The sequence below is a fragment of the Lipophrys pholis genome (assembly GCF_963383615.2).
Source record: "Lipophrys pholis genome assembly, chromosome: 10".
Lineage (NCBI taxonomy): Eukaryota > Metazoa > Chordata > Actinopteri > Blenniiformes > Blenniidae > Lipophrys > Lipophrys pholis.
This window is the reverse complement of record NC_137640.1, coordinates 11,954,608-12,098,786: the sequence shown is the minus strand read 5'-3', so window position 1 is coordinate 12,098,786 and position 144,179 is coordinate 11,954,608. Positions and strand designations below refer to the sequence as shown.

The 144,179-nt window shown below is 40.9% G+C and overlaps 6 protein-coding genes across 10 annotated transcripts in view; 2 read left to right on the top strand and 4 right to left on the bottom strand.

The window, feature by feature from the left end:
- rgl1 (ral guanine nucleotide dissociation stimulator-like 1) overlaps positions 1-17,182 on the bottom strand; it is a 21,846-nt gene extending 4,664 nt beyond the window's left edge. Inside the window, exons 1-10 of one of the 2 annotated variants that reach the window (XM_080473957.1) lie at positions 16,744-17,182; positions 3,813-3,923; positions 1,800-2,008; positions 1,620-1,694; positions 1,282-1,472; positions 1,028-1,152; positions 672-887; positions 472-575; positions 218-302; positions 1-58 (exon numbers count right to left, since the gene is read on the bottom strand). The exon at positions 1-58 is cut by the window's left edge and continues 32 nt beyond it. In XM_080473957.1, the coding sequence (XP_080330083.1) occupies positions 1-58; positions 218-302; positions 472-575; positions 672-887; positions 1,028-1,152; positions 1,282-1,472; positions 1,620-1,694; positions 1,800-2,008; positions 3,813-3,923; positions 16,744-16,914 (1,345 nt within the window). In that variant the 5' untranslated portion in view covers positions 16,915-17,182. Of the gene's footprint in view, positions 59-217; positions 303-471; positions 576-671; positions 888-1,027; positions 1,153-1,281; positions 1,473-1,619; positions 1,695-1,799; positions 2,009-3,812; positions 3,924-6,203; positions 6,501-16,743 lie in introns of those variants that run through there. The other variant, XM_080473958.1, reaches the window with a different exon arrangement.
- A 7,894-nt stretch (positions 17,183-25,076) lies between these two features.
- On the bottom strand, positions 25,077-49,871 carry colgalt2b (collagen beta(1-O)galactosyltransferase 2b). Its single transcript, XM_080474103.1, has 13 exons — positions 49,806-49,871; positions 48,802-49,091; positions 34,628-34,738; positions 33,915-34,032; positions 33,338-33,472; positions 33,049-33,253; positions 31,696-31,815; positions 31,265-31,338; positions 30,956-31,062; positions 30,380-30,512; positions 29,518-29,645; positions 28,953-29,159; positions 25,077-26,028 (listed from the first exon to the last, which is right to left on the bottom strand). The coding sequence occupies exons 2-13, from the start codon at positions 49,035-49,037 to the stop codon at positions 25,755-25,757; spliced, it is 1,848 nt and encodes a 615-aa protein (XP_080330229.1). The 5' UTR covers positions 49,038-49,091; positions 49,806-49,871; the 3' UTR covers positions 25,077-25,754.
- A 10,956-nt stretch (positions 49,872-60,827) lies between these two features.
- On the bottom strand, positions 60,828-96,305 carry LOC308116119 (uncharacterized protein C1orf21 homolog). 4 transcript variants are annotated; one of them, XM_080474121.1, is made up of 6 exons: positions 96,191-96,305; positions 77,710-77,839; positions 66,963-67,048; positions 65,515-65,582; positions 64,438-64,498; positions 60,828-61,531 (listed from the first exon to the last, which is right to left on the bottom strand). In XM_080474121.1, exons 2-6 carry the CDS (start codon positions 77,798-77,800, stop codon positions 61,484-61,486), a joined length of 354 nt encoding a protein of 117 aa, XP_080330247.1. In that variant the 5' UTR covers positions 77,801-77,839; positions 96,191-96,305; the 3' UTR covers positions 60,828-61,483. The 4 variants fall into 4 exon arrangements, with proteins under 4 accessions (XP_080330247.1, XP_080330244.1, XP_080330246.1 ...); XM_080474118.1 differs by having other exon boundaries at positions 61,160-61,526; XM_080474120.1 differs by having other exon boundaries at positions 61,160-61,526; positions 96,121-96,214.
- Positions 96,306-98,047: 1,742 nt separating this feature from the next.
- edem3 (ER degradation enhancer, mannosidase alpha-like 3) lies at positions 98,048-113,612 on the bottom strand. The gene is made up of 20 exons (XM_080474102.1): positions 112,439-113,612; positions 112,309-112,354; positions 112,098-112,198; positions 111,517-111,556; positions 111,121-111,233; positions 110,409-110,562; positions 109,677-109,811; positions 108,302-108,407; positions 107,934-108,031; positions 107,217-107,342; positions 107,042-107,125; positions 106,760-106,843; positions 106,283-106,407; positions 105,489-105,660; positions 105,239-105,384; positions 104,976-105,120; positions 103,941-104,132; positions 103,523-103,688; positions 102,544-102,729; positions 98,048-100,465 (listed from the first exon to the last, which is right to left on the bottom strand). The coding sequence occupies exons 1-20, from the start codon at positions 112,525-112,527 to the stop codon at positions 100,086-100,088; spliced, it is 2,688 nt and encodes an 895-aa protein (XP_080330228.1). The 5' UTR covers positions 112,528-113,612; the 3' UTR covers positions 98,048-100,085.
- A 2,401-nt stretch (positions 113,613-116,013) lies between these two features.
- On the top strand, positions 116,014-122,247 carry npl (N-acetylneuraminate pyruvate lyase (dihydrodipicolinate synthase)). The gene is made up of 12 exons (XM_080474114.1): positions 116,014-116,144; positions 116,421-116,508; positions 116,797-116,870; positions 118,356-118,443; positions 118,517-118,574; positions 118,893-118,968; positions 120,028-120,120; positions 120,248-120,393; positions 120,491-120,537; positions 120,631-120,715; positions 120,803-120,842; positions 120,931-122,247. Exons 2-12 carry the CDS (start codon positions 116,438-116,440, stop codon positions 121,068-121,070), a joined length of 918 nt encoding a protein of 305 aa, XP_080330240.1. The 5' UTR covers positions 116,014-116,144; positions 116,421-116,437; the 3' UTR covers positions 121,071-122,247.
- A 2,907-nt stretch (positions 122,248-125,154) lies between these two features.
- Positions 125,155-131,170, top strand: sec22bb (SEC22 homolog B, vesicle trafficking protein b). The gene is made up of 5 exons (XM_080474116.1): positions 125,155-125,352; positions 128,206-128,315; positions 128,498-128,658; positions 128,748-128,894; positions 129,239-131,170. The coding sequence occupies exons 1-5, from the start codon at positions 125,278-125,280 to the stop codon at positions 129,391-129,393; spliced, it is 648 nt and encodes a 215-aa protein (XP_080330242.1). The 5' UTR covers positions 125,155-125,277; the 3' UTR covers positions 129,394-131,170.
- The last annotated feature ends 13,009 nt before the right edge of the window (positions 131,171-144,179 follow it).

The window sequence follows — 144,179 nt, the reverse complement described above, 5'->3', positions numbered from 1 at the left end:
TGCGTTTCTGGTGCTCCTTGGCACAACTCTCCAGACTGGCAAACTTTGAAGTGCCTTCCTGTAGGGCAAACAAAAATAGGTATGTTCCCCTCAGAGATATAGCCGGCGACTGAAAGATTGCTTTTAGGATTTATGGCCACAGTTGGAACTTAAATGAAAAAATACATTATTCATATCCACGCATTCTTTTCAATGGGACAACAAAGCGAGCGCTCACCCTCATGAGTAGCTCTCTGCTGGTCAGGTAGTTATTGTGGTCAGAGAAAATGTCGGAGAGCTCCTCAAACGTTTGCATGCTGTCTCTGTGTGAAAACAGATTTCGGTCGGTTAACTGGATTGAACACAACGGCTCCAACGCACGTGAAAAACAAACAGTAATGAGATCTTATTGCATTCCTCCAAATAGCTGATTCTTCTATAAAACAAAAATCAACTGAGATTATCTGCATAGCAAAGGGCTTGGAGGCTTACTTGTGCACGCAGGCCCATACTCTTTTCAGCCTGTACAGGGGATTTGACTGTAGCGCTGAGACAATGGCCCGCAGAGAGGAGAAGTTTTTTCGTATTCGACACTCCTGTTGGAAGAAAATGTACACAATGACAATCCCAACATGGCCGACAACTTCACCAGTTTTCTAGAAAAGTGAATCTGTAGCTTTTTTTCCCCCAACCTGAGCGATGTCTATCCAGCGCTGGATGATCCGTGCTCTGACATGCGGTCTGATCTGTCTGTGTTTCAGCACCGTGTTGACCACGCAGGCCGCAATAGCATTGAACTGAGTGATGGTGGCCCGGATGGTGGGAGCACTGTGCTTGTTGTGCTTCTTATCTCTCTGAGACCAAATAGAGCCCAGACAATGGTGGGGTACTACCTTTTTAAACAGCACCTGAAGCACCACACAGGGTTAAAAAAAAAGAAAAAAAAAGAAAACTGATGTTAGTATGACAACATTGACTAAACATGAAAAGAATGAAAACTATGTGACCTTTTCCCCTCCAGTTTTCCGCTGTGTTTCCCTCCACTTACTGCATCCATGTAGGTCAGTTGCTCGGCCACCAAGTCCGTCTGAAACGACATGAAGTCTTCCTGGACCTCAACTTCCACTTCCTCTTCTTCTCCGAGGCAAAAAGAACAGTTGCCCAGGAAACCGGCTGCAAAGCAAACAAGAAACAGTTTGTCACTAAACTAATTTTGGCCTCTCGGATCTTTCTTTTTTTTTTTTTTTTAATAAGCAACATCCAGGGTAACTATTCTAATGACTATATACAAGTAAACAGTACCATCAGTGTCGTCCATGCCGGCCTGACCCTGTAGCTGCTCCAGCAGTCCCTCTGCCCGTCTGAGGGTCTCCGACCCTGGTAGAGCCTTGCGTAGATACTCCATCAGTCTGTGAAGACAGGGGTAGTCTGGAGGCTCCTGGAAGTCTTCGGGACACTGGTCAAGCCAGGCACGCAAGATAGAAGCCAAGACACTACGGAAGACAGACAGGATGTTTTTGAGAGAGCTGGGAATGTCTTACAAGGAAGGTAAGTATGCAATAATGCTGAAAGTAACATTGACGTTTTATCTTTGAAAGATTCCCTGATGTAACCGACACCACTCTGCATATATAACTCACTTTCTGATGGCTCCATTGGATTCAGAACTGTGGCATCTGACCGTCTCTTGTTGGTTTTCTTCTATGCTTCCATATCTGCCGCAGGAAAACAAACATTCATAATTCATCTAACTGGAGCACACTATGCAGGTATTATTTATTCTGCATCAGTCAGATGAAGGACACCACATTGCAGTATACCTGTCAAGCAGCAGCTGCAGTACAGTCTGTGTGCTGGCGAAGGATCTGTAGGTGGAGAGGAAGATGGAGGTGTAGGTGAGGTCGTTGTCTCCGAACGCCGTCAATAACGTCTCCACCAGACGCTCCAGAGTTCCAGCCCGGATACTTCGGATTTTGCACGTCTCCAGCTGACTCACAGTGTGTCCTGGAGGTAAGCGATCGCCCTCCGCCTAAACACACACAAATATATATATTTTACTTTGTTGAAGCAGCACAAACTCACTTTTAGTTACTGGTACCGACAAGTGTCATTTTGCTTAAAATCCAAGACTAAGAATCAGTATACCCAAAATGCACTTTGGTCGTCTAGTTTGTCCTTTTCCATATACGGTGAGAAAACATGTGAAATACATTAAACACAGCACAGCGAAGATAGAATCTCTACAATAAGAATAACTCAACAATGAAGGTGTAAGAGGCTGGGAAGTCTAGGAAATGGGAACGACAATCATGACCTATATTTAGTTATGATTCCTCCAGATGTGTCCGACTATTGTTAATACAAGGGTGAGTGAGTGGTTAACACCGGCAAGGAGAGAGAAGAGGTGGCACAGATACAGAGAGAGAGAGAGAGAGAGAGAGAGAGAGAGAGAGAGAGAGAGAGAGAGAGAGGGAGAGAGAGAGAGAGACTTTAGTGTAGTTAGCACGCTATAACAGGAAAAGCTCCAATCTGCTTTTAATCACAGCGAGGCCCCTCCTCCACTGTCCTTCCAGACAAGAGAGGAGGACAAGCAGCAGGGCCAAGTACTCCCACCACTCCCATCTGATATCAGCTCAGTAAACACAATAAATATAATTGTTTATCTCTGTTAGGTGATCCACTGTACAACCACATACACAGGCTCGAACGTCTCGATGAACCAATAAATATTTGCAACCAAATCCAATGACTGCTCTTCGTATAAACAAAACACAAGCGTGGCCACTGATTAGAACTGCTTTGTTCACCGACAATCGACTGTTTATACTAATCACGCTCATGTCTTAATGGGGAGTTGTCACCACTCTCCTCTACTAAACTGGCAGTGCTGCACAGAACTGCCATATTGTTTTAATTAGCCGTGATACAGTGAGCAGTTTATCCCCATGTCAATACATCAGCACTGTCTTGAAGCCTCGGGGTATTTATACGTTTCTTTTTAATGTGCCAGTCCTTATCCACAATGCCAACTACACAGACACGAACAAGCCTACGACACAAGATCCTGGTTTTCCAGCTGAGAAAGGAAAATCCTATTTTTTTAGGTTTTTGCTGGGAAAACTCAGAAAAGACAATAAGGATAAAGCCCCCCACTTGGCTCCTCTGTACAGTATAATAATACACTCTCCAACGTCTTATTATGTTATAAAGATCCCAGTAGAGGAAACAGCAATTCCTTTTATTCAACGAAAAAATGCACAAGTCAAAGAAAAGCCCTTCGCTTTCCTTTTTTTGTCACGGCAGCATTTTGTAAAACTGTGTACACTATAATGGGGAGTGAGCAGTTTAGTTGGCAGATGGAAAAGTCAGGAAATCACATGCTCTGGCTAAACAGCCCAGTTCTGGGGAAACTGTTGGTTTTCAGCAGTCAAATAAAAAGGTGTTTGCTAATCTGGAGGATATATGGGCCAGAAGGTAAAATAATAACATATCCAGCAGGGCATAATGCAGAGAGACGTCCTAGAATTCAAAGAAAAGCTTCTTCAAACACTCGAGAGGCATTTTCTGTTTTCAAGCTGAGCAGTCTGCATGGAGCTCACTGGACTGCTTTTAGAAATCATCTGCACATGACGAAATCCCAGACTATTTACCTCAGAATCTTAACGTTAACATCTTTCACATAACAGGGTGAGAAAGTAGGGGTGGCGGCAGGGGGGGGGTTAAGGCTTTCACTGTCAGTCTACCTCACGGAGTGTTTGAAGATTGACTTCTCTCCTCTTTGACAACATTCTGAGGTTCTCAGTCTGTGTGAGACTTCAAACAGGCTCACTCACCCCCAGCCATCTTGCTCCCTTGTTGGCTGCCTGCTGGATCTGAACCCTCTTCAGTGTCACATTATAGATGGCTCCGTCCTCGACTTCCTCCCCCCAGTCCTGCACCGAGCTCTGAAAAAAGAAGACAAAAAAAAAAATAATCTAAAGAAAGGAATTCTCAACAAGACCCAGGATGAGACTCAGAACAGTCCACTGTACACAGGAGCCAAGTAAACTTTATCAAGTGTCATTTCTATCGCTTCATAAAATTGCAATTAACTATTGCAGGCCCATTTGAGAAAAACAGACTGAATTAAAAAAAAGAAAAGAACATGAATCCCCCCCCCCCCCCCCCCCCCCCCCCAAAAAAAAGAACGAGAAAAAGACTAAAGTGCAGTAAAACATCAAGAATGACCAAATTCCCAACCCCCACCCGTGCAGGCTGCCAGGCCTCACTCCCTCCTTCTCTTTCAGCTTTTACTCCCTCTTTTATTCCCTATCCATCTCTTTCACTATGTCCCTGTCTCTCTGCAGCTGAAGTCGGAGCTGGACTGCTTTCACGAAACTCAAACCAGCTTCAGATAAGAGGCAGAATGGATAAAGTCTCTTAAACAAACACCTACTTTGCAACATTTCCATCACCTTTCTCTTTCTGTTGATGTGATGTCTGTCTGTTCGTCGTACGATACAAACCAAAGGACACTGATTACAAAAGTATGTGCAGCCACATTTAAATGAACTTGTAAGACTCCGCAGATCTGTGCACAGCTTGTAACCGTGTACTTAGATGTGTTCTGTGAAGAACAGATTGAAATCAAAATACAAAACTGCTCACAGAGACAGGCTGAGCTCTACTGAGACGTCAACATATGGAGACAGAGACAAAAACACAGACATTGAGACAGGGAAGGAGGAGGACTGGCCAAATACAAGCACCACGCATGCAGTATTATGGCCAAGTCTGCACACACACAAAGATAGCGGCTGCCAAGATTACTCTCTCTTGTCCCCACTTTCATTTCCACGGCTCAATAGCAAAGTCCAGGCTATTCCCCACATAGACAGGCTGCCAGAAAACAGGTCAAGGGTCAAAGCTGATGGTAACGGGCTCAACTGTGGGTCCGGGAGGCCTGTGGCACTCAGCCATGCCGAGGCTGTGTTTTGGTTTGAACAGAAGCCTGTGGTGCAGAAATGAAAATTGAGCTCTTCAAGAAAAACAGAAAACAAAACCAAAAAAAAAAAGAGAGAGAGAGAGAAGACAAAAGTGTGAGGAAAACCTACAAGCATGTTTGTGTGCCTGCCAGTCAGAGTGAGGATTTGTCTCAATCAAGTATGCATGCCCACCCGGCTGTCCTGCTGTTTTACATCTCAATCTAAAGTTCAGCGGCACCTTTCTCCCTCGCTCAGCGAAGCTGCTGGCTGGGTGTCCGGCTGCCTGGCCTGGAGACAGATAAATACATCAGTGCATGAGTCATCCAGTCCACACACTCCCAAAACAATAGCAGGAGGTCTCTGTGCAGGCTGGCTGCTGGGCTGCTGAGTTCAGTCTGTAAACACTGCCTGCTTTTTTTTTGTTGTCAGCAGCAGAGCTCGATTTGAATTCGCTGAGCTGGATGATTCTGAAATCATACACACTTTTTTTGTGGGAGTTTGCAAAAAATGTTTTAAAACAAGTATGAGATTGCTATATTTCTATTCAGTAGAAACCAGTCAGTGAAATGCAGGACTGCCAAATAACTTAGACAACAGATGATAATGACATTACATGTGGCAAAACATTTGAAAATGAGAATGTCCCTACAGAAGATGCTCAAAAAAAGCACCAATGGAGGACACCAAGCTGAGTGTGGAGGTAAGAAATGCCCTACAAGTGTAGGTGATATTGGTGTGAAATAGTACCCCGGAGATAACAGGAACAACAGTTGTGTTTCCTTTGCTCGGTCGCAGCGGGGAGGCGGTGATCCCCCACCCCTCAACAATGGTCCTCTCTCTGATGCTCAGTGACCCCGAGACTCAACTTTTAAGATCCGTCACAACCGAGTGGGAAAAGCTGCTTATTTTCCCTTCTTGTTATTTATTTATTTGGAATCACATCCTCTTTTCTTTTTTTTTTCTTCTTTTTTTTTTTATGCGTCCCAATCTTTGAGCGACTTGTTGAAGCACCAGCTGGATTTGGAACCGAGCAAAAACAATTGAAAGTGGGTGTTCAGGCCCCAAACCCCATTACCCCTCCTCCTCTTCCTCCTCCTCCTCCTCTTCTTTTCCCCGTTATCCGCTACTTTCCCAAGCCTACAAACACACCCCCCCCCCCCCCACCACCCACCCACCCCCTCCAACGCCACAAACAACGGAGCGCGTGCAGCAGAAGACGGAGCGCCGCGCGACCTGCAGACAAAACAATCCCATATTTACCATTTTAGTTTTCCAGGCGAACTTCATGGTGAGCGTTTCTCTCATGATCCGAGGACGGCATGAGAGCTCGAGAGTAATCCAACAAGGAACGGAAGGAAGAAAAGAAAAAAGTCCCTTAAAAAAAAGGGAGAGTAGTTCAATCAAATCCAAACCCTGGTTGAATTTCTTCGTCTCCTTTTTTTTTTTTGTTGTTGCTACAAACACACGAGTCCTCTCTTCTGTAAACTCCAAATCCTCCTCCTGTGTCTGTCAGCAGGCTCTCCCTCTTCTACTGAATGACCGAACTCCTCCTCCTCCTCCTCTCACTCACAACAGTTCAATTTAAACTCCTCCTCCAACTCCTCTTTTTTTTTTTTGTCCGTCTTTCAGTCTGACAACAATGTGCGCACTCATACGCATGGTTGTGGTTGATATTTGCGCAACAGACACATACAAGAACAGATCAATCCGTTTCCAGTGAAACTGGTGGAAAGTGTAGATTTGTCTCTTTTGTGAGGTGGTGGTTGTTTGTGTTTAATTTTTTATCTTGTATCAAAAAAATGGTGAACGGATTTTACTTTCATAGCTTCTCCACTGCACTGACACTCCAACCTGTGGGCTTTGGGATGGGGAATCGAACCTGCAACATTCTGATTGTGCGACAAGCACTCTACCAACAGATACTTCTTCACCTTAGTCGTTCACAATATAAAATGGTGACGATAAATGCTAAATGTCTTTTAGAGTTTAATGTTATTGTGACGTCGTAAATTGCTGACTGATTTTAAGGTTTGTTCGTTTTTTCAGTATTTCTCGACGTTTAAATCAAATTAGTTTCTTGTAAAAACAAAATTAACTTTTTTAATAATCCAATTTTGAAATCATTATTCAGATTATAACTATAATTTTGAGTTGTCTCGATGTTACCACAGGGGTCCTTTGTTTGTCAATCATACAGATATCAACAGAGTTGTTTATCTCTTAAAGAACCCTTTTCTACACTGATTCTACAGTATGTCCTAATCAAATTTTTAGTTTTGCGTTACTTATACCTTTCTAGCCATTAAATGTGCCTTTCTTAACCTTCAGTGTGGGGCAGCCAGGCATGTTAGGTGCTGAGGTGACCCCCTGCAAAAGGCAGCAGTCAAATAGAAACTTTCTGCTTTACCAATGTTTGTAAATTGTAAATAGACAGAAAAAGTGTGTATTATGACATACATGATAAATGAATTACTTAACTTACATAATAAATTGTCATGACTCACATGGCAACACAAAGCAAAGTTATTGCTTTTCTAAAACGGTGAGTTTTCACACCTTGTATTTTGTTTTGGCCTTCATAAATCTGAGCCATAAATGTTCAACTACCAGTCTGACTATGTTTATTTCTGCGTGTGATGATGTGAAACTACACAGAATGAGTTGAAGCTATTATGCCAAATAAATCCGTTTGGTATGTGAGATGTGTAGTGGACACTATAATTCACTACAAAGCTGTGTAAAGCAAAAGTTCAATCAATGTAGGGTCATTGCCACAAGAGAAGCTTCAGATATGAAAAATAAACTTGATAATTCCAATGGCAACAAATGTATTATTATTATTATTATTATTATTATTATTATTATTATTATTATTATTATTATTATTATTATTATTATTATTATTATTATTATTATTTTTATTAAAGTTAATATACAGATGTTATATAAGGGCTTGTAGCCGAGTCTGAGTTGTGAAGCAGCTGCAGCCTTGTGGTCCCTGTACGGGACAATGCAAGGAAAGCTGTGGATGCCGTCAGCAGTACTGTGCATTGTCAGTGAGAGGAGAGGAGAATAGGCCGAGTGTGTGAGAGTGACCAACACTGTTTCCACTGTCAATGTGTCGGTACACGTACTCAATGTGCCCACTCGTGTGAACAAACGGGAAGATGAGAATCAAGTGGAGACTTTGTGAGGGGTCCTTTTGTGTGGTAAACACATCCAGAATGTGAGCAAGCAGTGGTTCATAAATTTAAAAGTCCATTACTTCCACTAACGAAATGCCAAGCTGCTGATCCAGAGTCATGCGGCCAGTCAGGAGGAGACAGTGGGAACCTTATGACGCTTCATTGTCATCTAAGTTCATCGGGAGATATGGACCTGCTGTGGCCCCCTTTTCAATATTGTGTTTGCGTATGTGTGTGTTCATGGTTCCCATAACACTGACATGTAACTCAAACGTCATACTCAGCATCACTGGGTTTACGGTGCCACAAAACACACAAACGCACGTGTACCCACACAACAAGGTCTCCACGTTACTTCGAGTGCACTGAAAGGCCAGGGAAGCCTGAGAGTGAATCTCAGTCCGTGTTCCTTTACATGTCGTAATCGTACAGGATCATTTTTCCTCGTACTGACACTTCAGCCATGCAGCATATCTGGCCCAGGTCCAGTTCCCAGACTGAGCTGGCCTGGTGTACACTTGGTTCTTCAAAACTCTGGGAAGCCCAGAGGGGCAGTGGGAAGGTTGCGACCCCAGACGACCTCCATCTAAGCCCCTGGGGGAACAGGAGCATCGGTCCGATCGTGGGAGTGATGTCACTTCTCCGTACAAACAAGACGTCTGACAAATGTGACAGCTGTTGCTCTGTCTGATGGATGACCAGCTGAATACGTGCATCTTTGGATGGATCGCTTGGGATCAAAATCAGAAATGGATTTTCCTCATCCTGAAATGAATGGTTTTTTTTTTTAAAATTGCATTCTAATTGCATTATCATAAAGGCAGTGTCTGTATTTCCAAGTAGAATTTCAATAAATGTAAGAACAGTTTTGAAATGTAAGTCAATCCAAATCCTTCCGCCCAAATCCATTGATCCGTTGAATCAAATTTTCAGGAAATATGCTAATCTGCTTTCTTAGACCCATGAGGAGTTTGGTACCAGTGTTGATCAGTAGCCTACACAACATTGGAGGCTGAAGTTGGCAGACTTATTATAACGAGTAACAAATCCAAACTGGGTTCATTTTAAAATGTGTGTAGAATTCATCTGTAGATTAAGGCTGATATAAATATGATGCTGATTTATGTTAATGCACATTGTTGATAATTGTATTTTCCTGTAGAGTGATATGGTCAATTCTTTTTTCAAGTTTGTTTTTCCACTTTCCGGCTACTGATGTAACACACAAGAAAAGCCCTTGATAAGAGCAACTTTTTTTCTTCTTCTTTTTTTAATAATACGTTTCCATTATTTGACTTTCCAAGTACTCGCTTCTCTGTTCCACGGTCAGATCTACAGTACCGACAAAAAGGGGACAAAAACAGGAGGAGCGCTGCTCGTACTGTTATTGCACCACAGTGGGGAAAAACGCACATTCCAGGAAATCTCCCACTTCCTGCCTCCAGCCTCCTGACTCCAGTGAGGCTGCTGTCCTCATACCTGACTGGTTTGGGAGCCTCACCGGCCTGGAGCACAGTCATAAAAGCAGACCAATAAGGAGGAGAGGAGAGGAGAGGAGAGGAGAGGAGAGGAGAGGAGAGGAGAGGAGAGGAGAGGAGAGGAGAGGAGAGGAAGAATTGTGACACCAAGGAGAAGCAGATTAAAGGAAAACAACACAGAGAAACCAGAAGCAAACCACAGATACACAAGGGAAAAACAACAATTGAGATCCTGAGTTGTGTAATTTCTCTGTGTTTACAGACCAGACAAGGAGGTCAAGTATCAAAGACAGTGCAGCACAGCGTGGAGATTAACTTGGGAGCGCGTTATCTCTGCAGTGAGATGGAGACAGACAGGAGAAGGTTCACGGCACAGTAAGAAGCTGAGAGGATCCACGCAGGCGGACAGACGAGCGTGATGCAACCCCACCGTCTTGGGTCCACAGAAAAACGTCATTTCAACATTTCAGATCGGAAAGAGACGTCTTGCTCTTCCTCTCAAGTAAACAGAGAAGAGAGTCACCATTTCTTCCCATTCAGAGGAGTATCGGCTGTGAGTAAAGCCACTGGAAAGTTTCTGTACAAAATTAACACTTGGGAAGACGTTTCCTGGTATCTTATCTGGGTCAAAAGTCTCAATATGTTCATTCCCATTTTTGTTTGTCCATTCCTCTGGTCTTATGCACACTTATCTATGCGCAGCCAGTTTCATGTATTTATCACACTTGCATTTCACTCTTTGTTGATTTGTGGTTGGTGGGTTTGTGTTTCTAAAGCATGCTTCCCAGTAGAGGGCAGAGTTCATAAACCGCTTGTGTTTATCCAGAGTCAGCAGAGGTTTGAGTAAGGACCAGGCCAGAGCAAGAAAAACATATAGATATGATGGTTTGATTTATAGTACAGAGATCAGCAGGATCTGCTATGGCTGAATATAATCCTCAGATGAGACAATCAAAGAAGCTTAAGTAGGTCATTCAGAGGCAACACTGTCAGGAAAAGCCCACATTGTTTTGACTTACCAAGGTGCAAGATGTTTTGTGGGTCTGATAGTGAAAACAGTAAAAATATAGAGAGATACGTGTTCTAAAAACAAACACTTTTCTCTCTGTCTTTCTCTCTCTGCTCGGTCAACTGGGTCCTTTGTTCAAACGGCCACATTAAAGCACTGTCTGCTTCGCTCCTTCCCACTCTCCCTCTTCTCTTATGTCATGTCTCTGCTCCCCTTGGATCTATTGTCCCGGCTGTTGTGGGGCTCTTGCTCGCTTTTCTCTTTCTCTCTCGAGAAGGGTGACATCATTAGTTTCCAGTAAAGTCCAGAAACCCCCTTCCCCCAGCGCACTCCACATCCAAGCCAGACTAACGCAGGCTTCAAGGAAAAGTTTTAGTTCAGTCCAGGTGTTTCATTATCACCAACAATACCAAACCATGCAGAGACGCAAGGAAAATACTCGACAGACACGCTTTTGTCAGCCTCCATATGGGGTCAGTCGGACCGTTGCACTAAAGCAGGGATAATCCACTCTTAGCTATGATGACTCAGATGCCAGTTGTTACGATGATTTCAGGTGTCCCTGTATTTAAGTTAAAATAAATAAGAGGAGTCCCAGCACACCCTCCCCCAAAGGGCCTCAACCCTGACGCCCCCCAGAGATCTAAGCCCTGCTAAGCCTAGAATGAATCGGTCTGGACTGGGTTGGTTGTCTGTCTGACCCCCCCCCCCCCCCCCCCCCCGCCTGCTAACTTGCACCCCACCCCATAAGAGCAACACCATCTGTTGCCCTGCAAATACATACTACTGAAGCTGTCACAAATGCAACAAAAACAACATGAGGTATCCATCAAAACAGTAAGATACGGGTGACAACTGCTTCCTTGCAAAACCTGACAGCGACTAGAAACCTTCAAAACTCTAAAGCCGCTTGTAAACGTAGAAGTTAGAGTGTGCAAATCAATATGACTATTTGCATGCATACAATAAGCTGATATTTCTGTTAAATACACCGTAAAACTGAATACACCGCTTTTCTTTCTATTTCTGCACAAAAACATGCAGTACTAACATAACTGTTAACATAATATTGACCAAAAAAAAGAAAACTACAAACATATTCACTTCCGGAGCAATATGAGCAAGACATATATATTTCAAAAAATTGTAAGTTTGTTGATGCAGGAAGTTCTATAGTTACTTTAATTGTTTGTTTATGACTCAGCAGAGTTGTTATTGTTGGGAAACTGCTGACACAAGGATCATTTGCATGCTGACCACTCATATTCATAACTGAGCCCCTAGCTTTACTGAACACACACACACACACACACACACACACACACACACACACACACACACACACACACACACACACACACACACACACACACACACACACACACACACACACACACACACACACACACACACACACACATAAATGCCAGCTTGATCCCAGTCATGCGTCATGGCTCACGCTGCATGCCCTGCCTGAGCGGGAAACAGAGAAGGGATTTTGGTGCATGTGTGCGCTGGGTGGGAGGGCACGTGTGCACATGGACACACACAAAGGGACACACGCATGCACCCGCACACGCATGCACCCGCACAAGCATGCGTGTGCCCCACTTAGCCCTTACATATCTGTAAAAGGATGAAAGGGTTCAGGGTTTTGTTCTTCAGAAGATATTGTGAACCCCAGACATGTGGTGTGCTGCATTCATTTCCTGCAGACCTACTCTAACCTCAACCACAATCATTACTCTATCACACATGCTTAATGTTAACCTAAAATTAAGTTCAAACCCAGTCTCCTTTTATCGTGGCATAATAAAGGACATGTTTTATATTGTGCCCATGCCTGGACCACCTGCTTCATATGAACCCAAATCTAAGCTTTTTTCTAACCCTGGATACAATCCTAACCTTAAAATTTGCTTTTTGTCACCATAAACGTAACATATAAAGATAATATATTTAGGTCTCCACAATGATGTAAACACACACACACACACACACACACACACACACACACACACACACACACACACACACACACACACACACACACACACACACACACACACACACACACTCTAAAGCCCTCTAATAACTAAAATTCAGATCGGTCCCCACAAAGCTGGTAATATAAGATGTACAGCCATATAAACAGACACACACAAAGCTGCTCCTGTGGTGCTGTTACCCTGGGATGGACATCTGAGTGGCAGGGACAATGCCTGCGGTATTGACTTTTCACACCAGTCCCATTATGTGACCTAATTAGACCCAAGATCACAATATGAACCTTAACAAAGCTGCCGGCGACCAGACAACTTGACACCCAGTTGGTCACTGGAGCTTGTGAGCAACATTTTAAGTGGTCAGTCGAATAAAAGGAAGACACAGACCTGTTTTTGTCGAAAACAGACGTCTGGTACCTTGTGAATCCGGTAAATGGGGACAAAAAACAGACAAACATGAATGGATTCAAGTTCACCATTGAACCATGAATTATGTTTTTTTTTTATTATTATTTCTAACAAGGTCAATAAGAAACCAATAAATACCTGCTTCCTGTCTTGCCAGCTGTGCTATATTTGAACTGGGAAAATGTCAATGTCATAAAGTTGGTGTTTGAACGAAGCATACTGAGTTTTGTTTAAACTCAGAAAGGAACAGGTCAAAGGCCTTGAAAACTAGTCTCATCTGGATGAAAGAGACTCTCAACTGTTGAAATTGTTGTCCAAGTCATCAAAACACATGACAAGCAAAGTCAAAACTTTGAACATGGAAACACACTGAGACGTCACAGAGCTTCGGCATGAAACGTGAACTTCTCTATTCAAAAAGACAAGAAAGAGGAAGAAGGAGTGCTAACTCAGCTTTCTCACTTTCTTTCAATGGAAAACACGCATTCATCAAGAATCTCTGAACAACCCCCCCCCCCGCTTCCTTCTTTGTCCTTGTTTTCCCTGTATAAAGTCACTTCTGCCTTTTCAGTGAATGGCAAGTCGAGGTTATTGAACTGCCAGCTTGTTATTGTCACCCAACGGGTGTGAGAGCGTGGCTGATAGTGCCTCTGCTGGGCTTTTTATTGACGGGAGCCTGAAGCTTCATTATACTGTCCTGTCCCTCGCTGAAAGAGGAGAACGTAAAGCAGCACTGCAGACCTCAAAATGTAGCCAGAGCAGTAACATTTACAGTGACAGCCAATTTAGCTTTGTGCAATTACAGAAACTCAGTTTTGTGCAACAGGATTCAAAATTCCAGTCATGCTTTTCAACTCTGTCTCTCACAGATCGTCCGAATGACTGTGTTTACAAGGAGCATTTTATAATTGTTTTTTTTTTTCTATCATCAGTTTAAATGTTTCTTGTGTGATGTTCATTATCCTCTGTGGACTCCCGATGATGGCTTACACCTCAGCAGTTATTCCTTATCCCTGACCTGAACTGTGGACCTGACAGCTGTCCATAAATGCACTGCAGGGTGATTACAGTCAGTCCGTTCCCTGCTTTTATGACGGCTATGGTTTCATAACCTTGTGTAAGTAATCAAAAACACGATGGGACGGTCCAGAAGCTTCGGAGACGGGACAGAATTCTGTGTGCTGATAAAAACCCATTATATATTTTTTTCCTTCGTTAACTTACATAACTGTATGAAAAAATGTTTATCCTCCTATAAAAACACATTTATAACTCTGTATTCCAACCGTGAAGGCAATCACAGATTTAACAATGTACAAAGTAAAGCAGTCACACGGATGAGCATCTGACAGGCTGATCTAATGCAACGTGAGCGTTTAGTGAGGGTGAGTGTGTCTGTAAGTTAACCGTCTGTCTCCTCGCTCCCTCACTCAAACAATTGACGGAAACAGTGCAGTGAGATGGGGGCGACACATCGGCCAGGATGTCAGATAAGCCGGGAAAAGGATGACTTTACCAACGCTTCGACTCAAAACATACATAAAAGGATCAAAGCCTGAAAGTTGCTTCACTGAAATGTTCATTTCATAAAGGACTTGTTGCTATTCACTGTGGTTTTCTCATCCAAAGTTAAACTTGGACCTCCTTGAAGGTGAAACCCTCAAGAAAATAAAACACCAAAGCATGAGCTGCCCGTTCTGCTAACGTATATCTTGTAATTTGAAAACATGTCCTTCAAAAACAGCAACTGTTATCCGAACGTTATGACATTGAACCGACGAAAATACCTCTGATTGTACCGGGTGAAAATAAATCCCTCTAAAACAAAAAAGATTGTTTTAACTACTTGGACTTAATGCAATGAGTACATCCTCACAAAAAAGTAAACATAAGCAAAACATTAAAAATATATATAATTAGGGTAAAACAACAATAAATACAACTAACCAGTCCAGCACTGCACTGCTACCAATCAATCAAACTTTTAGCAAATAATCAGCGGATTCAAATGAATTTAGCAGAGTCGAATATGCTCCTGGCACAACCTGCTTCACTCACACTGTATTTGACTTGTCCTCAGTGTGAAGAGTTGAGTCTAATTTGCTTTTAGCAGCTATAAAGTATATAAAGTATAACCAAGGAATGCGTATATCAGGGAGGAATGGATACCTAATGAAGCTCCTGCAGCGTGCCCTTGGTGGATCTACATAGTTGCTGAGTATCAAGCTTGAAAGACTTTATCAGGCTGCCAACTGAGATATTGAAATACAATATATTAGACTGACATAAATGAATAACAACTATGAAGAGGATAAATATTCAGCAATAAAATCTATGAATAAAGTGTTGTTTTTAATTACAAAGTACAAACTACACAGAGAAAAACAATCCATCTATGTTTCCTTTGAGGTGCCCATGGTACACTACGTGAGGTACAAATATGTTATGGGTATTTAAAGTCCATCGGGGATATCATGCAGTTTTAGCACCGTAGCATGACTTCTGTGCCTTGCTCAAGGATGGTTCAGCGCACCAGTTTGCAGACCTCAGCCTCTCTATTCATTCAGTATCTGTGTGCAATTTTAAAACGCCTAAAGAATTTTCACTTTGGCCTCAATGCCGCAAGTGTGCACATGTGAACAATTAGCCACAGCTAAGCTGGAATAAGCTGTGGACGCAGGTTGTGTTCTCGTAATCACATCATTGCGAGGAATCCGTGACCTCACAAGCAAATGAAATCCTGATAAATAACAACGCGCAAACTCCGTAATGTGTTCAACACTTTCTTCTGTCACGTATAAAAAGGTCATTGCCTTTTCTGAAGTAAAATGAGTATTGGCCTGACTGTAAACTCTGACCAGTCTGCAACACACACACACACACACACACACACACACACACACACACACACACACACACACACACACACACACACACACCATTAAGCGGTAGTTACAGTGAATTACTGTCTTTCATAAGAGGTCAGCTGTTTTCTGGACAGTGTCATCAAAGGTTACAGTCACATTTGTGATGAGTTTTCATTTTTGGGGGGAGAATTGTTGGCGTATTGCATCAATTCAATCAGTCCAACAGAGGAACTGAAAAACTGGATATTCATTTATTTTTTTTAAAATGGCATGAAAAACCAAAGGTGGTTTGTGTATTGAACAGCCTTTTACTAACGTTACATTACAACAGTGGTTTGTGTATTTTTTTGTTGGGGGGGCTGCTGAGATACAGGATGTTTAGCCCATCTGTCCATCCAGGACACAGCTGCCAAGTCCCAGCCGGACACAGATTTGCTTTTATTTACTCTTCAACTGTAGTCATAAGCAGATCAATTGTTTTTATTTTCACGATAGACATCCCACGAAAACAGACCTTGGAGGCTTGAAAAACACCTCCACCATCTCTCATGTCTTTCACTGTCTATCATCATTGTCATTCCTCTCTGAGATCTGAGGGTTTGTTTTGTTTTTTTTATCCAATCTCCCGACCTTGAAGAAACAGTCTAACCTTTACCACCAAAATAAACTTCCCACACTCCAAACAACAGAAAGGCACAGGAAGGCCACTCTTGTGAAGGCCGACATCTGCCAAATTGTTTTAGGAGACTGGAAGTACCTGCGCTCCCCAGGAATAGAAACAGAACACAATACACACAGGGCTGACAGACATAACTATGGTGCCTTGTACTGAGTGTGCTGTACTGACCCAGTGGTGAGGGCTGCTCTCTGGGGAGCGAGGCTGGTACCTCTGCAGGGACACGCCACCTTCCCCTTCCAGTAGTAAGGAGCAGTCCAGGTTGAAGCAGTGCTGGGGGCCCCCGGGCCAGGGCAGCAGGGTGGCCAGAGGGTACTGGGAGATCATGCTGACTGCCTGCATCAGCGGCAGGGGTGACAAGGAGGGCAGGGCATAGTCCAGTCAGGACGGCAGAGCGGTGGAGACGTCCTCAGCAGAAAATGTAGAAATACGCCTTGACGGGTAGATATCTGTGTCCTCTTCTCAGGTGTAACTGATGAAAACTCACTTCTGAAGTTGTCCACCTCAGTCCTCTCTCTTCCTGTTCCTCCTTATTCTCTTCCCATCACAAACCACTACTGTCTTGCTTTTCTGGTTTCTGTCCCCTCTCCTCCAAGCACACATCCAACTCAGCCTGCAACAGCTCCTGCCCGTATGAGTGATTTAAGTCTATTGTCTCTCTCTCTCTCTCTCGCTCTCTCTCTCTCTCTCTCTCTCATTCCCTCCTCACTCTTACATTCATCACACTCAAAGGGGGAGGAGTTGTGAGTACGCGGTCCTGCCCCCCCATCCCCCACCGAACCCTCTCAAAAACTAAAGAGTACATCAATGATCAAGTTCTTTGTTTTAAAAAGTATTGAAAAGCAGGAGAGCTGATATATAAAGGAGGACAACAAAGAGAAACAACAGCAGATCTTTTTATTTCCCAGGATGTATGACCTTTTCCCTTCAGTGTTTGTGGAACATTACTTTTCAAGTCCTTGTTGTCTTTGATATATATTTTTAAATCTATAATTAGTTTTTTAAGTGATTGATTTTTCTCCCTTTAAGTTCTTCTGCTAATTGTTGCTGGAAATGTTGAGTCTCCTGATGATAGGATGTGATACCGAGACATCGTCTGGACGTATACGCAACAAGAACGGGAGTCCACATGAGTGCATGGTTTCGTAAAGTTACAATTTCAACCCTCTGATAAGCAGTGCAAGCTTGGTGACATTCAAGACAGCAGGGCAAAGGTCAAACCATTATAAATGTGTAACAATCGTGTGTGCGCGCGCGCGCACGTGTGTGTGTGTATGTGTGTGTGTGTGTGTGTGTGTGTGTGTGTGTGTGTGTGTGTGTGTGTGTGTGTGTGTGTGTGTGTGTGTGTGTGTGTGTGTGTGTGTGTGTGTGTGTTTTGATCAGGTTTGAGGTAGAATCAAAAAGCAGTCATGTGTAAAGCACCGAAAAGAGGATTAGCTGGGACCAGGCGGTGCTGCACCATGCGCGCGCACACACACACACACACACACACACACACACACACACACACACACACACACACACACACACACACACACACACACACACACACACACACACACACACACACACACACACACACACACACACACACACAGTGGCCATTAGTTAATATCAAACAAGGTATGATGAAAGTTGCTACCTCCCATTTGAAGCTGCTGCAGAAAACTTTGCATCCGGTTTCCTCTGGTAAATAAACAGCCCTTAGAAAAACACAGATGCCAGCGAAGCATCCGGTTCGTTGTTGAATTACTACATTATGCACTTGTGCGTGCTTCTTACGACACACACACTCAAGTATCTCTCTTACTATCTTACACGTCAACCGGTGCAAGAACAGATTGTCTATCTCTGAGTTTGAATCTAGAATTGTTTTATTGCTTATTTTTCCTACTTTCTCTCCATTTTCAGGAGAAGCTTTACTATGCTGTATTTTCTATCACTGATCACTTGTCAGAATCCAATTAATTTGTTAATACGAAAAATGAAATACAACAAAATTGATGAAGGAAGATTATATTTTTCTTTTCTTAATCGTAGTATTCATTAATTGTGTTTGCATTGTCTGAAGTGGCACCAAAGAGACATTCTCCTCTCATCTAGTGTCCTTAAAAATTTCAAACCAGGGAAAACATTGTTTTGTCAAGTTTACTTTTAATATTTGAACAAAATTCAGTCAGAGCAGCTTCTATGTTTTTGAAGGCAAGATGTCCATAAACAAAACGATATTTTACATGGTCTGTATCTCATTTGCATTTCTATCTTTGAGCAAGCTTTGCAAGGCCCTAAATTGGGAAACAGAGAAGTACAGTCCCTTTTCTGACTTTACAGAACACTGGACATGTTAAAGACATTAAGAAATTTCAGCTTATTGCAGTCATGACTCAGACCTTTGCTCTGACTCAGCGTGACAAAATTCCTTTGGATTGTTAACTCACAAAAATGCAACGAGACCCCTCCTACGCTGTTTATATTTAGCACTGAATCATGGTTGGAGCGCGGGGCTACAAAATAGCATTAAAATACCTCTCTAATCATTCCAGATAAATCAAGTGTTTGAAGAGGAACGACTCACTTGACCATGACTGGCGGCGACGACATGTGCGGGGTGACTGATTGCATGATGGGAAGGAAAAGAGGAAAAAAAACATGCTGCCCTGTCTGAATGGACTTCCAGTGAAGTCGCCCACATTATCTGCACACCTCTCACCCTTCTTCCCCAGTTTCCTCTCTTCTTCTTCCTTGAGCTTTGCGCTCCGTCACAGTCACTTCTCTTTGCTCTGTGTGGGCTGAAGCCCAACGTGTCACCCAAGCAGGTTGAACTGTGACGAATAAAAAGGAATTTGCAATAAAACACAGACATTTTGTTTTCTGTAAGTCATTAACACACACACACACACACATGCTCGCAAACATATTGTATCTCTGTGTGAAATGTGTTCATGTTGTTCCTGAAAGTTTTTTTTGTCCTCCCTCCCCCCCTCAGTCTCTTCTCTGCTTCCATGGCTGTGCTGACACAGTCGCAAAGTGGTGAGCACCAGTTTACACAGCTGGGGAGCCAAAGCTTTCCACACAACCTCTCTCATACACTCAAATCTCTCCTCAGCTTGGGTCAATACAAACAAAATATCTTCTTTTCTCACATTTCCTCACTGACGAAACTTCAAAACGGTGTCACGCAAAAAGAGGCATCACAACTGAATATAGGAGCCAATGCCATGCAGCTGAGAAATAAACATACAGAGACAGAAACGAGACGTAGACGGGATTATCTAAATAGAAAGACTAGAAAAATAAAAACCAAACACCAGGTTGCGCATTAAAACCTTACCATCTTACTTCACTCCGTGTTGTACATTGTTAACAGTATTCAATCCAGCTACAGTGCTTGTCAAGTTATTTCCTTTCATTTTATCCACCATAGATTGAATTTTTAGTTTTGTTTCTCTGCTAACTCTCAACTTAACCTTTAGAGACACTGCAATTGTTTTGTCAAACAGAATCGCAAGAGAAAGCAATAAGCTAGAACAGTAAAGCACATAAACTTCCATCAATGTTCGAGTCAAACAGCAATAAAAAAAAGGGGATAGATCAGCAAAAACAATGTGATGAAACGTTGCTTGATCTTGAAATATCATGTAATTGTCCCCTGACCTGTCAACACTGAGCCCGTTCACAGCAGACCGGTTGATCCCACACACAGAAATAAGAGTTGTGTGGACAAAATAATTGTCTCCTTGATGGAAATCCAGTCAGGAATTCAATCGTGTGAATAAATATCTATGTTATAACCTTGTTATGATTAGATTTTTTTATTTGTGGAAGTAGTAATTGCTCTTGTCCACTTCTCCAAAATAACCTTGACTTTTCATATTTTGCCGTACGTTTGCAGTAAGCCCATGTAATAAATGTGTGACACGATATTGAATGTTGTCTTTGACTGGACAACAATTCATAAAAGATCTCTGACTTATGACAAATAAATGTGTTTAAATATTGAAAATAAAGAGATACACATCAGGTGAAGGTTTTTTGTTGTTGTTGTTGTGGTGGTGGTGGTTGTTGTTACTTCGTATGGACTCAATCACATATGCAGTCAGCATCTGTATCAATACTGCTCTCTGCTGGTGACCAATGGAGCACACACACACACACGCACACGCACACGCACACGCACACGCACACGCACACGCACACGCACACGCACACGCACACGCACACGCACACACATTATGTTCCAAAGGCTTATGAGGACAAGGTTTTGACTTTGTTTATTCTCTGCAGTCTCGCTACAAACTGAGCTGTAATTACTTAACCAACACTTAACCACATCCCAACATTAAGACATGTATAGATGAAGACCCGCATTTTGCCCCACTGTGTGTGTGTGTGTGTGTGTGTGTGTGTGTGTGTGTGTGTGTGTGTGTGTGTGTGTGTGTGTGTGTGTGTGTGTGTGTGTGTGTTTATTCTTTTATTAATTTCTGCACATGGATATGAGCATGTGCAGATATCATGCACGTACGACAATATGAGTAAGTGCATCACTGCTTGGCACAGCGTCTCCTTTTACACTCTTGCGCAACAAAATGGCACCGTTGTATAAAGAGTCACCAAGTATTGCAATCCATGCCAGGAACACTGACAACTCACCGGCTGTTCCCTCTCATGACAAAGACTGATTTTGACATTGGCATTCAATATTGTTGCATGTCACATGCAGTCATCCTGTAACAAACGAAGACGTGCAAAACCAACAGATAAATTGTCACAATTCCAAACTATAAAGAGTGTTGAGAGTGAGCGATGAGATCAAGAAACAAAAGGGGATGTGTTTCACAGCTTGTGCTGCTTGATTTCAACCAACAAGCTGAGACCACTGTCCCACCTGAGAGGCTGCAACATTAGCTTCAATGGAATATTGATTATACTTGATCAGTTATCCGTTTAGTTTTTTTTTCATGTTGTTGTATTAAATATATAAATATTCAAACAATGACGATTGAAAATCGCTTTTAGTTCTATGCTTTCAAAGCCAATACAAGAGTTTATAGGGCCTCTAACTTTTGTCCCAGTCCTGATTGTGCAGGTCTTGTTACCTCTAGGATTCTGTTTGTTAGATGATTTCATTTTGTTGCTGCTATTGTTGTTCAATTTGATCTTATATGGACAAATTTAGTTTTAACTTCAGATGTAACAAGTGATCTCTTTTACACATATAAATGGTAGGGGCACCATTTCTTTTCAACAAATTGTTTATTTTTCTTTTCTACATTCAAAACACCTCAGAAAACCCAAAAGACACACCCGACATACAAAACTGTTTTGGTTGTTGTGATGCGTTGTTGTTTAAACGATTGATTGTGGGTCTGGAGGTCACTGATAGAGCAGGGGTTTCAATGTCATTCAAGGTCTTACTTTTGTAATTTCCCTGGGTTCTCTATATGTAACTTAAACAAATAAAGAAGGAAAGCTTATTTTGTCGTCAATACGCCTGCCTTCAGAGTGGATCTGAAGTAGCTGACAAACTTATTAAACTGATTCAGTCTTGATTTATACTGTTAATTCTCTTCTTCGACCTTTCATGGCAAAAGAAAAAAATCAAATCTGAAAATGACTAGCTACCGATACCCAGGTGGCTTTTGTGTTTCCCTTTAGAGTAGTGGTTAAAGTGACTATAGTAATGGAGGGCCAGGACTTTACCTGCAATAAATAGGTAAGAAAAACCCAAATAGGTCCTAATGTGCAGTTGCTGATTCTTTGGATCTGTAGTGTCGTGGTCAAACATGCAGATGGCAGGAGTTCAATTCTCAGGTAAGGCTTTTTGAGTTTTGGTAAGGAGGAGCCCTGTAAATACTATAACTAAGAGATGTCTCCTGTCTAGACATGCCGCCAATAAAATGTACCTAGGTCCCAATACAAGGCCAGTAAGATTACCTTGTTGTGGTTAGTGATGTTACCTTGTTCAGTTTTACACTTAAATTCTGTGGTGAGTTTCATGTTCTCTTCTCCTTGGGTGATTTTGTTTTAATCTTCAGACAATTAAATATGCAGTGAAGCTTTTCATCAACTTAATGTTTTATGTTGTGTTTTATTGTGAAACACATCATGACTTTTATCAATGAAAAGAGCCATATAAATATGATTTACTCCCTTTCACTCACTCACTCACTCACTCACTCACTCATTCACTCACTCACTCACTCACTCACTCACTCACTCACTCATACTTAAGAATTTGATATTTTGTCTCTAAATTGACAGTAGGTGTTTCAATTGTCTGAATCTTGTTTAATTTATCTGATATCAAATTAAATTATATTAATTGTATTATTCCCTCAAGAGACTTTTCTTTCATAGTTTAACCATTTTGTGTGCATCAGTTTTTATTCATTTATTTATGTGCATTCTTGTATCTGAATTATTGTTTGTTAAAAATTTTTAATCCTCTTTGAAAGCAAAAGGGTTTGGCCCCATCAGACATTTTAAATGCTGACCCTGTTGTGAGCTTGTATACAACCTTTAATGTAATTCAGTAAAGAAAGTAAAAGTGACCAATTCTCATCTATTGTTGCCATGTTGCTCTGGAGTCAGTGAAAGCAGTAAATCACTGCTGAAAAAACATTTTATGGACCGTGGTCCAGTTTATGCAATTTTTGTTTTAATATATTATTTGCTTGTTGTTTCCAGATTTTTTTTTTTGTTCCTGTTCATTCATTCTTGGTATTTTGTTGGTATTTATGTTATTTTGAATTTAATTTTGAAGTTGCTTTGTGTGTCTACTTTTTATTTCCTATGCTGTTAGTCTGCTCATAACTAATTTGCTTTGTCCATTTTAGCCTTTTTATTCATGTATTTTATTTTCATGATAGCGTGTTACAGCTAACACCGATGTTTGAAAAGCAAGAAGAAAGAGCATTTAAAAAGCAAGATGGCTTACCTGAACAGCTGAGTATTTCAGACCCAGCAAACCATTTGGTATGTTCTCCTTTGCCTGTGTCCCTCTGGCGTACTTACAGGACAGGCCTCCAGAAGCATGGATAGACGTGCTTTCAGATACATGCACAATGTGACTGCAGGTCAAACAGTCGGTATTCCCCGCAATCTAACATGGTGAATACATTAATAAAAACCATAAAATGCTGTATATTATCATTAAACATTAAACGTTTAAAACTTGCTACGTATACAGTACATACATATTTTGCTAAAGGATTTTTAGTGAAGTGACTTTTGTTGTGAGAAAAAGTTTTAACTAAATACTAAATTTGTATTTCATATTTCCCATTTCTTCTTATCTTAGTGAAAATTATCTCCATGAAAATATGCTGCTCTTGTACTGATTAAAAAACAGTAGAAACTGAGGACAAACTTAACCAACAGAGGGCAGTATAAAACTCTAAAAACAGCATATTAAAGCTTATTACAATAAAGGGCAGCTAAGCAATAGTTTCGATTAGGAACTTTGATTAACGAACTTACTTTAGGACATCTTGAGCAAAGTCGACAGAAGATACTGTTATCCTTTTTTCTTTTCTTTTTTTTAACCATACAAGACATGCATTGTGCAATATATAAACCAGCTCATGGACTCTGCTGGCCTGTTCTCCTCTTTAACCCCCACTCCCCCACACGCCCCAGATCCCACAGCAGACAGGAACTATAAATGTGTGCACAGGATTTCACTCAGCCAGTGAAAAGCAGAACCCAGCATGTCACCATGATCGCTGCTCAGAACAGCAATTTTACTGGGACATTCCACCTCCTTTCATGTTTTACCACAATTTGTGTAACACCACCAGGCTTAATTTCTGGAGGAAAGGTCTGTCTTTGACTTGAGAAGGCATAAGAAGGTCATGGGAACAGTGGCTGCAAGTTTATGCTTGCTATTCAACTTAATAAACAATAATACACATTCCTAATGCAAGCTCTATTTTTCTTCCTCGGAAATTAGAAGTAAACAAATAAATAAGCCTCCAGTGTTGCGAGTCATGAACTTCAATCTGGCTTAGAAATTGCTTCCTTTCATCTGCTTCAATACACCCCACAACTCTGGTATTAAAGAAAAAGCACCACAAAATATGGAAGGAAGATTAACAACATCTGTGTCAGTTTATGAAAATGAAAATAGTAATCAATGATGCCGTTTAAAAAAATATTCATTACACATAAAAATCTTGGCGCATGAGCCTAAAATAGTTAAAAACCAAGTATAATACATCTGTGTGATTTCTGTCAGGGGCTCTGAACGGTTAACTAGCAGGACCAGCCCGCTGTGCAAGTTTCTTTTTACAGTGACAGACATTTGGCATCTATTACTGCCCCCCACTGCTCTGTGTGTGTGTGTGTGTGTGTGTGTGTGTGTGTGTGTGTGTGTGTGTGTGTGTGTGTGTGTGTGTGTGTGTGTGTGTGTGTGTGTGTGTGTGTGTGTGTGTGTGTGTGTGTGTGTGTGCTGCTGTTATTAGGCACGTCGTGAGGACCTGATTCTATTTACAAGCTCACATTTTAGGAATATACCAGTTTATGGGAAAAGACAGCAAATCAACACACTGCATGTTTTTAAGGTTGGGAAAAGAGGTATAGTTCCGGTAGGGTTAGGCAGGTTGAACTTGAGGTTAGAGAAAGTCTCAAAGGAAATGATTGTGAGTCAATGTGATGTTCCACAAAGTGAGACAGTCCAGCTCTTTCAATGCATGCATATGTCCATGTGCACGCGTGAACACGCGGATGCTGAGTCGGGTGTTGACGCACAGTTTGACATTCACAAGGGAAGAGTTGGTTTCTGACAGCTTCAAGGTCATTTATTCTTCAGCTGTCACCCTAAGAGCACATATGTTCTCTTTAAATAACAAAAATCTTTTTAAACAACATATATTTTTTCAACTTTCACATCTGTAAAATTATGCTTCCATGTGTTTCTTGAGCCTTTTAATGCTATAACAGTTTCCACATGCACAGAGGAGGCGCATAAGGAATAAATAAAGATTTTGTCAAAATCTTCTTTTTTTCTTCTTCGTCTTCTTCTTCTTCTTCTTCACGTTTATCTGTGTATGTGTTCGTAAATAAATGTCCTCTTGCAAGTTCAAGTGTTTTTTCTTTTTCTTTTTCTTCTTTTTTTTCCAAGTGTGATTCACCACGTGCGTCCATGACCACGAGTCCCTCTCTCTGAGTTTCACATCTCTGTATCAGAGTTCATCACGTGACGCCCGGGCTGCAGGAGGGGGCGAATCTCCCGTGACACTGTTCTGTGCCACGGACCGGATGCGACCCTGCTGCGCTGTCTTGCGAGCATGTTGCCGGTCCCAGTCTGTGGCCACAGCTTCGTCGTCCCAGATGGTGGAGGTCTCTGTGTCGCTGATGTAGCCAGGCTCTCCGGTGTAGTGGGTGGGATAGATGAGCAGGGGCTCCACAGAGAAGGCCTTCAGGTCCCGTGGCTCATAGAGAGCCATGTACTGAACACTGTGGAGGACAGAGAAAACAAACCATATATCACATTTAAAATAGACACCAGCAAATACAAACTGAAAAAATACAAGTACTGAACAGTGAAGAAGACAGAGGAGACAAATACTAATAATTACTTTCCTTCTCTACAAATGTCTGTTATTTGTTTTTGTCCGTAATGTCTGAAAAACCCAAAGAGATCCAGTTTACATCGATGTGAAACAGAGATAATCCTCATAAATATGAACTTGCAACAAGTGAGTATTTATTTAAACCACCACTTTTGTTATTCGAAATGACAGGGAGACAAGTGGAATAAAAGCAGGTGATGTCTTTACACCCCCGAGCAGCAAAAAGATATATTAAATTTCTTTCACAGAGCCTGTAAATACAGCTTTTCTTTTGTATGTAATGACAGTATTCTGCCACCTGCATTGTGATGATTACCATCTCACTCTGTTTGTGACAGTTGTATGCCAGAGGTCACAAAAGCTAAATCTGTTGCTGTTGCACTTGACTTTTGCTCTTAACCTCTGACTCATCAACTGGAAGTCCTGCAAAAAGGAAGACCAGTGTCCGGAATTTAACTTCACCACAGACAGCAATTTTACAGGATGTCCAAAAGAGGAACAGGATGCTTTTCTCCACTGCAGAAACATTTCTGTCATAATCCTCACATTTTGTTGCGGTTTTGATATTGTATAATGTGTTACGTGAGAAGTGGTCGGAGTAGTATGAGTATATAACTATAGGCTTCAGAAAGGTTAAAGATTTGTAATGTTATGAAATGGTAATGCATGGTATGGTGGGAGTAAATGGAAGGTAAATGGAAAAGGTAGGGGTTTTAATAAATCAGTTTTGTTAGTTTGGAAAAGGTTTCAGTCTCAATTAAAGCTCACTTGTAATTCCTGATTTGGCATCTGGACCTCAGGTCCTGCCACCATTTCCAGAACAAACCACATTGCCCACAGTTTAGAGTAAATAGCATATAAACAGCAACATGTTGATAGCGAGTCTTTAATATGATGCTTTTCAAAAGTGAAACCATGTGGGTGTTAAACTCTGGCTGACTGTCACAATCAGACACAAGACACATCTATCCACTGTACACTATGATGCATTGCGAACACCTGCAGCAGCATACCACAGCAGAGCAACGATGCTGAGAAGTAATGAAACACATTTGATCTAATCAGGTCAAACTCACACCTTCACGAGTCGATCTGAACAACAGTCCCATTGGCTCTAATCCTATCAGTGTGCCATTGGTGCACAGCAGGACTGTTTGGGTTGGACGCGTCAGGAGGTCGCAGACAGAGGTCACCACAGAGAGGTTAACTCTCTCCTGTCCAATCATCTGTTTAAAGCCCGTCAGTGCTCTGCCAGGACAGTGAAACCCTACACCTTTATTAGTTCTCAAAGGACCTCAGCTAATATACACAGGACGGCCGTAGCCACACCTCTTCCTCACAATAAGGCCTTTTACACAGCGTTTATAGTCATGCTATGCTCTGAGCGAAATTGGAATTGTACAGAAAACTATAATGAAGCCAACAGAGTGACAAAAATAACACATCTGACATAATACCCACAATCCAAACAAAGACTATAATCCCTGCTGTTTATTTAACCAACATACATGACATTTTACATATATCCCTGCCACCTTTCCACATTTCTATCTATGTTTCCTATTTCTCCCACTTTAAGAACAAACTCACCTTCTCTCAATGTTGAATACACACAGCATATTTGCCTAGTAATCTATACACTGCACACTGGACACACATCTCCATGTATTTATATAGTAGTGCACACACACACTTGCACAGTGTTCATCTCAAACCTACCCCCACACTCTGAGCTCCATCAATGGGAATCCTGTCCCCCTTCTCAGACCAGCAGGAAGAGCCATGCTGGTCTACATTCCTCAAAGAGAGAGAGGAGAAGAAGGAGGAGGAGGAGGAGGAGGAGGGTGACACAAGGAGGGTGTACGGTAGGTGTGTGGAGAAGTGCATTTAGTGTGTGTAGGAGGGGTAAGGAAGAGGACAACATAAAAGGAGTTAAGAAGTGCAATACAAGCATGGTGAAAGATAAAAGTGCCCTTAAAGGTGTTACGCAAATTGTGGGGTTGAGGGAGAAAAGGTAGGAAACGGAAAAGAGAGAGCACACAAATGCCTGAAGGAGAGGCACGATAGGAATCCCCAAGTAAATATGAAACAGAAAAGCATGCATTGTGTCCTGTGTCGGGCTCCGTACCCGCTGAACCCCAAGAACAATCAGTGCCTGTGTGTGAGGGGCGCACAGAAGAAGAAGAGGGAGGTGGTGTTAGGAAGAAAAGGAAAGAGAGAAGGACAGCATGAAGTTAAAAAAAAAAAAAAAGGAGCCAGAGACATATAGGGAACATTGCACAGAGCTCAGCAGGATGGAGGCTGTGGTTTACCAACAAAACACAAACTCTGGTGCCACTCTGCGCCACAGTCACAAAAGTCACTCAACGGACACCAACATGCGTGTTTGTATCTATGTATAGATAATTACTGTACAGTAGGTCATTTAGTTTTTCTACGCTGATTTATTTTAGTCTTTGAGTCTATTTTGTGGATGCACAGGATCCATCTGTGACAACATTGTACTTCAAATTTAACTTTTATTTCTGCATCTTCGCGTTTGTTCTGTTTCACCTGATTTATTCTTATGTAAGAGCGCAGTGCACCTGCAGTCACGTATTTCTGGCCCTCGGTAAATACTTACCTATTTAACTTATCCAGACTGTTTAAAAAAAAAGTTCTTCCTTTTGTCCCTCTACATTTAACATTATACATAAAACAGTCTTATTTTGTGTTGAGTGTCTATGTTGTTCAGAACACATTCAGAGTGACTACATTTGACTTGAGCAATGGAATTTTTAATCAAAGGGAACTCAAGTAAATACTGACTTTGGATGTTTGTTGAACATGACGGGCAGAAACTCGTCGACAGGCAGCATCCTTGTGAAAGGCTGCGCAGCCAGGAGCTTCCTGGCTCCTTTCTGTGAGAGTGCATAGCCGAGTGTCCAGTAAGAATAATCAGCCACAACCAGGTTGTTGACGCCGTCCACTGACTGCTCTGGCTGCTGCACCTGCATACGCTTACGCCCAACGTAGCTGAAGACCAAACGGGACAGACAGACCGTGTTACTGCATATAATAGTAGTAGTAGTCTTTATTTCGAATTTGTACAATGCAATGTAAAAAAAATAAAAAATAAAAAATAAAAAGAAAGTAATATACTGTACATACAATTCGAAAAGGAGTAGGTTGAAGTAAAACTTATGTTTCCTACCCCTTTATACATTTCCAGTCTTTTGTTTCTTTTACAGTTTTACTACTTACTTACTTATAATGAGGCTTCACATAAAAGAGCACATATTTAAACTCATAAAAGGCCCTCCAAAAAAACAACAACAAAAAAAAAAACATTGTTGGTCTGCATATTCAAGACAAGAAAGTTAAGCATACTCACATGAGGTCCCAATCCAGCTGGGTCTTGTCTATGTCGTCCATTATGGCCTGAAGCCTTCGTTTGAACCTCGGCTCAAACCTCACATCGTCCTCTAAAACGAGAACCTTGTCAAGGCCACGCTCTATCACCTGATGGTCAGGAAAGACAAAACACACACATAAAAATTCAAGTGAAAGCACTAAAAGCTATGGTTTTCCAACATGTCTACCTTGTTACCCCATTTGGTTAAATTTGGCAGTCATTGATGTGACATAAAAGTAATCCTATAGACCGCGGAGAGTGTACAATAATTGGCTCTGAAGTTTTAATGAAGCAGTATCAGGTATATAAATGATATTATTTACATTAGGGAGTGAAATCTTGCCAGATTTTTTATAATGTCACTGAGGTGGGTGTACTAAAAAGCAAAGCGTCTCAAAGGTTTGCAAATTATTCCATGGCATACTGACAAGATCTATTTGCATGAACATATCAGCCAGATAGTAAAATGTATGTTATTTGAAGTACTGTAGGCATTTTAGTTTGCGTCGCCATGAGATGTATAGACTGTTTCTGTACCAGAGGACGTGAGCCATAGCATAGCTTTGGTGCTCATTTATTTAGTTGTTTTTGGTCTGTCGAATTATATTTTTAAAGACCTTAATGTGTCAAAGTGCTTTGTCAGCTTTCTCATTATCGGTTTATTCTTCACATTTATACTTAGAGGTATTAATTGTGGCTCTAGTAATCCTGGTTCTATGTCTGTGTACATATGAAGGACCACTTCAGATGGACAAACCTGGCATTGACTGATGTTCAACAGTCTGTGGAGGGATATTTCAGCAGATTTCAACACAAATAAGAATACCTGATCTTCCCTTACCTGTGTCCATATGGAGTGGTGGCTGAGGAAGCAGCCGATCTCTCCTCTGGTCAGGACTCGACCTGAGTACGGGTCCTTATAGTCCGGCATCATCTCTATTCCTAACGCCTGCAGCTGTGATGTATTGAGAGCCCTGAGAGAGAGATGGGTAAGTGACACTGTTCGGTAAAGCTTTGCCATTCATCTACTCATGCTGCAAGTTCTTCATCATTCAGAATGGCTTCACAGCAGAGTCCCACCCAGCTGGTGGCAACAAGCAATTCACACTGCCAGGCAAAGAAAAGCTGGAAAAAGGATTAAGACGTTCTCAATACTGGTTTAAAGTAAGCACCGAGACGAAAAAAGTAAGTCAAGCATATTACTACAAATACACAATCTCTTCCCACACAAAATATTTGGATATAGATGTCAGAAAATGTGGTAATAGTTGAGAATCAAGTCAACACTGGTGTTTTTGGTCTGAATTGTTACACCAACTAGACTAAATTTCACAAAGTGAAGGCAGAAACGTCTTTCAGGATTAATGCAGGCTGCTTTCATGACGTGTGCATGCAACTCCATTTGTTGTTGACCTACTTGCCGTCCACTGCGTCTGTCAGCGTGGCGTGGAGGCCCAGCGAGTCCATTGTCTTCAACATCCTGCTTCTCCTGTCCAGTCGACGCTTTAGGTTTATCAGGAAAATCTAAACAATAAGACAACGCAAAACTGGATGTAGAGAAAAAGTATTTTTTCACTTCTTGAAAAATGATTCAATTACTTTTTGTGCGTTTGTGTGTTGGCATGGAGGTCCAAAAGAGCACACCGAGCATTTTCAGAGCAATAATTGAAATGCAGGACGTTGTTGAGTTGTTCCTGCAGGCGGAGCTATCACTCCCATAACTCACCTCTTCGAAGTCCATCTTGCTCTGCAGTGACAACGGGAAGTGCAAGTGCTCAGAGGGCTCAATGTCATGATCAACTGTGGACAGAGAGAGGAAGGAGAGGAGGGGTAAACACAACAAAAACAGAATTAGAAAACACCTCCTCTGGATTGTGTTTTTTTATCTAATTTAGTTTCTGTAAAGTCCATGCTGGCGTGGCGAAAGGGGCCAAACTGGGAGCAATGAAAGACTGCGGTGGGTGAGTGGTGGATAAACAGAAAGAGGGGCTCGGGAGGAAAAAAGAGACAGAATGGAAGAGAAGAAAAAGAAGAGAGTTTACAGGATGCAATCAGTTAGGGTCAGGAAGTTTGAGTAGAAGAAACAAGCCAGAGAAGGGAAATAATCCGGGAGCGACCGATTGTAAAGTCACAACAGGTGCGTGTGTGCGTGCTCACTCAATGCTTCTGTGATGGTGTGTATGAAGCTCTCGTTTTCATCCTCCACATTTTGCTGTGCCTTGAGAGGGACGGGCAGGAAACCGTAGTGTTCTCTGTTACACACATACATCTGCACACCTATGAAACACACGGAAAAAAATAAAGGCACTGTCCCCAAAACGATGGTAAAGCATGAGCTGTGGGGCTGGATTGTGCGTGAAGATTTCGTGGCATATTACCATAACTTTAACCGTTACAGCTAAACACCTAACACTATCAAATGGTTTTCAGAGGGCAGAGAGACAGAGAGGAGGGGTGAACGCAACAAAAACAGGATAAGACATTCATACGTGTTCATTTTTACATTTTTACATTGGTCCAAAGTAAAGTGTAACACTGTTGAACAAAAGTATCAGACAAAGTAAGATATGAGCAATGAAGTGCACGTGAGGATTAACTTCAACAAGGATGCGATATTACACTGAAAACTCACTGTGTCGTGCAACATTAGGGAGTAAGAAAAGTCTTTCAGGTGGTGTCGTTCATGTCTGTTCCTGTCTGTGTGAAAACCCTTTGCTTGCTTTTTAAGAGCTTTTCAAGACTGTCTTGTTGTCAGGACACTGAAATGTAAACAGTCCTTTTTTGCTTCTTATTGATGAGTCACGAGTTTAAACACAAATCTACAAAAACTAAGTAGAGACACAGAGTCTGTCAAGAACACATGTGGACCTCTTTATCCATGCTTTTACCCATCTGTCTTAATTCAACGCATGTACATAAAACCAACCATAAACCCTGCGATATGCACATCTGCATAATATAAGAATCATCACAACAATGTCTTAAAAACAATTAAGTCTCCGTGTAATTTTCTCTGAGGCTGATTGTAAGCATTAACACTGACATTATGCCACTGTAACCAATAAAGATCCGTTCTGTTACTATTTCATTAACCTCCTGGTTACTGGAGGAGGAGTGTCTCATTCATCCTGATTGTTCTCAGTCCTGCTGACATTTGATATACACATAAAGTGGTTTTGTTGTTTATTTTCAATGTCATTACTTCATGAACCCTTTTTAATAACGGATGAGATTGTGCTTGTAGAGCAACAACAAAATGAAACAGCTGAGCACATTATTAAGATAGCTGAGGGACCGTGTTGAATAACATGAGGGTTACTTTGCTCAGGTAACCAGTTCACTCGAACAGGACTCCCACTATGATTTCAAAAAGTTACCGGTCGCCATAATCAAATGCTTGTTTGCAGTAAATTGCAGAGCTGTCCCGATGAGTCCTTGGCTGATTTAAGTGATCTTATTAGGGTACGTTTGTGTCTCAGCTACAGATTTGGTGGGAGGTTTCAAACTGACCTGCTTGTCGTGCAGAAAAGGCAAACACCATGATGTCATCAAATGCCCAGCTATAGTCTGAGTGAGGGGGGTAAAAGGCCAGGTCTCTGCTCAACTCGCGACGAAGGTCTAAGAGGAAGGTGCTGTGCACCATGGGAACAGCGTAGCAGCCGAGCCGCTTCCACTCCCTGATTGGCTGATAGTCGGGGGTTCGCTTGTAGTAACCCTGACAGAGCGAGGGAAGGCAACAGGAGGGTTTAATATACTGACCTTGTGATTGATGGATGGTGAGTTTGAGTCTGACGTTTACCTGTGGAGTGATGCCACACCAAAAGTTGGAGTAAAGAGTTCGAGACTCCAGCATAGGAGCCACCAAGGTCAAGTTCTCAGCAATCATCAAGTTCAGGACACCAGGGTTGGTCAACAGGTTGTCACTGTCTACAAACTAAAGGGGAACACAGTCAGAATGTAGAAAGTAAATAGTGAAACCGAAAACATCACAAATGTATCTGATGATCAACTATCACCTAATAATGGGAAATAACTTCATGCTGTAGGAGCTCCAGCTGAATGGGACTCGTTTCTCTAATGTTTCATTGAGTTCTACACAATCATTTCATTTTTCAAATATTACGTTTTACATCAATCTACTTCCACACATCAATATGAGTTAGATTATATGTGGAGTTGATTTAAAGTTACATTTTGACGTTGAAAGGCATTTGTTCCCCAACAGAAACCTGCAGAAAAGACAGAAGCGATTCCATGCAGAAACCTCACAGCTGTCCTGTGACTTTTTTCCTCACATTATTGGGATATACGTATACTAGTTAAATCCAAATGTTTAACTACACGTGCTGCTCCACATCAATATTCAAAGAGGTTACCAGGATGTAGTCGGCCCATCGTTCCCGAGCTGCCTTCAGCGCTGCCTGTCTGAGCTTCATCACATGGTTGAACCTGGAGGGAGGCCAGTGCTTTGGACCCCATTCATCTGTGTAGGATCTGAACAAAGAAAATAACTGCTTGTAAATATATATACTGTATATTTATTATTAACAACAACAATATAACCCATCTAAAAAAACTAGTAAGATTTTGCAACTCAGGAAACTGAAAAAAAGTGTAAAGTTGCAATTTGTCTGAACAAAACGAGATACACAGCAAACAAAAAGTGATTATTTTTTATTATTATTAAAAAACAAAAGTTGCCAAACTGTTAAAAGAAAGACACACAACTTTTAAAAAGTTGAGGCCATTAAATTTTAGGGGGTTTAATTTGGCATTAAAGCAAAGCGCCAAAGGACGAAATGGAATTTGTTTTTAAGGCTTCGTAGACACTGCAGTAACAGAAAGTCTTTGTGGAAGTGCTTACGTCTTTATTTGTTTGGTTTATTTTGTTTGTGGTGTGTGTGTGAGTGTGTAGGTAATGCTGGTGTGTGGAAATTTGACTGTGGGGAAGCAGACAGCATTTCTTTTTTCCTCTTACCTTTTTCTCTCTTGTTCAGCTACACAAATAATAGTAGAATGAATAGAAAAAAAACATTTGGAAAAGAAACATTTTATTCAATATAGATGATTGTCAGTGCTTTGGACTCACCTGGGCTCCTCCATCGGCCTCCACTCCACATAGTGATAAACACGCTGAGCTCCCTTCAGCCATTCTCTCAACATGGCCGTGGTGTTGTCCATATTGTGATCGGTTGCTGCCCTACAAAATTAAACCAAACAACACTGAATCCAGATTCCATCTCTCAAACAACCACACAGTTTTTGTATCTACTAAACACTTGGACGCAAACAAACCCACCAAAGAAATGCTTAAGAGAGTTTTGTGGGACGTAAAAGAAGTGGACGTAAAGGAGAGTCAGGCGTAATGTGGAGAGCTGCAAAGTGTCGTTAACTTGATTTAACAAAGACGAGGCTGTGACACTCTGAGTCATGACATCCAGAAAATATGTCATGGAAGAAGACATCTGGTCTAATTACTGTCTGATGCTACAGAAGGAAAACTCGGAGCTGACAAGCCTCCTTTCTGCTTAATTAACTGCACAAAATATGAGGAGCCACAGTGCAGACAGAGATGATTCAATATGGTTAAAAAAAATTTATAAAAATAATCTGACAAGTTAAAGTTCACTCCCTCTTATTCATTTATTTTCAACAAAAACAGGTCCTGGAGGAACAAGGGTCAAAAATCAATGCAAAAAGCCAGTCAACAGTGTTGTTAATTTAAATGTGAAGACTGAGCCACGATGTACAAACAACCTCACACCAAAATGTGACTGATAGAAGTTCAAGCATACAAACGCACATATACAGAAAGTATATGATGTTAAAGTCAGCGGCTGCTGCCCATTACCCTTGACTCTCTGTTTCTCGGCACAGATTTCCACCTCTGCTTTAAGAAATTAGTCACAAAAGACAGTGACTAATGTGTGAGTGAAAGGAGGAGAAAAGAGTAAGCGTCTGACTTTGTGCAGTAAAAAATGATTTCATAAACAGATCCTGCATCCTTTACATCACTTCACATTTGTAAATATATCCAAAAACCAAAATTAATCTCCTGCGCTATCCTTATTCATCATAAAATGCCTTTTTGGAGTGTGAAGCAGAAAGCTATAAATGAATGTGTGCACACAAACAAGCACACTAGTGAGCTGGAGTTTTCCACTGCTTGCTGTAATATTCCTGGCTGTACTCTCTCCAAAAGCACACCCAGTTTTAGGCTGGATGGACTCAGATAACAACACAAACTTGTGTCCATACAGTCATTTTTTTTTTGAGGAAATATACTCCCAATACAGAATAGATGATCACATTTAGAACAGTTAGGAAACAACTTGCTCCGATGCACAGCGACAAATCACATACATGAATAGAAATTACACCAGGACATGTGCAGTCTTGTTTCAGACTGAGACTGACTTAAATCTTCCCCGTGTTTGGATTTTCAATCATCTTCAGTGGGACAGATAAAGTCCTCATAAAGCATAACAAACAGGTGTGGAGCGGGCCCCGGTCACGCGGCCTCTAATCTTAACAGTACACCAGCATGTGCATACCTGCACTGGCAGATGAGGATGCTCATCTTTGTGTCTTGGGAAATCTTTGTTTTCCTGCAGTATGGCCATGATATTTATGTACTGCAAACGTGGTAGTTTAGGTTTTCAACCCAGCTGTCAGAGTGGGTGTAAAAAGTTCAGAGTATGTGTCTTAACAGTGACATTGTACATAAGCAGGCGCATACATGTGGAAGGGAGGCTGTTGAGTTTATCACGCTGAAACACCTGACTCGCTGGTAATGAGCAGATGTGCACATACATTTACATGCTTCTGCCGCAGCCAAACTGCAAATTACCGGAGGAAATAAATATGTTCCAACATGCCGACGACAGACGTTGCTGCAGGCCAAGATTTAACATGTAACTACTGACAGGTGAGGCACAAAGACAACAACCCAACAGTACACAGTGAAGGAAGTGGGAACATATTGTATGTTTTGAGAGTACATAGAGGAAGAGTCAGTGAGGTGGAGGGGCAAACAGAGTTTTTTTTTACTTATTGTAGATTAGTAGTAAACTTAAGTTAAAAGAAAAAACCTGCTTAAATGTTCTCAGCTGGTTCTGATTAGAAAATCAGTTCCTCACAGAGCTCATTAAAACGACTCCCAAATATCTCAAACGCAAGGCTTTGTATTAAAACATCACACTAGCATGCTGATGATGCTTTTGCGTCCTTTAATAAAATCTGAATACGATGGCTTTTTTTATTTTTTGCATTTTGGCAGTGCATTTCTGTATTCAGGTTATCTATAGATTCAAATTTACAAATGAATAGCAAATTTGCCTTTAAATCTCAAAGCAGTTTTCTTTCTCAAATCAAAGAACAGTCACTTTAAGAGTTAATCTGATTTTTACCAACACACGTTTATTTTGTGGCCTCAAATCTGTTAAGTAGCTTAAGGAGCAAAAACATATTAAAAGACCTGAAAGAAAAGAAGAGAACTGAGCTACAATACATGCAGTGCTGCTCGGTATAACTGGAGCTCCTAGTTTTTGGTTACTTTGGTTACTATTCACACTAATAGATAAATATAAACTACATAAAAATACCAGTAAGTAAAAACATTCCCTCTGAGAAAAATCGAAATATGAACTTTACAATGCACGACGGTCATAATAATTTGACAGTGGATAAATATCTTTTCTCTTACCGCTGCTTGTTTCTGACCCTTTTCAAGTGTAAAACACTCAAACTCTTTAGAGGCTGATGGAGTCCTCTCCGCAATGGCAAATTTCACCTATTTAACAGACGTTTTCAGTTGAATTTCAGCCAGGACTTTTGCTGGCCAGCCAAAAGAAGTCCAACTTTTCCTTTAATGCCCTTCCCTGAGTGCTGCTGGATGTGTGATTTGGCTTATTGGACTTCTTTCTAACACCGACGAACATATTTCTCTCTGAAACGTCATAAAAATTGATAGATATTGATATTCTTTTACTTTTGATATCTTCAGTACAAAGCTTTGCTTTGTCCCAAAAGCATGATGGTAACACCATATAGTATAGAAGGTAGGGTGGATCTTTCATTTTGGGCTGCCTATCAGCAAACTCATGCACTGCAGAGGTCGACTTTAGTTGGACGGGTGATGATAACTGTAGGAAGATCATTTAATGTCTATATCAAACCAGTTTTTCGTTGCAGTAGTATCAGTACACACACCATTGAATATAACAATTTTAAAGATTTCTTTTGTTTGCAATGCTATGAGTAACGCTTCCTCCTACAGTGATAAAAGTCTAAAACGAGTCCATTGTGGGTGACATCCCTTCTTTAGATTAAATGTTGCTGTTTGACTCTTTTATTTTTTTCATTTCAAGCACATACTGTAATCCCGCCTCTCGTACTGCCCAGCCCCGCGGAGCTCCCAGGACTCTGAGTACACTGTGTGATTTTCCATTACCAACATTGCATCTCTGTGTGCGTCAGGATTCCAGGATATGTGAAACTTGGTGGTGTGTTCGACAAAGCTGCATATACATAGTGTGAATGTGCGAAACAAACACAGTGAAACAAAGAGGGGCCTTTGTTTCTCTGACATGCTTCATCGGCCATTCCAAACACAAACAGGATGCATTGTGGCCTGTAAATGCACCTTAACGTGTGCTCTCCTCCATCTCACTTACTTTTCACTCTTCTGGAGGAGACAACAATGCTATACTTCTTTTTCTCCACAGTTTCCGTGATCGTCAATAAAGATGAGCCACTTGTGACCCAAGTCACAAGAGTCTTAGGAGCTCATTTTAAAAGCTTTGGGTTGTGCTTTGTATTAAACCACTGGGGTATTTTATCCATCTGGTTATGGGAAGTGGAATCAAGATGGGTGTGCACACATCCATGCATAGCAGAGGTTACCATAGGATACAGCCCAGCGCAAAGATGCATTAATATGAACTCTCCGACTCACATTCTCCTTCTCATTCCTCCAGAAGTCTATATCTCTCCCTCATGCCTCATGCTGTGTCTCCACGATACTTTTTTGAAGTTTACAGTCAGCTGCAGCCTCATTATTCTAGTGCCTGCAGCTTTGGGCTAAGGCTTCCTCTCTCCCTGACTATCTTTATGATCAGCATCTGGACAGCACATGCTTCCCGGGGCCTCACCTACACACAACACCACTCTATCACTGAATAGATGGTTTGGGGTTTTGTAATCTTTATGTCATGCCTGTGACTAATCTTTTTAGATTCTTACACATTGTTTGCAAATCTTTCTGCTCGTTGTCATCTAGTGATAAATACCATCAGCTCCACGGGATTCCATTAAATTATATGTTACAAGATTAAGCAAGACAATAACAAAACTCACATCGCTCACCTTGGCTCTTTTGCTCATACCTTTTATGATTGCCCATTCCAGAAAACTGATCTGACCTTAAACACAGAGGCTCGCCTCTGAGAGCAGCCCTTTCAGGTAAACACCAGTCTGAAGGGAACCAGCAGGCTCATATCAGCCGACTGTTGATTCAATAAACTATCCGGTATCACTGCAATAATGACGGGGCGCTGCATGCAATTAAGGAGCAAGAAAGCATCTTTCAGACCTGAACATGGATCCCTTTAGGAATAAAATAGCCCTGCCAGCATGTATGTATGTGTGTGTCTGTGTTGACTTTTCTGAATGGTCCACAGGCTGACGTGGCCGTATGGACTTCTGGAGGCCAAAGGAGAAAGAGAGCAGAGGCAGCAGGTAGAGAGATGGAGGGGGAGGACGGTGTTTGGTCGGTGAGACTTGACCTCTTGCCTGAAATTCCTCATGACTCCCAGGGTCAACAGAAGCACCTAAGGATGGCAGGCTTGCACTCGAGTGTAATGTTTGACATTCATATTCAAGATTTTTCATATATGTATTCATATTATCGGTAAATGCTAAATGAAAACTTTTTTAATTGCTTGAATATATAAAAAGAAGCCTGCAATCTAGTGTAAAAGTCAAATGTTTTGTGTGGTATTTACTACATTTCGACATATTTGTATTAGCAACTGTTATGTCATGTGTACTTATTTTGTTCAATGTGCATACATTTCAACAAGGAGCCTATTCTGAGCATGTATTTATACACCCACGGGCGTCCTTATGTTTCACGAGATATACCCCTCAAAAGGGAAAAAAAGGGGTTCTTATTTTATGATCTCAAATAACATTTTCTTTACCCCTTGTATACTCTGCACGTAAGTTAAGTTGAATATCTTAGCAAAGTTGGTTTTGTCAAATATTCAAACATTATTTTGGAGAAGGATTATGTTTGCATTAATGTAAAAATCTCAGAACCGATAATAATCATAATAATCATGTTTACAAATCAGTCTTGCAGTTTTACCAGTGTTATTCTCATATATTTTAAAAGGCCTCCTATCCAGAGTTAAAAGGTCGAACAGTTGAGCCCCGACAAAGCAAGAATCAGCGTTTTCATGAGTATACATTGCTAATATTTACATTCTGTACATTAGCAGGTGCAAAACACTGTTAAATGCAAGTACAGGTATTGTGTTTAAGTAACATTTATTCTACCGATAACAGAATCTACTATGGATGTTATGAGAAAAAGTGAGTGACAAAACCAAAAGGAAAAGGAGAAATAGTCTTTAGAAAGGAAAAGGTTAAAAAAAAGAGTTGAATATGTGAAATTGATTAATTTGAATAATGTTGCTAAGTTTCCTCCTCTGAGAACATGAGCGCTCCTCTTTCTAATTAATACTACACTAGAGATGAGAATCTTCCTCTAAACACTTCAGCTGGATGATGAAGAGAGGACCACTTCCTTCCTCGTCGTCTCTCTTTCAGTGCTGCTCCACTCCACTTCCAGCTTGTTTTCCATCCAGGCGTCACTCCCCTCCAGATGAGAATGCTCATATCAGGATGCCATTGTGTTTAAATGCTCGCCAGCTCTCACGCTTGCCACGACGCCTGGCTCTGACACTACTGCTGGAAGTGGGTTACGACAGATGGGGCAAAATTCACAATCCGAAGCCAAGCACAGAAACAACGCTCACCACGGAAAGAGAGAGAAAGCTTGAAAAAGCTCAGAGTGGGCAGTGAAAGCTTGATGTTTATTGGACCTGATTAAACAGGTATGTGATGGTCTGCAGAGATAAAGTTCCCATGAATACCTTCTCTGAGGTCACTGTGTTTGGCGCATTGTCACTAGTGATCGCACTCCGCCGTCAGCTGGAAGAAAACACCCACAGACACGTCATGTCGTCGCCATCCTTTCCCCGCCATGACAATAAAATGTTCTACTGCTTGGCACAAGGTTCCTTCATTGCTGTAAAGATGGACACTCCCAATTTCACTTGATCACTAAATTGGTTTTATTCCAAATCTGAAATCAGCTTTCCCAAATATACTGTGTACTCAGACTTTTAGCCATTTTCAGTTCAATGAATTTCATGACCATTAGTTGACCACTGAAAACAAGTTTGATTGAAACAAACAGTGAGAGTTTCTACATGTTAGAGTTGCAGATGTAGTAAAATAGAGTGGAACTATAGAGGTTGAAAAACATTTTCACTGCACGAAAGACTTCAGGTGTTTGTGTTTTAGTTGGCTATTTATTCCTCTGACAACTTTTGTCTTTCCATCTATCCATTTTCTATACTAACCGTTTCACATTAGGTTTCCTGGCGGCTGCAGCATGTCCAGAGTGATCTTACCGGGCCGTCACAGTCAAATTACAAGACAGACAGACAGACACCTGTCCACATGTTCAGAGAGTCACCACTTTATCTGACAAGCATGGTGTTGAACTGTGGGAAGAAGCAACAGAATCAGGAGAAATCCCATGCATGCTCAGGGATAATATGCAAACTCCACATGGTATAACCCATGCCCCAAATGGAACACCAGGGCAAACCATTACTTCAAACTTTCACCCTTCTCAAACAGCTTTTTCTTTCTTTTTTTTTTTTAAACACAAACATGTTCGTCTATATTGTTACATAAAAGAATGTTGCTATAGGTTTTTACATTTTACTGTTGTATGATCTTCAACCACTTTATCCTGTTCTGGAGCCAATCCCAGCATACCACACACACACACACGTGTATTTGAACCCACAACTCTCTCACTGTAAGACGAGAGCATTAATCCCTGTTCCACCGTGAAGTTAAGAGGAGCTCTTTAATCTTTATTTTATCTATACTTTTTGGGAATGAAGGCCTTCACAAAATAAGTACAGACTTAACAAAGTAGTGTTTTTTTGTGCTTCCTGGAATTTGTTTACATAAACAAACAATAAAGATGAAATGCACCTTGACATGCTTGTATAGTTTTACTTAACCCAGCTCTTACACCTTTCCTTTCCTTTTTTAAGAAGGCTCATAATCTAATGCGTTAGAGCTTAAAGCTTCAGCGATGTGTAGTAGTATAATTATACCCTTCTTAGTAACACGTGCAACTGTACCTCTCGCATACTTTCTTATAGTGGGGAGCAACAAGGTATTGCCAGCTATGTACTAAGTACTTTTTGGAAGAAATCAGAGACTTTGGTCTGTAAAAAAGTGAGCACAATTCATTTAAAGCATCTGTTTAAAAAAAAAACAAAAAAACAGCTGTGAGAAGATACATCATGGGTGCAGCATCAGTTGCAGATAATCCAGCTCGTTAAAGCAAACTGCCCAGCTGTGGCAAAAGGATGGAGGTATCTTTTTCAACGCCTAAGATTTAGTTAGTTCATGAGTAGCTCGTCTGGGAACTGCCAGGGTGAATATCTGAAATGTATCTTAAAATTGGGACCTTTGAAGTTTCACACAAATTAGATGCGACTGCAAATACGGTTGCTCAGGTGATACTGATTTGGAGGTCAGAGATGATTTGGGTCTGTTACTCTGCTGTTCTGGCACTCTGTGAGCTTCACTGGATAATGGGAAAATGAATGGAAACAGGATAAGCAAAAGGAGCAAAGCAGAGCACACACATGTGTAACAGAAAACACATATTTATCAAAGGCACACGTACAGAAAGAGACTCACAGGCACGCTCTTTGTATCTGAACACGAAATACTAAAACTAACTGAAGTAAGGAACACCAATACTGTCAACTGAGACATAGCAAACACACACATGCCAGAAATACTTCCAAACAGTCTGTGCTGTCTGCATTAAACATCGCATTGACATCACATTTTGATGATTTGTCTTGTGCACTTGGCTGAGAGGGCTGTTGTGAAATCGCCAAGTCCTTGCGTGACAACACCGCCAGCTAATGCTCCTTCACCAGTGCGCCAGTGCACAGGAATGATCCCTAAGGTGACGCACCTGGCATGGGAAGAGCCCAAAGGCGACTGTGCAGCATCACACAACTGATGAGGTTCGTACCCTGTTTGTTTTCATTTTCCCTATTGTCAGAGGGAATGACCAAAAAATATAGAATAGATCTATTTCACAAAGAGCAAAATAAAGCAAAAACGTTGATCCCGCAAACATTGTTAGACTTCTATAATGACATCTTTAAACAACGAAAGGGGGAAAATGGGCATCTCTATAATGCACGAAGTTAGTGCATCCACATCGCATGGATGTCGGTGGGCGTTTTGACTGAAACAGATGTGGCGGTGAAAAATGCTATTATGTGGGGACAAGACACCAAATCAACCACTTTAAAGACTCATCAAGAACAGTCTCCATCACATCCTGTCAGCTAGTTGGCTTTAGTTATTTTAAAATTTGGTGGAGATGAGATATCAGTTTATCAGTTATTTATTTATTTATCTATTTACAAACTCGTGAAAACTACAATTAGATTATCTTTGGGGGTTTTTTCAGTTCCATTTTATCTTCCAACATTTCCACTGTTCATAAAGCGAGTGCTGTTCTTATTGGGTCAGCACTGAACGTGTCGATCTTAGAACACCGAGTTTTCTGTTGCTGCAATGTTATGTTAAATGTGAAAAGGTTTGCAGAATGAACTCGTGCAGTAGATGCCTTTTAACTATCCGGTTGTCTTTATAATGATCACAACTTGGGGTGGCTGTGGTTCATTTTCCGTTCCCAAGGTCGGCGGTTTGATCCCCGATCGCATGCTGTCCATATGTCAAAGCGTCCTTGGCCAAGACAATGTAGACCAGGCTGCTCCTACACCTGCATCTGTGCCTGCGTGCAAGAGCGACTGTATGCTAGATGATTGCGACTCACCTTGTAAAGCACAATGAGACTGCTAAAACAGAAAAATTGTCAAATTGACCTTTTAAGTAAATAGGCCAATTCATTGTAGATTTAGTCCTCTACTTTTACGATTAGAAATATGTCAAGTGTAAAACCATTACTTATTTATAATTGTTTAAACTTTAAGGCTCCAAATTCCTCATTCATATGAAATTATAATTTCTCTGGGAGTACAAATAGTTTGACCATAGAAACAATCAGAGAAAAATACTAATACAGACTAGTATTAACAAACTAGTACCAACTGGTCAAAGGTTAGCTCCAATGCTGAAACCACGTTTTTTTTCTAATCACAAGTTATAACATCTGTTGTCTTGGTGTGAGGTAGTGGTTCGGTTATGTTTTATCTGGAAAATCCCAAATGCCTTTTTTTTTTTTTTTTTTTAAATAAACAACAATTCACTGACATTTGTCTTTAATTTAGACTAAAAATAAGACTGCAACCCCTTGAGGCCTGGTCCAGTTTGACACCAAGACAAAGGGAAGGATAATGATCTTAATATGTGGTTCAAACTAAATTCCGTTTAATGATATTTGGACAATTCGAGGTATGTCTTGATTAGCTACCAACCACACAGCTTTATGACATGCATTTATCTCAATAAAATACAGCTGTCAGCATCTGACGAACTGCAGCAAATATGAGCCTGACACTTGTAGGTGTGGCGAGGTCTCTTGTTTAGCCTCTATCATCAAGAAGAGGTGTGCCTGCCGGTGATGCCAAGCTCGCGACTGACGTCAGTAGGCTCTTCCAAAGACAGGGCTGGCTACTCGTCCCAGCTAAGCCACTGTGAGGCTCAACAGTGTAGTCAGCATAAATCTCACAGACTGTAACCCAGCATTTGACTCCAATTTGTTAAGGTCTGGTCATTTCTACAGAAACACTAGTCAAAATAATTCATATTTAGTTTGAGACATGCTAAATCATATCTTATAGCCCCCCCCCCCCCCCCTCACAGCGTGATATACTAGGTGCAGCGTACAGCTAAATAAAAGCCCTGTCATTACCTGACAGCAGCTATAGTGTCTGGCTCGTCTGTCAGTGAGTTCTCCAGCATGTGTTTAGGCCACAGTAAAAGAAATTCTTCACTGCACAGTCATACCAGGCTTGTGGCTTTGGGGTCCATCAGGGCTTATAAATGCCTTCATTGCTTAAAAATAAATATATATATGTTATATATTATACATATATATATATTAGCCATGGTTTGAATTCTTCAGCTGCTTTGTGGTAACCTATTATCATTATAAATCAAATATAATGAGAAACACTGAACGCTCCAACCACAAAGCCCAAACGTCATTGTTTCTTCTGTATTTAATACAGTGACAGCGGGTCATAAAACTGGAATGAGTGGTTATATTAAAAAAAAAACTAAAAGAAGTAAACAAGCAACACAAGTTTGTGAGAGTGAGAATGCAAAATCGGTGATGTCAGCCCTCAGATATCCAGGGTGAGTTAGATTCTGACAAGTCCACAAATCACCTCGACCCCTAAACTCAGCACCTGTGAAAGCACTTCACCACGTGAACACAGCCGGCAGGCACAGAGCAGCAAGCAGCCAGAAACAAGCAACGCAACAGGCAAATAATAGGACTCTGGTCCATGCTTAACAGTCTGTAATGTGCCTCAAGTGTCAACATAAAGACACAGTTCACTGTTTATGAAATGCTTTATAATTCCCTTCGAAGCTGCTGATGGAGAGCAGCAACTTTAATGGATGCGAGAGAAAAAAAGAGCTGACATAAACACCACTTAACTTTTCCTTAACATCAATAAGTGATGTATGCAATCGGTCTTTATCTCCTTTATCGTCTCTGTTGCTCTCACCACTGCAGTGCAGCTGTTTTTTGTTTTTATATATATATATAGAGGCAAACTCGACTTCAAATTTCTGGTGCATCCAGATAAAACTATTCAATGTCTTCATTTTGTCTGAGCTGCCATGAACAGAAAACTATTCTTCTTAATCAGAAAACATTTACATTTACACATAGATCATCTCTACTCCCGAGTCCAACTCAGATCCAGTGTTTCCACATCCGGGTGTGTTTTGTCATTGTGAATTATCCATTAGTGTGCTCCCTTTCACAAACGGTCTGTTGGTGGCTGCACATGGATGGAAATTTAAAAAAAAATAAGTGAAGAGGCAAGTGGATTTAGTCAAGCTTCTGTGGGAATGTGGATTAAACAACCTGCTATGCCCTCTGGGTGATTTCCCAACATTTTTGACCACCCTCTCTCTGCCCAACCATCCCCCTCGTCCTCTAATTCCCTGCATTCTTTCATCCTTTTAACAGCAGTGTGAGAGTTTTTCTCATTGCTCTGCCACTTCTCGGGGAGACCATGCCCACTTGTAGAGGGGAATCTTTCAAGGGGGAGCAGATTTCACTGACCATCCCAACTGTCAGTATGAGTCACAGCTGAAGAAACAGGGTGGAGAAGATCTGATCAGATTAGCCCGGTAATTGACACAATCTGTGATTTGTGGTCATCCCATCATCTCACGATCAGCGGAAACATGTTCAGTTTAAAAAAACTAAAAGATTCACAAGTTTGTCATATTAAAACCCGCTATGAAAACAGTTATAAAAGAATGAAACTTACAAATTGAACAATAATGCTCAATTCTTCCCATATTGTTATTTCTGGGAGTTGCTGGGAATTCAGTTTGTTTATGCCTTCTTTATTCTATCATCATGTTAATGTATTATTATGCTGTATTTGCAAAACGTAAAGGGAAAAGAATGTAAATGCTACTCTCTGGAGAACACTTGTTCTGGCACCCCTGTAACCATTATATTCACATGTCCATCATGTTGCATGGCCCGAGTGTAAAAAATGTCTTCTTTCCAGTGTCTGTCCCTATTCAGTCACAGCCCTGTTGTTCCAATAAATTATGTCCATCCTCCTTATCTCCTGTTCCTCCACCTATTGGTGTGAGATACATGTGAGAGTGTGTGTTTCAGCATCACTACAGTATATTACATGATCCACAATTTGATTTTGCAGAACTTTCACGCCGGATGTCCCTCCTGAGCATTTGTAGGTTCAGGGTCTTGCTCAGGCAGCCACAGCTGTATTTAAAACAGCGAGCGATTCCCAACTAAAGCCCACCGCTGCACCTGAGTAACGTCTATTCAGCTGCGGGGTCGCCACAGCAAGACATTGCAATATGGATGATTTTTATCTAAGTGGGGGATTAAAATCAAGTTCCCATACATTTGAGGTTAACACTTATTATAATAGTGGGGACATATTCCATGTTGGGCTGATTCAATTAGGTAAAGGACAATAGGACAGAAAAGTGGGAAAAGTCTTTAGTGGTGTGCAAACCAGAAGTTCCTGAAAACTATTGTAGCTTCACAGTCCCTCATCTACTCAGATCAGATGAGAGCAGTGATAAAAAAAAGTGCCCACTTGCCTGCTGGTAAAGACATGTATCATGTATTTGGCTCAACTCCAGTCGGAGAACTTTGTGTCAGCCCGTCTCTCTAGTGCCTTGAGCTACTCTATACTGTCAAAGTATAAAATACCGTAAAAACAGTTGAGTAACAGTCGAGTTTGTCATCATCTGAAAGTCCAAACTTAAGGAGAACAGGGTTCATTGTTTGATTCATAAAAAAGCTATCCAAGACGCATCTTCAGTCCCAATTACCTACACCAATATCTCTTTTTAGAGACTCTAATATTGAAGATTTTAATCCAAAACTTATTTAAATTCAATAGTTCTACATTCTACATTTTCTAATGCTAATCATGTCACTGCAAAACCACTAGTTAAGATATTTATGACCAAAAACTGACATCCTGGACAAGTCACCAGTTCATCATTATTCTCCCATCACCTTTTATGTTACTGTCAATTGGAAAACAGACAATTATGGATCATAAATTGTTATTATAAATCCATCATGATTCTGTTCTGTCTGCACCGACTGCAGAATAGAGGGATGCCAGTCATAACTGACGAGGTCTTTCCTCTGTTGGTTCAACAACTCACAAAACTTCAGCTCAGTCTATTTGGCACTGAGCTGCAGAGTGAAGCCCCCCCCCCCCCCCCCCCCCCCCCCCCCCCCCCCCCCCCCCCATCCCCCCTTGTATTGAGTTACAAGAGAGTGTGTGTGTGTGTGTGTGTGTGTGTGTGTGTTGGGGGGGGGGGACCACAAACAATACCAAGACAGTCAACAAAGGAAGGGTGGGTTGCAAAATATAAGACTGCCATCAAGGCTTTGGGAGACCAACAGTGAGAGTACAAATGCTCTGAATGTGTGGCTGATTTCATACATCTAATCTGTAGTTTGATGATCCACCTATAGACAGAGATTTCAGAGGATGTTCTCTTCTGAGCCAGATACAAAGACCCATCCAGACAACATCAGGGTACACACACGCGCGCGCGCCCGCTCACAGCGCACACGTAGACACACACACATTTTACGCATGGCTTGCCCGGACTTACACGCCCCCTCGTCCTGCTGTCAGACCAGCTCAATGTCTCCTTTCATCCCTTCACCTGCGGGGTCCCTCTTTGAAATGCCTTTATTATCTCAGTTTGCTCCTGTTAGACAAAAGATTTATAAGTCCCTACCTGGCGCGCGCGCTACCAGTCCTGCTGTTTTAAAGCCTCGTTTCAGCAGGTTTTTTGCTGAATCAGGTGGAGGCAGTCGTGATTAAGGGTTAAGCTAAACTTTAACGTGCACAACAGCTCTTTCATCTCCTCCCAAAGTGGGCAATTTGGATGCCGGTAAACACGCAAGGCAGGTACATCGTAAAACGCAGCAACAGGTCTCCATGTCAACATTGGCGACCTGTAATAATAATTACGCGGACACACGCTGCTTTGCATTCACTGCACACAGCGTCCACGTAACCTTGCGTTTCTACTGTGTTACGCGTGGTCTCCCGAGGCCACGGCTGAAACAACGCGTAAACTGTGCAACTCGCACTTTCTGCGACAGTTGCACGAATGAGACTCAAAGTGAGGTTCAGGTGCAACTCCACCGCGCGTCTTGTTGTCACCTTCCTGCGTCCCCGTTAGAGCTCTTACCAGATCGCGATGCGCTCCTTCGGGTAGTCCAGCCTCTCGATGCAGCCCAGGTAGTACGGCAGGCTGTGCGCTGCGTTCCGAGCCACGATGGCGACCATCACCTTTGGTTTCAGCATGGACGACTCGGGCTTGAACTGCTCCTGCACCAGCGTCGCCAGCTCTGAGCGGCCGAGGGGCACCAAGGCGGCCAGCAGCGCCCACAGCACACCGACTCCCGTGGCCCCGATAGCCCGCATCGTGGCTTCCAGACTCCGCGGTGCTTCTCCCGACCTGGAGCCAGAGTCCTGCGCCTGAGACAGAGAGTGAGAGTGAGGGAGAGAGAGAGAGAAGCGAGTGAGCCAAGCAGGGAGAGAGAGAGAGAGAGAGAGAGAGAGAGAGAGAGAGAGGGGAGGGGTAGGGAGGGGGGCGCTCAGGGCTTTTTACCTCTTTTACCCCTCCTACACCCCCACTGCTGCGGAGGGGAGTGTGCAGTAATGCCATCCCCACCCTCTGATGATTATAGTTGTAATTAAATATTACAACACCTAAACAGCAAACACGCGTCCCACTAATATAAAAACAATTCTTATGTCCAGGAGCAGGTAACACCGAATCACAAATACTGACATCACTGTAATTACCTAGTCTTTATAGTTACTCGAAAAAGATATTTTTTCAAACATGTAACTTTACTCATATTCAACACATTAAAGTTTTTATTTATTTATAAAGCATCAAATACACCACAGGTATTTGTCGGTGCTTTTTACAGAGAGAAGCCCAACAAATCCACACGAGCAACAATACACAGTCGCTACTCTGTACACTAGTCATTTTAAACTGTTTGAATCTTTTGTTCTTCCGTTTTATAGCCAATGCATTAATTAGTTTATATGTGTTATATCTAAGTTTGTGAAGATGAATCTTTCCTGTACTTATATATATTTTATTGCTTGTCTGTGTCAGGTCTCCTTCTGTGTCCTAGTCAAGTCTGCGTGGATTACCTGTTTTATTTTGATACTCACCTGTCTTGTCTTGTCTTGTCTTTGTCGCTGCACACTTGCTCCTCCTGTCTGCCCTCCCTAAATACTACCAATCATACTTTGGGAAACTTTTTTTTAGTCCCTCCCTCTCTCCATCTTCTAGGACGCCGAGGTGTGGCCACATTGGGGCGCTATAGGGAGCTGATGTGGACCAAGCGTCTTGCTCAGGGAGCCGCAGGGGTGACACGTCAGCTGTGGGATTTGAACCTGCAAACCTAAGATTTTTGGACTTATGCTTATGCTTTTCAATTACTCTTTAGGATCCTTCTTTGGAACTCTAGTCAATAAAACTTTTAGAATGTTGACTTATTTCATGAGTCTGATTTTGAGTTTGTCATTGATCTTCAACAGTCTGGAAAGTAGAATTTTAATGAAGATGTTCTATAGCTACAGGGAAACTGGACCAAATGCCTGCTATTGACAATACAACTCAATGTGGTTAAATGGAACATTTTCTTTAACTTTAGGTTATTTTCAAAAGAACACTTTGTACATTTACTTGACTAATTGTCGCAAAAGTACTTTTACTCGTACTTTAGTGTAGAACTCAATTTTAATATAAGTAAACCGAAATGTAATACCGTAAGTGTTACAGTTGCAGACTGTATGTGATGACATAGAAAATATTACAAACTGGAAGCATCTCACGAGCACAGGATTCTTTTTTTTTTATTGTCTCTAGATTAAACTCAGTGACAGTGGCTGTTGTCAAAAAAATATATATCATGATGTGAAAAACAGCAGGAAGCCTGGCAATCCACCAAAATGTGTAGCGCGAGAGGAGGGCTGGGGGAGGTGTTGGCTTTGGTTTCACATTGTTGTTCAAGCCTTGTGAAGGAGTTCTCATCCAGTCCCCTAACCACCGAGCCTACTACTGGATTAACAGCAAATGTGGGAAATAAGCAATGCGGTTCTGAGGCTTTACGCCAAGTGTCTGTTTGCAGCATGTTCTGTTCCCCCACATTCATTCTCTGCCTTCCTGCATGATTCCTCAGTGTTCCTTTCCTTTTCTGCATTTTGACCATTGACAGCCTCTTGGATGTTGCAGAGTTGACGATCATATGGTCATCAAATGAGACTTCAGTGTGCCAGAACTCTGCCCTTTGTCTCAGATGTTATTATTTCTCTCTCTATGGTGATCCTAGCTGGGAAAATAAGCATTAGGAAATCCACATCATACAGCATACAGAAAGAGTATTTTTCCGGCTGCTTGGTGATCCCCATATCCCCATATATATATAATTTATATGATTATAATTTATTTGTATTTTTGTAAATATCCAAACATTTATTCCTTTTTATTGATTGGTCAAATAAGTGTGCAGAACTATTACATTAAGTAATAACTTTAAATCTACTGTCACAAAGCTGGAAATTCTCAATGTCTGAAATGCCAGCCAGGATTTTGACCAGATACATTATTCATGGAGGCATGTACATAGAGTATGCTTTTACAAAATCTGGTCACCCATTTTGGTATATAATAAGACATATGATTAGTCTGCCGATGTGAATTAAACAATGTGATCAACATTGAAGAAATAAACAAATATGAGTTTTGTCAAGTTCACACAAGTCACAGTCGTGGAAAAACTATTTTGTATTTGATAATATATTTACTGAAACCTAAATGTGCCAAATGTCTAGTATGCGAAATATCAAACTACAATTGCAACTGAAATTCAAACCCTCCCTTAACTTTTCAAAGAAAACCATCAGTTAACTTGGTATGCAAAGTCTATAAAAAACAATGTCTACAAACATGTACTTCATACTCATGGAGTTGGCATGCATGCTCTATATGTTATTATAATATTATACCATATGCTTTTATATGATTACAGTATCCCTCCAGTAACCTCTTTTAATTATAGTCCACCGACAGGCACAGACAGACGGGCAAAGCCAGCAGCAGGCTGACGTATGTCACTGCCTTGACTCACTTCTAGTTCTTTAAGCTAGGATCTCCACCACCTGGTAATGTTTTACCTCCTCTGAGGTAATGGGAGTATTTTGCCATGATCCATGTGTTTGGATGCTCTCAGAAAGACAACGAGAGAGAAAGAGAGCGAGATGGGAGACAGCCTGTCTGTGTAGTTCCATAGCTCCCTCTAGTGCTGCCACCATTGCATTTATACGTGTGAAAGAACAAAACCACACCACAAAATCACAACCTTTCTTTATGTGCATGTGACCAAATATACCTTCTATTGACTCTGGAACTTGACTTAAAACTTTTCTTTTCCTTTTGTTGTGGGAGTGCTGACCTTTCAGACCTTGGGATCTAAAAGAGCGAGGCGTGGGACGAAGTGGCATCTACAGCTCAGCCTTTAGGTTGCAAACATCTGAATACCCTCAGCTTTCCATCCCATACATGTAAGAAAAACATATATTGGCCTTGACACCATGACATACACATTAAAAGACTAAGTTTGATTAGTCTGTAATAGCTGTTAGCCTATTCAGTTTGCATGAACACAAGTGAGTTTTCAATAGATATGTTTTGTAACTTAAAAATAATCATTAAAAAAGATATTCAAAACAAAATAATAATAATAATAATAATAATAATAATAATAATAATAATAATAATAATAATAATAATAATAATAATAATAATAATAATAATAATTATTATTATTATTATTATTATTATTATTATTATTATTATTATTATTATTATTATTATTATATCGGATAAGTTAAATAAAATATCACAGTGTTAGTCAGTGTATTTAGTATATTCTGTTTATTATATTCAGAAAACAGCATCACCCTGTGCTGGACTGGAGTCAGGATCCAGCACACATGTAGCTTTTTCATCATTCAAATGGCTTGAAGTCCATGTTCCATCACAGTAAAACATCTGCTTTGTAATTTTGGTTGTGCACTTGACGTGCAGCCATTTGCCTTTCTGTCACGACTCTATGGCTGACAGATAGAGCAGAACATACTCATTTTTTCTAATGTTTGGGATAAATGTATGTTTCAAGGGCTCCCAAGCTTTTTGCTTTGTTAGACTGCGGTTGCAGAGAAAGCATAGCTTAAATGACTTTCCTTTCTCTACCATGCATTTGAATAGCAAGGCAAATCTTTTATAACTCCTTGCAGTGAATAGGAAAAGGGGAAAAAAAGGCAAAGAGAAAATTTGGGGGAAAATAATATAGTAGCTCAAGTAATTGTGGGTTCAAGTTCAAAAGTTCAGTTTATATAGTTTTGATTTGAATTGAATTTATTGGGATTTTCTACATGTGCATACAAAATAAAACATTTTGGAAAAGTAAAGTAAAAGGCTAAACATCCTCCTTTTGGTTCGACTTTGTTTTTATACGAAATGAAAACCTTATGAACAGAAGTACTCTGGTGTGGCATACATCACGGCACAGTTATGTTATTATAGTTTCACACAGCAGCCAGGCGAGGTTTCCTCAGTAACACCTCGGTGGAGGCAAATAATACAAATAATGTCAGGAAAGGAGAGGCTGGCACTCTTGGTTATTATTCCAATGAGCTGATTCGGTGTGTGTGTGTGTGTGTGTGTGTGTGTGTGTGTGTGTGTGTGTGTGTGTGTGTGTGTGTGTGTGTGTGTGTGTGTGTGTGTGTGTGTGTGTGTGTGTGTGTGTGTGTGTCAGGTTGATGTACAGCCCTTGGAAAGAGCCCGATCGTACAAGCCAGCGGGAGCGTGTGTACAAATGAGTGTCCCTCATTACGGAGAAAACCCAAACCAGCAGGTGGTGCTCTTGTCTTATTCCAGGAGCTTTTCTCTCACACACATTAATGGACATGCTTCCTCAAGAGGGAACTCGTGATTGTTCACACGGTGAGACACCAAACCACAAACTCCGGTCAGACAACTGAGATTTCAGAACATTTTCCCACAATTGTAAATCAATTGTTTCTGCTGACACACACGCTCCTCGGTGAAATCAGGAGCCACATTCTTGGACTGACTGCTGATTCAGCTAATGTGAGTTTGGAATACGGTAGCAAAATTACAAATTGACTGCTGGACACTAGATGCAATAGCGCACACTAAAATTCTCTAAAATGCACCTTTCATAGACACTGAGGTTTCATATTGGGACCTTGACACTAAACCGAGGCAAAAAATAAAAATAAAAAAGAAGATGGTTGCATAATTGTTCATGGGTGTGTTTACAGTAAACAATTATCTTTCTAGAATTAAAGTAGGTCATTTCTTGTGGGTGTGCAGCAGGAATGCAAATGCATCTAATTCCACCTTCCCTAAAGCCTTGGCCTTCTTCCTTACTGTGGAGGCTGTGTACGCAAGCTGTCTCTTTGCCAAGGTAATCCAGGGTAAGGCTCTGCATCGAGAGGTTTTCCATACAAATGAATGAGGCGGAGAGAGAAATGGTCAAAACTTGTAACGATGGGCAAGTAGTGCCAGTACACACAGTTGATGGGTGTAGTATTTATAGTTTCCCATATTGTCAGAGGTGAAGAGGTTGGACCTGCTGTCCATCCACCTTCTGCATCACTTTATCCAATTCAGGGTCACAGTTGACTTCAACCTGGACAAGTCTCTGGGTCAACACAGATGAACAAGCAACCACGCCCATTAATTCACACCTACGGGTAATTTAGTGGAACTAGTTGACCTTAAACAGAGATTTTTGGACAATAGGGAGGAAATAGGAGCACATTCCCAATACCCTCAGGAAAACATGCACACTCCACACAAAAAGGCCTGCGACCGGACCTGAACTAGCCACTGCCTTGCTGTGAGTCGAGAGTGCTGACCACCATGAAGCACTGTTGAAAATGCCACAATTTGTAAATAAATGTGCACGGAACCAAAAGGAGACCTTTTTTTTTTTTTCCAAGTGGGTATCAGGCTGCCAGGAACTGCTGGAGAGAGTTAAGACACTGAGCACAGGCCTGCTGGGCGTGCGGGCGGGAAGCCATGCCTTTGCCTCACACAGCTGACTCACATACTGTCAACATGAGCAATTTCTACATGTATACACGTATAGAAACATGAACCGCATTCATCCACATCAGCAACATTTGGTGTGGGGTTTTGTCTTGGTGCACATTCGTACACATAAAGCGTATTTCTAAGCCAATTTTCATCCTCGAACTACGCAAACATAATCAATGTGTTTCACATTTAAGTCTCTCTTTCACTAATTCTTTGGCAGGGAGTTTAAAAACAGAAAAAAGTTGATGTTTATTCACTTTATTCAAAACAAGTTTTATCTCGATATCCAAAACCTATGTCTTGGACCAGATTCTTTCATACTGTGGGCCAGGAAATGCCTTTGCCATGCCATGCAGGATTTTTTTGCCATTTTAAGAAGAAATCCATATAAAAAACATAAGTGAGGGGTAAAACCAATACATTTCTTTTTTTAATTAACTGATGGGTAATTATTGTAGTTGTAATGGAGACCATTTGATTTGATGATGTAAGCGTTAACGCAGATTTTATGTCAAGGCGAACCAGATAATTCAAAGTTAACTTATCTAACTAGTGCAACTAGTGCATGCTCCATATATACTATTGATCCTAACAGCTGTTAACGAAAATAATATAATCTCATAATGTGGAAAAACATCAAGGCATTTAACCAGAAATGACCAATTAGTATGAGACAGCATGTTGCAGTGTGGTTGAAGCTCTGTGGGGGATCTCATCATCCCATATATTGAAACTGTTCTCGACCAGCTTTATCTGGGGCGAGGTTTGATTTACTGATTAACGTAATCTAGCCATATCTACATGAGTTACTAGACTTTAACCCTGTTTCTGATTGTTTACTCCTTCTGTGCACCTTGGATGGGGTTTAAGTTGCCAACCAATTTCCCTGCATCTTTCCATGTCTCTACTGTCTTATATGAAAAAAACATTTAGGAACATTTTAGGAACAAAATCAGTCTACAAATCCAAACCACAGTGACCACACTTTGGCTTGTTAAAGCTTATGGGAGTGCAGTGACAGCTATTCTTAGTGAACGCTAACTGACTGGCTTTTTACAACCGGCTTTCTCAAATTAAATATTCAGATATATAGATCTGCTATAAACCATTCCCCTCAGGCTGTCCAGTCACAAAAAAGCAGCATTTTATGTTGTCTGTTAATTACTGTATTTCATTTGGGAAACCATATCGGAAACATGGCACCTTGCTTTAAAAAGACTACTCAGAAACATAGTTATACAACATGCAGTTTGTTGGGGAATTCATTTCTCCCTCAGTGTTACATTAAAGTTACTGTTCTTTGGTTAAACCACTTAGAGTTAGAGCAACACAAACAAGTTTATCTCTGGAGTCAGATGAAATGTGAACGTAAACCTCTGACCAATAAAATCCTTAAATACACACAGGAAGAGGTGAAATGAACTACACCAAGTCAGAACTGTTGCAAAACATTCATAAAATCGCAGAAGTAAATGATGCCTCTGGTCTAAAAAAAATTATTTTGAATTGTCCAAAGTGTGTGTGTGTGTGTGTGTGTGTGTGTGTGTGTGTGTGTGTGTGTGTGTGTGTGTGTGTGTGTGTTTGTTTGTATGTTTGTTTGTTTGTTTATTTATTTATTTATTTATTTATTTATTTATTTAAACCTGAAATAATCACCGTAATGACATATGTGTCTTAATTACAGCGTTATCTGCATTCTGGGTATAATAAAAAAAAAAAAAAAAAAGGTTTTATTTTTTCTTTAAGAAATGAAACTCAATTGAATAAAAAAAAAATAAAAAAAATTGTGAGTTATGAGGACCAAAACAAACAGTTGTTGGCTCTTTAAAGGGACAATGGTGTCACTATTTAACCCTTCCCCTAATTTGTATAAATTCACACCTGATAGCCCACAGTACTATTGGAACAACTACTTCAGTAATAAAAATTAATCCATATGTACCTCATGGACTGTTTTTAAAGACACATTAAAGTATTAACAAGTGAACAGTGATATCGAAATGATCTAAATGACATTTGGTTGAGGTAAGGAATATGTTTTGTAGGGCTGGTAAAATCCTTGCATGGACGTCTTGCATTCATTTTTTCAGTTTAATGAGTTAAAAAAAACAACTTTGTTATTTTTACCAGCAATCCGGCAGCCACCCCCGCCATTTCCATTTCCTGTGGCCAAAGCTACGACTGCTGCACACAAGTAAGTGACGCAAAAGAAAAAAGATGATACACTATTAAAAGGCCAATTCTACTATCAAAAGTTGGGGTGGATCTATGTTGTTCTATATTGATATATTTATCAAATGCAAGTTAACAAACTATCACAAAAAATAAATAAATAAAAATCTAACAATCAGATCAGATGGAGGAGCTCCACGTATTATTTCAACCCTGACAAATTTCAACATAAATCCCAACCTGTATAGAGGTCCTTCTATTACTGTACAGTCCTCGTAAACCATGGGCTGGCGACTGATACACACACACACACACACACACACACACACACACACACACACACACACACACACACACACACACAAACACACACACACACACACAGCAGGGAGGAGTGAGCTCTTTATTGGTACTTACGTCAGGGTGGAAAGAACATATTCTCGCCCATATTCCTGTCTGAGGTTAACAGGCAACATTTGTCTCTTCCACGCTCTCTCCCTCCCACATTTCTCACTCACAGCTCCCCCCTCCTCCCAATCCCTCGCTCTTACCTTGCCCACCTCCTTCTCTCCCTCTCACTGTCTGCCTCCAGCAGTTTTATTTCTCTGTGCAGGCCCGCCTCGCTGCCAGCTCTTGCCCACGGGGACCCATTCTCGCCGCTGTGCTCCGAAGCTGCTGGTTGTAACCTTATACGCCCCTGAGTCATGCAAGGTAGAGGAGCTTGTGTGTGTTAAAGAAAGACAGTCAGGTATTAGCTCCTGAATGTTGCCTTCATAATGCAGAGATCAGCTCCACCGCCGTTACTCACTCCAAGCATTATGGTGCTCAGACCCACAGAGTGCACATTAGGCCAAACATCAGAGCACATATTGATTCAGCACTCCGGTGTTTTATGCATTACCACCACATAGTCATTTACGAGAAAAAGACATAGCTCAGATTGTCCATTATAATCCATATTTACTGACTGTTTCATCTCTTCATTTAATACAATGGATTACAGCTATTTACAGCAGTATTTATTGCACTTTTGTCATCATGAGGCTTTCTTCATCTACATGATATGATGTTATCCATTATAAATCATTAGTTTGTGTCGGTTAGCTACAGCCTGTTGGTTTTCAAAGTGTGGGGTGGCTTCCCGTAGAGGTTGTCATTTGCCAGAGAGCTTGAGGGGAGCTGATAATGGTAGGACAAATTGGACGATCAGGGGAGTGGTTTTCCAAATATAGCTTTCTTTTACCTTTTCATTTTCTTTCTTCTCAAGTGAACTCATGAAAATAAAAGGTGGAGAGTAAGGCTATCAAATAATTTGCTATCACTCATTTTCAAATCTGACTTTATCATAAGTGTAATATTGATTAATCAGTTATGGAATAAGCATTAGTGCAGAACCATAGGTTTAAATGTTATGACAATCCCAAACTATATACAAAGAGCTACTGTTTATATTGAACTGAAAGCATCTAACTATTAATGGAAGAGTTATGTTTTTTTTTTTTTTTTATACATCATGATCTTTCGAGGTGAAAAAAAAATCAACATGGACTTTCAGTTAAAAATGTATGTAACAGTTTTTTTTCCTGATGTTTGCAGAGTTTTAGTAAGAATATAACAGCGGTACAGCAGTGTGGGTGAACTAGACTATTGAACTAGGCACCATAAGTAGCATCAGCATCACAGCCACAGGATATATTTGTAAAAACATGCATGCAGAAGGCTGCAAAAGGCCTCAGATAGAGGACTTTTCTGGTCATTTGCATTGTAAAAGATCAAAACTGAACTTCTTTATCTTTGAAAAAACAACAAACGTGGTTATATTTTATATAACCTGTTGTTGGTGTAAATTATGTCAAATGTACAGGGTTGTCTGAAAGCGTATATGCAAAAGTTATTATGCTTTCATTTTATTGATCTGGCACACTTGAGATCAAATTGGGCTTTCAACCAAAACTTACACCTAAGCCTGACACATACCACGACGAGAGTGAGAATAACAGACTGCAATGTTATATAAAAACTGTGAAAAGGGGATTTTTCACTTTGATCAACCCGGTCATACTATCTCCTGATTACTTAGCTTGCTGTTTATTGTAAAAGCTCAATCATTTCAAAGTCGTACACCTCGGTCAGCAGAAAATGTATAGGATTGCATTTTGCACAAACTCCCAAAGGAATGTTTTCTTAACCTGTGAATAATAAAACCTTTTCACCAAGTAGTTGCGAACTTAATCCGTTTAGTTCTGATTAGGTGGCATAAAGATTTTGATGGTTTACAGAGATGGCTACAACAATAAGCTACATTATGCCACAGAAGTTCAGTGAATCTGTGGAAAATGTTAATGGGGATGATCATTTTGTATGAGCCCTTTGCCTCCAATGTTGTATAGAATTTCACTAATTCTAGAGCGCTGCAGCTTTACGTTTTTATTCAGCTGTATGTTAAAATACATTTTTTTGCTGTTTTGAATAGTCAGTCTGAATCTGCAACTGTATACTGTTTTAAATCAAATTTTTGCTAAGAAATGTGTTAACCTTGTGTGAATGTTGGTCCTTCAACGCTTATTAATATTAATGGGGCAATGATTTCATTTTCGCAAAACCATGGTAGAAATAACAGCATCTTCTCTGTATGCAAAGCTTATGGATTATGTTAAACTGTTCTCTTCTCTTCAGTAGCTTAAATTTGTTTATGTAATCTGTAAGGTAAATTCATATTCAAATAATCACATAACGGTAAACATTGCATGTTTTGTTGTGACGGTTTTGTCCATCCATGAACACTTTTTTTTTTTAAATGTCAAATGAATCCAAAGCTTACAGGAACGTGGCCAAAATGAGATTGCAGTTCTCACTTCATGCCAGCAGGGGGCATAACGTAATGCTGAAGCTCAAAATGAGTCTGGTATGACTCAATGGCTTTAAGCAGCATGACCACAAGAAAATAGACTGAATTCACTCACTCAGTGCACTGCCAGCATGACGGGGCTCTCACTCTCACACACGCACACACACACGGATTGTTTATTTATCTTTATTAAAAAAAAAAGTATTCAAAATAATACAGGAAGTATCCAGTAAAGATGAAAAAAGTGATCAGATCTGTCTCCACGGCAACCATGAATTCACCCCTCGAGCCCAACCCAGTTTGTTGCTTGTGTGTGTGTGTGTGTGTGTGTGTGTGTGTGTGTGTGTGTGTGTGTGTGTGCACAGTAGCAGAAATATGGTGACACACTATGAACAGGGCAGTTCGCTGGTGAAATGAATGTGTGCGTGTGTGTGTGTGCGTGTGTGTGTGTGTGTGTGTGTATGTGTGAGTGTGTGTGTGTGTGTACATGCAGAGGTGTGCTGGAATGAGAGTGTGAACGACTGCATGTACATGTGTGTGTGTGTGCTGTTAGTTGCAATGTTGGGGTAAAATGACAGGGGATGGGTTGGGTTGAGACAGATGCTCTGAATCATGCCGCTCCAGTCTGCTTGCTGTGGTGATCAAGATGAAAATGACTCTGATGATGACGATGATGATGATGCACAACAATGGAAGCCGTGCGTGAAACAGACCGAGGGAAAAAAAACATCAGGAGAGGGGAGAAATAATTAAATTGCTGCAGAACAGAATAAGAAATAAAGGTCCTTGACGGGCAGGAGATTGGAGTTTCTAAATCGCCAGCTCACTCCCTACTCTTTCTTAATAAAATATCCACAAATATGCCACCCAACCTTCTTCTGGACCCTCCCTCATCCCTTCCCTCAGTTCTTCATGGCCCAGACCAACTTGACTGTAGGTAGGCAGGCCAAAAGGTTTAGCGTGAATCCTGGAAGTGTTAAATAATTCCTCTGCGTTCTGCAGTGTTTTTCCTCCCCAGGCTTTCTTTCTTTCTTTCTTTCTTCCCCACTTCTGTGTTTCTCAGTCCTGCAGACACCCACCGAGAGGCCCGTCAGCACCGGGCCTTCATGTCTATGAGCTCCTTAGTCCGGCAGCAGGGGGCAAACGCTGAGGACCAGACCGCAGAGAAGGAGTGATGGAAAGGTGGGTACAGATGAGAGGGATGGCGAGGCAGCGCTCGTCGCATTTGAGGAAATGACTCTGTTTGACCCAAATCCTTCACTCACGACGATGTGTCCCTATCTATCATCACGTCCTCTGCCATCACTCCTTCTTTTCATCCATCTGTCCATCCAGGGGCCTGACGGGGGCGAGGTGCTACGAGAGGAGGGTTGTAGTCTCTGAAGAGGTTTTTCTTTATCCCATTCGCTCATTCTCTCACGCCGTCTCTCATGCATCAAAAACTCTTCCAATTGTCTTTAAAGTACTATCTTTGCCATATATTCAAAATATACCAACCACTGAGTGTCCTGTCGTATCAACGCCCCACTGGTAAAACACTGATTGAAATCTCTCCTTCATTCATTCTCAGGCACATATAAACACACGCACACACACATGCGCACACACACACACACACACACACACACACACACACACACACACACACACACACACACTGAGGCTCTCTATGGGGTTGACAATTGGGGGGCCTCTGTGCTATGTCCCATCTTCCTCCTCCTCTTCCTCCGAACAGTAGTCTCTACCCTGCAAAGAAAAGCAACGGAGAGAAGTGAGATAATATGAGCGATGCATAATTTAGTTCCTCCCCACTTAAGTATACGCAGCCAAATGACTCCTAACTGCCCGCACGCAGACGCACCTGTTACTGCAGTCCTATCTGTTTTGCACGTACTGCTCCTGAAAATATTGGCTGAGAAGGTTTGTTTCTGACTGGTGGGTAGTTGACTGTTTTTTTTTGTTTTTTTTAAATTGTTATTTCTTTCAGGGTGAGGTGCCAATTCAAATGCTTTCACGTCGTCTTCAAATCCACTCTTAACAGCGTATATAACTCTGCTGTGCTCCTTAAATGAAGCTATAAAACACAGGCTGCCGCAGGAGTACCCCGATAATCCAAGGTGGGAAATTACAATTAAAGCATGTTTAAACAAGCATGTTATATTACATTGAAGCAATTTTTATGTTATTTGTTACAATAGTTTATTGTGGTATTGCTCGCTAAAATATAGAAGAGCCGCATTTGACTATCTGCCGCAAGGGCGTGGAGCCTTCACCGTCAACGTTACTGCGTTTCATCTCTACATTTGACTGTAGTCAAGGTGATATTCTGACTTTAATGGAACTCCACCAGTATTTGCTCGCGGGCAGCCCACTCTTCGGAAGGGCAGTTCTTTGGGTGCACACCAGCATTTGAAGAGTGGCACCCAGTTTCACAAATAGCGCCACATAACGGATCAATCACGTAAGCTGGAGCTTTCTTTAATCAAAGTCAACTTCCAAATGGCAAATGCTGCGTAAAAGTAGCATGTGTAGCACACAATGTGTGACAATAGCAGACAACAGATTTAATTATTAAACCATACAATCTACCGGTCTAACGTTCATTGGGCTTTATGTAAAGTTGGATATCCGACTCCAGTGGAAGTAAAATGGATCCCAACTGTCATTTTTAAGAAAAAACAAGAAGTTTGATATTACATTTCTAGTCACTACTTAACATGGGAGAAATAGGTGTTTGAGTTTAGGGTTATGGTTAAGTCTTACTAAATTGAGGGCTGCCACATGTTGTCTTGCACCCAATTTCCAGTAAATTCAACTTTGCTTTGTGTTTGTTTGTTTGTGAGTTAATTATATTATGAAAAGTTACCAATCAACACACCCATCAAATCATGTACAGAGCAGTAGTAACACTGATTAAGAGCTTCGCTTCAGGCAACCTTGAGAAAACCAGAACAATGTTCACTTTTTATATTTTTGCACTGCGGTCGCTGCTTTGTATAATGCTCACAGTTTAATCAGTGTTCGATGTTTTTTTGTGGTTGTTTTGCTGAGTGCTGCAGCTGGAAACAGTCTAATGAGAGACGTGTGAGAGGCGATGATAAAAGTATTTTCGCTGAGCAGAAAAGAATCACAGTATATTACGTTATTCTAAAGATGTCAAAATAGGCAAACATAATTTTAGTTTGTATATGAAAGTGTAGCAGATGTTAATCAATATATCTGCGCTGTTACAAGAACAGACACGGTTCCTGGAGGAGTCATGCATTAACTTCTTTTGCCCTTTAGTTTAAATTGTACTAAACCTTTTCAGTTGTTGACTGTCTTGTGGGTTCAATGCATAAATTTGCCAGTTTTTTTTTTTTTTTTTTAAATTCCTGAGAAGTTTAATGTTTATTATTGTACATCAAAACACACATATTGGGAACTTGCGTAACAGTCAAAAGCGGCAGACTTTCATTATAATTTGAAACTGATAGAAAGTAACCATGAATTTCATTTTAATGAGCCGTGTTGAAATTGAATTTAGGGGGAGCCGAGAGTCACGAGATATTTGCTTTTTGTCTCGAGAGCCGTCCATCCATCTACTTCACCGCAGTACCCAATTCAGGGTCACAGGGCACTGGAGCTGATCCAGCTGACATCTCAACTTTTATGTTTGGAACATTTGTTCTTGTGTTTTTCTGTGCTTCATGAAATGCCAGAGAGGGACGAATGTTAACTTTGAGATAGGCTAGAAGAGTGAGCTTTTAGTGGTAAATGGACCTCTAAACTCTTCACTTGTCGTACATATGGCACACACAAACAGGTGCTATGATAGAGATAATCGGTACGATATCTTAACCAGCCTCGGAGGAAACACCTTCTTTCCCATTTCTAAACTGATCTTTTGGCAATAAAATATATCACCTTAACAACTGAGGAACATAAGGGTTAATCATATGTTCCACCCTGAAAAACTAGGTAATAACACACTCCTGTTTCCCAAAATGCAAGTCTAACCAGCATAACATTATTGGCAACTGGTGTATGTCGTGTATTCTTACAGCTTCGGCTCTTTCAGAGCACTTTGCATGACAAGTCCCATTTTACTTGTTCCCACACAGATTCATTTCTCACAAACCGATGCAAGTTGCTTCCAAATGACACATCTCCGGCTTTTATTGTGTTTCCCAAGAAAACATCCACACAAACAGACAAATGAGGGAATCCAATTGCCAATCTCGGGATTAGAAGACAACCTGTTGTAACAACTGAGCCACGGTCATCTTATGAGCATCGCAGTCATAAAAACCTTCGCTATTATTGTACTTTTCGACAGACTCTTTACTCTGATAAAAGGCCTCCATCTTTCCAGAATTGAAAGTACATCGAAGTGTTTCAAGGTTGAGTTGTGGGAGAAAAAAAACCAAGTCGATTCTCATTTCACTTTCGCTGCTTCTGGTTGTGTGCGAGCTCGCTGGGTAATTCCAGAGCTCGTCTCTGCAGCCATTACCTGCTCATCACACACCCAAGCGTTAAGTGTTGAGTTTGTAGACAGAGAGTCAATATGGATTAACGTATGCTCTAACAGCCTTTGTCTTTACATTTTAAGACCCAGGTGTTTCTTTAGATGCCCAGCTGCCCTACCAATACACACTCATACATGCCCTCACCTTCTCAATCTTCTCATCCAGCATCCTGAAAAATTCCTGCTGGCTCTCTGACGTATGAATACTGAGAGAGAGAGAGCGAGAGAGAGAGAGAGAGAGTGAAGGGGGGGATTGAGGAGAAGGGAGGCAACAAATACATCATGAGAATTTTCCATTACGCCCCCCTACACAGCACAAACACACGCACAGGAACAGACCCACACGCACAATCCTCCCTGCAGTGTGAGAAATGGCTGGCAGGGTTGAGAAGGCTGCAGAGAATTTTGAATAATTATTTCAGTGAGCATCAGCCCAATATCTCATGCAAAACACTAAAAGCTCCATAATGTGTACATTAACAAAGGCTCATCGGCGCACACACACCCCCAGTCTGGAGGTGGGCCAGGAGGCAATGCTACAAACGCCAGACACTTAGTTATCACTTAGTTCACACATCATAATATCAACATACTGAAGGTGCATTTTAATGGATGTCACAGTTTATTAAAGGGCCAGTTCTGCCAAATTACATCTGACTTGCAAGGGACTTTAATTTAGTTATGTATAATGTACTAGGTTGGGTTTTTTTTTCCAGTTTGACTTGTAGTCTTGTATTGTCTTATAGTCTTGAAATGGCAGTTTTAGAGTGAGATATTCCTACATTTCTATAGCTCATATGTTCTAGTAGTGTGATAATACAGCATATTCTTTTCTTTTTCAGTAACTAATTTCAAGAAAAGGTTAAAATCCTCTCGACTGCAGCTACTTCATCAAGTTTTTCCTGCAGTAAAAATAACATCACTGATCCTCTTTTCACCTAGTAGGTATCTACAGGATAAATCTTAATATAATGTTTTTTTTTTTTTTTAGATGTTCTGATACACAGACGTCAGATTGAACTGTTTCATTAGCACTGATTCATAATTGAATGTCAATTCAATCAGATAGGCAGATGTGATCAGTTGTAAGTTCTGATACCATAAGCCTACCGATATTATCTTGCACCTGGAATATATTTTGTACATATTATATACAAATGTTCATATCATATCTACATATTCTGTTCAGATCTTCATATGCGAGCTGCCGCCGATCACTTACGTAGACTTGATGTTTGCTGCAGCCAGCTCTTTCTGCTGCTTCCCCCTGTATTGTGCATTGCTCTTCTCCTGAAAACACATGAACACAATATTCATTTTCATACTAGCTAATAAAGTAGGTTAAAAACAAACATTGCATATCAGCAAACCAAACCAACCCCCCCCCCCCCCAAATAAAACAACCTAGAGATGATCAAATGATGTCCACACCCAGCAGGCACTGTGTGACAGCCATAGGACATGGTTCAGAGACATAAGGTATGCTGGTCTAATAAAAATGTGTATCAGCTCTAATGACGGCTGGTCACCTCATATGAGTCACTGTCCATGTTATGGAGAGTAAATAGGAAAGTTCAGGGCTACAGTGAGTCGAATCAACCAACAACGTGAATAATTTTTCCTTTTCACTGTGTGAAAGTGTATGAGGGAGAGTGTGTGTGTATGAGGGAGTGTGTGTGTGTGTGTGTGTGTGTGTGTGTGTGTGTGTGTGTGTGTGTGTGTGTGTGTGTGTGTGTGTGTGTGTGTGTGCGCGTATGTGGAATGGAAGGCATGAAAACCTTACGTGTGTTCTAGGAAGGAAATACAGTACGAAACAAACACTTGCCTGACCACATGTGATAGCACTACAGGAGTTTACCTGCTTATGTAGAAATACGGGGTCAGTCCTTATATGACTGATTTAACCAAAAACCAGAGCAGACCTCTACGTTCACTTTAAAACACAACAATAGACCTTTCCAACGATCACAAATGGCAGAAAATGGCACTGTGACATGCACGCTTACATAAGCCAAGCTGAATGTTTGTCAATATAAAGATAATGTGAAATGAATAGGAAAAACTGAAGATTCCAAGGCGCCCTTATCCAAGGACTTCATTTAAAACCCTTGCTTATCCTGCAGTGATAAGATGTTCACTGGTAGTTGCAGTTGTTTAGGAACAAATCTGTATTTGTGGGAGTTTAACATTGCTTCTATTTCTCATGGCACACTCATAACCACGGTCACTGTTGCATTTCTAAGCAGCCTGTCAGACAGCCCTGAAAGAGTAAACAAACTCTTATGTTCAGACATTTAGGGAGCCCATGAGGTTGTAAATCTGCACAGACTTGACATTCAAAAGATGGCGTGCCTCGATTTATTAATTATTCACATTATCGGGGGATTGAACTGACAAGTTATTTGCCAAGATTTGGAGCAAAAAGGGACTCCACTCATTTTTACAGTTTATCTTGCAAGGCTTTGCAGGAGGGAGTCAAACTGACCCAGCGATGAGTCCACACATTCCACACACTGACATGTTGTCTTTACCTGAGAGTGTGTGTGTGTGTGTGTGTGTGTGTGTGTGTGTGTGTGTGTGTGTGTGTGTGTGTGTGTGTGTGTGTGTGTGTGTGTGTGTGTGTGTGTGTGTGTGTGTGTGTGTGTGTGTGTGTGTGTGTGTGTATCTCACCAAGTTCTCCTGGTTGCGTGCATTCACCCGGTTTTCATCCCCTCTCATGTACTTCACCTCTTCCACTCCCTTCATCTTGTATTCATCTGAGGAAAGAAATGTTTGGAGAGACATGATTAAAGAAATAAACAATGACAGGCATTTTAATGACTTTTGTATAAGAGAGAAAAAACATTATCCTGATGTATTTCTTTCTTCCTGGTTCCACAAGTGCATTTACTTTTTTGGGGGATTATTGTTGAAAACTAAATTGTTATGTCAGTCAGTGATACATTTATGGTGTACACACTTACTAGTGTCAAGCATTAGAATAAATACATTAATTAATAATAATAAAAAAAAAAATATATATAGTGCCAAATTTGGCTTATGGTATATTTTATATTTATATCTAAGTATTTTAAATCTATATTTTATAAAATAATCCAAAATTGTAGAGCCAGTATTTTCACCATTTAAGATCAACAGTTTTAAAGAGTGAGACGAAATAGGATTGAGGTGTGTCAGTTTATATGATCAAATTAAAGTACATGTCATTTCTAATGAAAACAATAAACTTTTCTGTCATATTCTTAGTGTGTCTTAAAGTCTATACATTTCTCCACCAGGTCCCATCAGATTTTTCGGCCTTTCTCAGACAAGACTCACTGATTCGAGTCATAATTCATTCCAGATAATGTGATGATGAAGAACTCATGAAGCATATTAAAACATGGACACTGCAGCAGGGGCGCAAGAGGGAAGCTACAAGCCCTCTCCTTTCTAAACCAACCTCATCTGAAGAGAGACAAAGCAATACTACAAGAGGGAATACAGTACATGTGTATGTGAAATACGAGAGGAGACAGATGAGATGAGAAGGGAGGGGAGGGAAAAAAACAAAACAAGAAGAGGGAAGTGATAAGCAGGAACAAGCTGGAGGGGATTAAAGATCAGCTGAATAGCTTCCAGGGTACACGGACAGCTTAGACAGTTAAGACAGTTAAGACAAGCTCGGTGGCAGTAAGAGTGTCGACACTTCCCCGAGACCACAGGACACAACCACCACACCCAGAGCATCTGCCCGTCCTCGTCCTGCCACAGCCGCAAACCAGGGCAACAAACGTGGCATCACATGGCATAATCACCAAAGATTTCAGTTCACCCTCACAGCAGCAGTATTTCATTATATGCAGTGTTATTGGACAAGCTAATATACCATTTAGGAGGATTTATTGATTTTATTTCATTGATTTGATTGTTGTTTATGCTCCCATATATCTTTTACTGTTTCCTCTATATATTATTTGTGTGTAGGAATGTGGGGAACCTGTGAATTACTGCCCATTAGCGATAAATTGTCTGAATGGAGCTGCTCAGTAATGTCTGGATTCAATACAGCTAAAACAGATCAGTAGAACCAGAAATCCAATCACAGTTGGTTCAGAAAACATATCATTCATTATGTTACATTGACCGTGAAGTAATTTAAACACTGATTGGATGCGATAATATTCCGAAAATGTATGTAACAATGCAGCATCGCTCATGAACGTTGTAACAGTGATCCTTTGTCATTCATCATTTCAGACCAGGCACATGCTTCTGTGTTTATATTAGTTGTATACTTAAGATACACTTTAATGATTTTCAGGAACCAGGAAGTTTTGATTGACTGTAAAATCAAACATGTTCAGCTTAAGAAATTGAGAAAGTAGACCCTTTCACTGTTTCAGCTCTACTCAAAATAAGGATATCATACCATAAATTGATAACATATATCAAGAAGTAAATAAACACATATACAGAAAATAGTTTAGTATTGTCATTTGTTGTATGAATTTCAAAAGAAAATGAAAAATGAATGTCAGAATACATTTCTTTTTTAAAAAACACAGTCAAGAAGGATGTCTGTGCTTCGTTGGTGCCATACTGCTATCCAGACCCTATGTAGACTAAATGGGAATAAGATGAAAGGATAAATATTTCTCATCAAATTCCAATTTCCGATGATGCACCCTAATCTGACCCTTCATGAACTTTGCATCCAGCAGAAATGGGGACCCACAGTGGTGACCTGTCAGCAGTGGGATATTACCATTTCAACAAATGTGATTTAAAGTTGTCTGCAAGGGAGGTTTGTATAAACTGGATGATGCCAGAAACTGCACATGAAGGCATGAATACGGTAAAGTTGTCTGAACCATTATTTTACTACTGATCACTTTACTGTTGCCCAGTTTTACTATTAATCAAAAACATGTTGATTGGTGTTAATTAACAATGTGTAAGACTCTGAGGTGACATCTTTAGATGTTTGATTGCTGGTTAGTGAGAAGGCAAGTTTATTAAAAGAATACATTAACTAGAACGGGCACTCGGTAGAGCACATACCTTGGCCAATGACACATTTGTCACCATGGAAACCAATGGATTACAAGGTTATTTGATCCACCACACCACTCCTATCATTTGTCATGGTTGTTTGAATTGCTTTATGTCATCACCGTTTGACACTGATGTACACGCATTTTACAATATCCATGTGACCCCCGACATTTGACCCCAAACTGCTAACCATGGTAATGATGTCACTCCATCATGTGGCATTTCAGAGGATAGGGGATTAAAACAGAACATTTTGGCGTTGGTTTGACATCAATCGGATGAAAACTGACCACAATATAACGAAAATACTTTTTTGACCTTTTTGTCACCTAGACCTTGACCTTTGACCCAATCGCTCTCAATATTTCATGGGGCCATCCTTGGAAAAAGGCAAATCATCCCTGAAAATTTCATGCAATTCGAGTGAATGGTTTTTACGAAAAGTTGGTAAAACACACAGATATGTACAAAACAATAAATAAATACACATAGCCAAATACATAACCTTCGCCCCAACGTTCGATGGCCAAGGTAAAAGAGGTGATGGGGCAGAAATTATGACTCAAAGTCATAAATCACACTCACGATAAATCATTAACAGTTTAGTGTTACCTGTACTATGACCCAAGTTTATTGAAGGAGAATAAGCGCATTATACAGAGTAAAACTATTTAATCTAAAAAAAATTAAATAAATAAATGTGTGAAAGTGTAATTAAAGAGTACTCGTGAGAAAACATAGAAAAAATAAGAGGTTTTTTTTCCTGCAGAAAAGCAAGCAAAGATTGAAGGATACTCCATTGGTGCTTATACCAGGCAATTACAATTAATCTGCCTATGTGGTAGGTGCTTTCTAAAAACTCTCTATACAGCATGATTGTGCAACACTTACTCCACTTAACCTTGAACAGAACAACACAAGCCTGCTGACATTTCTGCTGACAACCTGGCCGTCAAGAGTTTAACTGATAAAGTTGCCGAAATGGAAGATATATGGCACACACGCAAACGCAGAACACTTTGTTTTGACTGTTACACACTTTGTATTTTGCCCTTGCTCTATCAGCGATATCAGTTTATCTGTCTATTTATCCAATGCGTCTCTCTCTGTGCCTCTTTGTACCCAGCCGAAGGGCTCCTCCTCTGCCTCGCACTCGGCCACACCTGGATTACTTGCGTTTTTGCATGCGTGTGTTTGCATGCGCGCCGTCGCCTGCGTCTCTTCCCCTTCCACGTGCGACACGACGAAGCCAAATATCATGAGCAAAATACTGCTTATTTGAAATAATTTATGGCAGAAACTGTCGGAGATTAAGAAACAGAGAAGAGAGAAACAAATGCCGTCTACACTTCTGCCGTTTGTTTCAGGAATGTAAACAAGTTGGCGCAAAGGAGCTTCTGTCTGAACACGCCGACACACACACCAAACAGCTTTTTAACACAAGACAGGCTCATCTCGGGCTTAGATCTCTTCTGTAGGCAAACAGCACACAGTGCCGGAGCGGTGCATAATTAAGAGTCGCATCCTTGGTTTTAAAATCTCTGAAACCTGAATACAAATAAAAAGACAGAGTAAAGATTAGGTTCTGCTGCAGGGCACACAAACAAATCGAAATTGACATTTTCAGTAAGGAAATGAGGAAAAAGGGGGCCATCTTATAACATGGAGCCTCACAGGTTACAAAGTGTCTGAACGTTATGCTCCCGTCACAGGAGAGTCAAAAAGCTTTTAATATACATAGATCAAAGTGACCCAGCTTACGCCAATCAAGGCTTATCACATCTACCACGTTCCCTCAATTTAGACGGGAGCAGAAGTTGGTCATGGTGTGTGAGTGTGAGTGTGTGTGTGTGTGTCGGTCGTCACAAGAAATGACAACAGTGTTTCGTCACGCCGATGCCGGGGCTCGCTCAGGGTGAGAGGCAGGGAAATCATCAGAGGAAGGGATGGAAGATGAAAGAGTAAACCTATTTTGAGATGCCATGATTTTATGATGTGGACATCTTTCTCATCCCTGATTAGAGACCGGGAAACTGCACTGACCTTAAAGTGCAGACAGTTACACACACACACACACACGCACACGCACACGCACACGCACACGCAAGAGTGTGTTTCTATTTCAGCCTCTTTGAATCAGCCCGTTAGTCATTTCATGCAAGTGCAGCATTTGTATGAGCGTGACTCATTTAAATAGTCGTATTTGTGTGTGTGTGTGTGTGTGTGTGTGTGTGTGTGTGTGTGTGTGTGTGTGTGTGTGTGTGTGTGTGTGTGTGTGTGTGTGTGTGTGTGTGTGTGTGTGTGTGTGTGTGTGTGTGTGTGTGTGTGTGTGTGTGTGTGTGTGTGTTCACTCTCACAGCTCTAGCTGTCCTGTGGCTATGTCACTCTGTCCTTCCTGCTGTGTGTCCTCCCTCTCGAATAGTCTGGCTGGAGGCCATCATCAGCCTGGCCATGACATTTACACCTGAACACAAAGTCTCGTCTCTTATACAAATCTACACACACTGCACAACACAACCGTTCTCACCCAGTGAGAATCAGCTGTGGAAGAGAAAGTCTATAAAGACAAGTGGACTGTACAAAGAGTGAACGTTTTGCCTTCAGCTGCTGGGCACAAGCTGAAGAAAAGTGGATGATGAGACAGTTCATTTTGAGATATTTGATTTAATAATGCTGCAGATCCCATTTGAATGGTAGCCATTGTGAGTGCCACATGATTCCACTGAGTCAGTACAGAATTAAATGAAATAGAAATCTCATTTACTATATATGATCTAACCTAAATGTTTTTCTCCTGCTACTAAGTTGACATGGATTTAATTCAACCAATTGGGTAACCAATGTTGATTCCTTTTAATGTGTAAATCACACTGACCATAGTTTCATTTGTTTATACTTTCAAAATATCAAGAATAAATTGCTACAATAGCTTACAATATAAAAAAGTAATAATCTTCAGAAACTCAGAAAAGATTTGTTTAGTTTTATTCATACTTTGCCCAACAGAAACCTGCTCAAAGTTACAAAAAAAAAAAAAGAAGAAAGTATTAAGATCCTTTGATCTAATTAGCTGGTACTTATAGCTCTTTCTGGACATATTTACTCATTTTTTCTTCCATCCATTTACACAGAAAAGCAAGTTTAATGTATTTGTCTGTACTTTTATTGTCGCGATCAAACAATGTTGACCGATTTATTGTATCGAGAATCAAATATTCAAACATAATTAAAAGGTCAATCATTGGGTTATCTGAGCAGAAATGTTCCTGTCAGCTGACAATCAATATTGAAGTTAACGCTAACCGATTGTGAAGGCGTACAATCCAGATGTATAACATGTTCACATCATGATGAATGTGATCCACTCTGATGTGACGTATTGCAGCTGAAGTCACTCACTATTTGTTCATAAAAAATGGCCTGGAACATGTTTCACTCATGCAACAACAGCAACCCTGCCGGGAAACTGTTTGCTCATCGCATCAGTGACTGCTTATAACACTTAGAAAAAATGTTGTTGGGAACATGAACAATTGTCTAAGCTGGAGTCAATTTCTCAATTCATAACAGGTCATATCACTCTAGAAATGCTGAAAAGTGCTTTCACAGTCTTTCCTGATGTGTGGCAGTCCTTCATTGCGGTCAAAGAAATGTCTCTTCTTGTACACAGGTATATACAGTATCTATGTCAGCTCAGTCTACGCGTGACGGTGTGTTTGTGTATTTGTCATCCTTGAAGAGTTTGTTTTTTGAGATACGTCTTTGTTCAGGCATTGTTCCAAAGGTACAGACTCGGTTGTGTCATGCGTTTCTTTGTTCTTGCATTGGATTTACCTCTGTACATGAATACCTTTTTCCAGAAAACACCCTCCTCCACAGTCACACCTGGAAGCTGCCCAGTCCAGCTGCAGTTAGCCACGGCCGACTGCTGTGCTGGAGAAGCTGAACCGCCTCATTAAAGGGCACTTCAGCAGCGATAATGAGGGATATACAAGTGCTGCTCTCACCCCCTGGTGTCATATTTACCCAGCTAGCCCTAGGATTGAACCGGTGACTTTCAGGTGAGCCAGCATGCTCCTCTATTTCTGTATACTGCCCTGCAGCTGAATTGATTTCACCCACAACCTGCATGCAATGCGTCCAGAGATGGTGTTTTGTTATGAGATTGAAGTGTCTTGTGTCGTTAGTGTAGCTTCGAGGAACAGAAAGTATTGTCTGAGATGTGACAGCGTAAAAAGTTCACTCAAATACGTAACTGCTCTCTTTAAAAACCGTGTATGTGATAATACTGCCAAGGTCTGAGCATCTATTGAGCTCTCTAAGAGGAAAACTCAGTTCGACTGAAGTGCCAGCGTTTCTTCGAAGCACTCATAAAATAATCCGTTTTTTAAAGCAAGTCTGTTTTTCTCCCTGAGGTATTGATCGTGCTTGCAGGTGTTTTGGCCTGACAGAAAAATCAGTGAGAGAAGAAATGTATCTGATGTGCTTTGCAATATTTTGTGTGCATTCGATACAGAGGGATGAGAGCACACTGAACACTGCACTGTGCATACACTGCAAGGAGGCAGAGGAGGTGGAAAGCTTCAAATGTCCACTTCTCCTCTGACCTCACCTGGACCAAACACATTTCTTACTGAGTCAAAAAGGCTATAAACTGAAACATCAACAAGCCAAGGGCTGCCCTCTGACCTCTCTCTGAAACAAAAAGGACCTGCAGCAGGTGGTGAGGATATATATATATATATATATATATATATATATATATATATATATGTTTCGCTGCCTGAAAACAAACTTTTCATGAACAGTAAAATCTAGACTGAACCTCATTTTGTAATTGCGGAGATTCCACATATGCTGCATTACCACATCCGCTATCTCCACCACAATCTCCTTGGACTGTGATTATTAACAGACATCAGTAGCATACTGTTGTGGTGAGTGTTGCTATTTTTCCTCGCCGGCCTTCTGTGTTTGTGTAACGCAGCTCAGCCTTTTCCGGTTATTGTGCGGGGGTGACCCAGAGAGGGTCAAGCACAGTGGGGGTGGAGGTAGTTTAGTGTCAGTAGCCGGAGTCTGGCAAAATGGGCAGGCAAAATATCTGGGACACACACACACGCACATACACACACAAGTGTATAGACTGAATAGCTGACAATCTGTTGGCGTGGGATCAGTGCGAGCGAGAGGAGGTTCGCTGTTGCGCTGATAAACAACACTAACATGTGATTGCACACACACACACCAACGTGCTGTTCAGTAGTTGTAATTTCATGCGTTTCAGGAAATTGTTTTCTATCCTTCATAGTACCAGAGTCCTTAAGGCCTGAAAGTGAACCGATATTTGTCCGTCAGCAACAGGATCATTGAGCCGTCTCCCCTTTGAACAACAACAGCTCAGTTAAGCCCAACAGTACAGTGTGAGAGATGGTCACAACAACTTGGCGTAAGTGTCATTCTGAAAGAAACCTAATCGAATAAGTAAACTTGTTTCCAGGTCAATGGGAAAGTGTGTTCTTCATTTCAGCTCAACAGTTTTCTTTAAAATGTGCCTGATTGACCAGAGCTAACTGATGCTTCCTGCTTTGATTATAACAACACAGCAGATACAGTGAGCCAGTTTGGCCGGGGTTGAAACGGGTGGCATGTGAAATAGAAAAGAATGACGACACAATGCTTAACAATAACACTCGACAACTGGAAGGCCAGATGCTCACAAAAATGAGACAAATAACAGAGGGGTGTTGTGTTAAGAAAGGAGATGCAAGCTGAAATTGTGTCCCGCGACAACTCTAATCCTCACTATTCAGGTCACTTCCATCTTCCACAAGCTCAAATAGTAACAACCAGGACTGTTCTGGATCCCCCTTTGACCAAGTGACAGCAAGACGAAGGGATAAATCGAGAGGAAGAGGGAGGATTGAGGAGAGGATGTGAAAGGACACAAGGTTCTGACCTAATGTTGTGCCAAAGAAGAGAGGAAAGAGGCTGGAGAGGAGAAACACTGGGACATGGGAGCCGGAAGAAAGGGAAGGGGGGTAGAGAGACCCAAAATAGAGTGAGAGAGAGAAAGAGGAAGAGAAGAATGAGGCCTTGAGCAGTGGAAGGAACGAGGCGATATAAACAAGACACGGAGAAGTTAAAGTGCGTGAGGAAAAAAAGAAAAAGCAGGGGCGTCAACACACGTCATTCTTCCTCTCTCAAGGAAAACGCTCCACTCCTCCCATCGTTCTCCCTCCCAGCTTCTGCCTAGTTTTCTTGCTCCTTAAAAGACGAGGAGGGAGACGAGATGCGAGCGCAAAGACATCAGAGCGGGGCGGAGGGTGATGGGAACATTTCAGAGAAGGGACATGAAAAAGATAGGAGAGTCAATGAAAGGTCGCGGATAGAAAGTGAGCGGCTGAAGAGGAGGGAAACGGGTCAGAGGGAGAGAGGATGATGAGGATAGAGAGAAGAGACCTCCTGTGGATTGTCATCTGCCACATCCATCCCCCTGCATGCAGTTAGAGTGTTGCTCCTAATTCTTAATCGCCATTAATCTCTCTCTCTCTCTCTCTCTCTCTCTCTCTCTCTCTCTCTCTCTCTCTCTCTCTCTCTCTCTCTCTCTCTCTCTCTCTCTCTCTCTCTCTCTCTCTCTCTCTCTCTCTCTCTCTCTCTCTCTCTCTCTCTCTCTCTCTCTCTCTCTCTCTCTCTCTCTCTCTCTCTCTCTCTCTCTCTCTCTCTCTCTCTCTCTCTCTCTCTCAGCTTAGTAAATATTTTCATCAGCATCGATTCTTCTTCATCATATTTTTTGCTGAAAATGTGAATGAAACGTACTTATTATAATTATTGCTTGTACTAACTTTGATAAAAAAGGATCACACCTAGAACAGTTATTGAATATCTCTTAAAGTACCAAAAGCTCATTCAGTTGTTCCAATAATGCAGTTTTATTCACCCTGACCACAGTACAGACAAGGATTACCTAAACATGATTGTAAAGCTGCCCTGAATATGGATGAAAGCACAATGGTAGTTACTTCTTATATTAAAAGTTTTGCTGTTCTTGTTTAAAGATGAATGAATCACAAAGGAGCATTGTGTCCTTGAAATAAATGGGAGCTTTTTATTTGTACCAGTGGAATACCAACACAAAATTGATTAAAATAAAAAAAAAATTCAACCAAGTATCTATCTTTTTTTTTTATCCTTAATGAATCTGGGTGCTAAATAAAATACATTTTCTAGTGTATGATTAGTTGACGAGTTGTAAACTGCAGCCCTTCCTGCTGCTTCATAATCTTGCATTAGTCAGTGGTAGTCTCATTTTTTGTTTCAGTTGAGTACTTTTAGGTTTCATTCTGTCGAACACTGGCACACCTTGTAATCACTTTTGGTAAACCAATGAAGCAATGGACAAAACTACCTTTGGTAATGCGAACTTGAACTTTTAAAGAATCCTTTTAACGTTTTCATCCTCAACAGCCAAAATGACGAAAGACTCAGAAGACAGACTTTGCAAAAAACTAACTAATGTTTCCCACAAGAGAAGTCATTTATGCAAGAAAGGAAACTTTCAGGAAGCAGGAACTTGTGGTGACAAACAGTCTGTGCCGACTTTGTGACAACTCAGTGTGAAAAACATGCTCAAGAATAATGTTTACTTTTATAAAACAGTGATAGCATTTTAGATGGATTTAGTATAAACAATATAAAACGACAGCTTGGTAGCCAAATGACTACAGCTGACTACTTCACCTGGGGACGTTTGTTACATGTCAAACAAGAGCGATATTGCCATGAATATTCTTAAAAGTTTCAGCTCTGGAGAAGACCCCGATGATACCATCAAACTGATTTTTTTGAACTCTGGAAAACTTCCTCCGAAGCCACAACACACCGTACACACATCCTCAGGGCATGAGTCCAACTCCACGTGAACGCAAAGTCAGACTCCATGTGGTAAATTAAATTAGTCGAGGGCCCTTTAGACTTTAACCATTACATTGTTAATGTGATTCGTCACCCGTCTTTCTCGATTCTCCTTTCACATTCTAGCCTCTCCTGTCCTCAAATTAGTGTTTCTATTACTCCCTGTTTTTTTCCCCCCTCCCATCTCCCACAAAAATATTAAGGTTAAGGACACCAGTTCACACCATCGTCTCACTAAATGGTTACTTCCTCTCTCTAACATGTACTGTCAACATAGACGACTCCTATAAAGTCACTGGACTTGACAGTTATTGTCGTAAATGGAGAACTTAACGGTCTCCCAGAGGACTCTGAGCGATTATGAAGAGGATATATAGTGAGGGCAGAAGGGGTAATTGGTCTACGTTGAGCAATTAAGTGAGTGAAATGGAGCAGTGAAGATTTTATTGACATCCGTGTGTGAACTGACCGGTGAAGAGGTCTCCATTGCTGTAAGCCTTGCCACGTCCCTCCTCATCGTTGGGCACGGCGGACACCTGCTTGGCCGAGGTGCAGCCCATGGCCTCACACTCTGAAACCTCTCCTCATCGCACTCTCACCTGCACAAGAACAGAGAGGAGACGTTTTTGCACAATCAAATTAACAAAGATGCAGTTTTGACAGCACAGTACTCCATCGTTTCGTCGGTTATGACGATTTGCAGCCAGATCTTTTCTCCGGTGTGATTTCACAGTATTCTCTCTGAGATTAGCTGTTCCTCCACAAAGTACATCCAGACCTACTTATGATGGCAGTTTGTCTGAATGTACATTATTTAGACGGGCTTTCGCCACACGATTTTGACAAGCAAATGTAAATTAAAAACACAAAAAGATAAGAACATTGTCAAGTCAAACAAAACATAACACATCAATTTATGTAGTGAACACAATCAGCAGTGATGCAACTGGTAGATAATCAGCTTGACACAGAATTGAATGCAGCTATACGCTGTGTCATTTGGGCTGCAACAGACATAAGACCGACGGCCTTGATCACGGCTTATAATGTCTGGTCTCTCAGGTGAGAGATTATTTTCCAAGAGTGTTGCAGATTTCACAACCGTGGCCTCACGACAATGACGTGACAATCGCACCACCAATACAATAGTCCAATTTGTCTCCTGAGGAGGTAAAATGCAGGACCTGAGCCTATTTGATTGATTTGCTGCACATAAATGCTCACACTGTTTTTCTCTTTATTAGTTTTTTCTTGAAAGCTTTGATGGCATGTTCAGACTTAGGAGAACACTGATACTCTTTGGTACTGAAGTATCAAGTGATAAACTTGTACAAGAGCTCAAATTGAAGTCATTAGGCACATTTTTGTTCAGCAACTGAAGTGAAGAACAATCGAAGGTGCCGTAGGTCAGATGTGTTATGAATAGATCTTTATTGCTTTCAATTAAAGCTCAAAGAATTGATAAAGCATACAAGTTAGGACCTTGTATGTAACACCAATTGTGATGCAACAGTTTGGCTAATGCTAAGCTTAGTCTAATAAGTTTGCAATGCAATGAGCCTTGACACACGTTCCAATTTGTTATGACAATCGTTTCTGCACATGCTGCAGTTGCTGCCCACAATAACACTGAGTTTAGAAGCAGACATTAGGCTAACATGCATGTTTTTGAATTGCATGAGGAAGCCAGGCTGCATTAAGAAAACACAAGCAGAAATAGAAAGAACAATACAACTTCACATCATTTTGCATATTCTGTCAAGCATGCTGGCCATGTCGCGACATCTGCAGCCACAACACAACATGATACAATTGAAATACAGAAGAACCCCGAAACCACTGTATAGTAAAGCATATATACCAATGGTCTACATGCATGATGTAGTCTTCTTACAGTGACAGCATTTCTAAAAGTAGATTTAAAAAAAACAAACAACCATATGGTAGCATCATTACTATACAGACACAGTATGCCATGTTTTGACAAAACGCTGTCAATATAATCATCTAATCGACATGAAGCAACACGGGCACACATTTGCAGTCTTGCTTCCGGCTACCTGCAAGATGCAAATCCAATATTCACTCTCCAATTAGCTCCGTTTATGTCTCCAGCCACTGCCGACGGGAATATCCAGCTATTTACAGCCACATGCACACAGACCGCATCCTGCAACTCCATCCATAATGAGCTGTTTACACTTTGTAAACATTGTGTTTTCACTAAGATCAACTTCGGCCCTGTAGTATTGTGTAAAATTTTAGGAAGGCGAGGTTAAGAGTTCGACTTAATACAATTAGGTAGGAATCTAGTGAGGTTCAAATGTATTAATTTCAAAATCAATCAATTAACATGTTTCTTTTTCAAAGTGTTCTGTCTTTGCACTTGTTTTCACCACTGACTAAAATCTTGACACAGTACTGTTTGTCTGCACTAAGCACAGAGGGGGTGAGAGGGGGAAAACGGTCACCTCGGACGGGGCTATGGAGGCCTGCGGCTGTGATTAAGCGTGTGTATTGCAGCAAGCATGCGCATGGACACCAATTATGCTTATATACACCAACGAGCCCCTTCATTAGGTACACCTGTTCAAATACTTGTTAATACAAAATGATAATCAGCAAATCACATCGCAGCAACTCTATATAAATATAATTCAGTAGGTTTGAGATCAAGATGAGCCGCTGAAGTTCAAAGGGAGCGCGAGAATGGCGAAGAAAAAGGATGATCGTCGATGTCAGAATGGTTCGTCCCAACACTGCAGAAACTGCGGATCAAGTTCAATTGTCATCCGATTTAACCATCTCAAGTTTCCAAAGAAGGGTCCGGAAAAGAGAAGATATTGAGTGAGTTGCAATACTCGTGGGAAAATGCCTTGTTGATTCCAGAAGTCAGGGGAGAATGGCAAAACTGGTTTGAAATCATAGAAAAGCAACTCAAACAACCAATCATCAGAACAATGTTATGCAGAAGACCATCTCTGAACGTGAAACTGAGGAGACAGTTCGCACAGCCTCACCAAAACTGGACAATACAAGATTGGGGGAAAATGTTGCCTGGTGTGATGAGACTTGAACTTAATGGTGGGATCAGACATAAACAACATGAAAGCACGGATCCACTCTGCATGGTATTAAAGGAGCTGCTGCTGGTGGTGTAATAGTGCAAGGGGATATTTTCATGGCGCCATTTGGGCCTCTTAGTATCAATTGTCGCTGACTATGTCCATTTATGACCACAGTGTATCATTTTCTAAAGAATTCTGTAGCGTAACACCACGTCAGCTAGAACAGGCACTCGGTAGAGCGCAGACCTTCGCCAATGCATGTTAGTAGATCAGGTAGCTACATGTGTGAAACGTGACTTATCTATGGAAACGGCTCAGTTACCAGGTGACGGAAAGGCTGCAAGGCTTTCTGGGAGATGTATTAGTGCTTCTTCTTCTTCTTCTTTTGGGTTTTAACGGCAGTTTGCATCCGGGAAGTTGCTATTATTACTAGAAGATTTCTAAGGAAATTTATTGTGATGAGATCAAAGGGACATTTATTTTCACGGTTTCGCAGTTTTTGGGGATTTATTCGGACACGGTTGGCTGTTAACGTCCCATAATCTAATTGATTGGTCCTTGGATGATGACAAATCATCCCTGATTTCAATTCAGGTGAGTAGTTTTTGCGAAACATTGGTAAAATAAATACATAAATACAACCAACCATACTACCTTCCTACCTACCATCCAATAAATAAATACATGCAGACGAACACGTAACATTCTCTGACAACTTTGTTGGCAAAGCTAATAAGCTTAAATAATCTTAAACAGGTTTTGTGAACATGAAAACGAGTTCACTGAACACCAAAGTCCTCCACAGTCACCAGATATTAATCCAATGGACCACATTTGGGATATGGTGAAATGAGACATTGGGAATCATGTCAATATGCACCAGAGTCTCACAGGAACATTTACAGCACCTTTCTGAATCCAAGAACGAAATCCTGATCGCAAAGGTGGGGGCCAAGCTGAGTGTTAGTTGCCACATTCATTGTTGTTGCTGGTGGTTACTTAATGGCATTTACATATGACAGTATAATAAAAAAAAAAAAGATGTGGTATTTAACTTACATCATGCAAATTTGTAAATGAATCGTTAATAATGTCTCCACATGCATGGGGACAATAAAGAGAGAATTCCCCACCTTTAAAGAGAGCATTGTTGTGGAGCGTGCAAGTTGCAAGAATGAAGAGCAGCAACATTGGCAGTAGTCAGTCATAGAATATATTGCATGCACTTTAAAGACACAAACAACTGACTGCTTTTTAGTGAAGCCTCAAGAGAGAAGCGAAACACAGGAAACATGAAACTAAATCAAGAAGATCTTTGATATCCTCTTCCTCACTGCAAAATGAAAATACTGATGAGAATGAACCATGGGGGCTTTAACATCCAAAAGCTTCAAAATAAACTGGAAATTCTTGTTGATCATCATCACTAAGCTGACAGTTCATTTTAAAACTACCTGGATTTTGATGTCAGGAAAGGGATGTAAGGTAAAACCCTCCCACTCAGCAGGACAGCCAGCATGAGGCTGTGAACTGTCAGTCAATCACACTCACATACACACTGTCACAGGAGGCCTCGCACACTGTCAGACACATTACATTATAGATAGTCTCCATGTCACTCACACATGCCATATGCCGTCATTGACAAAGCCCATCCGACTGCTGCCAGTTCCAGAAATGCACACGAACGCGCACACAGGCACACGCGTCTGGTGATTACCGATCACCCAAATTAAATCTGCAGCACCGGTAAACAAGTGTGGGGAGGAGGAGGAGGAGGAGGAGGAGGAGTGCTGGATGGAGGAGATGTTTTTGAAAAGGCGGAAAACACTGAAGAGAGAAAAAGACTAGAAACAGGAGGAAGGAGTGAAACACTGGAGTACAAGGGAGAAGGAAAGGATGGACATTATGTTAGAGAGAGAGAGAGAGAGAGAGAGAGAGAGAGAGAGAGAGAGAGAGAGAGAGAGAGAGAGAGAGAGAGAGAGAGAGAGAGAGAGAGAGAGACCGGGGAGAAAGAGCTTCAAAAAGAGTGCCGCCTGCCCCTCCTCCCTCCTTCAAAGTGTTTGAAGCTGACAAGAGGACAGTGTTTACTCCTGAATTCAGGCTGCGGCCAACCGGCCTTCATCTTTCTGGACGTGGCACAAAGCACCAGGTGTACGGGGAGCAGGCAGCACCTACACAGACCCAGTGTCTGTGGGGATAGCAACCAAGGCCACATTACTGCGATTGTACAGTCAACCATTTTACCATTCATTTTGACAACAGCAAAACCTGCATAATTAAAATGAATTATTAGCTAATTTAGTCTCAGACAACAACGCAGAGCATTCTGGTATACAGTCATTGTGGGGACAGTGTCATGAATAGATGCTATAGTGGAGACAAAAAAGCAGCTGGATGTATTTCACAGAAATAGAAAATATTAAAACATGTTTGGTAGACAACTGACTTAAGCATCTCGTGACGAGGCTTGCCTCACAGCAACTCTAAGTCTGTTAGGGGGCGATCCTGTGTATAGTTTGAATGTGTGCGTGGCGTTTCCAAAAGGTGATGCAGTTTCCTCCCACAGTGAAAAGAAACCTTTGGGTGTGGGTCGTTGAGGTGTGTGCGCTGTGATGGACTGGTACCCTTACCTTCACCCTCGGGCCCTGCTCACACGACAACGATCAACTGAAAACCGCATTGTTTTGGGGGCGAAAACTCACAAATGCCGGAAACACTGAAAACACGTCACTACTGGGTGCTGTGTTTCCCAATAAAGGCACCCATGCAGAGAACAGAACCACTTAAATATCCAAGCGTGTTGAAAATGTCTTTGTGGTGTAGGTGCACTCATTCTGGCGTATGTATAAAATGTCCCAACGTGTGATCCAAATTATGATGTGCAAATGTACATTTTATTTGGCAAGAGTTTTTAAATTCCAAAGACTGAACAGCATAAACAATTCCTCCATTGTTACTGATGAACCACTCACACGCGTAGAACTATTTCCTGGTGTGCATGTGCAACACTCAGCATTTCAGAAAAGTTCAATTCTCCCAGTCACCACAGAAATGGAGAACGGAGCATTTTGAAAAAGTTGCCCTTTGGGTGATGTTTTTTTCAAAAAGCTTCAGGGTTTAAGTGAGTCAAAGCCGGTGTGATGTGAAGGAGCATCAAAAACAGTGAAAGTTTGCTTTTTTCCCCCCTTGAAAATGTCCGATTTTTGCTCTTTGTCAATGTTTAACTGCAGCATAATCAGGGAACTAAACAAAGACTATTTTATTCCTTTATTCACAGCAATGTCATTGTGATTATGGGTTTTACTTTTACGTTCTCAACTCAATGACACAATGGAAGTAAAAAAAAAACAAAAAAAAAAAACCTGATGAATAATCAATGTTGAAACTTGTTTGGGAGGTTTTGAGCCAACGTCATAGCAATTATTACCTCCACTAAGTTTGGTGTGGTTTCATCGTTTGTCTGTTAACAGACTTGAAGGGAAAATTACTGACTATGACTCACAGGGCAGCTCCAAAATAAACTTTTCACTTCCATTAACATTTGGAGATAGGGCATTTGGCCTTCTCATGGTACATGTTGGAAAATAATAGGAATGCAAAAACAATTTTTTTTTCTCTTCCCACACAGTCCAATGACAGATCACTTTCTCATGCACTGAAAATGCGACATTTATGTAATTTCCACATTTTTGTGATTCATAAAAACTCTTTTTTTTTTTTTTTGCTTTTTACAGTGCTAAAATGCCAAGATATAAAGATTGGATACTCAAATATTGCTGTGATTTAAAGGAAGGAAAAGAATCCCCACATTCATTCACCAGACAACAACAAAGTTATGTAACGTTAGAAATTTGGGGAGAACATTATTCAGTTTTTCACTGACATGGCTGCTTGTCTCTTGGCTGGTATCTTTACAAATATATGCATATTGTCATTAAACTTTGAGTCTTTTTGATAAAGGATATCTTTGAAGTCTGATATTGTCAAGACACATTATAATTAAACATATGCAGAAATGAAATGTAGAGCTGTCCCTACATGTTCACAAAAAGTCAAGGAAATACCCTAGAAGTTGTCTGAAAATGTATCTCATCATGTTCCTGGCTTATTTCAAACAAACAACATTTTAAGTTGTTTTTTTGGTCTGAAATATCAGTAGAAATATTCCCTTTTTGGTTGACGCACCAATGTTGTTCATATGAAATACCGGCGGTAGTGAAGCTCAGCAGTAAAGAGCCTCATTGTGCTGCTCGAAGTTGATAACAAGTATGTGAAATAGTCTTCAAAATATCTCAACACATTTTGCAAGATTTTGGGACTTTCTTTCCAGGGGTCACGGGTCCTCACAAATGTGCTGCTTGAATTAAAAATTTTTTAATATAGTGGATTTTTTAACAGTCATTACAGATGTTTCAAAACTGTCCTGAACCTTTTTAGTTTCATCAAATTAGAAAATCCAACAAATGAGAGATGAGCCTTCACCCTCTTTCTTTTTGAATACAAAAAGTTGATATTCCAAGGCACACGCACAGGTACCAGTTATGTATTTAGGCATCAATGTCGACGTTTTGAAACTATATATTCAGTGAAAAGTGAGGTGGTTGGTGGTGCAGAGATCTGTACACCAAAGTAGAGTAAACGATTAACATAGGTGGAGGTCTGCACTCCTAAGTTACCATTTAGTCCCTTGACACAGGTTCGAATGTGCCGTGAGCATAACTTCATCATAGGACGGGGGAATTTGTAAATTAATCTCTTTCCCAGCCTGCCAGGTGGAAAGACATTAATCCCAGGTGCCAGAGCAAGGCTTGTACACGAATTTCTCAAAGGGTGCACAGGCGAAAAGGAGGCGTGCCTGAGGAGCGAGAATTGAGACATGCACACTTGCAAGCTTTAGGATGAGTGTGTGCAGCTGTGCACGGCGTCACCTGTGGCCTGAGAGCGAGTCCCAGTCGAGGGAGTCGCTTATCACCCTGTTCCAGGCGGCCCGGGGCACCTCTTACCACAACTACTGCTCTGGAACAACTCAATTATGACACGCACGCACGCGCGCACACTAAGAACAGCTGGGTGATCTTAATGCTGTCTCAGGAACGTCGTCATAAAGACACAGAAATAATCCCATCCGGAATAATCTGCCTGTTGACAGAGAGACATATATTGAGACTGTGAGCGAGCAGGACGAGCAGTGCGTGTGGACGCTCTGGCATCGGAGAGCATTTTAGCCGTCACAGAGGGACTTCATATCGAAGACATAAAATCCAGACAGAGCTTCAGAAAGAGAGAAAGGAAAATAAACATAAGAAGAGAGGGGATGCAGACAGGGAACAGTGCAGTCTCTCCTCACTCTGGGCTATTAACATCGGATTGAATTGAACATTAGATTAGAAAAGCAGAGAAATTCCCTTCTGGAAACCACTGGGGGTAGTTTATTGAGAAATGTGAGCAGCCCTGATAGATTTTTTTTAAGTTTCAAAGGGGGTCTATAGCGTGCGGGCAGCGCAGGCTTGAAGGGTTTTGATTTGCATGTATTGAAACATCAAATTGTAAGTAGGAGCGGGCTAAAAATAGAGCAAACAGTCTCAGAGCTATTGTTGTGTGGGGGATAATGCTAGGCTATGCGGGATCTGTAAGCCAAGCATCTATTACTTGGGTTATACATAAAAGCTACAGCTAGTTGGCAGACTATTACAGGGCTGAATACACGTATAAATAAATATCAGCAAGGCCTGGACGAGGACAGAGTCAGTCATTTTCAATATAAAAACTAAATTCAAGAAGTAAGTGTAAGATAAAAACAAAACTAAAAAAAACAACAAAGCGAGACACTGTTCAAAATGAGATTTAGTTGCATGTCTTTCATCACTCGTGGTCTCATGTTTTCCTATAAACATCACACAAAAAAATCATCAAAGTTCTGTGGCATTTTTGGGTGAAGACTTCTTTAACTTATCTCAACTTTATTTATATAGCACTTTATGTACCGCACTTCGTTTCAGCTGTGGATGGTTTTAGACATTAAGAACCTAACAACATAAAGTGCAAACACTAAAAAAACAATAAAAACAATAGAATGGAAGCAAAAAAAAAACAAACAGGAGCAAAGTCTCAAACTGGATTAAAAGCCAAGGAATAAAAATGGGTTTGAAAATTACATTTAAAAATGAACAGTGAAGGGGAAGTGAGAGCTCATTCCACAATTTAGGATCAGCAAAAGAAAAGCTGTGTCGGCACTCCGACCGCAGCACCTCCAGGGGTATGAAGGACTATCCATCCATCCATCCTCTATCCCACTTACCCTTTTCAGGGTCGCTGGACAGGTTGCCAGTCTGTCACAAGACAAACACATACAGAAAGACAAACAACAACACACTCTCACACCTCGGGGCAATTTAGCACAACCAATAGACCTTCCAGGCATGTGGGAGGGAAGCACACATGAAGAGATCACGCAAACTCCACACGGAAAGGCCCGGAGCCATACTTGAACCCACAACCTTCTTGCTGTGAGGTGAGAACACTAACCACTGCACCACGGTGCTCGACTAGACTATTTGTGAGACGAGTTTAACAGATAAAATAAATTAATGAAGCAGTGCAACACCGGACCATGAAATAAATAATTGAATAGTCAAATAATTCTTTTTTTTTTTTTTTATATATATAAAATGAATTGGTATTATAATGAATTAAAGACATTTATATATTTAATTCTAATTGTAATTAATTAATGATACATTTAAATGAATTATTTAAGGATGTATTTATTGATTTGATTTCGGCGCATTTAGTCCTGCATGCAGGAGCAGCCGATCAGCTGACCTGAGAGACCTCGCAGAAGCACAGAGGTGAAGCAGCTCAGAGAGATAAGGCGGGACGAGAATGTTCAGAGATTTTAATATAAATAAAATGAGTGCAATATTATTAAAGAAATCCAAACTATCATTCAGTTTTAGTGCTATTCAATAAATCGTACATTGAATTTACAATAAATGACTATAAAATGACATTGAGTGTAAAAGTGCTGCATGGAAGATTTGAGGAGTGTCACTTTTGTGCACTGGCTGACACTAGTGAGACCGTGTGTCTCAAGGTTTCAGCAGTTTGTTGTTTAGAGCTTTAGTGTTTGTTGAATTTCTTCTTCTTTATCCTGTGGGAGATTCTTATGTTCTCTGATATGCATGTCTGCTATATTTATGTTCCTGTCATTTGATACACTAGGTTGTGGTACTAAGGGATATTACAAGACTGATGGACCTGCAGCTAACTTGTTCACTTTGGAGTGAACAGAGTTTCTCTCCTGATCGTTAGAACAGTAATTATTTCACTATTTCTTAAGGTTGTGGAATTTGTTAGTGTTCTGTTCAACTACAGATTCCACTTAAGAATCCAAACAATACAGCAAAATGTTACATACCTGAACAATAAAACATGGAAAACGCTCTACTGCACTGAAAGTCAAACTTCAAAATGGAGCTCAAAAGATAATAAATGTTAATCATTACAGAGGAATACCTTGTAAAAGTACAACAAACAAAAAAAAATGGAAAAACAGATATGCTGTCATTTCATCTCTAGAAAATGTGATGCTTCTCCATGATGAGACGACTCAAGGGTGCCTTTTGTCTCACCATGTTTTGTTTACAATTTATTCCTTTTTTTGTCACTTCAAACTTTCCAAATATAAAAAGGAAAAATATTGCAGATTTGAACACAATTTGTATTAAATAGCTTAAAAGCAAAGAGGCATTAAAGGACAACCCAGAACCTGAATACTCTGCTGTGTCTGTGCCTTAGTTGCATCCTCCTCATTGTACAGTGAAACGCATGTAAAAAAACAAAAGAGTAGCTCAGTGCGTACACATTTAGCACTGGCGACTTTAGCCAGAGTCAGCATGAGCACTACCCAATGAGTCGCTCTGTGCCACATGGAAGACCACAGCGGGGCGTTGCTCCGTGTTGATTTAACCCACAAGACAGCTGGACCGTGCAGCTCCGAGCTCGCCTACTCCTGCAGACGCTGAAGTGTGTCAATGGGACAAGCTTAAGTCTGGCAAGTCAGCGAAGGCACTCACACCAACCATCTCCCTTGGTCTCTCGCAAACACACACGCAGAGCCAACATGATCTGATAAACATCCGATGTGGGGAAGGGATAAAAGTTCTTAATAGTAAGTGGCAAACATCCATCATGGGATCTGAGCAAATAGGTCCAGATGCTTAACATTCACAGTGGGTATATTCGCCAAAGGAAAGTAGTAACCTAATTTGAAGATATAAATATGGCATGATGTCAGATAGCGGCTCTTGTGCCACTCCAGTTGAACCTAAGACAGATCTGGCACAGAGCTCCCTGTCAATGTTTCACCCCAGACGCAATCGTGAATACGTCAAAACAATATTACAGGGCTTGGCAATCCAAAGAACTCGAACGCTCCAACGTGCATGTGAAGGCCTCGAGGCATTCTCAACACACGGTAAACACCCAAACTCTTAAAATGAATATGGGTAGGCAAACACGGAGGCTTACCGATGGATGCATACCTAGAGGTGAGACGTGACCTACTCTCAGTACGGTGAATGAGCCTCCTTTACGAGTCAGTTTGTCAAAGGAGGAACTTGGGAAAGAAAAAAAAAAAAAAAAGGCCTGTGGAGGGAGATGTGAGCCTACATGCTTGCATAAACACACAGCCTTCATACAGGCCGAGTTGTGTGCAGTGCAAAGGTTTCTCAAACACAGGGTTGTGCCAGAGGGAGCACGAGGGACCATAGAGCCTGAAAAACTGGCTGAACAAAAGTGAAAAACGGAAGAAGCTCTGACACGTTTTTTTTTTTTGCATAACAGGTTGTCTCCCGTCAGGATTTCATTTGGTTCTGTGCTGATGAGCGCCCATTGTAAAGCTCCTATATAAGCAGTGCCAAGCTATGACTTCAGTCGTGCCAATATCTGCAACTTCAAAGGTGACTCTCCATATTAAACTGTAATAGAGCACACACCCACTGTGTCCTCATGCATCAGTACCGAATGCTGAACGCCACGCTGTGATCCCAACAGCAGCATGCAAAAGTTACTGACCTGCTCAGTGCAGTTCCTCAATCCTGGTTTTCAAGATTGTATCTTGCATACTTTCCCCTGCTCCTGTACACCTCAGTCAAATGGCTCCTTAACAAGTGGTGCAAAAGCATTCAAAGGCTGAATATGGGGGAGGACATCAAAAGCATGCAAAGCATGAATACTCCAGGAAATGTACGGGAAAAAAACAATGTGCCAGTGCAGAGGTGTAAAGTCCTGGCCCTGGCCACAGCCCTGCATGTTGTTTTTGTCTTCCTGCTAAACGAGATACATAATGAGCCTGTCATTCCAGTAAAATGAGTTGAAATAGGGAGCTGTCAAAAACATGTAGCATAGTGGCCCTCCAGGACCAGCCTCTGTGCTGGATGTTACCTTAACTCAGCTGCAGATGTTCGACACGTTCATGTTATTTTAAAAGCCAACGAATGTACTGGAGTGTACAAGAAAACAATTCAAGTTGTAAATCACTCCTCAAACATTCTGCATTCAGTTTGGTGAGTGAATGGCTGTGTGTGCAATTCTTAAACATATATATTTGATTTGTGGTGCAAAACTGCACATTTAATTTTGAGGTTCAGTTTTGTTTCATTAAAAACATTGGATTAGGATTTAGAAATATGATTCTGGAATGACAGTTGAACATTGGATCATATGTTTGATCGGTGTGGTGAAGTACTTCTACTTTCCCCAAAATATGGAATTGATTTTCTTCCTTAGGCACATTTAAACAAAGTACTGAAAAGGCTCTGCCTTTATCGTCTATATTAACATTAGTTCTACTAATTAATTTGTAATAATAAAAATAGTACAAATACATGCAACATTGTCCAGAGCACAGTTCAATAGTACACCATCTCAAAATGTATCATAAAACTGAAAAAAAGAGAAAAAAACCCAAAAACTCATTGTTGAATTTAAACGAAAATCGAATATTGTAACCATTTCTTTGAGAAGCAAAAGACCATAAAATTATGGAAATGTTACATCTGACTCTGCTAAAAGACACTCTAGGGAAAGAAGTGTGACTCTGCTGCAGTCTTGTCTCTTTGGGACCGTTTCAGTACAACCCTTGGACCACCGCACCATAATATTTACTCTCGCCAGGCAGCAAATGCTGCACCTATCCTCTTGTCCCAGGTTAAACACTCCATCAGCTTGACAAGCCTGGGAATCCGTGCCAACACACACACAGTCGCACAGGTAGATGGTCAAGGCCTCCCTTGCATAGTGTACTGTCTACTAAAATAGTGTTGGTGTGCTCACTTTTCCTTTCGCTGTATAGTGTTAAGGGAGTCCGTCCTCTCCGTCCCAGTTGTTGTAGGGATGAGTGATAATGGCGGAAGCAACAGACATGGAAACAGGGAGGGATTGGAGGATACAGGAGCTCCTCTGTTCTGCTGCGTGAAACCGTAGCCTGGCCTTGTAGCAGACAATGATGGACAGGCAGCGCGAGTAGCTCAGGTATGTGCTGGTAAACAAAAAGAGCAGCTTTTAAGGCTCCTGCAGACTGTACAATTTTAGAAATCTTATAAAGGTTATTTCCTGCTCCAGTCAAACTCGGGTACCACTGTAAGTTTGGCTGTACGGAGTCGCGCTCCACTCACAAGAGGTATGTCAATACACAACAAAACATTATCCTGGACATCACCATTGCCTTCAGGAGATAAATAAATGAGGGGAACCATGAATCTGGCAGGCCCTTCCCTCCAAGGTTAAGGGCCTTTGCTCAGCATAAAACCTGCAAAATCAAAACAAGCAGATCATATGATCCGCTGTTGTGACTAAATCGCAAACATAAAGTGGAGAAAGTGGACGAGGTCCAACCTTTTACTTCCAGAGGAATCTGCAAATCGTGCTTCTGGTGTTGCACTGACCATTGAGACCTTTTCCGCCGCGTTTCTGCTGGTTGCACGAAGCTGGAGCTCGTAGCTGCAGTCAGACGGCAGTCATGGAGCTTAACTCGGGTTATCGTTGGTCACAGGACTGCGACAATGACCTTCCGTCAACGTACAACACGAGACACCGTTTTGAGCCTCGACAAGTGGCAACATCACGACTGGTCATCTTTGGTCTGGGACAGGCCAAAACCCCAGTTTGTGTGCCCACTTTTAGAATGGGCTATCACCTAAACAGAGACTCGTGTTTTTATACAATGCCTGTGAAAGCCGGTTCATGTGGGACTGCATGGGCCGAGTGCCTATTAACATTTCGTTTCCCTTCTGCACCAAGAGGGCGAAGAGACTTGAGAGAAGGGTAAAATAAAGGAAGTAAAGCAGTGGTGAGTGAGTACTCCAGATTACAATGAATGAGTACTCCAGATTACCATTTGCTGCCAACGTCAGGAACCAGGAACAGCAGTCCAGTTTAAATAGGAGCTGCATTTGGCTATATCTCGGTGCAGATACGCCCAAACCATTAAAAAAAAAAAAGAAAGAAAGAAACTGGACCAGATACAGGCTGAATGAGAGCATAAAACGCTTCCTCCGGAGCCAACTGACGGCTGGCGTTTTAAAAATACTTTTTGCACAAAGTGACGGATGATTTGAAAAGAGCAAAAGGCAATCAGACGTGCATATTTGGGTTGTGTCACCGAGAGCTTTTCAGATTCAAGATTCAACGAATTGTATTTATCCCCTAGGAGCCATTTGAAAGCAATACTGTTTGAAATTGTAATTGGGCCAAAAGCAAGTCAAAGCCTGAGGTGATTGACTTCGGGGGGAAGAGTAACAGAAGAAATGCCTGCGTGACAGAAAAGCGGCGCAATCAGTAGTACACAATTAGGACCAGGTAAGTCGTCATAGCTTTCACAATAGCTGCTGCACAGTTGTTCCTTACTCAACTCATAGTTTAATCATTGATTTATTCTAATTTGGAAGCTTTATTTGTGGTTGTCATTGTCACTCCCATCTGGTGGTAAAAGGTTTTTTTTTTTTTTGAAAGAACACAAGCTATGCAGTGATTGTGGGCTTTTAACAATTTTTAGTCTTTTCTTTTATGCTTTCACTATCCGTGCTTTTAAATATTCAACTTTAGCACTTCTGTGAGACTGCCTTTTCATCACATTAACTGAGAGACAGCTGCACAGCTGATGAAGCCAGCCCCACTCCATCGGAGCAGCCGCACAAGGTCAAACGTGTTTATGTTTTCACACGCAAATCCGTCTGAATCGCAGGCCAACAAACCGACCGGCGGGCTGCAGAATACCAACATTAATATTCATTAGGCATTACCCCAGCTGAAGGAAATGACGAGAAATGTATGCACAATTGGCGGGCATGTTGCAGAATAATTGGCAAAGCCGTTTCACATGAGTGTCTGAGCGTGAATGAGGCACATTTGAACCGTTTGCCTGTTTCAGCCCCTCGCAGATGAGAGGAGCTTCACCTCTCCACGCGGCCGGCATCACAGCCAATCTCTTGCTCTTTCACATGCAAACCAGAAAACCTCATTTATTATCCAGTGCAGACAGAAACACAAAAGGGAACCCTTCAACATTATAATTTTTTATTTTTTTTTTAATTTAGCTATTCCCGGAGCCTAATGACAACCAACACAACACCCCCCCACCTTACAAGGCAAGATATGGTGACCGTCGTCACGCCACAGATACACTCAGCGTTCTCCTCAGAGTCTTTTAGCAAATAACGAGACAAGTCATCTCATACCAACAAAACGGAAGCAAAGACCACCAAACTGTGATTCCATGAGGAACCTGTTTAGACCTGATAAAACCTTCTCGTGATCCGAATCACAGTAAATTTATGACTGTCATATATATATATATATATATTTTTTTTAAGTACAATAAAAGTGTAAATGTTTATGATTCTAATCAGGTATGGCCAGAGTCTTCAAATAATAAATAAATCACTATTGTTTTTGTTTGTAACCGTTTAAAAAATGTATTTATGTGGTAAAAAAAAAAAAAAAAAGGAAACAAATAAAACAGATAAGCTTACCAGCAATGAAATAATGAAACACTTTAATTAGTGTCAGTCTGAGTTGATCCCAGCGTTTGATTCTTCTCAATGAACCAAAAAATAGTTTTAGGCGTTAAATGTTCAAAGCACGTCTGGTTACTCTTTCACCTTGAGATCAAGACAAGGCCCTTTTTCCATTGTTTTTTGTTAAAAGACTTGTCAATTTTAGCCCTGAAACGGTTTGTTTGATAAAAATATGAGTCAGCAGAAAGTCAGCGAATGATAAATGAGGGTTAATGGACAGCCCTGGAAAAGACAATAGCTCAGTGTTGGAAATCAGATTACATTGCTATTATACCCAGAGCATTTCAATGAGGAACCTTTTATTTTCACGTTCACTTGTCTTCATATTCAAAGCCCGACTTTAAGCTGAAGCTTAGGCGAAAGTCCAATAGACCAACGGCATGACCATCATAGTGGAGCGAGCCTACAAAGAGCACCACCAGAAAACATTTTATGCACCGTGAAGACGGGAAGCAGAAGTATTCATCACTTAGAGGTGTGTCACTTTATAGTCAATACTGCATGTATTATGTCACCATGTCGCATCCCAACCGGACTCTGAACACAAACTCAACAGTAAACCCTGTCAGGAACAGGGAGAGAAAGAAAGAAAAAGAGAGACCAGCCTCTTCATCATGTGACTGACATGAGCACAGAAATCAAGCACAAGCCCTGCTAAAGTGAGAAGCCAGACCGACTGCAGAAACAGCCCACATCCACTGTTGTGCACTTTAGGAGCAGCACAGACACGTAATGCTGCAACATTCACCACTCAGAGTTCTGACTAGGAGGTCAGGTAGACAGACCAATCAGCCGGCGATGCCCTCAGTCAACCGGACAGACAGGCAGGACCCAGAGTGGATCGTGTTGTGCTGGTCTGGGGATTTCTGCACCGCAATACACACCTGACAGCACCGACCACTGCCTCATTAAGAGCATGATAGCCACAAGGCAAATCCAAACTCGATTTACGACACCGTCATGGGAACTCCCTAAAATGCCTGGACATCCCGGTAACCATGGAAACCACCCACCTCCTCAGATTATGACATCACAGGTGCTGCATGCAAGGTGGCCTAACGCTCACCTGAACTGCCGTCAACTCTAGCTGAAGAGGACCACAGGTGGAGAGGGTGACGCTGATGATGATTGAGGGGATGAGGAAGAGGGATGGGGACTAAAAATAGGTTCTCCCGCCTCAACCAAAGACACAGAAAGGAATTAGGAATGAGTGAGGAGGAGGAAGAGCAAGAGGAGTGAGACTCTTGTATTTCAGTCTCTCCTGCTCGTCACCGGAACCAAAAGCCATATGTGAGCGCTGAGCAGAGCGCGCACACACACACACACACACACACACACACACACACACACACACACACACACACACACACACACACACACACACACACACACACACACACACACACACACACACACACACACACACACACACACACACACACACACACACACACACACACACACACACACACAGTGCAATGAGCAAGTGACGGAGGGAGGGAGGGAGGGAGGGAGGGAGAGGCAGATGGATGAAGACAGACAGATAAATCAAGAATAAAAAGAGGGGGGGGGGGGATGACAATATCCACTCACAGGATTGCTGGTCATAACCTATATAACCCTGATGTAAGCTGTTGCTGACCGGATGCAATGCGCTGAAATGCACACCAACCTAGTTTCACTCTGGAGTGCAGCACATCCTCTGAATAGATGTCAGAGTCTGGTGTAATGGCCTGGCTGGAATCTACAGTAGCAATGACCATATGGCACATTTAACCACCACAGCCAGGAAGGCAGTCAGGAGCTGATTGAGCTTCCGTTTGACATGACGGTGTGTGTTAGTATCTGAGAAAGAGCAGATTGATGCATTTTAAATATACTTAGGTTAAGTTGTTTTTCTTAATTCCTGCAGATGAGCTTAAATCCCTCTGGGTTTGTAAATCATTTCCAGCAGCTCCCGTGTTTCCCCTCAAAAGCAGGAACATGCAACAGCAGCAATGAAGACCGGAGATAACCAGTAGTTCCTAACTCCATGCCAAAAAAAAGCCCACTGACACTGGCAACAGCGTTTCCTATCACACTGGAGAAGTTGCGGGCTGTGCAGGAGAGGCAGCGGCGGCAGTAGCCCCCCTCCTGGCCCGGCCACTGAGCCCCGTCCTGTCCCGGGGCTTGGAGCTTGCGGCTCGGCTCAACAGCTGTGTCCAGCTGCGCTACAGGGAGACACTGTGCGCTTTGTTCCCCGCAGGAGAGGGGGAAACACCGAGCAAAGGAGCAGAAGGAGCGCAAACGGTCTCCGTGTGCGCACATAGTATGATCCCCACAAAAGGTTACCGGCCTGTCGCCCTCGGTCATCCCGTGTGTTTCCTGCTGCAGAGTGCTTTTCGAAAACAAACGACCAGAGCAGCGAGCGGCGGCAGCAGGCGGAGATGGGAGCAGCGGGACTCGGTGGCACAGCCAACCAGGATGTGTGGAAAATTTGAAATGCCCTGAGCAGCCAACGCTGTCCGAGCAGACACACAGTCGCTCTCCGAACGAGACCCGGGCAGCATCGTGCACATGTCCACCCTCCGCTCGCGCTCGATCGCCAATAACCATGTAAACGATCAGGTGGGGGGGTCCGCGGGAGCTCCAGCAAACCAAAACACCGACAGATGCGGAGCCCCGTGTGCAGGAAGCAGGGCGCCGGGGAATCACGGCGCACTCAGGAAACAACAACAAAAGAGAGAAACGCACCACGGGTAGGAGCGTGGCTTTCACCGGAGGGTGAGCGACACCCCCGAGACTCGATCTCCCCGGTACTTACTCAGATGAACCGGGTGGGCTCGGTCCACCGGAGGGTAGCACCGGTCGGTCTTCCGGCTGCGTGTCGGGCGGGATCTGCGCTATGAGCACTGGAGAGCCGTGAGCGCCGAGCGTAAACTGAGGCTTGCGTCATTTCACCAGGATGCCACTATTGCGCGCAGCAATGCAGCCATCTTGCTGAGGAGTGCCCCCACCAGCCCAGCTCACCAATCACTGCTGGACCCCAGCAGCTGCCCTGACCCGGCACCGACACACATCCCCCGGTTCACCACGCACAGCCCCGCACCTCGATCCAGCCAAGGTCACCGGGAGGGCTGGCTTGGAATTGAAAACCTCTCACTTTTTGTTTTCTTAAGTTATATATAATCTCAAAAAAAAAATTTTTTTTGATCCAATGTCAATTAAATTTGCACTTCAGTTTTTCTTTTACAAATACAAGTTTCACTTGTTGAAAATGAAAACATTTCTCAATGAAATTGGTTTAAGAAAAGTATCAATTTCTGGATGGAAAAGACTGAGTATCATTACAAATTGCAGGTGTCTTCAGTAAACACTAACAAAGTAGATTTCATGGTGTAACTTGTAATCGAGTTTGAGCAAGATTACATATTTTGAGAAACATAAGAGTGCAAGTGCCCAAAATACTAGTCAATTACAAAATTGTCAGCGTTTGTGAGTCTTAACACTTGTGTAGTTTTGCATACATAACTTAAACTAGATTTCGTGTGTAATTCACAGTCTAAAATAAATGAAGGAAAGATAAACTTTCCTGTGTATTCTAATGTTTCAGTATTCAGCCCTATAGTCAAAGCTCATTCCTCAGACAATAAGATAAGACACTATAGTAAATAAATGCATAGAGCAGCAATCTGTTGGTGTAAATTGTGGTTATGTATGGGTAATATTACATACTTGCAGATATATACTCAGAAAACTGAAAGTACAAAAAAAAATACTACAAAATGATGGTATTGTGAGTATGTCCGATTCTTTCCTTGTTTGTACACAGAATGTCTGCAAAAGAGAATGTTTTGCCGACTTGATTTAAAAGTATGCATCAAGTTTGATATAGATTTAACATAATTTGATATCAGTTGTTCAGTTTGAAATGATATACAGGTCAAATAAACTTTTCTCTTGAATTTGTTGGGATGCACCCGTATGTTCGATGCACGTTTCTTACAAACAAAACATTTAAAGGTGACAGTATAGCAAACAAATGCATATGAAAAGTGTGATTTTCTATGAAACCTTTTGCAAATGTGTTTTAAAAGCATACTTCAGGTTTGACATCAGCTTGATTCTTGATTTATAAGTATGTAGATGTAACTTTGGTTGAATAATTGATTATTATGTATTGATACAGAGACACAGATATGCAGAGGTGTAAAAGTAATGAATATTTATCCTGTTACTTCGCCTAAAATGTGTTCAAGCACAAAAGACATAAGTGCTGTTGTTGAAACGGTAGAGCTCATTTCAAAACTTACATTATATGTTGCTAAACCTTATTTCTTTGTGAACTCTAGTAACAATTAACCTGAACCTCTTCATACAACAGGTACAAGTAACCAGTAGGAGAAACGCTGGAACTGCAGACTCCTCAAATAGTAATGTTTGTTTTTTTAAAAACTACTTTTCTTTCTTTGCATACAATTCTCTAAATCATGTGCCTGAAGTGATTGTTTAGTTTCTTTAATATCAAGATCAATATATGACAGCAATGGCTACTTCTTAATGCAGTGAAACAAACTCCACACTTCGTTTATCGAAGTCCTGTGAGCGTGTTTCTGTTTCACTCAAGTTTTGTATGATGTCTAGTTTTCTGAAAACATTTTTATTTTATTTTTTTACACTTCTGCCTATTTGTTAGGCATGACTTTTATTGACACCAGTACATTTCCACTTCATTAGAGTACTTCCTCACAGCACCGCTTCAATTGTTTTGGACAGTGACGGTGCATGGTGAGGACTCCAGTGATTTGGTGTGTGCATCTGGCCGCTCTTTATAAAACAGTCTGTGGAGAAAAGACGTGATTCAAGAAAATCAATACCGTCTACTGAAATATTCAGCTTTGTTTTATTGGTCAGCATGTGTGCAGCATTTCCTCTGAAGACATGCCTTTCGCTAAATACTCAGTTCAACCCTTCAACATCTTCTCAAAGAAAACAGCAAAGGGAAAAATTATTTTTCAAATCAGAACAGCCCTCTTTAAAACACCTACACACTCCAAGCTAGACCCGCGCTTTAAAGCCAGGTAGACTCCTCCAGCTAAACCTGGACACTCGACATATAACCCAGACTCTTTTAAAAAATTTTTTTAACGTAAATCCAGGTGGATTTGTTTTACACCTCACCGGGTTGTTGTTTTTTTTTAACAAGCAAACCCATATTCTCTAGATAAGACTTATTTATTTCAAGCTCGGACCCCTGAAAGTAACATCTTTACTCTGAACAGCTGGATTCTTTGAAAGAGACTCACATTCTCTCCACTGGACAGTTTAAAGCAGGGCCTGGATTTAACAGGACTCCTTAAAACAGAGCTGGATTCTTCAAATAAGAACCAGACTCTTGATACAGGACCTCTTAAATTCTCTCAGAACTCCTCAGCCTTTCAAATAGAAACAGACTAATTAAAGATTCATTCCCAAAATCTGGCCCAGACACTTTGCACTAAAACATTGTAGGTACATGGGCTTTATTAAATTGATCTCACGCTCTTTAAAATAAACCTGAATACTTTCGTTTTGTGAATTTGTTAAACATTTGAGTAAAAACAGCAAAAGTATGTTTGTCAAACGGCCAAATAGGATGTTAAATGGTTAAATCAGCAGAGTGGTATTACTAGAATTTAAAATCAAAAATGTAAATAGAATATCTTCAACCTCTTCTCAGCCACATTTATAAATCTCCTTACATTTTACATCGATTTTTTAAATTGAGTATCTCATTCTGTGTAAATATAGCAAATTCAAGGAATCCAATCAAATTGTCATGTGTCTGGTCTTTTCATTTAATCAGCAGATCAGCGTGACCAAACAGCTCATGTGGTGCCCTCCTGTGGCAGCCTGTGGATGTAAAATCCACCTCATCATGCTGCTGAGAACGTGTGCTCCACCCAACTCTGGTCCAGAAGAGGTTGTTTGGTGGAGCGAACCCGAACCTGAGCGAACGGCATTACGATATTTCGATCCATATATCTCCACAAATACATATTTACACTGACACATGACTTCATATTTCCTCCAGAGAGACAAGTTTTGGTGTAAAGTTTACCATAAAGCCATTAAAATAAAAAAGACTGTGCAGCTTATTTATCACCAACACAATCCATTATTAAGTACTTACTTGTTGTCAATGTGGACATGTGATTAGGACAAAGTCCATGAAAGAACAGTCAAACTATCATCACAAATAATCATTTAGAGAAAAAAAACAAAAAAACTTGGTCAATGAATTAACGAGAGAGAACCATTGGACCAGCATTCGATTGAGCAAAAACAGTCAGAAATGCATAGAGTGAACAACAGTGTGAGGAGTAATTTGGAAATATGAAACATGGATACATACAGTCTGGTCCGTGTCATTGCATTAGTAATTATGACATATAAACACAAACTGCATGAGAAAGTCCGCTAAAATAAAATCTGGTCTCTCATTGATCACTTACCTAAAAACAAATCGCTCAACTGTCTGGAGATACAGTATGAGGGCTGCCTTGGCACATGACACCCTTCACAGAGGGCTGGACAAGAAACCAACTTGGGAGACATCTTCCCAGCCTCCGCCAAAGTACATCGAATTCAGGCTGGTGGTGTGTGAAGATGCACTCTCTCCAGGTCTCTCCCCATGGCGAGATCAAACTAGTCACAGGGCACGAGGTGCCTCACAACTGTCAGAGCTCATCCTTCTCCATCTGCTGGAATGCCTCCAAGTCTTCCTGCCAATCAGCGAGCAGTTCGTCCACCGACTGACTGCTTGAGTCTGTGTCACCCTCGGGCTCTTCTCTTGTCTCTGAGTCTCTCTCCTCTTTAGATGGAACCAGATCCGCCTCTGCCTTCACAGGACTAACCTCCTCTTTTGGCGAATCGACTTCTTCAGCCGCACTCGTGTTTTCATTTGCAGGACTGACCTCCTCTTGCAAAGGCGTGACCTCCTCAGAGGCCGATTCCTCCCGCTCCACCGTGGTCGTCTGCGATTGGCCAGGGGGCTCAGACGGGACGGGTGATGTTGCCTCGGTTGTGCAGTCCTCCTCTCCTTCTTGCACATCCACACCTGAAACAGAAGCAAAGGCGTGAGACTGTACAGCTTTACACAAAAATATACGCATGCTGTTTTTTTTTACCTCCTCTTCACTCAGAAATCTATAGACATGCTTCCTGTCAGCCATTCATCTTCATAAATAGCAGTTTTCATCGAAATGCCGTCACCTATAACAGCATGCTGCTAATATAGCTCATGTTTCCCACAGGATGGAAACGTTCGCACATAGCAACACAAACCAAGCTGAGAGTCAACAGTGAAAAGGAAACTGGCAAAAGGTTGCACTGTTTCTGGCAATCTTGTTGGAAAGGAAGTGAAGTTGATCTGTTATTGTTTCTAAAAATTCAGCTGATCTCTTGGACATCAGACTCTCAATGTGTTGAAAAGAGAGTCTGTGCTTATTTCAAATCCAGAGACCAGACAGTAACAATGTCAATTGGAGGCTGTAACTTCAAAGCCTGCATAATTCAGGAACAGACAGATGCAGGCTATCTGGTTGTTAAGGTGTTGTAGTGGCTGTGTGGTTACGGAGACTGCCCATTATTCAAAGGCACTGCGGTCAAGTGTCTATTCAGCAAACTGAAAGAAGAGTGTTCTTCAGATACTGAAATATTCAAACCCCAGACAACAACTGAAGAGCCTACGTACAACTGATAGCTCACCTACTGACAGGCGACTTCTCCTAATACAAGCATTATTTCTTACTTACCTTTGTTGAATGTCATTCAGGATATTTTCTAAACTCATTTTATGTAGGACCTCAATACAGAAAGAGGTTGGTCTGATGTGTAAATTGTATGCAGTGTTCATGGTAGTGGTAGATCCCACCACCTACATTGCATATTATCAAAGTCTTGGCATTGTCACATTGAGGAACATTCTTCTTGAATATTTCCACAATGTTTAAACAGTTTTGCTGTTTCCTGAGTTTCTGCCCATCTTTACTTTTGAGACAAACTGCCTCTCTCATATGCACTTTTTTCACAAAGTCATGTTACTGATGTGTTGCTTTTTTACCTAATTGTTTGTGAAATGCCCTTCCAGCTGATTTTTCAAGCCTATTGGGCTCTTGTCCCGACTTTTTGACACGTGCTACTGCCATCACATTAAAAAAGAACAAAGAGTTACATGAGAAGGCAAACCTTACTTTGAACAGTTTTAGTTCTATATATCCTTTTGGAATATAACATTTGTGTTTGTAAATCACTGTAATCGGTACCAATACATTCTATAGATCGCCCCAACCTTTTCAGAAGTGGGATTCTATCATCGCGAGCAAGTAAAAGAGAAATTTAAGCACATTTTTCCACATGCAAGCAGACAGTTACATGACTGAGAAGGATAAGTGTAGTCTGACCCTACTGCCCCATCAAACTGTGAGGTTTAATTACTGATTTCCTTCAGTGAAGACATATAGAGCTGTCATGTCCTCATTTCCGGGGGAGGAAATAAAGGACACAAAACTGACTACCCTAAGCTTTTCTAGCAAATTCCAAATGAATCCCGTGGTTAACACAGCACAGGAAGAGAAAGAAGGATAAAGAGATATAAGAGTTATTATAGGGAGGAAAAGAGAGATTAAGAGAAACAGAAGAGTCAAAAGAAATAGGGTTAACAGATGGGGAATGATGGAAAAGAAGACAATACTTACTGCCCTCAATCAGACTTCCAGGAAGAGGTTTACCTTTGAATATCGCTGCTGCTCATCCAAAGGGGAGAGGGTTAAGACAAAAAGTGACCAAGAAAGAGAGGAGAGAAAGGCACTGTTACAGGGAATAAAGGGATTTGGTAAATGAGGAAAAAAAAAAAAGAGAGGAAAAGAACGAGGAGACAAAATTAATTGGAATGTAAATCTCCACCACTCCCAATTATAACCACAACTGGTGGGTGGCTTTGGAATGAGTCATATGCGCTGAAACTTCTAATAATGTCTAAATCCCGATCATCTCTACTTCATGAAACCAGGTACATAATGAGGCTCAGTCGCAGGAGAGATGCAAGTACAGTGATGTGATCAGTCCTAAAAAGGGGCGTTAGTGAACATAGACAAGTGACTTGTAGATCAGGAGAAACACATCCAAGGAACACACCTCTGTCTCTGGCTTTGTCACTCAGCAGCACCTCCACTTCTCTGTACTCCTTCAGCGCCTCCAACAGGATGTTGCCCTCTTTGTGGAAAAGGAAAAGGAGAGGCAGGGTGATGTCATCTGTGTTGCGGCCGTCTCCAGCCATCTGAAATAGGGGAGCTGTGTCACTGCTGCTGCCCTCGTTATCATCTGGAGGAATAGAGGGGAGGACGAGGTGAAGAGTGATGAGAAAATACTATGTACGTGTATGTAGTCACTTTTAGTCCAATATATAACATGTATCACATCCAACCTGGCCGGACTATCAAAAAATTTTAACATTTTTAAGTAACCTCAGGCTGCCGCGAATGCTCACTATGCACAAACTCATGGTCACAGAGTTCAGTGTAGCGTCATCTGCTCCAGCCTAAACCTGCAAGACCACGAGGCTCGGTTTGATTTAAAAGGTTCCTGAATACGGGCCCATCAAAACAGCGGCAATTCAGGAGCAGAAGATAATAAAATGGGAGCGACAACAGAAACAATGCCAAAGATTTTGTGAGGGAGGCAATAAAGGACTCGTTTAAGACGACTACAAAGTCTTCAAGTTAGAATGAGAAAAGGCTCATCTTGTGAAAACAACAAAGATTAAAAACACACAGCCACTTTAAATTAGGAATTAGATTAAAGTTAAAATCAGATGGAAAATTTGACTGGGAAACTTGAAGAATTTAGACAACTCAAAAATATATATATATTTATAACAATAATGTAAATTGGCATACAGTATTTTTGATATATTCTTTTCAATGGATCTGGAACTCATAATAAAAAATTAGGGAAGAAGAAAGGAAATGATTATTACAATGAATATTATAGGTTTCATCACTCTCAGTCTTCATGCATTTGCATGGACTGTCTCCAAGATAATCCAGTTATTCAGCACTAATCTGGTCACAGCGTAGACATCTTCCATCTTGTGTCACTGGCGACTCAGACTTACCGATGACTATGCCTCCGATGGCACCAGCCTTCTGAATGTGCCGGGCTTTCTCTGCAAACATACACTGACCCCTCTGAAGCATTGCAATGTGGCCCTGGATATATTCGGCATTCGTGATTTCACTGCAGCCACTGTAGGGCTCAGCCACAGCGACAAAGCCTCGTACCTGCAACCAGGAGGAAAAAAATATATATAACAATTTGACATAGTGCCGTGCTTCCAACTGATCCCACTTGTTCCACACTGTAACCAGGTGCTCATTTTTCATCCAACATTTAGAAAATATTCCTCGACAGGAAATTGCCTCTTAAAGATACAAGGCAAAAGTGAGTCTCTCTCTTAGGAAACACAAGTGAGAAGACAGCTAAGTGCCCGTACATAACCTGGCAGCTTGGCAAAAGCCACACATCCCACTCACCCCTGTGGAACTTTTGGACAGGTCTGTGCCAAATTGGGCTGGGCCAGCGGTCAGCACCACCCTGCCAAAGAACGGATGGGAGACGATCTGAATGGCTCTGGGAGGCAGCTGCTCTTTTTGCTGCTGGCTGGACAGCTCCATCATCTCCTGCATGAAACGCACGCCATCCTCCGCTGCTACTGCACTCACAGCCTTCTCGCAGATGTAAGAGAGTGGGAGAGGAGAGACCGTTCAAAGATCATTTTCAAAAAGAGGGTAAAAAAAAAATAAATGGAGTTGGCAGAAAAGTATATCTGAAAATGACGCACAAACATTCTGCTGTCAGAATGTTGTTGCTTTCTTGCTGACCTTATGTAACAGTAGAAATAAAAAAGTGTTTCTATTCCATTCCTACAAAAAGAAAATCGATCCAGACTGATATATTATCAAAGTTATTATAATTGAAGGCCACCATGAGCTCTTAACATGAGTTGTCTACATTTTAATATAAAGGTTATTTGATCTAATGGAAAAGTTCACAACATTTGTTTTGTCCAAACTTTTTCCATAAATGTGTGATAATGTTTTCAGCCTGCCACAGACTGAAGTCTATAAGCGAAATAGTGGTAAATAACTGTTTTCTGTATATAACCCAAACAAAAAGATGACTAGTTCCAGCAAGAATTGTTCTGATATTAAAATCTATATCATGTGATTTTTCCAAAACATTTCGATCCAATCAATTCACACACAGAGTAAAACAACATATACTCTTGTCTTCCACACACTGTGTACAAAGCTCATAAATATGTTGTTATATCAATTCATATCTATTGGTGTCATGAGCAATTTATTAGAAAACCTAGTTCCTGGGGTTATCACAGTGCAAACCTAAGACAAGAGTAAAAAGGTGACTTATTCTGGCTTATTGAAAAATAAATATTTTCAGATTTGAAAGTCCTAAATAATCCCAGAGACAACAACATTTGTAAGACATTGTGTTTCATTCTGCCATTTGGGAGTGTATCCTTGCTGCTGAAGTGTTGAAGTGTTTACCTGTGTGGCATGCTGGACCAGCTGCACCCTGCCATCTTTCAAGTGGATGAGACTGACTCCCATCCTCCTCAGCAGCTCCAGATGTTCAGGGTTGTTTGCCATGAAGTCCTGAGCTCTCAGAGGAGGGTGGCCCATACCAGGCTCTCTGAAGTGACGCCAAGGCAGAGGAAAGACAAACAGAAAGAGATAAGGTGAGCACAGTTAACAGATAGTAAAATAAATACCGTACACACCCACCGGCCGCCTTCTATATATTTACATACCTGTAAGGAGCAGGGCGTGGGCAGCTTTTGTCAACAGCACTACGGATGGGCTCTCTCAGGTTTCGAGGGAAGGCGGGATCAGGAAACAAGAGGCGAGTGTTTGGACAAGTCCAGTCAAAGTTTGAGTCATCCAGCTCCTCCTCTGACTGCAAAATCAGGATTAGACAACGAGACTCACTATGAGCTGGAATGCATGAAAATTGTCGTGAATTTTGTCAATTTTGAAATGCAGCAGAATTGTGCCAGTCACCGTTCTGTTTGAGGAGATCAGTGAGGAGTGAGGGGATGTGGAGAGGGACAGGGGGAGCAGGTGTGCCTCAGTTGTGAAGACATAGTCCTCCACGTCAAATGGAAGTTCCTCCACTTCGGCAAACAGCAGGAACAGGTACTTGAACATCTCGGCAAGGAAGAACGAGTCCATTCTGAGAAAAGAATGAAACAAATCTTGACGCACCAGACTGTCAAAATGAGAACGTTTTTCCAATGACAAAAGTTCTGAAACTTTCCTAGTATGTCCCTAGTATGATTAGTGTTATTATGAGAATTGACTTAGCACACAGTATTTTGGTCGTGAAAAGTCGAGCAATACATGCAACATTTAATAAACAGAGCTTGAACATATTTCAAATTGTTGAAATCTAACCGTGACCATAAAAAGAACTGTAACACCAACTTTTAAATGCCATCTTTGCAAGCAAATTAGTTTGTCAGTGTGCAATTCTGTTCTATGTAAATGTCTAAATTTGCATGATCAGCTTCTCAATTATCCATTTTATTCTTTAATCGCAACATTACTTGAACAATTTCAATATAAGCTCCACTTGAAACTGTAGAAACTGGCTCCTTCTTGTCAAAAATCCAGATATAACTCAAATATTAAAACAAATAAAACCTCTACTATCAGCAATTTTTTGTCTTCGCAGAATTCAATCTTTTTTTTGTGATATGTACATCTAATGTACAAAGAACTGTACCCAGTTATAGGCAGTTAGTGAGAAATTATCCAGTAAAAAAAAATTGGATTTATAGAGTCTAAAAACTGACCGGTCTTCATGACTTCCAGTGCGGACATCCTTCATTGCTGCGAAGCCACAGGGAACACGAGCGAAGCGATTCAGATTGTCGAGAATGGTACGGCCAGCCTCCAGGTAGTAAGGGTCCCCCGTGGCCTGGGAGAATGACAGAGTAGCATTGTGATCATAACGGAGGACCTCACATCAAGTACAAAGAAAGATTCACACAAAGACTCACAAAGGAAATCCATGTTCTGTCGTGTGTTTTTACAAGGACAGATGACTGTGTACAAGTATTTGTGATCTGTATGTAAAAAGCTGCTTCACTACTTCAGCTATACTCACAGTATGACATAAACCTCATCTCAGTTTGGATGGATGGAGAACGTCAAATATGTTAAATTAAGTAGTATGTACTAAGCGTTTAATTTATGCTTGACAATAGATTTCTATTTTTGTAGTGAGTAAAAATGAACATCTGCATTTGTCAGACATCTTGATAAATTACCTTGTAAAGGAAATAGGTGCTCTCAGCAAACTCAGGCCTCAGGGGATGTTGGGCCCAGTGTACCCTGAAATCGGTCGTGAAAGCCTGAGGACAGACAGAGAAGGACAAATAGGTGAGTTATTCCTCTGCCCTGACATTGTAAATTGAGGGAGCAGAAGAGCTTGAAATGCAGCCATGCCGCAGGTTTTGGTTGACACAAACCACATCAGACATGACAACACGCACTTCATGTGTCACAGGTAAAGTCCGATCTTTTGGGTTTGACAAAATCCCTGTACTTACCTCGGGGAGGAAGTTGTGTTTTTTGGTAACTTGGTAGAGCATCTCATGAGTCTCAATAGCAGGACGAATGTCTCCCTTCAACACCTGGAAGATGCACAATGCATACAAAGTCACTGAGGTCACAAAAAGATATCTAAAGACGGCAGATAGATTGGTTTATATGCCGTTTCCTGACCTGCAGTCCAGGGAAGAAGGCCAGCAGAGAGTCCATCCAGGTGCGAGCGGGAAGCAGAGGTTTGTGGATGTGAACGTCCAACAACAGAGGAGGCTGACTGATGTACTTCATAATAGATGCGTAGTGCTATATAGAGCAGATGGATGAAATACAGTGAGACCGTCACCGTCTTAAAGAACGCCTGTGACCAGTAAAGCTTTTGAAGACCTAATTTACCAACACAGGATGTTTGGTGATAAACAGTCTTGAAGACTAAAGTCCCTCACAATGCAGACTTCAGACCTCAAAACATGTTCCTTTGACATTAACTATTTGAACCTCAGTATGCAAAAACTGTTGAAATATACAAATGGTCATTCTGTGTTTCAGCTGCTTTCTTTGTGTAAAGTATAAAATACATTTTTCCAGTCCTGAAAACTACTAGTGCATCATTAAAAATATTTATTTTAAAAAAAACTGTTTGTATTGCATGATCATACTGATTCACTCCTCAAATAATCTGATCAAGTGACACATTTCCATATCTTTAAAATTGTGTTTTACATTGTACAAGAAAAAAACATTAACAATCAAATCTGCGCAGAAGATTAAACTGAAGCACACAGGTTCAAAATCATCACGGCCTAATATGGAAGATGCTTGTAGATACAAATGCTATTGTGTAAACCTGAGAGGTATTGAAATACAAGTGTGTTCATGTGCTTGTCTGCTGCTTACAATATTGAACCGTTGCAGAAACAGGTCATCTCCCAAGAGGATATAGGCCTTCAGCAGGTATTCATAGTACGAGTCAATTCCTGCTCCCACTCCACTGTCTGGACACAAACGAAACAAAGCTTCACTAAGTAAAGCGAGAGAAAACAGTGGACAAACAAAACAATCTATTTGGAGTCAAACACCATTAACACAACCAAAACATGTCTCGTGCAAAAAAAATGACAAAAGAAGATTACTTTGGTTTTTGTCCTTACAAACAGCTACTTCTGATCTCATCATCTGCCCCGCTAATCTTTCAACGATCTCCTCCACCTCGTCACCCACACACAACTCCACCCACCCCAGGTCCACTCTGTCCGTGCTCTCACCTCTTCTGACCCATTCTCCAGAGTGGATGTTAATGGTGGTTCCCACCAGATTGCTGTTTCTTTGTCTCTTCTCCCACAAAAAGTCCAGGGCTCTCCGGGCATGGGCCTGTGTGTGTGTGTGTGAAGAAGGGAGCTTTATTGATTTAACACAGTAAAAGTCAATCTGCAGCAGCTCCGCGCCGTCTGAATGATTATAGTGATTGACTGGGTGCTTGTTCAGCAGACTGCCACTGCTATGAAATGAACCAGTCCTCAACTCAAGGAAACCTGCGGACTTCGGTGTTTTAAGACTTTCACGACGCTTCATTATTTCCCATTAAAGAAAAATACTGAGTGGATTTTACTGTGTTTTTTTGTATACACCTAAGACAGGTTGTGTCTATGTTTCTATTATTATAACTGAGTCGGAATCGTCTTAGTGAGATTTCAAGTGGCAAAAGTACAAGCGGAACCATCAAAACAAGAAACAAGTCTGACTGCATCATTTTAAGTTGCACACTATACATGGAACTGTGTTGCAGATAATTGGAACATTTTGATTAAAAAACAAACTAGTTCTTAAACATGAGCTTAAATGGAACAAAGACACTTCAAGGGATCCTGTTTTAACACCAATTTCTTAACAGCGAACAACAAAATGATAACAAGCTGGGTTTTTGAAGAATGAATGCTCTGGTGTCACGATAAAAAATAAACTGGAGAAGTTTTGCTCCTCCTGAAGGCAAGCGACTGAGCCACAGTAAACTAAACTTGACTAAATGCATTTGGACCCTGTCTGGAGAAATACGACACGGAAAACCTTTTAAAGCATAAGAAGAGTACATTTTAATCATTATATACCTAACCTGTTGCCATGCTTACTTCTCATAACCATAACTCCTAAACTATTAGTGCTATCTCAAAAAACTACAGCAAAGCAGAGAAAAAAAAAAAAAAGAGTTTCTTACTGTATTGCAGTCATTGCTGTGGCCTACAGGACTTCTGCAGTACAACGTCCACCGACATGTCATTATACCACAGGTTTTTCAGTATTACTGAAAAACTGCCACATATTCGAAATTTAACTTACTTTGTGAAAAGGGGCAGAGCTGCTTTCTCACTGCATTTTGTGACAATTTTCCAGACATAAAATCAACATTAATCCAGCCATTATGTTCAGATGAAGGTCAACCACTCCTTCAGTGAGGTAAGAATATCCATCCGTCAGCACGAGAAATCACTCAGCGACCCACAATGGTAACCCGTCGCCAGTAGGATTAACCTTTCAACCACCAAACACACGTTAGCTTCTTCAACCTCGAAGCCACCGCTGCCCCGGGTCAACAATAATACCCCGCCAATGAATGGATGTAAATATATGATGGCAAAGTGTCACCTCGAACACAGGGTCCCCAGTGAAACGGCTTAAGGCAGCGAACTCCAGGATAATGGTTCCAGCACAAGCTGTGCAGGTGTCCGTTTCTGTTCCCGTTCTCGTCTCAGGACCCCTGACGCCATATTTCAAGTTCACCTAATACATAAAAAAAAGAAGAACGAAAGTCACATCGGATTTGACGCATACCGAATGTGGAAACAAGCCAGCTACAGAAAGGTCTGCATCTGAAAACAGTGACAGCTGTGGGAGAAGCGGTGAAGCAGAAAATGGCCAAGTGTAATCAGGATGTGAGAAAACGCTCTGAGCAAATGTAGACATTGGTCTAAATAAACATTTATTTTGTCGCTCTCTTTTGTAAAAGTAAATGCATTTAGAGCTTATGAAGAGGTAAGTGTTCATTTTTGTCAACATGCAGACTATCTTCAGTAAATGTCTCATAAAGGAACAGGATTTTCACAAATTGTTTCACAATAAAACACTTGCAAAAGGAAGATTGACTGTCACCATCCCCCAGTTACTGCAACTGCTAATACTTTTCCAATTCTTTATTATAAAATCAAAAAAACATACAATCTTGCATTATAAATCTGCTTTACTGTGTGTGTGTGTGTGTGTGTGTGTGTGTGTGTGTGTGTGTGTGTGTGTGTGTGTGTGTGTGTGTGTGTGTGTGTGTGTGTGTGTGTGTGTGTGTGTGTGTGTGTGTGTGTGTGTGTGTGTGTGTGTGTGTGTTACCCTGGGATAAGGCAAGCCGCTGCTCGTGTTAAAGGCCGGCAGGAGACGAAGGCCGAGGTCTTTGGCCATGTGGAGGAGCTCATCCTGGTACCACAGCATGTTTTGACCCCCCTCCTTCAACATCACAGCCATGGAGTGGCCTCCCAGCAGACCTCTGAATACACACGACAACCACAAATAAAATAGATTTTTCAGAATAAAATTCACAGATTCCTTCTTTGCTTTTTTTCTGGTTTGAGATCAGTCGTTCTCGCTGCCAATTGTGAGAAATGTCCATTTTTATTCAAAGTGCGTGACAGGAATGAAGCACAGGGTCGCCTCTAGAAACAATATAGTGGTACTGAATTGATGCCATCGGCCAACAAATACACATGCATATCTCGTTTTGGTACTCCAAGTGCAATTAGGCAAACTATTTTAGTCTTTAATGATGGAAAGCCACACCTCTATTAAAACAGTCGTTTTTTTATGAATGCATATTTAACCATTTTCACATTGTTCTTATATCTTGCACTTTCAATTTATTTCAATGACGTGTACTGTAAAGTATATACAGTATGTTCTGTTAATATTGTCTGTAACTGTGGTGTAGAATGAGCATTTTATATTGGTAATGGCAGTGACTCATGAAATTCTGGTACTGTAACAAAATAAATGGAGCAAAGTACTTTTTTAACAGCAACTGTGTGTATAGAATTTTGTCCAATCTTACCCGAGCACTCTAATGTTGGTTTCGAAGACCGACACAACAATATCATTGTCCAGCCTCACATCTGACAGCACTCGCCTCACTGCAGCCTCAAACTCGGTTGTTTTGTTTAAAAGCTGCAGGAAGAAATAATGCATCACAATCAAAATCGAAATCCGGTAGTGAATCACAATCCCGAACATTGTTGGGGAAAAATGTCCCCAAAAATATTCAATCAAGTTCAAATAGACAGTTATTTTGTGACATTCATGTTTTATTCTGTTATCCCAGTATTGTGAGGAGTAATAAGGCATCTTAATGAATCTCATAGAAAACAATACCATGGTCATATTTACAGTACGTATACTATATATCCATCATTGCTATTAGACAACAAAAACACAAAGTACAAATACATACCACCAAAGTATCCAGGGTGTCTATAAGGGTCAGAGAAAACCTAACAGAGAAATACAAAAACATTTCACCAATAATCAATGTTTTGTTGAAATGTTTCCCAAATTCCATCAATTTATCATAACACACATGGATTATAGAAGTCAAAGGACTCACAGAAAACCAATGCAGACACAGGAAAATATTGTTAAATTCAGAGAAAAAACTTCAACAAATTGATTTTCATTGCGATTTTGGGCTTTGTCAACAACAACTGGTCTGTACTGGTTCTGTATTATCAATTCAGACTTTAGTGTATGAGTTTATTTAGATTTATTCTGGTTCTTACCAGCTGGTTAAGTTGTTTAGGTTGGTTTTCTTTACGTTTACGAGTTTTAATTTAGCAGTTTAAACTTGTTTCTTTGTTATAAATGTGGAAAGGCCTCGCCTTCAAAGTCAACATGCAAAACTACAAAAGATAACCATTACGATTATGTTTTCATTACTATTATTAGAGTTTTCTTTAATTGCCCGGATGACTCATGTGACCAAAAGGCTCGAAGAAATGTTTCAGACCTCAAGAACAAAGGCAGAATAGTACTCACTTGCCAAGTGCATCATCGACATCTCCTCGACTGGGTTCGAGGCCGCGTACTCTCCCTCTGCACGTCAGTGGCATTAGCTCATCTGCTGGGTATGCATGGTCCTAGAAAACAACAAGCAGGGTGTTGACTTCCCACTTTCTATTTTTCTTATTATTATGCAGAAACAAAGATTGAGAAAGCAGCACAGAGGATTAACTTCCCACGAACTTACCATATAATTTTGATATGCATGGTCAAACATTTCAACCACTTGGTTCCTGTGAAGACAGTCACACCCAGCACAAATCAGCAGGTGTGTTTACTTTTGACATTATTCTCGGAATTATTTTTCAACAACTCACCTTAATTTGTGCTTCTCCTCCCTAGACATGGCCTGTCCAAGGCCACACAATGCTCCCAGTAGCATGACGATGAACAACACAGGTGGCATTGTGACAGCAACAGAAATACAACTACAGCTCAACTATCAGTCCGTCTCTCACTAAATATATAGTCATCACCAGTGCCTTACGCACGAACTCAATGAACCAAACTAGTCGTTTCTTTCTCCAATGTCATCTTTATCGCTCTCCAGCTTTTCTAAAAAGCACAAGCTCTTCAACGATTTCAAGTTTGTCGCTCACTTTTAGCCACTTCACCCTCCATCTATATTCAACCAAAACGGGCGGATTGTTGAGATGACTGGGCTCAGTGAAATCACAGCTTGGAACTACTAGGAATGTCCTTGTTTCAAGTAACCAGAAATCTCGAGGGACCTGGCGGACGCCTGACAACTATTTATTGCAGTGCAGCTTTGTTCCACGTCGCGAGAGCAGGCCAAGGTGTCACACCTATTTACTTTTCCCTTGGGTCACATGGACTCACTTGTACACAATACATGTGACACGTTGTCGTGCAAAAAGACTGACGTTCCATGCACAAGTCTGCCTGTACGCAAGATCTAAATAGATCCCACCATTTACATGTGGAAACTACAATGCCGTTTTAACTGATCGGCACAAACTGAGATACTCATCTCCTTTCCACGGTAAATAACCACGGTCATAGTTACTTACTGGTAAACAAATGATCTGAGTGACCGCTTCATTTCAGCTCGCTCTGCCAGGACCATTCACTGCCTCCAAACACACCAACAAGTCAAAAACAACAGCTCCAGCTTGTACCTGTTCTTGTTATCACCTTGCAGTATCTGTAAACCCTTTTTTTCGTTAATTATTAGTTGGCAGCTCTGTGTCGTCAGTCCCAGAAGCAGCCGGGCAGTTGACAGGATTTAATTAGCGAGTTAGCACACGGTGCTAACTACCCGGGCTGGTGACAACGGGCAGGCCGAGAACTCAAAACAAACCGAGAAATAAACAACTCCATCGCTGAACACTGTGCGTAGTCTGGTTGGTTTTTCGCGTCATTTGTTGAGGAAAATTTGATAAGTTATTCCTATGCCGCTATTTCGCCGAAACAAGCTGCCCTGAAAACCGGACGCGGCTGAGACGAAAACGTCAACAACGTCCGCTTCCTGGAGAGCAGGGTTTTTCACCCGGAGTTTAGGTTGTCAGGCAACAGTCACGCCTTCACAGCGATAAGCAAACACGACATGCTCTATTGGGTATGCAGATGTGACTCCAACCGTGATCGCAGTCATCTCAGAATTAAAAAGAAAAAAAATCGAAAACTGAAAACTTACGCGTGATTGTGTGTTTAATTTGACTTCCATTGATTTCACAACGTATTGGAGGAGTTACCTGACAGTCAAGATCAGGGACTTATTCGCTCGCTCTCTCTCTCTCTCTCTCTCTCTCTCTCTCTCTCTCTCTCTCTCTCTCTCTCTCTCTCTCTCTCTCTCTCTCTCTCTCTCACTCTCTCTCTCTCTCTCTTTCTCTCTCTCCCTCTCTCTCTCACTTACACACACGCGCGCACACGAACGCGCACTCACACCTAGGGCTGTCAACGTCTGTCTGTGCTCCCTTGAAGGTGCAGTTCATAAAAAAACAAAAAACGTGGGGAGTTCTCTGCCAACTCAACAGGTATACAAATGTTTCCAGAAAGCTGTTTTTCTGGAATGTTGTAATAACACACAGATGTCACAAAACTGTAGTCAAGACGTGAGAAAATGACTGCTACTATTACTTCAACAACAGCTACTACTACAAGAACTGCTACTACTCCTACTAATAATAATAAAAATTATAATAATAATAATAATAAGGAGAAGAAGAAGTAGTTATTTCACCATTAGGTTTTGATTAACTGTCCTGACCAGTGACATCCTTGCCCATGTATATGGCACAGTGCACGTGGTAACCAAAATCCTGCTGAATAATCATTATGACCGTTTGTTTTCCCATCATAACTCTAGTTGATACTTTCACTTCCTGATATTGTTACACAACTGGATTCATGTTCAAATATGAAATACTTTCTCATGGAATACATTTAAAAAAAAAAACGTACATATATTTTTACAAGTCAAGTGTAAACTGTAACCTCCATCTTCGCACCATGTCATCTGTTACTTCTGCACTTGGAAATGTTTGTACCTCTGCTGCCTTATGAGGAAAGCTGACTTGTAAATCAGGTCAAAACAAAATCTCAGGAATGTCATCTCGTCATCAGTATTCATGGATTCTGTGTTTCTTGGAATTGCCCTGGATATAAACTAACAACAATACCCAGTATGTAGCTGCTCTCTGGTACCTGACATTTTCCCTCTGGATTATTGCGCCGACACATCACGCTTGGTGGTTAAACTCTTTATGTAATTCATCTGATTTCAAGGTCATTCAAACCCAAGTACTGCTGACTCCTCGGGATCATTTATTATTTTGCAACAGCCATTTCACATTTTTCGAAGCCATCTGCTTTCACAAAAACTTGACATTACTTTTACTTCCTGATATATTGAACAGTTGCATAGGTCAGGGTTCAAATCTTACATTGGTGATAGTTATAATTTCTTTATTCTTTATGTTTTACTTTATTCTTTATTTTCACAAGATGACAGACTGCCATCATAGTGATCAATTCCTTTTGTGTTTTATTAAAACGTGTGTTTTAATAAAACAAATACAAGTTTTCACCTGCCCTTATTCCATTTTAACCATGTTATGTCCCCCTAAAAAATACAGGATTAGGCCTGTTAGAGCCCGATATGTAACAATTACCCAAAAAATGACCCAAATTGTTAGAAAAAATATAATGAAATAAAACCCAAAATTTGATAAATGGTCAATAGTGTAACAAAAGTGCAGAGCCTGCAATGTAATTAAGAAAATGGAACAAAACCCAAAATGCAATAACTGGTCAATAATGTAAAAAGATTTAACAAGAATTTAAAGGTGATTTCAATTTGTTTAATGTTTATACATTATTTTGTCGTGATATAATTGGAGAAATAGATTACAAATTATAGAGAACAGAAGACTATACATGACTTGGGCAGTAGAATTCATACATAAGTACCATACACTGTATAAAGATATACTTATAAACAAATTATCCAAACGTTTAGAACTCATTCTTTCAGTGTTTTTCAAATTGAAGCAGTTGAACAGTCAAAACCATGAAATCACTGACTCACTCTATGTTAGGAGAAAAATATGTTGCCTGCCCTTATAGTGTCAAAATAAATGGTATCAAGTTTTGGGTTTATATTAGATAACAAGTCGAGTCGTTGTTACATATCCTGCTCTAACAAGGCCTGCTTGCTCATGTGGAATTGTTTTAGGTGCTTCTCTCTACACGTGCCTTGAAATGACCTTATTTTATTGGGCGCTAAAGAAATAAAACCGAATTGGACTGAGCTGAATCACACGTTGGTGAGGTAAGCCGGATCGGATCCCCTGTTCCCCTGTTGACTTTCCGGGTTTTTATAATCCTACAACTACATTTCCCATGAGCCCACGGGGCGTCATTTGACGTTACCACGTGACAGGCATACTAACAAATAGCAGGTCGATGCGGGTTTGGGTTCCAGATAGGAAGTTATAACCTGAGATTATTAAACGTAAAAGGTCTCCAGTTGATGTCCTCTACGCGCAGGGACGCTCGAAGGTAGGTTCCAGCATCCGCCTTGCACCAATGTCTTCCTCAATAGATGTTGTTTATTTGTGTTTTATATTCATCTGCCACAGGTTTACTTACCTTACATCTCAATTAAAAAAAAAGAATAGAATGAAATTAACTGTATTAACTCTGAGGATGTAACTTTTATATATTTGCTTGTTCTTTTTGTCGCGTATTGTTTATGATTTCTTACACTTCCTGTTCTCTTCTCCTTTTTTTTTTTTCTTCTTTCTAACATGTCGGACCTCTACGTCCCTGTCTCAGGTGATCTGGTGTGCGCCATGGCTCCTGGTGCTGATAAGAAACTGACTGGACTTGTTGCGGCCACGTTCACGCCGTTCACGCCACAGGGGTAAGGAGTGTTAGTTTGCCATCCTCGCGCCTCTTTTGTTTTCTGATCCGCGAGTCGAGCCTCGGATCGGTGCGCCTGGAGTGTGAATGTACACATTACGAAACTGTCTCTCCCCCCCCCCCCCCCCCCTATAAGGAGTTGAAAGTTGAGGAGTGAGTGTTGAGAAATATGATTAATGTGGCCCACACACACACGCACACACACACCGTCCACCTGGAGTACTGCAACCTGTTGGCTCTTTTTGTGCTCGATGTGTGGGCCTACATTTCCCCTATTTTGTCAAAACAGTGAAATCAACCTACCGGTGATTGGACCTTATATTGACTACTTGAGAGAGAAACAAGGTGTAAAAAACGTATTTGGTAAGTTTTTTTCCCCCCCTTTTTGTGTGTGTCTGTGTCCCACCTTCGATCAACAGCCATGAATAATATCTATTAATATCCAGATAATGTACTTCAATCCCTGATTGTTGTTGTTGACAAATAAATGCAAAATGATAGTCACATGATCACTAAAACTGATGATCAAGCTAAATTTAAAGAAAGCCTCATATAGGACACGCTCCCTTGACTTTGTTTTGTGTGTTCAAGATTATGTATATTCACATACTACAATCAAGACTCTGGGTATTAAAATCCTTCCCAAAATACATTTTCACATCTTTTGTGAAGAAAAAAAAAAACAAGAAGAATATCCTCTGATTTGATACCAGTCATTTCTATGCAGACAGCTGTTACACACTGATAGTGTAATGAAATTACTCCTGTCCTTTATTCTATAGAGATGAATTTCTTTTACACTACATTAAAACTACTTGTGCCAAGTTTAAAAGCAGAAGCTTAACTTAACAAATTCTTACTCTCAGTTTTCTAAACCACAGTTTCCCGTGTGGGTCTGAAAAAAAACCAAAGAGTGAGAAGACAGACTTTGTGGTTTCAGATCTGCAGCACTTTATCTTATCGTATGTTTTTGTACATTCATTGTCCTTTTTTTTTCCAAAATCACTCACCCTGAACCTCAAAGTTCATTTCTTTCTTCTTATTTGTGCTTCTTGTGACGGTGTTGTTCATACAGGATTACATTTTTTTTTATTTTGCAGCATTTAATGTAGACGTATTAAAACGGACACTCTTTGCTTTGCCACTATTTTGACTGTCTCACTAAGATATAAAATAAATGTCATTAAGATTTCTTAATTTCAGTGTCTGACAAAACAAATCTTTGTTCAACGATAGTCTCGCAAAGTTATTGAAACAACTGGTTTAAGTTCATACTTGAAGCTTTTTATCACTTCGGGAACGTCACAGAAATCCGAACCATTTCAATATCAATGAGGACAAACTTTCTGCCTTGGATTCCAACAGCTTCTTTACTCCTTTTTAATCAGTACCTGAGAACTCGCCATGCACCATTTCTCACACCTTATCTAGTCCCATTGAACCAGATATACTTCATTTCTTACATTTTGTCAGGGATTTATTTCTCTTCTCGTATCTGTGAGTTCTTAATCAGCAGTTTATAGACCATATCATGTTTTCATGTTCCTTTTTGTTTGCATTGCTCTTCTTGTTTGTTTGTTTTTTAATCTCATTATGTTGTATACTCCTGCTTAATCTGTTTTTTTTTTTTTAATTGTTTGGTCCCACAAACATTTAGTTTAATTCTGATGTTTCCCTGTTCTATTGAGGCAGCGTTCATAACTGTTTGAGCATCAACCTAGCCACGCCTTCCCGTTTGTGTTCGTATGTAATTAGATGTTTTGGAGAAGTTTTTAAAATCAGTCGAATCAACAACGAGCTTTTCCTAACAAATTCCGTGGAAATAAGAAAACTTCAACTTGCTTTCAGTCAATGGCACGACTGGCGAGAGCATGTCTCTGTCTCTTGAAGAGAGGAAGCAACTGGCAGAGGAATGGTGCCTGAGAGCCCACGGCAAGTAAGTCATCACATAAATTCGTATGTAGTACGGGATGAAATACCGTATTAATAAGTGTTATGTTGTTCTTCAGGTTGGAGCAGGTGATCGTACATGTCGGGTGTATGAGTGTTAAAGATTCCCAAGAGCTGGTGAGTTATGTCACACATTTATAGGCGTGTTTTCTCAGGAGCCCTCGTTCTCGTGAAGCAGTTTAAACCTTTTTTGAATAAATACACCTTCAGACATGATAGTTCCAATCCAAATCAAGAAAACCTGCCTTTATACAGTCAGAGGGCAGAGGATTGCTTTCCTGGTTTACAGCCTGTTCAGTTGTTCTTAAAGGTGATGAAAACATGCTGCTGAAGTTGTTTTTTGTTGCCTTTTATTGTCGAGCAAAGCCCTTCTTTTGTTTACCATTCACAGTGAACTTTACAGTGAAGCCTCCGCACTATTAATTTACCTTTCAGGCTCGTCATGCAGCTCAGATTGGTGTTGATGGGATCGCTGTCATTAGCCCTTCCTTCTTCAAACCCAAGTCTGCAGGTATGTGCTTGTTCTATTGGGGTTTTTTTTTGTATTGTCAAATGAAAAGGCATGCATGTCTGTGTTCACACTGCAGGTCTTGATGCTCAAGTCTGACTTTTATGCTGAGATACGTTGTTTTTTTTTGCGTGATCGTTCATACTACATTTTAAACGCGACATTTATCAGACCCCAGGACGAAGTGCATGCGCTCGCCGGGGGATCACGCCGAGCACGCTGTTTACAAAACTAAATATGGATGCCATGCTGGTCAGTGCCGGGGTTGCCAGATGTGACTCACGGTTTCCAGCCCAAACGAGCCATAAAACCCACCCACCTCAAGTAAAACCAGCCCAAACCTCAACCTCTGTAGAAATGACGCCAAAACTATTATGTCTAATAAAGAACATGTCATCAGTGTCGTCGTCGTTCCCCTGTGCTCCCGGTGCATTACTGCAGGTGTGTGTGTGCGCGATATGACCAGTGTTTAATTGCAGTGTGCGCCAGAGAAGAGGAATCCAACCAATCTGGCACCAAGGTCACTGCGTGTATATTCATGTGACGACACGCCGAGCGTGCCGATAACGACAGTATGGATACGACACCGGTCAGCGAATTGTGGATCCATTTCCAAGTGGTTGTCTAATAGGAGCCGACGAGGGGAAGCGGGAGATTGAGGGAGAAAAGAAAGAGAGCGCAGCTTTTAACATTTTGGCAGACTTATTCGTGACGTCAGTCATGTGGCAGTCGCATATTTGCGACTGGATCGTTCAGACGGCGGTCGTGTTGGGGAAAAAAAACCATCACATGGGTATCCGAATTGGTACCACATATGATGGAGGCCTGGCTCTGGTGTGCAAACATCAGAATTGCAACATTCAAACGGCCACGAAACGGGTCGGATATGGTTCACTTGTGAGCAGAAAATCGGAATTGGGTGGCATTTCCCTGCAGTGTGACCGTGCCCTATGTTGCTGCCTGTGATTTACTTTTCTAGTAACATTAGGGTATTGATACTGTACCTGTGAAAGCTGTTCAACCAGTTGAAAATGGTAATTTCTTTTTCTATCTTTTCTACAGATACTTTAAGAACCTTTCTCAAGGAAGTAGCTTCAGTTGCTCCAAATCTGCCCTTTTATTTCTATCATCTTCCAGCCTTCACTGGCGTTAACAGTGAGTGTCACTTCCGAATCACACATTGACGTGACAGTTTGAAACTATGCACCTTTTATATATCAAATCTATTTAGTAGAACTGACTCAAGATGATGCCGGTTTTTTCTTCTTCTTTTGTCTTTAAGTTCCAGGCAGAGATGTTTTGGAAGGTATAGAGAAGCTAATTCCCTCATTCAGAGGTGTGAAGTTCTCTGGGAACGACCTGATGGACTTTGGTTTGTGTGCCAGCTACAGTAAGCCTTCCTGGTCTGTCCTGTACGGCATAGACGAGGTCAGTCTTCACCGCTTGTGAACTATTGCTTGTCTATGTTACAACATGATGCCTTGTGACTCAGAAACTCGTCCTTTTTTCTTTCATTTCACCACAGCAACTGCTGTCGGCTCTGGTTCTCGGAGCCAATGGAGCAGTTGGAAGGTCTGTATGTGATATTGCAATCATGGTCAGTCTTTTTTTTTTTTTTCAGCTTTGCTGATTATCTTTTCATGTTATGCAATTCTCTTTCCGCAGCACTTATAACTACGTAGGACGTCATGCCAAGGACCTCATATCTGCATTTGAGAATGGCGATCTTGTCCAAGCCAAAGCAATACAAGTACGACTTATTTACTTGCTCTTCCCAACTTCTCTTAGGCATTTAATAGGAATCGTATTTACATTTTTGTCTTTCTTCTAAATGCAGTTTAAGCTACAAGAGCTTCTGAGTTATGCGATAAAGATTGGTGAGTGACGAATATTGCCGCCAAATCATGTCCGATTTTTTTTTTTTTTTGTAAATTTCTGAAATCTTCTTTTTCTGTCTTTTGGTAGGCTTCGATGTTGGCGTGAACAAGCAGTTGATGTCTGAGATATCAGGCATACGTCTGGGACCTCCTCGCCTGCCAGTGGAGCCATGCAGCTCTGCTCATGCTCAGTCCATAAAACAGAAATATACCAGCATCTTTCCATAACGTTCACATGCTCACAGCAGATTGTTGAGGCCTCGCAATCTTTCAACATGGCATTCACCCCATTCCTGCTTTAAGGCTTTAGACATGATGGATCCACTTGCCAGTTGTGTCACGTTGTACAACTACACCAGCAATTCTCCGTTAAGACAGTTACATTTTGCACAGAAACTTAACTTGCACAGACCTGGGATGAGTTTCGAGTTGCCGTTAGCGTGGTTAAGTTAAATGGTCTTAGCCGATCATACTCCAGGTGCGCAGTTGGATTGAGATTATAGTTATACCTACAAGATCAAACTAAAATTATACCAGAATAAAAAAGAATTTGATTTAGATACATTTTTCTGTCAACGTGTGATTGTTTCAGGCTGCAATGAAAATTATCTTTATGCGAGTTATTTTAATCTCAAATGTTAGAATTTTGTGATTTCATTCCTCTTGTGAATTTCTTTTTTTTGTTACCTTTACCTCTTTTGGTTGGAGATGTTAAAAAAAAAAAAAAAATAAATAAACTTTATGACTTTTTTTTTTTTTTAACATTCTCTGAAAAACCATGACTCCTTTATGTTGAGCACACTACTTTTTTGTTTTTAAATAAAGGTGTCGTGTAAAATTGAAATTTACTGCAGCGAAAGCTATATGAATAATGTGAGGGAGGAATATCATAGCTTTACGACGTCATTGCAGTTGTGGTTGAGAATTGTTGGATGCCTTGACTCATAACTACAAGGATCAACATTTATTCGATACTTGAACCGGTCTAGCTTGAGGTTTTTAAGACTATCTCTGTCACCATCCATACATTGTCAGCGACACATGTTCACGTTATTCTGTGTTACGAAAGTAGAGCTTGTTTTCAAAATCTTTAGTTTGTGCTTTAATTCTCAAATTTGAAGGTGAAAAAGGGATATAAAAAGAGTTGGTATGATATTAACAACTGTGAAATGAGTTGATGGTGTGTGTGTGATCAAGATATAAATGTCTTATATGTATTGAGTGATTAACATTGGAAACTTCCCCCCCCCTGCTGTCTCACTGTACTCGCCAATAAAACAAATAGATTTAGTTTTTTCTTAGACAGCACTGCTATATTGTGTGTCTGATACTTGTTTTTTTATGACAATAAAATATACTCAATTTTATATGAAATGGCTAATAAACTTGCTTGTGTAGGACTTTATGAGATTGCAGATTACACAATAATTGTGCCAGAATCCCTTAAGCACCTACAGTAATTCATTTTGATCCTTCCATGTCATTGGTGTTTCGTCTAAAGATTGTGTCATCCTCTCGTAGTTTAGAGGATTCGATTTAATTGTTCCACACCTTGTTCACCACACAACCTCGGCACATTCAAACAGACGTGTATAAACAAGCTCACCTTTTGTGAAAAGCCACCCACGGAGACAGACATAAATAATTTTTGGGATTTTGGATGCAGCAACTGTCTCGCATCGATTATTTAAATACTATTTACACAAAGACAGTCCATTTTATCTCTGATGGCTTTTATGTAATATATAATAACTCATGTTTTGTGCACAGAGGGAGTCTGGATCAGGCAAAGGGAAGGCCTGACACATCAGTTGTGTCTGTACCTTAAAACAGTCATATTATACAACTTTTCAACACTTTCACATCAGGTCTGGTTGGTCCAAAAACATTGTACTCAATGTTTATTTCCCCATAACCAGCTTTTTCCTTGATTTTCATCCATTTATCTATTGGATCATATGAGCTGTATTCAAAATGTGTGTCCTACATGTATTTCTGCACAATTGTAAAATTCTGGCATTACATAATTTAAAGCTGCCACAGCAGCCAGCGAAATGGAGAATTGCATACATTTTTCTCCATGGAGCAAGCTGTCAGAGCATATTATGTTTACACTTAATGAAGTAAATGTGAATTACTACTTACCAAAAGGTTAAGGTTATAGTTACTGAAAGGCCTAGAGCAGGACAGCGAGCAGTACTCAGATGTAGGCTACAGGACAGTATTGGCCCTAATACTGTCGGTTTTTAGATGCAACCCCTCTGGATGTAGTTTAGAAAACCCTTGCCAACAACTATCGCAATTTATTTATTACGAAAATTAGAACTGAGTAAAAGCAAAGAAAAAATGGTGGCATGACAAATCCAAAACAGAGCTGAGGCGGCAATTCATCCCAAAAACCCAGTGAAGAAGAACTGACTAACAAACACCAAAAAGGAATGAGACAAAGAGCATGGAAATGTGAAGTTAGGCTAATATGGTCTCACATCCAAATGACAACAATGGGATGAAGTGAAACAATCATCCAAACCCTGAGGAGAAATAAAGAGGCACAAAAATGTTCAGTTAGTCGCAGCCTTCTGGGTTTCAGTATCATGTTCAACCCCTGAATATGAATATTTTAGACGTGTACATTGTCAGCCCCCTGTATTCCTCACTTTGGTGTCACTGACTTTATTGTCACTGAACCTGAATTCCTGCCATATGAGCCTGGAGCGGGAGTGGCGCCATGTGAACAGATGGAGATTGAGGCGCAAACCACAAGACATGCGATATAGGACAGTATTCTTCCCCATGAGGAGAATGAGATGGTTAAGGTAACAGTTATGGAAAACATGGCTTAAAAAAAGGAAAATAGTGATTGGATCATGAAAAGCTGTGATGATCCTCTCTCAACTCCACTGGTTTACCTTTCTAACACCTGAATGAACTGAGCCTCTACGTAAAAGATTGGTACATAAAGGATGAATATACAGTGCATGTGCATATTCTAAAGATGGAATGGAGCTTGACGTAATATATCAGTTTTGTGTAACAAGTTATTACCTTCTCATTCACCATATATTGAAGAACAATCTAACTCAGCACCAAAGAAAATACTAAAAGCAATTACCTGTTGGACCCATCTTCTTAAAGTGAGCAATGCTACTCCCTGCTGTCTACTGTTTACAGCTACACTTACATGGTACATTTGTGACTCATTTTGAAGTTTGAGTCTGTGTCCTTTGGCGGCTTCCTATTTTATGTTGACACTCACTTGTCTCGTCTCTGTCTCAATGCACTTGTCTTCCTGTCTGCCTTTCCTCAGCATGGCTCCGTAGAGTCACCTGTATCTTCCCCTCCCCACAGTGTATACACCCTCTTCCCTCATATGTTTGTTGTCAGAGTCTTAGTACATCTTAGTACAGTTGTGTCTAGACTCCCCATATTTCTCCTCCAGACCTTTTCGATGTTTTGAATCTTTGCTTGTTTTTTTGTGTTTTATAAAAGATACCGTCAGTTGGTTTGAGTTTGAACCTGGCTTTGAAAATAAATCTTATATTTTTTTAAGTTTACGCTCTGTGTTTGAGTCTACATTTGGGTTTCATAAGTGATCCGTGACAAAACACAATAAAGCATGAAAAAGCAATGGTTATGTAATAAGACAATAGGAACATGATGAAGGCCAGTGGATCCTGAGCTTAGACATTCTGTGGCCTATTGACAGTTTACAGTGCATATGATTATACAATGATTGTCTTTGCTAACACACCACAGCTGCACTGTGCAAAACAAACAGGCACTTAATAAACATGTGCTTTTCGTTTCACACACATTTCAAGTCTTAACCATGTCAGCATGCACATGCTGGACGCATGAACAGGACAGATAGGCTGATATTTAGACAGAAAACAAGGAGAGATAACACTTCTTTCAAATATAATTGTAATGTTTTATACATGTTTGTATTGTCAGTCTTTTAATTCATTGTCATTTATTTCATTCTGTTTAGTTTTTCAGTTTCGTTTTCTAGAAATGTTTATGATTTTCCCTCACATACCACTAGAGGGAGCTACCTTATCCCCGGTGGTACCACAGTTTCAGCATCGCTGACGTGTTCACTGACTCAAATCAAGCAACGTCATCCGCACATTGTCTTTATTTTTGTCTGAAAATCAACGGCATAAATGTTTCTGTGAATGTAAACGATGTTTTTTGAAAAAAACTTACACAAAGTAAATCAAATTATCAGAATATATTCGCAACGTCTGCGTCATGCGGAACGTTTCTTCTGACGGTCGTCCCTCTGCCCCCGGCAGGATTTGGGTGTGACACATAAAGCCGCGTGGTTTCCGTCCAGCTCAGCGCGTCAGTGCTGTGGTGTTGTCGGATTACAGACTGACAGTCTCTGGTTCCTCAACGATCCGCGGGGCGAACAACAGCGGGGCTCGCAGAGATGGTGCTGCTGACGATGATCGCTCGGCTGGCCGATGGACTGCCGCTGGCCGCGTCCATGCAGGAGGACGAGCAGGTGAACGTTATAGAGCGTTATGGAGCCTCGGCGGTTCCGTCGGTCGGTAGCTGTCTAACTTGCACGGTGACAATAATACAACAAAAACAAACGAACGTCGGAGTTATACTGAAGTGAAGGGACGCGTTAGTGAACCGCTGGATGAGACACGCTGGCCCGTGCGAGTGTCCTTCCAGATGTGGACCCTAGAGGACACCGACCTTCCATCAGCAAAGTTAACCTGTCAGACTGTTGTGAGACGTGGAGGCTTTCCCGAGCAGGCCCGCGGTACCTTTGCACACATCCAGGCTTTTATTTACCAAAGAAGACTATCGGACCTTTTAACTCGATCCGCAGTGTTGTGAAATATCCAGCTCTGCCGCAGGCTCTGGTTGACTCTAGTTGTAAACCCATAAAATAAAATAAAAATCTGCTTTATCTGCACAATTAGTCACTGTAATCTAAATTTACATGAGTGCACAATTTGATCGAGAGCAACAGTCCGATGTCTCGGCAAAGTCAACTAATGATGAGTGAATTTAGAGGTTGATGTAACTGGACAGAAAGAGTATCTACTGCACTAGAAAGCATCTTTTTTCACCCCCTTTGACTGTTTACACGTCCTCCTCATAGTTACATGGATGGGAGTGGCAAATAAACCCTTGCATTCAACTAAATACATGGAATATGAAAATGTCCCACCTGCAGTATTGCTTAGGATATTCTCAGACATTAGAAAATTCAAAACATTTCTAGACCTCGGAAACCTTCTAGAACTTTGAGACATTTTGGAAGTGTTACACATTCTCAGATTGTCACAAATGTAGAGAGTCCAGCAAATGTTTCAGCACAACCACTTCTCTGTGTACTCGTGCTGCTGTCATGAAGTCGTCATGAATTTGGAATAAAGGATAACAACAACAGGAGTCATCAGATATGATAAACAGGTGACTTGAGTACGAGATAAGAGGAGAATCTGTGTGGCTTTGTTTACCTGTGGGTGGTCTGTGAGGTTAAAGTCTCATACAGCGATCACTCTTATTCTAGAAGGGATTATCTCCTTACTGATAGTCCGGTTTTGTTTTGAGGTCTTTTTGCACGCTTGGAATAACATATTCTTGGAATGTATATCCATCCTGTCCCTTTTGCGAATTAAACATGTTGTCACATTTGTTATGACAATTCACATCACTAGATTTGATCAGTATGTAGAGAACTGTTTTCAGACTCTGTATCATTCAGGGCACTGTTCACTTTTATTGTGACATTATAGGAGAACCTCACTTCATAATTAAAATTTACATATATTTTAATGTCTAACCTGGGTTTTTTTTTGGGGGGGGGGGGGTGTAATTGGACGGCACTCGCAACCACCTTAAACCAACTATATCAAACTGTGCATTTATCATTGACAACAGAGTTGTTAAACTTCTGTCTCTTCATGGCCCACATACAGCCCACATTGATTTCAATAAGTGTGGATCAGTACAATGAGAGACAATTTAACTAGAAATGAAAACACCTTCCATAATTTTGCCTTAATGCACAGAAATTTCAAGTGTATCCTGAGAAAGTTCACATTTAATGCACATTTTGCTGAACAACTGGAAATATCTGAAGAAACAAAAGTGCGAAAACCTATTGTTTCTCAAAACACAGGATTTTTATTGTCTTAATCCATAACTAGCATGGTTTGGACTATATTAAAAGACAATTTGTTGTTAACGTCCTCTTTGTCATTCTTCCATTTTGCAAAGTCATCCTGCTGGCCGGGTAGGACTCTTTTGTATGCTGTCTGGCCACATGCCAACCGAGATTCAGAATAAACGTCTGGATGCTTCTGACAGTTTCCCTAAATTTGGGAATAAACAGCGTTTAGTATTTAAGCTATTTAAGGGCCCTACCACCTGCACTGTGTCAGTTTGTCCTATAATTTGTGACCTGTGTATCTGCGTCATCAACAGCCAAATAACAAAAGACTAAAACAAAATTAGCCCATTTTCCATAAAGCAGTAGTTGCATGTACTGTTGATGATCTAAACTTCAGGATTCCTGTTTTGATTGTATTTTTAAAGTAGAAGAAAGGGATTGGGATTAAGACGTCGGTATTCTGAAGATAATTGTTTTTATGTACATGGAGGTTAAGATAACATCAGCCTGATGATATGCCTGACTTAAGAGCTTCACAAAGCTCAAACGGTGTTTCAATTTTATTTTTGTGATTAAAAAAAAAAAAAAAAGAAGCTTACCAGAGTGTATGAAACTGTCCTTGTTTTTAGAACAAAAGCTGTTTTATTGCATTTGAGCATGACTTCACAGGACTAACATCTCTCCTGCACTCTCTTATTTGCTTTCAAAAAGGGAAGTGAAAAGGTTCGTTGTGTCTCTGCTCTGTGCATTAACACCATGTCTATTTCTGTAACGCCACAGTCGTGCTGTAAATATCATGTCATTCATCTGTCTGAGCCTCCATCACTCAACAACACAATGAAACAGCGATCATGAACCAGAGTGGCTCTTTAAAATTAAAAAAAAAAAAAAAAATCCCTTTAATCCCTGCTTCAATGTCACGCTGCTGTATGTCTGAACCCGTTGATGTACATTTTATCTTCAGCTGAGATTATAGGGCAAGAAATGAACAACATCAAGGACAGAAAGTCGTGAAATGTGGACTGTAGGTGGTTGCAATTTCTGTCTGCCTTGTCCACAAACGCAAAACCCCGCTCAGTTAATCTCATCTTTATCTCTTTGGTGTAAAGTAATTTGAGCCTTGTCAAGGTTCACATAAGAAGTTGATTTCTTGCCCTGATGGAAGGCTGCGTTTCCTGTGAGAGGTTTCAGCGAGATAACCGCTGCTTTCTTTTGTCTCTGTAGTTGGGTCGTGATCTTCAGCAGTATCAGAGTCAAGCTAAGCAGCTCTTCAGGAAGCTCAATGACCAAAGTCCCACACGCTGCACTTTAGAGGCAGGGTCAATGGCATTTCAGTGAGTATCAGCAGCAGGCGGTGATTGCAGAAGAATCCAGACTCGCTGCCAAACATCGCCTTCCACAAAATGTGGTCAAACGCATTCATTTTTATTTAAAAAAATCTTTTTAAAACACCTCCTTTTGCATGTTTCAGTCCAAATTCTGCCTTATGCTGTCTGTGTGTGTGGCTTCTTTGCAGCTACTGTATAGAGAAGGGCGTGTGCTACCTTGTGCTCTGTGAAGCCAGCTTTCCCAAGAAGCTGGCCTTCGCTTACCTAGAAGACCTGCAGGCAGAGTTTCATGAGCAGCATGGAAAGAAGGTCCCGACCGTGTCGCGCCCCTACTCCTTCATTGAATTTGGTGAGAAAATGAGTTTAAAGACAACAATACACTGGCTGCTTTCAATCATGATAACGTTTCTATTTCTCTCTCTCTCTCTCTCTCTCTAGACACTTACATTCAAAAAACCAAGAAATCCTACATTGACAGCCGAGCAAGAAGGAACCTCGGCAGCATCAACACAGAGCTCCAGGACGTACAGAGGATCATGGTCGCTAACATAGAGGAGGTGCTGCAGAGAGGAGAGACTCTCTCTGGTAGGGTTTTGTTGCTTTTGGCCTGCACAGAGCTGTTCGGGTCAGGTGCTTCTCAATGGATTAGAATACAATGGGAAAACGTCATTTTGACAAGTTAATATGTCTTAATGATTTCATATAAAGCGGAGACCCGTTTTCATAATATTTGAAGAACATTTGTTTTGTATGTTGAATTAAGTGCAAAAATAATGGACTTTTTGCCCTTTATTTAAAATGCAAACAGTTGAAACGTGTATTTTTCTGCACGTGGTGATTGACTAATATTTCTGTCTTCCTTCTCTCTTGTCTCCTCTGTGCTTGGTTGTTTTGGGAACGCCTCCTCATCTGGTCTCTTCTCCTTGCAGCGCTGGACTCCAAGGCCAGCAACTTGTCCAGCCTGTCAAAAAAGTACCGGAGTGATGCCAAGTATCTGAATACCCGCTCCACCTACGCCAAACTGGCAGCTGGTGGCGTCTTTTTCATCATGCTCATTGTCTACGTACGCTTCTGGTGGCTCTGAACAGGGCGGAGAAGCAGAAGAGACGGGAGGATTGAAGTGAAGAACCAGTTGCACGATGCCTGCAGATGCGAAGAAAAGCCGTCACCCTCAAGTCATAACAGGATCCCTCCTTAGAGTGAGACTTTACCGACATACCACCACTCCTTTTGTTGTCGTCTGTCCAAGGATGTGTGACCCGAACACAAATGTCATAATACCTCGGTTTGTTTAAAAAAAAAAGAAAAAAGAAAGTTGCCCTGGATTGGATAAGATATGAGTGAATGTGTGTGAGCATTTGTTTGTTGATTCCATTTCTTTTTTTCCAAGGGTGATGTGAGCGCAAGTGTGAAGGCAAAGATTCCTAAAGTGATAAGTTTCATGTTTATTGAGTTTCTAAAGCTGTACTGTAACAAGGTTGGCTGATTTAATCCTGTATAGCATCTCATAATACTGAAAAAAACCAACAAAAAAAACTATTTACAGTACTTTATTTACCCTGAACTCATCCCATGGATATTGCTGTGCTTTTACCATAATATTCATACTACAACAACCAGTATATCATATAGTTGTAAAGGAGCTAAAAACTTTGGAATACAATGGAAAAGTTTACATTTGCAAAAGTTTTTTTTTTTTTTTTTTTTTTTTTCCCCATTTTTCTGAAATTTGCGTATAGTTTCGATTTATTCCACATGAATGAAAATATTTTAAGTCTGAAGAGTATTTAATGAAATAATGAATTTTATTTCGTTTGGAGGATTTAATTATTCCATTTGAAATTTAGAAAATGGCTGAAACATTTTCATTTGTATTTTATAAGTGGACAAAAAACTGATAAGACAATTCACTTTTCATTCATATTTTTTATTTTTTTCCCCCCAGATGCTCCGGTGCACAGAAACGATTTCAGTATACGTTTTCTAATAATCTAAGGGAAGCCTTATAAATTCTTTTTCGCCTGATTCAACACATCTTTTGCCATTAATGGATCTCAGCGGTTCCGTAAAGTAATTGTAAAATATTTGCTGAGATCGCCAGACGAGCCTCATTAATTTCATTCAACACGAACTTACATTTCAGCCTTTTCTTGCGAGACACGGCTGTGTTCGTTAGTCCGTTCAACACATCAGGACATTGATCCGTTTTCCCTCCTACAGTCTTCATCGTCACATGTGATAAAATCCTGGTTTGTAATATGGTTCAAACTCAGCCTTTATAGTGACCTTTTTTTTTTTTTTTTTTTTTTTAAATGAGTGGCTAAATTATTCAGAATGTTTGATCTTTATGCACCTGTGTGCATTTTGGGGACAGAATGCCGTAATTTGGTGTGAGACTCTTTAACGTTTTGCCCCATCACACCAGTGTGTCTGTGCTCTCGCACAGTGACCGGGGGGAACGGCACTTTTCTGCAGTCAGTTGAATACAGATAGAGGAAAAGCCCCGTCGGGTCCTTCATCCTTTATCTTGTGTGAGGTTTACAGAAGTGTGGACTAAATTCAAATGTTGATTCACGCCGAGGGTCACGGGGTGTTACAGGCAGCCGCGGTCTGCCCTCAGTTGGTTAGCACGTCACCCCTTTTTTCTGTTCTGTCTGCTATCTGAATAAAATCGTTTGCACAAAACCCACTTTCTTTTTGTCAGCGGTACCTCACTTGATCATAATGTCTTATGCTGACCACAGACACAGATCATGTCTAAAATTGGGCTCTTCAGTCTGAGAATACATTTGCAAGACTGCAAACATTTTCTATTGTGTCATCACACTGTCGTAGAAATAAAACTACAGTTTATTAACATTTTCAATTCAGCTTTATTTATATCGTGGCAATTACATCATAACCATGTCGTGGAAATCCACAGGAACTATTGGTGACAATGGAAACGGATAATGCCTTTTAACTATAACTTTTCAAATATTTTGAGTCTGATCTTTAAAAGTAGAGATTGTGTTAAAATCCCGAAGTTAAACTGGGAGCTGGCTCCACATAAGATAAGCCTGATAACAGAAGGCCCAGCTTCTGATCCACTTTTCAGTAAATATAGACCCTCCGACAGAGGTTAACAGAGACAGAGACTTATCATTTTATCACATTGGAGAATCTGAGTTTGGAATAGTTTGCCAATTAAACCATGTGAGATATAATCTTGAAAAATTATTTTCATCTGGCTAAAGTACCGTTTAAATCTACAAAATAAATAAGTTAAAAAGCAGCAAAAATAATGATAAATAAATCAGATTAGGAGTGTGAAGCTTGGTCATCCCAATCCCTCGAAGGTTTTCGTGTAAAGGGCCACAAACACCTGGAATTGCTGTTATTTTAAGGTACAAAATGTTCAAACATTTAACAAAACAGTCCTGTCATCTATAGCAATCGATCCTTTATGCTGATTTGCTCCAAGCAGGACAAATCACCAGTTGATTCAAAGGGCAAAAATAAACAGGCATTCACGCATACATCTAAAACTCCAATGCTTGTTTTTGGACCGCATGAGTGATCGTGTTGGACCATTGCACCACTATGAGGCGCTATGAGGTGTTGGTTACAAAAGATGCAGCAATTCCTCTTTGTACCAGCAGGTGGAGTGCTTTCCCTATTGTTACACTGACCCGACTGGAAACATGAGGCTCAAAATCTTCCTGAACTTGCTTTTCTACTGGCTGTCTGCTGTTGGCTGAGGTCTACATCCTGGTGAGAATTTCAAGGGTATGGAAATGTAAATTACAGCGTTTTGGGGAAAGAAAATTCGACACACCGACAAAATTGTCTTCTGCAGATCTAAAAGCACATTAAGAAAGTATATATATTCTATTCAACTGGAAAAGCATGTTGCAGTGTACCTTCACAGTGGCTGAATCTTCAACTTGAGGTACAACAGGAAATGTCTGAGACAAAAATGAGAAGCAAGAAAGATGGTAGGGTGCCAACACCAAACCACAGGGCACAGGCTAACCTTTTCACCTCTCAGAGGAAATGGTTGATTACTCCAGTGGTGTTCAAAGTAATCTTCTTCTTCTTTCTTTTTTTTTTTAAATAATCAAGTTAAAAGGCAATAGGATGTTGTTGTGCAAGTACTCTATTTAATGAACTGGCAACTACTGCATTGAGCACTTTGGCAAAATGTTTGCATGAATGTCTGTACAGCTTGCCTCTTGTCAGGTTCTGTCATGTTGTTCATCGCAATGTTCTCAACCCAAACTTTACTAACCTTTGCCAGTACATAGTCCAACAGCTTTTTACAGTTGTGCCAAAACGTCTCATATAATCACACTTTATGTAGACTTGACTATACTCTAAGCAGAATAAAATGGACAGAAAGACACTGCGACCTCTCTGTAAATCACCACGCTGCATAACATAATAACAATATAATCATCTTTATCTTTTTAACTCAGACACTAACAATAATGCGTTTTGTATGTTACTGATCACCAACAAGTTCTGACATATACACAACTTTGTAATTTCCCAGTCCACATTAAGCCCTTTTAATCAGAAATCAATGCTTGAATGTTTGTGTTCTTGTAAAAAAATAAATATGTATGTCTGACTGACCTACCAAAAAAAATAAAAAGGAAACCTGGTGACACATCTGTAAAGTGTAAAATCTCACGTGTGATTGGAAATGTGTGGGTTAAAGTCACAGTGAATAAAAGAGGACAACACGGCTCATTCTGAGTTGAGTAGTTTCTCTCCTTCCTCTGCAGGTTACCATGGCAGCAGCGAACGTGTGACAGTCATGTGAAAACGAAGCTGATTGGATTAAAATACTTTGTGTGATCAGAGGTCAGGAATATGGCGCATGTACTAAACACACATAGCCTGGCCTAAACACACACACACAAACACTTATTCTCGACTGAGGCAGGTAGAAAAGTTGGTCCCATGTACACATATATCAGCCAAATATGCTCTTGTCAATTCTTATTAACTTATCTTGATCAAATTTCCTGTCAAAGACACCGACTGAACCACAGTGCTGGCCACCCACACTTGACTTCTCCTTAGTCTTTTGTAATCTTAAAGAAACAGCACAATAAAAGAACCTTGACATTCATCAAAAACCACACATAGATTACAAGTTTCCTAAAAGTGTCACTGAGGCTTTACTTGCACAACAATTATGCAAAAGATACTTTGAGTCCAACAACAGACAATACAACCCTCTAATAGACGAGATTGTAAAGAAAAACCGTTGATTGATGAATCTGTATGCCCCATGTGAGAACAAGGTCAAGGGTTTGAATAAAATAATCAGTGCAAAAAGGTAATTGTGTCCAATAACAAACTAAAAGTAATGTTGAGGCTGTTATCGTCAACATCTACATGAATGTTAAAGTCTCCCACTGGAATGACTTTATCTGAACTAAACCAGAGAAAAAGTCTGAGAATTCAGATTAGAACTATAAAGTGTGGAGCTGAAGAACAATCCGCAAGGACAAATAGAACTTGCTTCTGTGTTTTCCAGTCAGAGTGAATAAGGCTCATATTGAGAATTGGAAGGATAAATGGATCGGTGCTGGCCTGGGACTGATTGTAAGGTTCGAGTAGATGCTGCTACTCCTCTCCTCGACCAGTTTGTTGACAAATAAGATAACATGACATTTACTGGTAGAGGTTTGGATATTTGATTATCTGCATTTGATTTTTGTGGGTTTTTGTTCTGCAACAGGGGAAGTTCTTATTTTTATTAAGTTTCTGAGATTAACTCCTCTGATGTGGAATTTAGTTTGTCTTTCATAAAATGGGAACAGACACAGCCTCTATTGGATAAATACATGTTTGCTTGTTGCAGGATGCCAGATGCGAGGGAGCAGCAGAGTGAGACTTTGTTTTTGACTCTGGGTCTCCGTGGTCTGTGAGGCTCAAACAAAGTTAACAATCACTGACAGACGGTAACATGCAGGTTTGAAATGGGAAACAATACTAACAATGTTTGCAACCTTAATTTAGTTTGGTCATTTCTGGCAGAGGGGTCAATTGATGAGACTGTGTTAATGTAAGTGTGTATGTGAGTGTAGATGGTTGTCTGTCTCTCTGTGTTTGCCCCATGATGGACTCGTAAACCGGCCCAGTGTGTAGTCTACCTTTATCTAGAGTGTGCAGGATAAAGAGGTAGAGAAAATGCATAGATGGACTCTTTGGTGGTCCCAGTGGATAACTGACTCACATGTTTTCAATCTTGTTCCATTTTAAATCCTGAAAATGGAAAGCACTATTCTGGGTTAATCATCTAATCATTTCTTAATCAATGTTAGATTAAAGAAAAAAATGTAATTCAAGCATTTTAACACTAAATTTTCTTCTTTTCCTTTGACGTAAAAGTTTATTCAAATGTTTGCTAACTCTTTCTTCACTAGAGAGGTGTTTCCTATTTCTGCACCCACTAAAAATGGACATACAGCATCACGATTGTCTTCTCTGAACTGGAGGCTTATTTATGCACAGACAGAATAATCGACTATTGGCTTTGTTCCTCAAACCTGGAACATGTGCCACTGACTTCTATTTATTTGAATGAATATAGGGATTCAAATATTATTTTCATATTTCTTTCATGGGGACCTTTAAAATTCCATTTCAAATTTTCCAATATGTTCTTTTTTTTTTTTTTTTTTAAATAAGTGAAAACTTTAAAGGATTTCCACAGCCAGTAGATTTCCTCCTGTTGATCTTAATTGCATGGTCTGTAATTCACTGAAAGCCCACAACATAGCTCTTGAGATATTTTGGTCTGGACCAACAATTTGGACACACTGAGGAACTTTTTGTTGCCTTCCCAGGGTCACGTCAATACCATGGCTGAAACAGTGATACTGTTGGAAACCATGTTTCTTTAAAGACCAACTTGACAATGATGTCAGTGATTGATAATTGGAAGCCTATAAAGGTTTTTCACTACACATCTTCAGTATACATAAACTGTTTATAATGAATCAAAACCTCATTGGGCTTCAAAAGGAAAATAATCTGAGGCTTAAATCCTTTTTCAAATGAAACTAAGTGTGTCATCATGAGAATGCAAAAAAGAAATTCACTATTATGGATCTATTATTTCGCCACTAAACATATGCGGTAGGAAGTACAATGCAATTCAACGCACGCCTGTGGATGTGTCCATCAAATAATAGCTATGATAAAAAACAGATCCATTAAATCAGCTTCCCATTTTTTCCCAGCTGCTTCCCGATCTTCTCGCTCATCTTCTTTCCTCAAACTCAATCTAATCCAATCGGAGTAAAGAGAAGCTGTGGAGACAGCAGCTGTACGGCAGAAGAGAGGGCCATAAAGCGCAGAGGGCCGAAAGAGGAAGTCGAGGAACTTGATGAGTTATTGCCCCACAAACGTACACACCGGGGCCTGGGAACCGGTAACTTCTCACAGGGGGGGTCAACATGGAGTGTTTTGCACAGGCCTGGAGTCCAGACTCTAGACCCGCTCAGCCCTCTGTATGCTTTATCACAGGCCACTGATGTCCGACCTTCCCATCACAGTTCCACGTGTTTATTTAAAAAAACAAAAAAAACACACACACCTTTACCTCTGTTATAAAGCTTGTGTTATATATTATCTTGTGTCATTACAAAGTATTTATCAACAGCTTACACAGAGTGCTAAAATTGGTCTCTTGAAAATGGGGATATGGACAAACAAAGGGAAAAAAAACACACACCCACAAATAAAAATACATTTCATGTGTGAAGTGAGTTTTGCACAGAGCCATTAAAAATACATGCGCAAACTAAAACATTGCAATTAATACTAATTAATTACCATGAATTGTATTAATCACACATAAACAAACATTTTAAGCCTTTTTGTTTTAATCTTTGCCATTTTAGCTTTGTCATTAAATTCAAAAATATTGACTCTGAAAATATATCATTTCAGAAGAACTTTTTTTCATCCTATTTCTAACTATAATCACTACAAGTATTTTTTTTTTCCAATGCTTGAAACTCTTGAGTTTATATGTTGAGTGTAGCAATAACTGACAAAAGAATTTTTCAAAAATATCTAACGTTTTTGAAATACACGTGCATATCTCCATGCCTTTTTCCCTTTTCCTAGCTTTGTCATACTTTGCTCTTTTATTCCGACGTCGGTTTATTAATAGTATCATATCCAACACCCGCTCACGTCCACACAATGCTCGGCTTTGGCTGTGAGAAAGTCAAGGCTGAAGTGTGAATTCCTGCCATGCCTGTCTTTTAGCGGCTTGTGAATTTATGATACAATTAACCCTGGATGATAGGCCGAGCACACTCACTTTACACTCGGTAACTTTCACCGTGTCAGATAAAAACACAAACATGCAGAGAAACAGGATCTCACATATGTGCCACATTGAGTGTGAACGGAGGACACCCAGAAAACGTTTTTCAATCTAGTAGAAATATTGCATTTAATCATTAAAGATAGCTGACAAAGAGAATTTTATGGGACATAAATATATGGTGGAAACAAGTTTCATGAAAGAAAGTGAAGAAGGGAGATTAGTGATGCATCCATTTTTAGACACACCTTGGAAAACGCAGAAACACATGCTGGTTTTCACACCTTTCACAATTTACATTTAACACCAGCATGAGTTGTTTAGATTTATTCACAAAACATGAGCAATTTACATCTTTTTATGTTGTTATACTTTCTCAGCTCATTCTGTCTGTATGCCTCGTCTGCTGTTTTAAGCACCCATGTTGTTTTCCAACACTTTCTGATATGTTCCCATATCAATCTTGTCTCTTGTGTTACCGGTTGTGCGATTAATTAAAGATAAACACAACCTTGGGCCTCAAACGCCACAGAATGGTGGAGGAGGTTTGGGGTGTATGTGTCAGCATGTTTTGAGACTGATTTGTGCTTGTCGTGGTAGAATTGGTGGAAAGTGGACTTTTACCTGCACCACTTCGGCATTTTCAATGCACTTGACAGGGTCAGTCATATTCAGTCAATCACCACAGGCACAGCTATTGTGATTGCTGTTATACAAAGTGCTCACATACCATTGGGAGCAACTTGATGTTCATTGGGGATTGAACAGCAAACTATAGGTGAAAGTGAGAGTTGATGAGACTCAGTTTGCTCACTGCGAAACGTCTTTCGCTATCATCAGCTGTATCGCAGGGGTGTTCGTTATGGTAAGTTACAGGCAAAGGTCATGGTATGAATTTCAGATCCTCTGCCATGATTCCCTTTTTCTAAACCAGTTCTACCAAATCAGGAAATCAAGAAGTGATGCGACCTTTATATGTAGCTTCTTTTTTTTTTTTCCCCCACTGTGGACTCACTTAACGTTTATTACATTGTAATATCTCTCCAATAAATAGTTCAGAGATGGAGCTAGTTTGAGCAATGTGGTCATTTATTTGTTCCACAAACCAAGTGCTACATAGCAGGAATATTTTTCCATGGAAGATTACATTAATCATTCTGATATTCATGCTTTTGCTCCCTGAACTGAAGGCTGTTGGAGGCAGCAAAATGTACACCCCAAACTTTATATTCAACAAATATGTTACGTCCAGGCAATCCTTTCAGGTTTCCCTGTCGTCTTTTATTTGTGCATGGCAGAGTTCTGCTGATACTTTAATCAAAAAGATAACTTTATTTGACACTAATTATTTGACACTCTTCCAAAGTACAAATATAAAGTACTCTCCAAAAAACAAACCCAATAATAATACACTGATGCAAATAGGCGAAAAGTGAATAACCCTCAATTTGTGAAATCTAAGTGATAATAGTAAGTTTTAAGAAGACATTTAAAACAGGGAAGCTGACTTTGCCTGATTGAGATTTTTGGGTCATGAGTTCCACAACAGGGGAGCACCAATGGTGCAGGCAACATTGTGACAAGTCAGATGATGTGAGTATGGTGATATATTTAAAAAAGTGATATCTTATCTGAAATCCTATAAATAATGATAAACTCACAGAGGGCACAGACGTAGTGTTGTGGAAACATGAGGAACAGCCTGTTACCACAAATGAGCAGTATGTACGCATGAGTGCATATGCAGAACACATGTTACATTCATTTCAAATCTATTTTAAGGGGTCATTATGTGATTCCTAGACATTAGTCCTAAACAGTCTTACTTTAAACTTTCATTGACTACATTTTCATATTTTGTTTTGTTAATGTATTTATTTATTTATTTATTTTTAAATCTCAGCTTACTTTGCTTACAGTCCCGAGTCAACAGTGAGACCGTGCTGAGGGGACTGTAGCTGAACAGTTCATTAGAGTGACTGAAGGAGAACTGAGCAAATATGCATGAAGCTATTATGGCAGTAAGATTATACGCTATAAGTTGTTTGTGACTAAGGAAGTTGCAAGCAGGGTGGTGTTACGCATGTGTGTGCGTGGGAGGGGAATATAAACCTTGCAGGATCCAGATGACACTGCTGGAGCCCTTATTTTCCCACAGTGCAATATAAATAGCCCACGAGTGTGGGGTGATGGTGGGCATGCTGGGGCGCTCAAGGGAGGATCCCATCTACACACAACAGCACATTCCTGTCCACCTGGCCCTGCCAGCGCTGTAGGTCAACTTACAAGATCTCTTCACATGCATGCACACAAGTGCAAGTGCAGTGTGCAGTGTGCAGTGTGCATGCCCCCCCCCCCCCCCCCCCCCCGCCCGCCCTCCCCAACACACACACACACACACACACACACACACACACACACACACACACACACACACACACACACACACACACACACACACACACACCTCTCCTCATCCTCACACCTTAGCTCCTTCATCACCTGTTTCCACGTCTCTTTGCCAGCACCGCACTTCTCCTCATCAGGGACCTCTTAACTGAGGTTTCTGTCCACATCATGCTTGGCAACATCGTGCCTTCGCACTCAATGACTTCCCACCTTTGACCACCGAGGAACGCCATGACGCACACATTCACTCGCATACACTATCTTGGTTTCTCACACAAACACACTCACAAAATCTGTGCTTTCCTTGAGGAAGCTGACCACTGCCAAATGGTACATTAGTGTAACATATACTTGACATCCAAAGCCACAAGGCAGCAAAGGTGTAAGCTGGAAATACCATTGCAACTTTTTCTTGTTTTACGTGATGTTTGCATTGTGATATATTTGGTCACGCAGATTTATTTTTGGTCAATGTGGGCTTACTCAGAAATTTATCAGCAACTAGTGACTACCTCAATCAAAGGCTTTGGGTAAAATTAAAAGTGTTAATCAGTATTGAGCTATTGTGCCAATAGATAACACTTTTCATTCATGGTTACTCAGCATTCCTCTTTTCATAATGTTTCACCATAAAACTAAAACCAATAAAAAAAATACAGGTGTGCAGGCATGTTTATTATCCCATGTCAAACCAAGTAAATGATTACACTGATTTAGTGCTGATCTGTGAGCTTTTTAAACATATGAGAGCATTATTTGACTCAGTGTTAACATTTGGCTCATATAACCATGAGTTCACATAGGAAAATGGTTTACTGTGATACTTAAATACTAGAACCCTCTTGTATAAGTTCTACATCTATCTATTAAATAAACACCATGTGGTTCTGCATCTTGCAGTCTTGACATGTAGCCAAACTGAAATTGAAGCAGTGGTGGTCATAGACGCAGAATAAAACCACACCCTCTGCTCCTTCAATATGCATTTCAAACCTACTTTAATAAAACCATTTAGAACTGATCATGTAAGAGGGGAAACAGTAAGCAAATGTAAAGCTGTGCAGGCTGCTGCTTCTGCAGCAGACAAAACAGTTCACTGTAAAAAGAAGAGGTGATAATCAACCCTAAATATACCCCCTTTTACTTCCTGGCGGCCAGATCTGCTTACACGGTACAGACGACACATGACAGATGATGCTTCCGGCACAACATATTCAAGAGACGAGGGCACAGGGGGCATCAAAACTTCACACGTAATGTCAAACACAAGCTCTGCAAATGGCCCGCTGGATTATGTGAACTAAAATTGGTCTCACTAACGTCTTTATAGCTGGTCTTCCACAGACATGTTTTCAAAACTCAAACTAAAAGAATAAATTACTTTTCAAGCACTTATTGAATGTAGAACCAATGAATGAAACCCATCACAATTGTATGCTTTGAACTTTAAAGAAAATAAACTGCTCCAACTGAAAAATTAAAAGTGTATCAGATGCTAAAATCATTTCAATTTACAATTCCATGAGAATTTCTCCCATGTACCAGAGGAGACTGGGAACATGGAGTCCAATTGGTCTCTGTTCAGGACCTCCATTGTGGAAGCGGCGATGCACAGATATGGCCGGGAGCTCGTTGGTGCCTGTCGTGGTGGCAACTCAAGGACACGCTGGTGGACGCGAGCGGTCCTGGAAGCTGTCAAGCTGGACACGGAGGCCTTTAGAACCTGTTTGGCTCAGGGGACTCTGGGCTCAGCAGACAGGTATTGGCGGGCTAAAAGGGCTGCAGCTTTAGCACTTGCGGAAGCAAAGTCTGCAGCATGGGAGAAGTTCGGTGAGGCCAGTCATGGACATGGCTTGTTTTATGCCCTGGGTGCGCCCCTTCACCGATTGCGGCCTGGGCAACTGCCCACATCGCCCATAGCAAAATCCACCACTGAGTGACGGCTTAGGGAGAGGACTTCTAGCTGGCCTCAAAGAGGTTCTGGGACACCATCCGGAGGCTCAGGAGGGGTTGGAGAGGTCTATCTCAAGCAGTGTTCAACCAGAGTGGACATTCTATGACCTCAAATGAGGATAACCTCTGTAGGTGGAAGGAACACTTTCAGGATCTCCCTTACAGCAGTCAAGACTTGAGGCCATTTCCCTGGTGGAGGTTACATTTTCAAAAAGAGGGACCAGAGAGGATGTGCCAATTATCGGGGCATCACACTTCCCAGCCTCCTTTGGAAAGTCGATGCAGGGGTACGAGAAAGGAGACTCCAACCAATAGCCGAACCTCAGGTACAGAAGGAACGATGCAGATTCTGTCCTGGCCATAGAACAGTGAACGAGGTCTTCACCCTCTTGTAGATTATTGAGGGGACATGGCAGTTTGCTAATCCAGTCTACCTTAGTTTTGTGGACTTGGAGAAGGCATACGACCTTGTCCCCCGAGATGTCTTGTGGAAGGCGCTAAGGGGAGTACTGGAACTGCTGCTGCGGGTAATCTGGTCTTTGTTCTCCCGGTGTGAAAGCTGCGTCAGCATGCTCAGCACTGAGACAGACTTTACCAGAGCTGAACCTTGTCACCCTTTTTGCTCGTGATATTAATGGACGAAAGAATGGGACTGCGTGTACAAGAAGTCAAAATGAGTTTCCCCCACAGGGTGGCAGGCATCACTCTTGGTGATAGAGTGAGGAGCTCAGCCATCTGGGAGAGACTCAAAGTTGAGCTGCACATTGTGAGGAGCCACTTCAGGTGGTTCAGGCGTCTGATTAGCTTGCTGGAGAGATTATATCTCTGGCTTGGCCTTGGAGCGGCTCGGGGTCCCCCCAGAAAAGCTGGAGGAAGTTGCACGGGACAGGGATGCCTGGGGTTCTCTGATCTATATACTGCCTCCACAACCCCAAATGGATGAATGGAAGAAGATGGATGGATGGATGGATGGATAGATGCATGGATGGATGGATCAGCAGCAAATTGTACTAAGCATCGTAGACACATTTTAAAAATGTCATCTATGCCATCACAAAATTCAGCGGGTGAAGGGGCAGCCTTCTTGAAAAGAACGGCACTGATTTGGTTTCCCATGGCTATTCCATGGAGGGAAGATGGGCCGTTTATGGTTGAAGGGATCATGCAAAAGAACAGACACACACATCATGCAGGGATGTGTATGCACGCACACACGCACACACGCACACACGCACACACGCACACAAGCACACACACGTGCACACACACAGCTGTGTTTTCATCAATTCATGGGACTTTATATTTACTTACATTCATTTCCTGGATGCTTACTCTACCATTAACCATAACTATCACTTATCTAACCCTAAACTTTGTCTTGCCTTAAAACATGTCATCACCTCAAAATTCAACATTCAATTTTTGTCCCCATATCTCAGGGAAGTCCCTATACTGTGAGTGTGTTATCAGGTTTAGGTATCCGTATATATTATGCTTGCACACACACACACACACACACACACACACACACACACACACACACACACACACACACACACTGCAGTGTAATCAGTCATTACGATCTGCCACCTAAACGCTATGCTCTGCAGAATAAATCTCCTTCCTGACAGCTGGAGTCATCCTGACTGATGGACTCCTAATCAGTGTGAAGAGCCGCAACATTAATGAAAGCAACTCTTTCTCCAGTGTGAGAGAAGCAGCTGACATCACAGGTCAAGGCCAAGTTTCTCACTGCCCTGTAGTTTACCTGAAACACCCAAAATTTGAACATAATGGAGCTGGAGCTATAAACACAACTTAGTTATTATTTTTTTGTTTCGATGACTGTTGTTTCCTAGTGAAACAAGGCAGTTAAGTAAAGTTTGTAAGTCTATCCAGCATTAACAAATGCTGAGCATGTTTAATATCTCATACTTATATCAAACTGATTTTGTGCAACAGTGAGATTTATGTTTCTGTCTGCGTTGCTTTAAAATGTTGTTGTTTTTATTTTTGTCTCTGAAATTGTATGTTAACTTGCTTCTCGCTAGTCTTTCATCGGTGGAACTAATCACCATTTTCTGCTTACAAGGCACAGCCACACCCTTTCTCACCCCATTTCTCCCAAACTACAGAGGCGCCACATCTGGACTGACATCATTATGAAAACACTGCTGCAGACAGTGATTCTCTGATGTGAAATAAATCAATTTTGGCTCAGGGGCCGTACCATGAAATAGGATATTTAACACAGTGCAGGAGGAGAAATCTTGAATTGAATTTATAACCTCACAACCACACATTTCCTGAACACAAATGCAGAATCTCTTCAGAAAATGTCAACAAATAGTTGAATAAGCAAACACGAGAGTGGATTTCTCAGTATAAACAGCATCTGACCAAATGCCTGAACAGCGTTTGTTGTGGTGCCAACACCTGACATCCAGCCATGCATAGAGAGCAAGAGCTTGACATTGGCCACAGCAATAAAAGCATTGTCAGTGCGGACCCCTGAGGAGATCAATTTGCTCTCCTCTGGTTCCAGGCCTTTCAGCAGGGTTGAATAGAGGACAAAGGGCCGATTGCAGCAGCAGGAGGCTTTGCAATGTATCACTAATGGGGTGTAAAGACAAACAAATCACTGGGATGAGACAAGGTCTTCTTATTGTGATGAGCCTATCATTTACACCTGGAGCATTGACCCTAATAATGGATGTTGACTATTTCTGTGATCACTAATAGTTTATAAAGGGAAGTATAGGATGACTGCAAGGGTGTTGTGGTTCCCTATTACTTCACTACAGGAAAATAAAATAATTAAAAAATTAATTTTACTTTATAACTATGTCTTTCTCTTGACAATCTATTTCAATTACTCTGAATGATAAAAAAAAAAAGCTTTCAATTTTTTGTGCAACTCATAACCCCATCACCTCTGATATGATGAGGAAATAATCACAACTTTTCTCATTGTTTTCTCATAAGTCTCATTATTAAGTCATTTGTTTGACATTTATAAAATACATAACTTTATCTTCTAAAAAAGAACTCTTCCTTTGGTCTCAAGTTTGTGATTATTCCATGACTGGGGTGGAAGTAAAGAATCACAAAAAACTACAAACATGAGTGTTAAATAAAGTTTTATGCCAAGTAATTGAATTACCTTCTAT

Bases quoted from the DNA above. Each gene is read 5' to 3' on its own strand.
- LOC308116119 (XM_080474118.1), bottom strand. From the start codon at position 77,800: ATGGGCTGCACCTCGGCCAAGCAGGTGTCCGCCGTGCCCAACGATGAG. The intron at 65,583-66,962 runs GTGAGATACACA...ATGTGTTTTCAG, and splicing joins CACGCAACCAGGAGAACTTG to GAGAAGAGCAATGCACAATA. The intron at 64,499-65,514 runs GTAAGTGATCGG...TCTCTCTCTCAG, and splicing joins GCAGCAAACATCAAGTCTAC to TATTCATACGTCAGAGAGCC.
- sec22bb (XM_080474116.1), top strand. From the start codon at position 125,278: ATGGTGCTGCTGACGATGATCGCTCGGCTGGCCGATGGACTGCCGCTG. The intron at 128,316-128,497 runs GTGAGTATCAGC...GCTTCTTTGCAG, and splicing joins GCAGGGTCAATGGCATTTCA to CTACTGTATAGAGAAGGGCG. The intron at 128,895-129,238 runs GTAGGGTTTTGT...TTCTCCTTGCAG, and splicing joins GAGAGGAGAGACTCTCTCTG to CGCTGGACTCCAAGGCCAGC.
- edem3 (XM_080474102.1), bottom strand. From the start codon at position 112,527: ATGCCACCTGTGTTGTTCATCGTCATGCTACTGGGAGCATTGTGTGGC. The intron at 107,343-107,933 runs GTAAGCAGCAGA...TGCTCTATATAG, and splicing joins TTCTGCAACGGTTCAATATT to CACTACGCATCTATTATGAA. The intron at 105,121-105,238 runs GTATGTAAATAT...GCGTCACTTCAG, and splicing joins CCACGCCCTGCTCCTTACAG to AGAGCCTGGTATGGGCCACC.
- npl (XM_080474114.1), top strand. From the start codon at position 116,438: ATGGCTCCTGGTGCTGATAAGAAACTGACTGGACTTGTTGCGGCCACG. The intron at 116,509-116,796 runs GTAAGGAGTGTT...TTGTCAAAACAG, and splicing joins ACGCCGTTCACGCCACAGGG to TGAAATCAACCTACCGGTGA. The intron at 118,444-118,516 runs GTAAGTCATCAC...GTTGTTCTTCAG, and splicing joins TGCCTGAGAGCCCACGGCAA to GTTGGAGCAGGTGATCGTAC.
- colgalt2b (XM_080474103.1), bottom strand. From the start codon at position 49,037: ATGCGGGCTATCGGGGCCACGGGAGTCGGTGTGCTGTGGGCGCTGCTG. The intron at 29,646-30,379 runs GTAAGGGAAGAT...CCTGACCATCAG, and splicing joins ACCACTCCATATGGACACAG to GTGATAGAGCGTGGCCTTGA. The intron at 29,160-29,517 runs GTGAGTATGCTT...TTTGGTCTTCAG, and splicing joins CAGCTGGATTGGGACCTCAT to CTACGTTGGGCGTAAGCGTA.